Consider the following 139,723-nt stretch of genomic DNA (forward strand, 5'->3'; position numbering starts at 1 on the left):
AAAACGTCTGGGACCAAATAAATACCTATTCTAAACTTCATTGACTAAAAGTGTTTATTTTTCCCAAAAAGTAATTTTAGAATTAGCAAACTTTTAATATTGTCGGGAGAAAAAAAAGTTCAATTGTCTATTTGAGTGAATTCTACACAAATAGATAGGCTAATTACTAAATGTGGAGGAGTCAAACTCGTGATCATTTAGTCTCAAATGTATGTCAATTACCATTGAATCTACTGAATTCAACTCACGTTGACTACGTGTAAATAATTTATATACTATGAAGCGTACAACTTAGGACCTTCAACCCACCCAAATCTTCAATTGATAACCGCAATTGGAACTAAAACCCCTTTTGAGTCATTTTGAAATATGTTTACCTTGGAATAAATCATTTACCTTTGGAACAAATCATCCTTGCCAATTGGTTCTTGTGGAAGACATTAGTCTGTCAATTTGCATATGCATAAATATTAAAAGGATAAGAAACTGAGTCAAACCAACCCGAATTGAGTTGGTTCGGTTTGAATCAAATTGTCGGTTTTACACAAATAATATAAACTTGAGAAATTTATTTATTCTGTAAACATCTCAGGACATTTTGGTAAATTAAAATGAAGGTTAAAAGACACTTTCAGTGGTCAAGGTATTTTATTTTTTTCTAAAAATTGGCTTATATTTCCAATTAGGAAGTCGTGAATTCAGATAAGAATGTTTTTTTTTTCTTTTTACAATACCATCTTGTTTATGTATTAATAAGTGCTGAAGTTGGTTGTTTTAATATGACTTGATTGCGTACGTGTTTCTAATAGCTTAATATAATTCCAACTCAATGTTGATAACCATGTTCTTCTTTATCCCTCTTCTACATATCCCTACCGTTGACCCTAAATCATTTAAATTGATTATCCAATAAGCTTTAGAAAAACACTAAACTACAATTAAAAAAAAATTCCCAAGACCCAAATAAAATATAAAGAAATATTTTGTAAAACATAATAGAGGATATGGGTCCAAACCATAACTCGGTGGTAATTAACATCTATTCAAATCTTGAAATTTCTTTTTCGGTTAAGATTCATGTAAAGTTGTAGAATAAAATGAACTTTCAATTAAGTATACCTCGACAATTAGTTTCTAATTGGTTTTTGGCCGTTAAATTACAAATTTAGTCTTTTAAACTTTCATTAATGTATCTAATAAGGTTCTTGAAAAGTGTTTAATAGGTCACTAAATTTTCAATTAATGTCTAATGTGCCCAGAACTTTAAAATTGTCTATTAGGTCATTTAACTTTCAATTTTGTGACTAGTAAGTCGTCATTTGATTTTACTAGAGTCTCCGACCTATTCGTCATTTTTCAAATTCATGGACCTATTACACCAAAAAGGTTAAATTTTGTGTCTAATAGAATCATGAATTCTCAATTTTGTGTCTAACATGTTTGTAAATTTTAAAAAAAATGTCGGAATAAGTTAGTGACACCTATTAGACCCTTTTGAAATTCAAAAATTTAGACATAAAATTGAAAGTTTAGAGATTATTAGATATAAAATTAAAAGTTGAAATACTTATTAAATACTTATTAAAATTTAATGTCGCTTAAACACAATCCTAAAAATTTGAACGGTAATTTAATTTTGATTTTTGGAGGATATTGGACTTACTTTCTTTTTCTTTTTGGGAGAAAAGGCTTACCTCCTTAACAAGAATGAGGTACAATGAAGTATGATGTTGTTGTTATGTGTCATTTCCCTTTTTAATGGAAAATAATGGACTGATTATCAAATTGTCGTAACAAACATCGAGAAATTGACAGTTTATTAGCTTTTTTTAAAAGTCTATATTTTTGTAATTTTCTGTCTTAGTTATCAAATATTTAACGATGGATTAGAAAAAAATTGGTTCTAACTCATAAAGAGTTAAGTATTTTCCATTTTGAATTACACGAATAAAGAATTTATAGACTTAAATTTGTATAACTCTAGTATTTAAGTAGCATGTAGTATTAAAGGTGAATTTTACATAGTTTTGAATTTTTGCAACATAAATTTGGTTATATTAGGATTTGTTTGGGAGTGGTTTTGCCATGACAAAAATCACTTTTGTCATTGTCAAAATCACTTTCATCTCATTAATAGTGTTTAACAAATTCAAAAATTGGTTTTAAGAAAGCATAAAATCATCTTAAATTGATTTTTAAAGCATTCATACTTGAATGATAATCTTGGAAAATCAATTATATATAAATCTATTTTTTCAAAATCGCTCATTCTACCATTATTCCCAAAAACACCCTTAGTTTATGAGATAGATAAACTCATTTTTAAGATAAACAAATCTCACATATCAAATACGAAATGAAATTCTGTTTTATTCCTAACCATAAACCTTTTTTTTTCTGGATTAAAAAAACATGAAAACATACGAAGTTTGAACCAAGATTTTAAATACCGATATTCATAAAAATGTCGAAATCTCAATTTTATGGAAATATCGATAAAATATTGATATCGATGGATATTTCTAGAAAAGTTATCAAAATAAAAATTCGTAAAAATATTTAAATTAATAAATAAACCTTTTACAATTTCTAAATAAGTTAAAAATGATTAATATTAATCTTCTATCTATATTAATGACATTTTGTTGATATTTTTTATATTTGTTCATTTTTTATAATATTATAAAAGTCGATTTATTAATCATATCGTTGTCAAACTCATTGATGATAAAAATTTAGACATCTAATATTTAATACCATAGTTTCAACTCAGCGGGTGTCTCCTATCATAGTTTTTGGGTAGCCTTCGGGAATGTGTAATGAATATTTTATTTTTATTATACATAAAAATGAAATAATAAGGAAAAACAAAAATAATATGGTTTCTTTTTCCATTAATAATATTCACCGACGCGGACAAGATGTGGTACAGTACGATCATCGGTTCCTTTTGAGAGAAGTGTCAACTCTCCATTGTCAACCAAAGTGAGTTTATTATTATTATCTTTTTATTTGATAACTGTTTTGTTTTGTTTCTTTTTTTTAATTTTCCGTTAAATATTAGTTTCATTTTTTTTACTGTTTACTTTTAAAACTATTTTTAAAATATAAGTTGAATTTTAAAGCCTAAATAAATTAGTTCTTAAAATTTTAAAATTTGACTACCAATTTAAATTTATTTATAGAAAAAATACATTGACGAAAGTAATCCAAAAAACTTGTAGGTTTCAAAAATGACCTAAAAACTCACAATATGTTTTTCCGATCCAAAAATACTTTTTAGACATGCAAGTGAAGGTAAAAGTACTAAATTATCCTTAATTTGATGAAAAATATGATGTCTGAAGTAGAAAAAATGTGTCAAAATTCGAACGAGTTCAAAGTAAACTCAATTGAGTTTTTAGAATTTAGAAACTAAAATCTCGGATGAGGTTGCAGATTGTATATATATAATTTTATTATCTCTTTAGTTTAATGGCTTAAGTGTTCTGTTTTTCCTTCGTACCTGAGTTCAACTCTATCATCCCACAGTTTTTCAATTACTTTTTTAACTCACTATGTAAATAATAAATAAAAGTATAATTTTACACCGTACGGTAAATAATAAAAATAAAAGTATAAAAAGAATTTGATCCAACCTTATGAAAATTATCAATATATACTTTTTTTTTTCTTAATTCAACAATATGTAGGGTGGAGCGAAGTTCCAACTTTAATTCTTGATTGAAAATATATGTCTTTAACTAATTGAATTATATTAAATAAGTAATTACAGTAATTGAATGTAAATTACATATATAAAACAGGATGATGATATCTAGAATCGACTTGGCATGAAACAATATACATTATTATCATGAAGTAGCAAAAAAGACCACTCTTGGTCAAGTACGACATCAAGCCCCCACAGAAAAAAATTAAAATAAATAGAGAATTTTTATGTGTGAAAAAGGATCCTAGTTTTTTTAGTACAACCTGCCAGAGTGAAAATTCGAACCCACGACCTTTTAGTTAGACATAAGTATTTTAGCTAATTGAGTTATATTTAAATTGACAAAAACGACATTTGACCCCATCTCAAGCAAGAAAAATAGTTTCCAAATTTGAGAATGTAGCACAAGAATGAAAATTTATATTTCGTGCACATAGTCGAGTTGAGAAGTGGAAGGTACACATTACGTGTACTCATTTGAAACCATTGAATTCGGAATATGGTAAACGTGTACTTGTACTCAGTTTCCTAATCATACCTATGAAATATTGAATATATAGATGATGATGTTTAGCCTAGATCTCTTTAAATATATGATCGCATATCATAGAATTTAGCTAGATACACGCTCAATTCACTCTCTAAAACTAACCTTTCTTCCATCGTTCTCATTTATGTATAACCTCTAGTTCATTTGAGCTTAGTACATTTTAATTATCATTAAATTATGTTTATGTTGACTAAATTGAGAGGATTATTAATCAGACACAGTCTAGAAATTTATATATATATATATATAGCAAGTATTATGCATAAAAATATTCCTAGAAGAGAATCTTAGACATTGTCATTTAACTTGGGCACATTCCATGCACTCTCAAAGTCTTTTAAAATCTTAATTTAATCCATGGCTTTTAATAATTATTTTGGGTTCTTAACCATAGCTAGAGAGAATTAATTAAGGTAGTGCCAAAGTAATGTCAAGCAATTACTTGAGATGCTTCTCGATCTTCGCCAATCATTAAAACTTTATTTTATTGAAAAAAATAGCTTAAAAACAGGAAGGAAAACAATAATTAATATCACAAACAAACTTTAAAGAAAGGATTACAATGTTTGGTCAAAACCAATCAATTAATGCTACATTTTAAATAACACCAACATACCCAAAACTCATTTAATCATTATATTGCATGTTGATGTGTTTTATCTATTTAAAAATAGATGGTCCAATCCAACACAATGTATTCATTTTTTTCTAGACTTAATTTCATTCCTATCATAATCATACCGAGGGGAAAGGTTGACAAATATATTTGTTAGATTTTTTTTTCTTTGATTGTAATATTTTCTAAATATAAGAGAAAATTGTCATCGTATTGATTAAAATGTCTTGAAATATCATATTAAAGATTTTTTCATAAAAAAAAGTATGAACTTGAATTTGAAATTCACATATTTTGTCAAATATATTACAATGTAGGCATGTATACTCTTTTGAGAAATGGTAGATCTACCCTTGTAATTGTAATGCAATATCTTTTCAAATGAACAAAAGTTACATACCCCTCTTGAGTAATCATTTCTTTTTTTTTTTTATTATTAATTGAAATAATTCATCAAACAAACTACTCTTAGTAGTAATTGACTCCTCGAGATCATAAATGAGCAAAAAAAAAAAAAAACCCCAAGTCTTTAATTATGTACAAAAATAGTCTACTATGAGAATCTTATCAAATTGTTATATATATATTATACACATCCTTAGCATTCTCTTAGGCGTAAGCTTATTATAATCCTAATAATTTAATCATCAATCTGAAATATAAACATAATTCAAATGGTTAAGATATATATCATTGATTAAATAATCGAAAATTGAATATAATCCTCTCCCGACATATTGTTGTTATAATTCCAATTTTATTAAACCATCATAGGTGGCTCATTGGTCTAAAAGGGTCATGGTTAATTAAGAGAGAAATAGGTTCAAATCTCAAGATGACCACCCACCTTAAAAATTAGTAATTTTTATGTGTTTTCTGGCACCAAATATTACAGGATCGTAATCTGACCTGAACACTCATGGTTATAAAAAAAAAAGAAAAAAAACTCATCACCTTTAAAATTATTTAAAAAATACCCTGCTATCAACTTTTAAAAGGTATAATTTGAAATCAACTCTAAATTCCATATATAGGTGTATAATTTAACGTGAGTTCATAATGTTTTTATTTTTTAATAAAAAACACAATGGCTTAAAGATAGGAAGGAAACAATAACTAATATCACAAACAAATTATAAATAAATGATTACATAATGTTTAGACAACGTCTCCTTTTTGGATGAACGTGTAGTATGGGATAGAGATCTCAACGCTCGACTTTGATCGATGATATTATACCTTAATCAATTAAACTACATATTCGTATGGTCAATAAAACACCAATTAAATTCAAGTTGAAATAAAAACAACCAATTAAATTCATGTTAAATTTTAAATAAACACAAAGAAGGTCAAACCTCTCATTTAATAATTATTACATGTTGATGTTTTATTTCCATTTAAAAGCAAATGGTCTAATCCACACAATGTATTGATTGCTTCCTTTTTTCATAAGGGAAAGGGTTGACAAATAGTGTTTTTTTTTCCCTATACTTGTAATAAATATTCTCTAGATATAGAAGAATATTGCCACTATATTAATTAAAAAATGCCTTGCAATCTCACGTTTGAAGATAATTCATATTCCAAATATGAACTTAACACCAAAGTTCACATATATTCTATGGAATATAACCGATTCAACTATTGTTAAAAGTATATAATCTCTACTAGATTTAAAATTTTATAAATAGTCTCCATATTTTTGATATAATATTTCTCGAAAAAAAATTCTATACTATTTACGGAATCATCTAAAACTCTCGTGAAACTAATGCGAACTAAGATATACTTCCTATTTGTTAGATTTTAACAAATCTAATACTCATGAAAAAGGATTGGGAAAAGAAAAACGAAGTACATTAAACATATATTACTCGAATAATTTTGACAGCTAGCTTAGAGAGAAAATGATTGAAAAGTGCAATAAACAGAGAACACATCATTTTCAATAGATTATAACCATATAATATACAGACACCATGACTAATTCAAAACAAGAGACTTTTGGTGGTTCTTTTAATAATAATATTCTCATAGTTTACTATCATTTTCATCTCCATTCAAACAGTAAAACCAGACCAATCCCAGCTGTGTCTGCTCTTGATCATCTTCCTATATATATAAACAACCACCCACTCCCCAAAACCATCAAAATCAAAATCCCATCTAAAAAAGATGATTCAATTCAAGAAACTCCATTTTTCCATCGCTCTCGTTTCTTTGTTCCTTGTTTCACTAATCTCCCCATCCCTCTCGACCAACGCCATCGACCTATGGTGCAGCCGAATGCCATATCCCGACGTGTGCAAACACTTCTTTAACGGCCAAAATTTCGACCCAAGGAAGCTATCCGACTTAAAAAAAATGGCTCTCAAAATCGCCATGGACAGAGCTCTTGTAGCAGAGACCCTCACGAAGCAGCTCGGCCAAAAATGCCGAAACCAAAAGGAGAGAGCCGCGTGGGCCGATTGCGTGGAGCTTTTCCAATCCACAATCCTCCACCTCAACAAAACAGTCTCCGACAAATGCTCTGGTTTCGATATTCAGACATGGCTCAGCTCCGCACTCACCAACCTCGACACGTGTCGCGCTGGGTTTGCAGACCTCCACGTGGCGGACTACGGCGCCGTTTTTCCGCTGTTGGCGAATAATAACGTCACCAAGCTTATAAGCAACAGTTTGGCGATGAATAACTGCTCGGAATCCGAATCCGAACTGGGGGCAGGTTATAGAGGCGGGTTTCCGACATGGGTTCGGGGTGGGGACCGGCGGCTGCTGCAGGCGGCATCGCCGAAGGCGGATGTGGTGGTTGCGCAGGATGGGTCCGGGAACTACCGGACGATTGCGGCGGCGTTGGCGGCGGCGGAGAAGAGGAGCGGGAGTGGGAGATTTGTGATACATGTGAAGAGAGGGGTTTATAAGGAGAATTTGGTGATCGGAAGTAAGTTGAAGAATATAATGCTTTTGGGGGATGGATTGAGGTACACCATTATTACTGGGAGTAGAAGCGTTGGAGGAGGTTCCACCACTTTCAATTCTGCTACTGTTGGTCAGTTTCTCTCTCCTTTCTTTCCTTTTTTTTTTCCCTCTCCCTAAAAATTATAAAAAATACGTTTAAATCTCATTTTGTCTCCCTCCAAACACCATTTTATTTTTGTTCCAAATTTATAAAATGTCTATTTAGCTATTTTAATTTTTAAATGTTCAATATAGCTTTATTTTAGTCTTTCAACCTTAGAAAATGATATTTAATTTCTTTGCCATTATTTTGTGATTTAATATCTATCAACAAAAATACTGTGATCATCTTAATGGACTTGTATGTTAACAATAATACACATATTCAAAATCATGTTATCTATTCGTTAGGTTAAAGATTAATGGTTATTTTTTAAAAAGAAAAATAAGTTTTAGGATTAAAATTAACATTTTGAAAATTGAGGGACAAAAAATAGAATAAACCTAAAGAAAGACTATAATAAATATTTTAAAAGTTCAGAACTAAAATGGAATAATCCCACCGGCTTGAGACTTGAGCTTAAAATAATTATTTTAGTTTTTAAATTTTGAAGATGAATCAATCCTTAAAATAAAAATATTTATTTTAGTCGTCTAAATTTTTGAAGAATAAAACAAGATCATTTTAGTCCTTCCTATTAATAGTTTACCTATATAACTCCATATTGAAACATTAATACAATAATTATACATTTGATAAAAAAAAGTAAAATAAAGACATTTTAGATTATGCAATAGTTCAACTGGCCAGACATTGTAACGTTTAGTGAACTCTATCCCTAAATTTTTATCAGATTCAGAGGAGTTGTGTTGATGATCATATTTCTCTATTGAGTTAGCTTGAAAATTACAAAAAGAAATCTTATTTTCACATTCTTGAAACCTTTTTCCTGATTTGACAAATTCTCACGTTCACATTTTTCTCTTCCTTTTAGCAACTCTTTTGTAAATGCCTAATATATAACACTTGAGATCTTGTGACTTTCTTTAGCTGTGACTGGAGAACGTTTCATTGCTCGTGGTATCACATTCCGCAACACTGCCGGACCTCAAAACCACCAAGCAGTAGCGCTTCGGTCAGGCTCCGATCTCTCTGTCTTCTTTCAATGCAGTTTCGAGGGATATCAAGACACTCTCTACGTCCATTCTCAAAGACAATTCTACAGAGAGTGCTACATTTACGGCACGGTCGATTTCATCTTCGGTAATGCTGCTGTGGTCCTCCAAAATTGCATGATATACGCAAGAAAACCTATCCCTGGCCAGCAATGCGTCGTGACCGCCCAAGGCCGCACGGACCCGAACCAAAACACCGGGATCTCGATCCACAACTCGAGGGTGATGGCTGCAGCCGACCTCAAACCGGTTCAAAGCTCGGTTAGAACCTACTTGGGAAGGCCATGGAAGGAGTACTCTCGCACAGTTTACTTGAAAAATTACTTGGATGGGTTGGTGAACCCTGCAGGGTGGTTGGAATGGAGTGGTAATTTTGCCCTTAATACATTGTACTATGGAGAGTATAACAATTTTGGGCCTGGTTCTTCTACTAGCAACAGAGTGAAATGGAAGGGTTATAGAGTAATTACAAGTGCCACAGAAGCATCAAAGTTTACTGTGGAGAATTTTATTGCTGGGAAGTCATGGCTGCCTGGGACTGGAGTGCCATTCACTGTTGGCCTTTGAAACACAAAATTATCATTGATTTTGTTCTTCCATTTGTGGACATTTAGCGGCACAAAACACATTAAGTCGGGGCTATTTGTGGGGAATTTGTAACATCTTTGATTCATATATCTATTGTTGTGATTGTGTTTTATTGTATTGATCAATAATACACCATTCTTGGGATACTCTTCAAACCTGAATATTTATTATTTCTTTATATAATTTGGATATCTAAATGAACAATTTTTTTAGGGGCTCTTATTTTTGTAATTTTTTTAAGGGCTCTTATTCTTGCAGTTTTTTCCATTTCTATCAAAGATACCACGTTGAAAATAAAAGGTACCTTATAATGGTTTATAATAGACATGACTACTCCTCTTATTGTCAATTGACGATGGAACCCATGAATATTAATATAGTATCAGAGCCCAAAACACTCAAATGAGCATTCCATCTAAAAATGAGATTCGGCCAAGATCGATGAGTCAAAAGAGCTATAAGCACTAACATTTTGCCAATTAGTTTTTGTTAAATGTTTAGTCTAAATTACTAAAAATATCCCTGAAACTTTAGTTTGGAATATGTTTCAAAAACACCTCTATTCTTAGAAAATACCATTTGCTCAAAAATCTATTAATATTTTGAACCAAAAATTGTTATGGCAAACCCTAGAACAACCTGAGAATAATTAACATGAAAGCTTGCCTGAATTAAGTCCGAAATTAAAAAAGAATTGGAAGAAACTATCGTTTAAAAAGGAGGGATTATGACAAAATTGGATAAAGAATGGAGAAGCAAATTTCATTGACATGAAGGAAGAAAACTTAGGCAAAATTGAGACGTTAATTTTCCACGTCGTTCCATATTATTTTACAGTAATTTTTCGTTCAAAATATTAACAAATATTTGTTCAAAATATATCTTTTAAACCTTATGATAAGGTCAATGATAATATTGAAATTTTTTAAAAGATAATGATATTTTTTAAATAGAAGACAAAGTTAGGGGGTTTATTTTCTTTCTTTTTTTTAATAAATTTTAAATAATACAGACACATCACCAAAACTCATTTAATAATGTCAAACCAGCATAGCTCAAATGGTTAAGACACCTATCTCTCATCAGAAGGTTATGAGTTTGAACTTTCACCCCCACAATGTTGTACTAAAAAAAACCTCTTTAATAATTTTTTTTAAAGAGATATCCTTTCATTACGAGCAGGTTGGCGATAACATAAAACTCATTTAATAATTATTACATATTGATCTTTTATTTCCATTTAGAAACAAATGGTCCAATCCAACACCAACATTATTGCTTAAAACAAATGGTCCAATCCAACATCAACATTATTGCTTATTTTTTCACAAGGGAAGGTTGACAAATACAATAATCAGATGTTTTTCTTTTCTTACCATAATTGTAATAGTTTCTTGATATTGGTATTTCCAGAGAATATACAGTCATTTCATTAATTAAAATGTTTTGAAATATCATGTCGAAGATAATTACATTCTAAATACTCACAGTTTTGCTTTTAGTTTCACTAAAAAAATTCATACCAATGAACATAATTGTCACATCCATATATACCTATGATATTCTCTCCAGTAAATGCACGACCTTTTTTACACTATTTACAAACTCAATATCCTCCACTTGAACAAAGTATCGTCAAACCTCCTCTCAAGTAGTCATTCATCTGTGTCCACTTCTCGAATCAAAACGAAAACTTGCTCTTATCCAAACCCAACATAGTTAAAAGGTGTCATTCATCAAGGGATGGATTGAACGTCTACTAAGGGTGCAAGATTTAATTTGAAAGAAAAAAATTATATAGTCTCTTGACTATTTGTTTTATGAATCATCTAAACTCCAATCAAATGTATACGTGGGTAGTCTTCCCTATGAAACTCGTCCTTCCCCTTCTATATAAACCACCAATCCCTTTGTAACATTCAATATCAAAAACCCAAAAGAAAAAAAAAATTCTAAAAAAGATGATTCGATTTCAAAAGCTTCATTTTTCCATCGTTCTCGTTTATTTGTTCGTTGTTTCACTAATCTCGCCATCCCTCTCGACCAACGCCATCGACCAATGGTGTAGCCAAACGCCATATCCCGACGTGTGCAAACACTTCTTTAACGCCAAACATTTCAATCCAACGAAGCTCTCAGAATTCAAAAAAATGGCTCGTAAAATCGCCATGGACAGAGCTCTCGCAGCAGAAACTGTCACAAGGCAACTCGACCTTAATAGCCGTACCGAAAAAGAGAGAGCCGCATGGGCCGATTGCTTGCAGCTTTACCAAATCACAATCCTCCAACTCAACAAAACATTCTCCGATAAATGTTCTGATTTCGATATTCAGACGTGGCTCAGCTCTGCCCTCACCAATCTCGACACGTGTCGCACCGGGTTCACGGACCTCCACGTGGCTTTCCCGCTGCTGGCGAATAATAACCTGACCAAGCTTATAAGCAACAGTTTGGCGATGAATAACTACTCGGAATCCGAATTAGAGACAGGTTATATTGGGGAGTTTCCGACGTGGGTTCGGGCCGAGGACCGGCGGCTATTGCATTTGGCATGGCCGAAGGCGGATCTGGTGGTGGCGCAGGATGGGTCGGGGAATTATCGGACGATTGCGGCGGCGTTGGCGGCGGCGGGGAGGAGAAGCGGGAGCGAGAGATTTGTGATATATGTGAAGAGAGGGGTTTATGAGGAGAATTTGATGATTGGGAATGAGATGAAGAATATAATGCTTTTAGGGGATGGATTAAAATACACCATTATTACTGGGAGTAGAAGTGTTGGAGGAGGTTTCACAACTTTCAATTCTGCTACTGTTTGTGAGTTTCTCTCGTTCATCTTTTTTTTCCTCTAGATTAAAGTACATATATTTTGAAAATTCTGGAATCATAATTGGATAATCTCAAAATTTGAGAGATGAAAATGGAATTTAGACCGTAAAGTTATTTGAGGAAGATTTTAATTGGGTTAACTTCAATTAGAAATTTTAATTTTATGGATTAGTGAAAGTTTTTTGTTTTTCTTTTTTGTCAGTGGAAAATTAGTTTTCTAACAAAGAGGGAAAGGAGTTTTGATGTTAAACTAAGTACCAATACTTTTAAAAATGACATTTTATATGGAATTACGAATTCTAACCCTAAAATTGATCAGCTGCGAGTTTGACAAAACAAAAGAATCCTAATTCACAAATTTAACAACTTCTCATTATTTCACATTTTGGCAACAACTGTTTGTAAATGTGTTTGAGATTTTGTGACTTTGTTCAGTTGTGAGCGGGGAACATTTTATTGCTCGTGGCATCACATTTCGGAATACTGCCGGACCCGAAAACTACCAAGCGGTAGCCCTCTTCTCAGGCTCCGATCTCTCCGTATTTTTCCGGTGCCGATTCGAGGGATATCAAGACACTCTCTACGCCCATTCCCAAAGACAATTCTATAGAGAATGCTACATCTACGGCACCATCGATTTCATCTTCGGCAACGCGGCGGTTGTCCTTCAGAACTGCATGATCTATGCAAGAAAACCTATCCATGGGCAGCAATGCGTCGTGACCGCCCAAGGCCGCATCGACCCGAACCAAAACACCGGGATCTCGATCCACAACTCGAGGGTGATGGCCACGGCCGATCTCGAACCGGTTCGAAGCTCGGTTGGAATCTACTTGGGGAGGCCATGGAAGGAGTACTCTCGCACAGTTTACTTGCAAAACTACTTGGATGGCTTGGTGAAGCTTGCAGGGTGGTCAGAATGGAGTGGTAATTTTGCCTTTAATACATTGTATTATGGAGAGTATAAGAATTTTGGACCTGGTTCTTCTACTAGCAATAGAGTGAAATGGAAGGGTTATAGAGTGATAACAAGTGCCACAGAAGCATCAAAATTTACTGTTGGGAATTTTATTGGTGGGAGCTCATGGCTGCCTTGGACTGGAGTGCCATTCACTGCTAGCCTTTGAAATGGTTGAAAATCTCAGTGATTTTGATATTCAAGTTGATGATTTTTAGCTGCATAAAACACATTAATAATTAAGTTGGGGTTATTGTGGGTGTAATTTGTAACATCTTTGATTCATATATCAATTGTTGTGCTTGCGTTTTATTGTATTGATCAATAATACACAATTCTCGACAGAGTTCTTAATTGAATATTTATTCTTTCTTGTTTCTTTCATTGTAATCGGCCTCTAAGGTTGAGGAACATTCTCATTTCTGATTTTTCTCTTTTCAAGTTTTATTAAGAAATTTAAGTCTCTTGTAACTAATTATGTTTTTTGTATTTTTTTTAGAAACATTCTCTATAGAAATTTTGAAAACAATCGAAACAAGTTTATTATTTTTCTTGTTTTTGTTTCGAATTTGTTATAAAACATAAATATAAAACATATGCAACAATAGATCATTTATAATTGACTTATCCAAAACTCACATCCTAGTCCTTGCCTCTACATGGACTTCTAAATCCAATCATTTTTTAACTAAAATAGACCTTCCATTTCTCTCGATTTGAGTGCTTTTATACACCTTTTTTTGTATGTTTATCACATACACATTATCATAGGTGTTGGAGCTATGCAATTCTATTTTTATTTATAAAAGTGGAGTAATGAAAACAAGAAATAAGAACATTATCAAATAAGCCTTAAATGATTGCATTCTTTTTTTTAGAATAAAGGAGTTTAAGCAGAAGATAATGCTCTTTTGTATTTTGGTACAAAGATGAGTGAGTGGATGCATTAGTCACCAATCAAAATGGAAAAATTATTGTTGGTTGGCGGTACAAAAATGAGTAAGTGGGTGCATAAGTCCCCACCCCCACTTGTTGTACTAAAAAAGAAGAAGAAAAAAGAATGAAAGTGGAAACGATGAATCGATGCGATTGTTTAACTACTCAAGTGTTAATTAATTATGTAATTTTGTTATTGATCTCGTGAAAATTTCAATGGATAACAATGAAGTTGATAAGTGTGACTATGGGAGCATTGATTATAATTAATCACGGAGGAGTACTATTAGTCCCATATTTATAGTGAGAGTGTTCAAAATCTGACGATAAAGAAGAGTCTAATTCTAAATGAAACAGGCAGGGTGTTTGGTGACAAATAACTCTTGGAAGTTTCATCCATGTGGGTGTTGTGTTCAGGTCGCCACAACAGGGGTTTGGACGTACGGCTACTCCCTTAGAACGTCCATGAAATAAGATACGTGCACATGATCGTTAATGTGTAATCCATGTAAAAAGAATGCGCTGCCTACTAACTGTACTATGTTGGTGTGATAAATGGAAATTAACAATTTGAGTAAGAAGAGATGTAGTTCAAGACTTAGTTTACTAAATGTCAAGAAATTAAAAAAAATTCAAATGTACACAGAGGTTCAAACTTTGCAACACCACACCCTTGCATAGTAAATTGCTCCTCCTTATTTATATTTATATTTTCAAAATCTTAAAATTGTGGGGATTGTTCGGTATATATTTGCAGTATATTTTTTTTATTAGTTTTATTTTTAGTTGTTTAACTTAGTCAATTCACCATCCCAATTGAATAGGAGGGAATGACTATGAACTTGTTAAACAAGTATCCCCCTATAAAAAGGGCAGTATCTACCATCTCATAGAACAAGAGCGTTTCCCATCCCAGAAGTTGTTCTGCTATAATCTCTGCAACGCCGCACTGCGAAGGATTCAATAGACAACATTTACGAGCGTGATCCAAAATTTACAGGCTTTTCTTTACCTCTCTATTTTACTGTTGTTTATTAAATTAATTATTTGTATTGATGGTTAATTATTTTAAATATTTCTATCTCTAGATATATTTCCAACAATATTCGCAACCAATTAATTCATGTTAATTAGCTAAGTTGAGCTATGCTCAACTGATTTAGGCAGATCGTGGGTTCGAATTCCCACCCTTGCATGTTGTACTAAACAAATCTCGTTAAATTTTCGATTGGTTGGTAATTGATTATATGTTGATGTTTTATTTCCATTTAAAAACAAATAGTCTAATCCAACCTAGTCTCGCGGGAAACGTTGACAGATACCTTTGTTAGATTTTTTTGTTCTTTCCATAGTTGTAATGTTGTCTATATATTGGGATATCTAAAAAAAAATATAACAATTATATTAATTAAAATATGATCTTTGAAATATCATATTGAAAAATAATTTCATTGACCAAATATAAACATTAAATGTCAAAGTTCATCTATTCTATCTAATATAGTTAGTTCAATGTGGTTAAAGGTTGTACTAAAGAAAATGGTTCAAAGGCGTCTCTACTATTTTAAAATAAACTACATAAACGCATAGTTAATTAGCTGAGAGAAAAAAGGCCTAAGACCCTAATCTTGAAAAGGCCTCATATTGTTATATATATATATATGCTTGTTATTTATTTATAGCTCATAAATTATTCTCAGCGTGTGTGAGTTTTTAATTATAAATATACTTCTAGAATACAAAATTATATATATATCTTCCATAAAATTTTCAAGATAACAAATTATATAAAAGAAATAGATGCTTTTTCCAAAGGCATTATTGACAATAATTTTTTTTTAATATATCAGAAGCTTTTAAAAATTAAAGTTAATCAAATTGTGTTTGAGAACTATATAACAAAAAAGAAAATTTAAATGGACCGACAATATTGTCTCTATTGAAAATGATATATATGAAAATTTAATATATAATTTTCTTCTAATTTGGAGAGCTTTCCTCTAAAACCTCTTTTTTTTCATGTGTTTTTCATTTACTCTAATAGAATTGCTCACTTTTCCGAAAAAAAGATACATATTTTTGTATCTTCAAAGTAAGAAAAATATAGCTAATATATTCTATATTAAGCAACTTCCATGTTAAAATTTTGACTAAAGCTCAATATCATGTAGCATTACCAAAAAACAAATATAACACATTTACCATTTCCGATAAGTTAATCATATCTTTTAACACCATGAGTAATTCAAACTTTTGGTGGGTTCTTGAATAATTATTTTATTCCCATAGTTAATTACTATCATTTTCATCTCCATTCAAAGAAAAAACCAAACCAATCTCAGCTCTGTCGTTGTCCCTATCCCTATGAAAATCCTCCTCTTCCCTTCTCATACATAAACAACCACACCCACTTCCTAAAACCATCAATATCAAAAACCCAAAAGAAAAAAAGAAAAAGGAATCTGAAAAAGATGATTCAATTTATCCATTTTCCCATCATTATCGTTTCTTTGTTCGTTGTTTCACTAGTGTCCCCATCCCTCTCCACCAACGCTGTCGACACATGGTGCAGCCGAACGCCATATCCTGACGTGTGCAACCACATCTTTAACGCCAAACATTTCAACCCAACGAAGCTCTCAGAATTCAAAACAATGGCTCGTAAAATCGCCCTGGACACAGCTCTCGCAACAGAAACCCTCACAAAGCAACTCGGCCTTAATAGCCCTACCGAAAAAGAGAGCGCCGCGTTGGCCGATTGCTTACACCTTTACAAAATCACAATCCTCCAGCTCAACAAAACATTCTCCCACAAATGTTCTGATTTCGATATTCAGACGTGGCTCAGTTCCGCACTCACCAATCTCGACACGTGTCGTGCCGGGTTCGCAGACCTCCACGTGGCTTTCCCGCTGCTGCTGAATAATAATAACGTGACGAAGCTTATAAGCAACAGTTTGGCGATGAATAACTACTCGAAATCCAATTCGGAGACGGGTTATAGAAGGGGGTTTCCGACGTGGGTTCGGGCCAGGGACCGGCGGCTACTGCAGGCGGAGTCGCCCAAGGCGAATGTGGTGGTGGCGCAGGATGGGTCTGGGAATTACCGGACGATTGCGGCGGCGTTGGCGGCGGGGAGGAGGAGTGGGAGTGGGAGATTTGTGATATATGTGAAGAAAGGGGTTTATGAGGAGAATGTGGTGATTGGGAATGAGATGAAGAATATAATGCTTTTGGGGGATGGATTGAGGTACACCATTGTTACTGGGAGTAGAAGTGTTGGAGGAGGTTCTACAACTTTCAATTCTGCCACTGTTTGTGAGTTTCTCTCTATCCTCCTTTTTTTTCTCTCTTTTCTTTCTTTCTGGATAAAAGTAGATATATTTTGAAAATTTGGAATTAAAATAGGATAATCCGAGAAATCTAGACTAAAATAGAATTTACATCTTAAAATTATTTGAGAAATATTTCACATCGGTTAACTCTTGAATTAGAAAATTTAATTAAAAGAAACTTTTGTTTCTTTTTTAATACAAAAAAGTGAAAGTAAAGATTTAAATTTACGACCTTTTTACCGTGGACATATGCCTTTAACCAATTGTCGACGACACACATTAATTAAACTTTTTAACCTACTATGCTCAAGTTGTGATTCAACTTTGGTAACATGGCAAGGTCTAGCTTCATCTTGGTCCACAAAATCAAACTTTTTTTTGTAATTACGATATCGCTACCATTTCTTTCAATTGGAGTGTTTTTCTATAACCTCCATTTCGTTTACCTTAGTATGTTTCTGATCACAAACAAATGCCCAAGCTAAGTTAGTTGAGAGATCTTTTCACAGCCTCAACTCATGTCCACACCCCAACCGTTAGGAAATGTCACGTAGAGAACCATCGGATACATAAACTTCTATATTCCACCTAATTCAAGTTATGTTGTCATGGAATCAAGCTGCTAAAAGTCTAAAACTAATCTTAGCTATGCTCAACTTGGCAGGCAAGGAATACTTTTCATATTAAATATTCATAGAATCCTAACCGTAATCTTTGTCGGATGAGTTTGACATACATAAAGGCCGGAAACAAAAGAATCCTAATTTACAAATTTAATAAATTCCCATTTCACATTTTGGCAACAACTCTTTGTAAACGCCTTTGAGTTTTTATGACGACCTTTGTGCAGTTGTGAGCGGAGAACGTTTTATTGGCCGTGGCATAACATTCCGCAACACTGCCGGACCTGAAAACTACCAAGCGGTAGCCCTCATGTCAGGCTCTGATCGCTCCGTCTTTTTCAGGTGCGGCTTCGAGGGATATCAAGACACTCTCTACGCCCATTCCCAAAGACAATTCTACCGAGAGTGCTACATCTACGGCACCATCGATTTCATCTTTGGCAATGCTATCGTCGTCCTCCAAAACTGCATAATCTTAGTGAGAAAACCTATCCACGGGCAAGAATGCACTGTCACTGCCCAAGGCCGCATGGAACCCAACCAGAACACTGGAATCTCGATCCACAATTCGAGGGTGATGGCCGCGGCCGACCTCGAACCGGTTCGAAGCTCGGTTAGAACCTACTTGGGGAGGCCATGGAATCAGTACTCTCGAACAGTTTACTTGCAAAACTACTTGGATGACTTGGTGAATCCTGCAGGGTGGTCGGAATGGAGTGGTGATTTTGGTCTTAATACATTGTATTATGGAGAGTATAAGAATTTTGGGCCTGGTTCTTCTACTAACAATAGAGTGAAATGGAAGGGTTATAGAGTGATAACAAGTGCCACAGAAGCATCAACGTTTACTGTTGGAAATTTTATTGGTGGGAATTCATGGCTACCTGAGACTGGAGTGCCGTTCACTGCTGGCCTTTGAAAGATTTGAAAATCAGTGATTTTAATCTTTAATTTGTTGACTTTTAGCTACATAAAACACATTAATAATTAAGTTGGGGTTATTGTGGGTAATTTGTAACATCTTTGATTCATATAGTTGTGATTGCCTTTTATTGTATTGATCAATAATACACCATTCTTGGGATGTTCTTGAAAGTTAGATTATTTATTCTTTCTTGTTTTTCTTTCATTATAATTTGGATGTAAATGAACCCATTTTTTTTTAGGGACTCGGTGTAACTATTTAATATAATTATAAAATATTAAAATGTAATTTTTTTTAATTATAATATAATCGGTCGATCGGGACCAACGGGTTCATGATCGTCGACTGATCGACCTTGTCGGTTCTGATTTTTCGAAATCGACAACAAAACCGCCTATCCCAAAAACCAACCGATCAACCTATTTTTGATCGGTTTCGGTAGGTCGGCTCGATTTTTCGGGACCGATCAACCTCTTCTCGTTACACCGGTAGAGGAGTTGGACCTGTTGTCTCTCTTTTCTCTGTCTTTCGACTTCTTGAGCGAGCTGCGTTTGTAGGATTTCTTGTCCTTTGACTGGATAATGTCATCTGCCTCAATGAACTTTCTAGCTTGCTCAAGGCAGCCCTTCAGAGTTTGGGCTCTAATTTCTTTGATTATGACTAGCTCAGTCTTTCAATGGGTCACCTCATTAACGAATGTTGTTTGGACAAAGGCGTTGGTGCATTTCTTCACCTTGATCTGCTCTACAAGGAATCTTTTGATGTAATCGTGGAGATATTCCTTATGCTTCTTTTGATGGATAGCAGATAAGTGTCAGACTGTATGGTGTGCTGGTGAGCTACTAACTGGGCTATGAACGCCTTCCGAGCTGCTTCCAGATCGAAATGGAGTAAGGCGCTAACAACCTATACCATTTTCGTGCAGAGACTTGCAGGATGATAGAGATGTCCTACACTTCATCACGTCAGAATATGTGTAAAATTTTATGATGCACTCGAAAGTCTCCGTGTGATCTACTTGGTCGATTGAGCTGTTATACTTGTCGAAGATCGACAAGTAGCTCCCTTACGAGACCGACAGGTTAAGAATATAGTCTGAATGAAGGTTGGTTCAGGCTCGTCATCATCAAAAGTAGGCTTATCTTTGGTCTTTTTAAGGTCGCCTTTGATCTTGATGACTAGTTCTCTCTTCAACTAGTCAACTGTATATGAAATTGCCTACAGAATCCTCCTAGTGTTGCTTCTTATGAGTACATCCTATCCCTGAGCTCGTTTATGGATGATAGTGTCTCGTAAGTCTTCATCTTCTCTCTAGGAAAGTAGGGAAAAGAGAATCGATCGCAAGGCGAGGTCTGTCGTTCCTTATGAGAACTAGCTTCTCAATAGGTCGGTGCACGCCATTCTTGGTTTAATTGTTGTCTAGCTTCTGCTTGCATTTCTTGGGATAACGAGGGATCTCAGGCTCATACTGCAGCTCGGTGGTCAGGACCTCCTCTACTGGAGTAGATTTGGTCTTCTTGGTATTTGCTCCGGTTCTTGGCTTAGTAGGTTTTGGAAATCTGGGAGCCTCCTTCTCTGGTATGTCATTGTTTAACAGATTCGAGTGTTCAATGTTATAGTTGTTAGAACCTTGGGAACCGTAAGCTATTTTGAAAGCACATAAACTTTACATAAATGTTATTCCCACGTATGGCGCAAATGTTGATGCATGATTCTATGTAAAGAAATTATCACAATATATATAAATAAATGATTACAATGTCTTGTTAAAGTCTTTTTTTAGATAACGATATATGGGTGGAGATTCGAAACCTCGACTTTTTGATCAAGAATATATGCTTAGTTATATTGAGATTTAGAGTGATAACCAATCAATTCATATTACATTTTAAACCGCGCTAACATCATAAAACCTCACTATCCCCAATAGATAGCTTGGGTGGCCTGGGCTCAAAGAATATCCTTGAGGTCTTAGCCAAAGAGTCACCTACTCTTGGATAATAAAAAGAATAAAAATAAAAACTTCATAAAACCTCATTGAAGATCTTTTATTTCCATGCAAAAACAAATGGTCAAATCCAACACAATATAATGTATTGATTGCTTATTTTTTAAGAAGGAAAGATTGACCAATACATTTGTTAGATTTTTTCTTCTTCTTTTCTATAATTGTAATATTGTGCAGATATAGGAATATCTAGACAATATTTACATTGTATTAACTAAAATGTCTTGAAATATTTGAAGATAATTTTATAAACCAAGTATGTACGTTTTTTTTCATTACAATAAGTGTGGTGGGGGATTGAACTCACAACCTCTATATTGGAGATGTCAATTACCGTTGAGCTATGCTCACTTTGACAAGTGTAAACGTTTTAAAACGCGAACTTCACATATTATATATTCTATCTAATATAGCTGGCTAGTTCAATGTAGTCAAAAGAGATTAAATTTGAATCTCTACCCATATTTGTTTTTTTATTTATCTATCTTAATTGTCAAACCTTCAATGGGATCAAGACAAAATAATCCTCACCAATCAATACTAATAGTACTTTCCAATTTATTTTAGTTTTTTTTTTCTTCCTTTATGCATTTATCTCTCTCTTTTTTATTTCAATGGTAGTCCAATTATTTTTTATCCATTTGATAGAAATAAACAATAATATTCCCATTTTTTCTAAAAAAAAATATCAATAATATTATATTCCCATAGTTTACTACCATTTTCATGAAAATCCCCCTCTTCCCTTCTCCTACATAAACAGCCACTTACTTCATTGAAGGCTAAAACCATCGATATCAAAAAAAAAACCCAAAAGAAAAACAAATCTGAAAATGATGATTCAATTATTTCAAAAGCTCCATTTTTCCATTGTTCTCCTTTCTTCGTTTGTTCTTTCATTAGTCTCCCCATCCCTCTCGGTCCAACGCTATCGACCAATGGTGCAGCCGAACACCATACCCCGACCTTTGCAACCACTTCTCAAACGCCAAATATTTCTACCCAACGAAGCTCTCGGAGTCGGAGTTTAATAAAATGGCTCACAAAATCGCCATGGACACAGCTCTCGCAGCACAAACTCTCACAAACCAACTCCGCTGAAAATGCCGAAACCAAAAACAGAGAGCCGCCTTAGACGATTGCTTACACCTTTACCAAACCACAATCCTCCATCTCAACAAAACACTCTCCCACAAATATTCTGATTTCGACATTCAGACGTGGCTCAGCTCCGCCCTCACCAATCTCGACACGTGTCGCGCTGGGTTCGCAGACCTCCACCTAGCTTTCCTGCTGCTGCTGAATAACAATAACGTGACGAAGCTTATAAGCAACAGTTTGGCAATGAATAACTACTCGGAATCCAAATAAGAGATGGGTTACAGAGGGAAGTTTCCAACGTGGGTTCGGGCCGGAGACCGGCAGCTGCTGCATTCGGCATCGCCGAAGGCCAATCTGGTGGTGGCACAGGATGGGTCGGGGAATTATCGGATGATTACGGCGGCGTTGGCAGCGGTGGGGAGGAGGAGCGGGAGCGGGAGATTTGTGATATATGTGAAAAGAGGGGTTTACGAGGAGAATGTGGTGATTGGGAATGAGATGAAGAATATAATGCTTCTGGTGGATGGATTGAATAATGAAGTGTTGGAGGAGGCTCACAACTTTCAATTCTGCTACTGTTGGTAAGTCTCTCCATTTTTTTCTATTTTTTTCTATTTTGTTTCTTTGAACTTTGAGAATGATTCTACTTTTAGTTTTGAATTTTTGAAATAGAATCATTTAGTGACCCAACCTCATGTTTAAACTAAGACATAAAATAACATTCTACGGCTAAAATGTTAAAAAAGAGAGTAGAAACTAAAATAGAAAAAACTTAAGGTGCATGGAATAAAATAGAGACGTTTTGAAAATTGACCGTAATTTTAAATGTTTACTAACTAAAATAAATATTTTGATAAGAAATCAAAATAGAATGATGTTTAAAGTTTGGAGACTATAATGGAGTTTAGACCCAAAAAATTATTAGATGAAGATTTTAATTGAATTAACAATATCGTATCACAGTACTCCCCATAATAATAATAGTATGATATTGTCCTTTTTGGACATAGCCCTCATGATTTTATTCTTGATTCCACTTAAAAGGTCTCATAGTGGAGATAATTATCTTCTCTTATATACGGTGATAATTCTCTTTCCTATAACAAACACTTTGTGATTTTGTGACTTTTTTCAACTGTGAGTGGAGAACGTTTTATTGCCTGTGGCATCACATTCCGGAACACTGTGAAAGACCACCAAGCTGTAGCCCTCCGATCAGGCTCCGATTTCTCCGTCTTCTTCCGGTGCAGCTTCGAGGGATATCAAGCCACTCTCTTCGTCCATTCCCAAAGACAATTCTACAAGGAGTGCTACATCTACGGCACCATTGATTTCATCTTCGGCAATGCCGCTGTGGTCCTCCAAAACTGCATGATCTACGCAAGAAAACCTATCTCTGGCCACACATATTGCATCGTGACCACCCAAGGTCGCACGAACCCGAAGCAGAACACCGGAATCTCGATCCACAACTCGAGGGTGATGGCTGCAGCTGACCTCGAACCGGTTTGAAGCTTGATTAGAACTTACTTGGGGAGGCCAGGGAAGGAGTACTCTCGCACGGTCTACTTGCAGAACTACTTGGATGACTTGGTGAACCCTGCAGGGTGGTTGGAATGGAAGGGTAACTTTGGTCTTAATACATTGTATTATGGAGAGTATAACAATTTTGGGCCTGGTTCTTCTACCAACAATAGGGTGAAATGGAAGGGTTATAGAGTAATTACAAGTGCCACAGAAGCATCAAAGTTTACTGTTGAGAATTTTATTGCTGGGAAGTCATGGCTGCCTGGGACTGGAGTGCCATTCACTGCTAGCCTTTGAAACTTGAAAGTAGACTTGCAAAATCTGTGATTTTGATCTTCAATTCGTTTACTTTTAGCTACATAAAACACATGAAGTTGGTGTTATTGTGTTGTAACATCTTTGATTCATATATCAATTGTTGGGGAGGGTCTTCAAATTTTCATTGTAAGATTTTTGAAAGTAACGTTGAAACACTTCATACAAACTAACTATTTTTAAGATTTATTGAAAGTACTCGTATCAAACTAACTATTTTTAAGATTTATTGAAAGTATTGGTATCAGTATGATAATTTTAGGGAGGTGAAATTTTAGGGGTGAATATGGTTTAATTTAAACTTTATAATTTTTTTTATCAATGTGGGTTCAATTAATCAAATTAATTTACAATCAATTATATTATAATTTTATCTGAAATTAAGTAATAAATTTGGAGTTGTATTAGGTACATGAAACCAAGTCATTCTTTCTAGAACACTTGTTGGCATGCAAGATGGGACTAAGAACCAAGACGTAGGGCAAGAACTCCACCAACAAGAACTCTAGCATCAATCAGTAGGCTAAGAGTGGAAACGGTAGTCCAGGAGCTCTTGTAAGAATTCAACTAGAAAGAAATTTTGTTGAGGTTTTAGAAAATTCTTAAAGGGCAAAAGTCAAGACTAGATTAAGAGTAGGTGTGGTTTCAACAAATCCAATAGTACTTCTTACCAATAAGTGTTTCAAGTCAACGATTAAGGACACTAGCTACCCTACTTTTCTTTATTTATGATAGGGGAAGGAAACTCTGTCTATACCATAGCTTGAGACGAGATTAGAGAGGCGGCAAGCATAGTTTACGAAGCAAGAGTCACTCTTCCAATAGAGGAAAAAAAAAGGGAACTATTGGCAACTGCAATGGATACATAGTGTTTAGGCTAATAGTACTACTAGTAAACTACACTCATGAACAATTTATGTGCTAACTGAACTTAATTTTAAATTGAGGAATTTCAAGGATATTTAAAACTTGAGAAATCTCGGCAACGGTTCAATGATATCTATACAGAACTCTTTCTGAAAGAGACAATGCACTCGTTGGTTTGAATGATACTTTCTTGATATGCATTTTTTTATCAGAAATTGACAGAGTGTTCCTAAGGATTTCCTTTCTTGTAATAGCAATATATATTAAGTTTTCGACCACGAGATCTAATAAGTATGAATTATAGTTATAATATTTTGTAATCTATTTTATATATGTTGTGCTCCATGTAATATAGCCTTGATTGAATATCTAACAAGATAAAATTATCTTTATCAAGACCATAGAACCATGTTCAATAAGTAGAACGCATTAGTTGTTAGCGCAAAATAGATAGATATGATAATCGTGAGTTGTTTAAAAGGCCAATTAGAATCCTTTTTAAGGTTTTGGGAATAGAGGGACTACTTGGGGAGAAGTTATTGTCTACATTGGCCTTTCTGGTAAGATCACGAGTCTGAGAGGCGACGGTTTACCCTAAGGTAGAGACCGTGAAAATTTTCTTCCTTTCTTCTACAGGGACTTAGAGATGGAATCTAGTCATAAAACTAATGTTTAGCTAATAGATGACTTACTTCTTGGTCGTCGACTTCCTCAATCACCACAAACACTCTTGATCAGTGCAATAAGATGTGTCTACTTATCTATCTCTTGACTCGAAATGAGGAGCAAATATGAAAAATAATCTTAGAGTAGACCGAGAGGGTTTCTTAACACTTTCTATGTGGCTACCAACCAAATAACTATCAATCAATAAAACTAAAAAGTAACAATATACTCACAATAATACATTCGAGCAATTCATTTAATGTAAAATGATAATCGGAAATTAACTGTAAGAATAAATAAGATTGTTAAAAGAAAATTACACATATAACTTATTATAGTCGTATGGAAAAACTCGACTTACTCCTCTCCCCAAGTACCTCTTGGGTGTTTGATAGTTTGACTACTAAAAAATTTCGACTCTTTTCACGGTTTAAAGTCCAACCGTTAATCTATTCTTTTTTTGGGAGCAAGAATAAACTTAATCTTTTCTACGGTTTAAGATCAAACTTGTTATAATGATCTTTTTAGAGGAATAAAAGAACAACTCTTACGAAGAATTTGGAATTTTAGAACAATGGAAAAATACTCTCCCCTAAAGACCATTTAGATATTTTATCATCCTACAATAGACACATCCACTAGATGGTCACCCACATGTGCAACGTAAGTCAATCGCTCAAGTTAAACTTACCGGGTCGAACTACCCGACTAGGTTGATTCAACCTGACCTAGTCGAGCTAGTGGGTCCATCTAAGCCACCTCAAAGAGACTCCTTCTATAAATCAGAGAGACCTCGGGTGCGTGGTGGGGTTGTGTTCCATGTGTCTTAAACCCAAGACATCGGGAATATTTCTTGAGACCTCAAACCACCCAAGCTATCCTTGGGGACAAATAAAACATTAATCCGAAAGAAATTGCTAATGAGGAGGCTATCGTACCCATGTGACTTTCATTGTCTTGCTGGAGCCACGTGACATGAAGGCACAACCATTCCTGTTAAATCGCAGTCAATAGTTGCGTGTTCAACATTATATGAAATTGTAGTTAATGATTGCGATTTTTCTACTCAAATGGTTTTCAAACAATATCATATATGTCATTTTTTTAACATTAATTTAAAAAAAAAACTAAAAATTGATTTTCACATATAACACAGCAAAAAACAAATAAATACACTCCAAAGGATCACTAAAACCGCATAACCAATGGTACGAGCGAGGGGCGGGTCATTTTCGTATTTTCGCAGAAAAATGGGCAGTTTTAACCCAAGAGTTGAAGGGGAGAAACCCTAGTCTCATCCACTATATAAATCCTCAATTACACAGCGCCCTCATTGCCAATGCCTCTCCCGATTACAATCCCGTCTTTCTTCTCTTCCAACCCTAAATCTCTGTAAAATTTTCTTCGTTTGAAAGCTGGTGAAGAAGATCGCAGTGACGACTCCGTAAAATTCAAGCTCAACAGACCGGATTGCAGAGCTTTCCTCTTTCTATTTGAGAGAGAGAAAGATCTTTGCGTGTCGAATACCCCGCTGAACTGAGCGATCTCTTCACTCGGCAATTTTCACGAATTGGTTTGTTTTCTTTTAATTTTTGTTCTCGGAATCAGGCCGGTGATGATTGAAATTTCGATTTGCCTACATTGTCTGACTAACTTATACATGAATTTGAATTCGATGTCTGAGGCCTGATTTAGATTTATATTTCTTGCTGTGACTTTGAAACTGATCTGATATCATTTTCGTTTCTGGTTGCTCATTTTTTCGCTACTATCCGTGCGCCTGAGCTGTCATCGAGTTTTGTTACGCTAATAAAGTTGTCGTCACTCTGTTTTTTCGTAGATTTAGCAGTACAATTATTAGAAGAAAATAATCAGAGATACTAAAGATCTTTGTTCGAATTAAAGTGCGTTTACATCTCGATTTTAATCGCGGTATCAGTTTGATCGATTTCGAAGTACGAAGCTTCAATTTGTTCTCAAAAAAGAAAAAAGAGATTGAATATGATAAAATTTATATTTAAGCGCTATTTTTTTAGTGTTTAATCATCAATTTTATTATTATTCTGTCCCTAGGGTTTCTATAGCTCTTCGTACCCTCAAAGTTGAAATATGAATTTTATGCCTCATTTGATTTTCTTCCTTCTATGCAGAGTTTTGATACTCCTTGAGGATGTCTAGAAATTTGCATGTTTGGTATTCATATACTTTAAATTAAGAATGATTTTGATAATTTCGCAGGTTTCATCTGTGGCCTATTGGAATACAATAAAGTTATTAAACATAATTGAGTTCTTGGTAAATAACTATGTGAAGACCAGTGCATCTACACTTACAAAGTAGTTGAATGGTTCCAAATCGTTATACCTTCTATTAAACATGGATTTAAGGGAAATTTTTACATTTGTAGTATTTCATTTCATGATATATTTGAATTAAAGTTTTAGCCCTGAACTTCTGCTTAATAGATTCTTAAACAACTTTCAGGTTAGTTCTTTGATATATCTCTCCAAAACCATTGTATTTTATAGGTTTGTGAACTATCTTAAAGGTCTCTACTATATACATTATAAATATATTGATTTATTTGAAACATAGTTGAAATCTTAGAGATCTAGTAGATATTAAACTATCTGTAAGATTTATTAGTTTGGAGATTCATTTTAGTTTAGTTAACAAATGATTATTAGTGTCTTAAAAGTTTTAAGATATAGAAGGCTACAATTGTTTCATATTTCAAGGGAAAACAATATGAGAAGAAACTGGTTTTTTTTTCTTAAATAAGAACACTACAAGTCCACTTTCATCCCATCATCTCGAAAGTAAAGTGGCCTTGTAATTACCTAAAAATCAGGTGTTTCAAACCAATATGTAAATGTGGCTATACTCCTAGACATTCTAAAAGATAAATAACAGAATAAAGTAGAAACAGTTAAAACTATTGTGAAAATAGTAACAAATAGACAGTTTTGAAATGTAATGAGTATTAAATGAAACTATTTTCTTTATGACCCAGTAGTTCTTCCTGATTATAATTGACGAAGTTTTATCGAAATGAGGATTTAAAGAAGGTATAAACCTGAGTCTCGAAAAGCCATCAGAAAATGGAAGTACTTGATATCTTTTCTTTCATTTTTTCTCTCGTTATCAGAAGTAAACATGTATCAATCAACAAAACTAAAAAGTTCCACCATAACATATGGTACGGAAACCACTATCCAAAATCCAGGAGTTATGGCAAGAAATTTCAGTATAAAGGCTATTTGGGAAAACGATCAGTGGCTGCAAACCAATATGTAAATGTTACATTAAAATTTTCATAACATAAGGAATTGGATTACAACTTTTTTAACAATAAGGATAAAATTGCAAAATCATTTATTATAGATTAAAATATATATTTAGCTTTTTATACATAATATTTTGTTTACCAAATATGGACAAAAACTAAACTAAAAGACACGGCTTTAAAAGAAAAAACAAAGTAATAAATAAAGGATATGGCTTTTGCCCATGTCTCTTTTTTCTTAAAATAAAATATCATATCGAATTTACAGTAATGTAAAATGAGGTGAATGTTTAACTATATATAAATGATCCAGATTAATTTCGATAAATTAGTACTGAAAATAATAATAAGTAAATTAACGATCTTAAAATAAATAGGTTCCAATTATTATTAAGGTATAGTTATGGTAGCCTTCATCCATATTTCGTAGTCCTACTTTTTCTTTCCCTATTCCAGAGATGACTATTTTCTTTTGTAAGCCTACGTTCGGATGCGCGTCAAAAAATTCATGATGGGAATAACATATAGAAAGTGCTTTTTTAAAGTGCTTTATTAAAGGGTAAATAAGAAGTGCTTTTGGTCGTGTAATTGACTATAAAAAAGCACTTTGGAAAATGGTAATTATATTATATACCAAAATGTCCTTTTGTTTGATGCTTGCTTTGCTCCAGTCCTCACCTCTGTTTCTGGCCTAATATGTGGTTCCTTGCTCCAGCCACTTCCACTTCCATTTGTGCTTCTCTAATCCACACCCACAACTCCATCATTGCCTCTCTCAAGGTACGCTTCTAATTTTTCAACTCTGTTTTCTTCTTTCTTCTACGATTTCAGTTTCGAATTTTTATCAAGAACTCCATTCTGTTTTGCCGTTTCTGTTTTGTTGGGTTGAAACGATTTCCGAAATTTGAAGTCAAATCTGCGGATGATGAAGAAACCCAATTGGGTTTTTTTTCATCACTCGAAATCCCCGTCTTGTTCATCCAATTTCTTTACGTTTATGCAAACCAATTACAGATCCTAGAATTATTCAACTGTTTACCTCAATTAATTCACCATTGTTTCTTATTGTTCAATTTTCTTGGCATCACTTGAATTAATTAAATCCAGTAGTTTCTAATCACTAAACTTTTTATCCTAATGGGTGATTTTTGAAATCCATCGTATCAGAGAAGAGAGAAGCTAGAGGGTGCTTTCGCGATAGAGATTTGGGATTGTGCACCAGGTATTTGTAGACAGGGGATTGCTAGTCTATGGACGCTTTACTTATTTGGTCTTTTCCGTTGAAAATTTATTGAATGAGTTTGCCTTAATAACCATTGGATATGGACTCAAAATTCGAGGTGTAATTTCTCTTTCATATATCCAACTTAATAAAATTATCAGCCGTTTTGTTCCTGCCTCCTCCAATGATTTTTCCGGGATAAGATGGCGCTGAAAGCGAAAACTCCTCTGGATAGTGGTTTCCGACCATATATTATGGTGGGGCTTTTTAGTTCATCTAAATTTTCTTGTTGATTGATATGTTTACTTCTGATCACGAAAGAAAAAAGGAAAGAAGGGAAATAAAAGATTTTAAGTAATTTTCTCCTTGTCATCTTGTGTATTTAATTAGTTAGGTCTGTGGCTACCTGTGTACATCAATTCCTTACCATTTTCTGATGGTTTATCTGAGACTCGAGTTTATCTTTTCTTTCAATCCTCATTTCAGTAAAACTTTTATCAGTTCTAGTCAGGAAGTACTGCTGGGTCATAGAGAAAATAGTATCATTTAATTTAATGCTCTTTACATTTCAAAACTGTCTATCTGTTCCTATTTTCATCTCTGGTTTTTACTGTGTTTTATGTAATCAGGCAAAACTAATTTAAAATACTTTATTATACTATTTATCTTTTAGAATGTCTAGGAGTATAGCTACTAGTGATGAAAGAGAGAGGCAAATCAAGGCTATTTGGGATGATGTTACTCTTGATTCCTTCATACATGTATGTGTTGGTGAAACTTTAAATGGGAATAGACCTCGTGGTCATTTTAGTAAGATTGGATGGAGAAATGTGGTTAAAAACTTCTATGAAAAGACCGGAAGAAATTACGGATACAAGCAACTTAAGAACAAATGGACAACACTCAAGAAAGATTGGCAAGTTTGGAATGATTTGGTTGGAACTGAGAAAGGATTAGAATGGGATCCTTTAAGACAAACAATTGAGGCAACTACTCAATGGTGGGATAACAAATTAAAGGTAATGAAATTGTATGAGGATTTTAGTTTTTAATGGTAGGTGTGAATGATCTAATAACATTACTATTACAAATATTCCTCTATAGGTTCTTCCTGAGGCTGCCAAATTCCGTGCGAGAGGACTACAAAATGTTGAGCTTTTAAACATTCTTTTCAAGGATGTTGCGGTCGATGGAGGAGCATGGGCCCCAACCCCATCGCAAGTTGTTTTACTTGATGCTACGAGCGATAAGGTCGAAGATTATAATGATGATACAATGGGAGACACAAACAACGAGAATGAGGAGTTTAACAATGTTGAAAGTAACACTAATGAGGTTAATACTAGTGGAACCTACTACACTCAAGGGAGCGAGAAGAAGAGGAAAAAGGTAGATTCAAAGGTTGGATCTTCTAAGTTGTTTGATGCATTAGATCGTCTTTGCGACGCCATAGAATATAGAAGAAGAGATTTACCAGGATGCAGTACTCTTGAAGTTATGGATACTTTAAGAGGCCTACCTGGGATAATAGAGGGTGATGAGTTGTATATGAAGGCTGCTGACATCCTTATCAAAAGAGAAAATAGAGAAATGTTTGTTGCTTTACAAAAGCCTGAGATACAAATCACATGGCTTAAGCAAAAACGATTTTGACATTTTAATGTTAGGCTTGTAAATTTTCATTTTTCTTCCTTTTATTAGGACCACTATTTTTTTTTTTTCCAATTTTTAGTGTTCTAGATTTTTCAATAGTTGATTTTTTTTTTCTTTTCCTTTTGTGGTGTAGATAGATCATGTATATAATACTATCATATTATATGATTGTGCTGGTAGAGTTTAAGAATGAATGGTATTTTTTTTAGAAGAGATGTCTTGTATTTTCAGGAATGATGCTACTAGTTACCATTTAGATGACTGTGACATCAAATTTGATCATTTAGTTCAAGCTATATGTGGAATATTTAAAAACATGTGATGATAAAGAATCATGGAGATGGATGATTAAAGAGAGATTTTGAATGGTGTTCTTGGGAAAATATATGTTTACTCCATTATAGATGACACTTAATCAACGTTATGAATTCAAAAGTCTTACCCCTCGACTTGGTTTGAAAGCTTCTCTCCAAACGATTCATCTGAAAATTGGTAGTAACATCTTTTCTTTTTAATCGATAGAAACTTATGTTCTCAAAATCGATAATTGATTCTTTGATAGTATTTATAAGTCAATCTTCATTATTAAACCTTTAGATATTCTGTTTAATTACGAGGATGCACTCCCATTCTCAATTGACATGGGTAAGGAAACTCGTGCCAGTATAATGGGGAATCCTTCCCTAAAAGTTTCATCTCAGTTTTTTATTTTTTTAACACAAATGCTACATCATACAAAATTAAACATATCAAATGTCACTTCATATAATATGATATGAAGTGACATATCATATTATATGATATGAAGACTAAATCATTAGTTTTTGCCGCTTAATAGACCAAATAAAAACTTAGATTCCCATACCGACTTGCGTCTCACTACCTAAACACCATATATTGAATTCATAGTACTCCAATCAATTAGTTACACCACATATTTGTTCAAGGCAATGTGTAGTTCATTGATTCATGAAATTTGGTAGAAAATTTCATTTGAAAATCTTGTACACTTCTTTCATAATTTTGGTATATTCGTAGTTTACTACTTACAACAAATCTCACATTTTTAAAATCTCAAACGGCCATTATATTTGTATGCTCCCTCAAATTACACTCTTTCTTATCCTTGTTTAAGCTTCAAGGAAACTGTTTATCTTTTTTTTTTCCTTCTCTTTTTCCTAATTATTTGAAATTCTTTTCCTACAAACAAATTTCTTTCATTCTTCTTTACAAAATATACTTACAGTTCAACTATTTTAAAGTATGATTTTTCAATACAATCTCTTTTTCTCTCTTTATTTTAATGGACTTTGGAGGAATGGAGGTGCCCGTCGTCTCTGCTAAATCAACCCACGTTGTTTGCCCCACCAGGCATAGAGTTGAAGTTGAAGCAGCCGAAGTTCTGATCAGTAAAAGACATAATGAGTATTCTCTCTCCTCCCTTGTTTCAACTTTCATGATAATTTTTTTCATTTGTTACAATCTTCACTTTCTTTTTACTGCAAAATTTTCCACCTTCAAACCAAAATTTTCTTATACAAATTATTTGCAGTTCATCCATTTCAAATATGTATGATTTTCCCATCTATACTTGCCCTTTCTTTTCCATCGTTTTTTCTTATTGTTTTTCTATTCCATTTAATACTTTTAAATAGAACTGAAAATATTCAATGAAGACAAATTTGCAAATGAAAAAGAGTGGAGAGAACAGTTAAAATGTGTAAAAAAAATTCAAATAACAATGAAAAATAAACAAAAAGAAAAGATAGATAATCAAATTGAAAATTGAAATAACAAAGAATGTAAAAACGAAGAGTAAAGAATACAAAGCATATTTTAACTTTCAAATATATATATTTTATTTCCATAACAAAGCCACACATAATAACTCGAAGGGACAGGAAATGAAACTTTCCCAGTTTCTCCTGGCACAAAATTTATCATATGTAAAAGACTAGAACCAATGGAGTTGAAACTCACATATAAATTCTCAAACTTCATAGAACATGAAACTGCGAGGCTGATTTGTGCTATGAAAATATTGCTACCCAACTAATGATGTGTTCTAGTAACATATGATTGATAATAAATAGTATGGTAAATTTTACAAAGTAGAGTAGCATAAATTTTCCAGGTTAGAATAAAAAAACTTTTGAAATATTATGAAGTTAATAGACTAAATAGGCAGAGCTAAAAACTTCATAGCCCAAATTTACAAACCTCAATATACTATGTGATCAAAATAATATATTGAGGTTTGCAAACTTCATGAATGTTCAGCAAAGAAAACACTTATGAATTCTGATGTTAAAGAAAGAAAAGTCGAAGAACAAAATTTCACAATGGCCAAATGAAAACACCTCTGTAGAATTTTTTTCATCCGTCTGGTATATTTGGAATACAGGAATTTAAAACAGGTGATTGTAACAACACAAAACTCGAACAGGAAAAAAGGACTGTAATCCAGATGCAATGGCCGATGGACAACACAGATCAAGAGTTGTACACGTACCAAAGACGAGAAAAATCAACATGTCATCCACATGCATCTTAGAAAATCAACTAAAAATAAATAAAACAATGGCATTGGAATACCAAAATAGATTCAGAAGCTAACAATAGCATCAGCAGACAATGAATTCATTATCTCAGATCAAGTGTTGGATTATTAATATTTGCTTCATCCTCATCCACTGGTACGTCCAAGAAATCAACCATACGCGAGAAAACTTACAAATAAATCACAGGAAAAGAACAACAAATTTCATCCAGCAAAGGTAGAAAAGAGAGGGGGAAAAATGTCTCACGGCCGGCTAATGACGCGGAAAATCTGAGAAATAAAAGAGAATGTAAAGATCCAACAAAGAATCGGAAAAAGAAACACAAAATGGATGAAAAATCAGAAGTTACTCACAAGAATAAAGATCATTGATGCAGAATCTAGATCTATAATATTGTTAATACGAGCTCAGAGGGTGAGAGAAAAATTGCTGCAACCGCAGCCATTGAAGAATTTGGCTTCTGAGGGACTTTAGTTTCGGCCGCTCTTGATTTATAGGAACAGCAGAATTTTGCCCTAATTTTGTTGAGGTCACGTGGCGAGTCCGTGACGGACTCTACCGAATTACGGCTTTGTGGTCCTCTTCTTTGCGTGATGCAATGGTTTCTTTCGTTCCCGTATTTTATTTTATTATTATTTTTTGTTTTTTTTTTTGAAGCAGCAAAAAAAAAAAAAAAGAGAAAGAAAATTAAAAAGTCAACCACCAATAAATCAGAAAGCCACGTAGGGCAAGACAGATTCCACCAAGAAGAAAAGTCCTCTTCGCACGCTTTCCTGCTAAATCGTGAGTTCCATGAAAGATTTATTGATGATGTTCACACCTTCCAAATAGTCTGATTCCACATCTATTTTAATTTGAGCTTCAAGGGTAAGGGATTGGTTCATCGCTTCGAGTCCTTCTTAGATTGTTAGGGCTTCGAAAGCTTAGATGGATCATTTTCTTTGTAGGTGAAGACAACGTGCCATGATGAACGTCCTTCCGAGTCACGAACTATCCACTTGATTCCGCTAGCATGCAGCGAATCCACCCATGTAGTCGCGTTGCGCCGGGGGAGTCCAACTGACGGGCACAAGAACTTCCTTTTCTTCCTTGATCATGTTCTTTTCAAGATTCTTTGTAAAATCATTTAACTTGCTTTTCAATAAGAATCGTGAACTTATGGGGGCAAGCCTGCTCATTTGTGTTGTGGACAATATGATTTCTTTACGTCCAGATACACCATAGAAGAATTAGTCCTATTTGTCTTTTGTGCTGATCCGAGAGTCTCTCCAAATCCAGTCGAAATAATCCATAGTCGTCTAGTCTACCCTGTCAAAATTAAACGATCCAACATTAAAATCCAAATAAATTGCCCAAAGAATCCGAACAAACCTGCAATTCCAAAACAGATGTCTCTTCTTTCTCTCGACAGAGCGGGTTATCCTTTTTTGGTTTTAATTCCTTTAGAGCTAAGATTTGCTAAGGTTGGGATGATATCTTGGATAATCTTTAACAGCAAAGCAAAATCTTGGGGGACTTTAACTTTTCAAAACTTCTTCCACCACCTACTCATTATGTCAGAATAATCTGTAGGCACTTTTAACCTTAAAAAGTCCTTTTTTGTCGAAGCCCCAAATGATCTCGTCAGTAGTGTTGTACTTGCTTAGGGGATTAATAATTAGATCAGCTTCATCTTCCAAATGACCTCGTCGTTCCACACCCCTGGTTCCCTTATTAGCGAAGCAACCGTTGTATTAGACAAGGAGTTGTGCACGTAAGTAGGCTTAAAGTTTCTAATTCTTGAAAGCCAAGGATCATCCGCGATATTCACACCAAGACCCGAGCCAATCCTCCATCGGTAGCCCTTCCTAAGAATATCATGGCCCCCACAGTATACTACGCCTAACAAAAGAGGGATTGTTCCCCAACTTAGCTTTGATGAAGCTTTCATTAGGGAAATATCGACCCTTAAGTACCCGAGCAACCAGGCTAAGAGGAATCTTGAACAGTTTCCAACTTTGCTTAGCTAACATGGCTTGGTTAAAGATACTGTGTCTCTGAAGCCCAAACCTCCTTGGTCTTTTGGGATACACAACTTTTTCCAACTACGCCAACGAATTTTCCTTGTTCGTCGTTCCCCACCATAACCTAGCACACATATAATTTATATCAGCAAAAAGGTTAATTTTTATGGAAATTTAAAACAACTCATAGTATAAGTTGGAATTACTAAAGCTACTGTTTTAATGAGAACTTCCTTCCCTCCCATCGAAAACAGTTTCCCTTTCCAGCCTTGGAGAGCTCTTCATACTCTGTCTCTAATATTAGAAAACACCAAGTTATTGTTCCGCCCTATTTGGGATGTGAGTCTCAAGTACTGACTCAAGGTCTCTAAGTGATTCACCATCAGCTCCTGCATGATCATCCCCACCATTTGTGCCTTCGTATTCTTGCTCACAATGAACATCAATTTGTCTAGATTAATACATTGACCAGATGCTTTTTCATAAGATTCCAGGATCCCTTTGATGCTCCTGCAATTACCTGTAGAAGCTTTGAAAAACAACAGACAATCATCAGCATAAAATAAATGTGAAATGGATGGGCACTGCCTGTTGATTTTCAAACATGTGATGTTCATTTTCTTTTCCTCCTCTTTGATAAGAGCATAGAGCCCTTCCGCACAAATAATAAAAAGGCAAGGAGAAAGCGGGTCTCCTTGTCTTAGACCTCGGTTAGGCATGAATTCACTTCCCGGCACACCGTTTATCAAAACTGAAAAACAAACAGATTTCACACATTTCATAATTAGCTCCACCCATCTACTTGCAAAACCCATCTTTTCCATAATACCTCTAAGATAAGGTCATTCCACTCTATCATAGGCCTTACTCGTATCGAACTTCATAGCCACTCCACCCACCTTGACATAGCGTTGAGCTTATTTTTAATAGCATGGATACACTCGAAGCCAATGATTGTGTTGTTCGTGATACTCCTTTCATTCCCGTATTTGGTTAAAATATTGTTTTTTCTATGTAATTTTTTTCTACTATCAAAATATTATTTTTGGTTATTCTACTTACAATTTTAATTAATTTTAATCTATTAATTTTAAAAATTATTATTCTCGTCCATTAAATTTTTTTTTTTTTAGTACAACATGTGGTGGTGGGGGATCGAACTCACAATCTCATGGTCGGAGATATATGTCAATGTTGAGTTATAGTCACTTTGTCCCATTAATTATATTTTTAATCTCATATTTTCTATTACAATTTCAATACGACGTTACACTCGATATATTTCTTGAAGTGTTAACCGCTATTTTGTATTCAAGGATTTTCCACTATGTGAATGTGTATAATTTGCGTTCAAATTTGTAAATAGTGATCAAAATTGTCACTTTTCAAAAGTATAATGATCAAAGTGAACATTTTGAAAGTACGAGAAATAAAATGAATATTTTAAAAGTTAAGTGACCAAAATGAATTAAATTTGAGAGTACAATGACCAAAATATCATTTTTAACCCCATTTTAATAGTTTTGACAAAAAAAAAAAAAAAAAAAAACTTCTTTTTCTATGAGTATTTCGACAAAATTACTAATTCATAGTGTGTCTATTTTTTTTAAGTGATTTTAGATAGACCACCTATGAAGTAACAAGATCTATCGTTCTTATATCTCATCAAAGTCATCCATCACATCCTTTCTAATTATATATCTATATTTATTCCTTTTTAATTTTTTAAATTATAACATAATTAAATTTAATTACTAAAATTAATAATTTTTCCTATGAAGATTCTTCAACATAGACCTCAATTCCCATAATTGAAGAACACGGTGGCTACATGAATTAAAAATTTGAAGACGAGAATGAGAGAAGGCATCTCGACCCTTCTCCACGACTATATCATCTCTACTTTACATGCATTTTTCTTCCTCAAACATATCTCTCCCTTGAACTTAAAACAAAAAGAAAAAAATATATGGTTATCAAGTTTTTTTTTTTAGAAAACTAAAAACATTTATCAAATATATCTTATTTTTATTTTTTAATAACAGATAAAAAAAACTAAAAACTAAAAACAATCGGAATTCACAGCAAAGAACAAATTCCACTACGTCATACACAGGCGACGAACATTTATCTGAACTTAAAAATTTTATAATTCATCTGCAAGAAAAGAAAAATAATGATATTATTTATTTCCATCATATCAAATTTCTATTATTTTATATTTAACACCAATCCTTTTCTTTTTCACAAAAACATATGAAAAAAAAAAATACTCCAAATCCAAATAAAAAGCTATCCACAAGATTAAAAAAGAAAATAAAAAGGGCTTCTGGAATGGTGTGTGCCATCTCATCCTTGAATTCAGCCATGGCCACAACATCATCCACCCACCTCCCACTCCCTCTCCTCCATCTCCCCCACCGCCGCTTCTCTCCCCCTACGCCGCGCACCACCGTCCTCCGCCACTGGCGCCGGCCGGCCACCGTCCGAGCGGCGATACAAGGCGACGGCGACTTCGGCGCCAGAGACCCGTTTCCGGCGGAAATCGAGAGCAGATTCGGCGAGAAAGTGCTGGGATTTTCCGACACAGAGCACAAGATTCTGATCCCCAGCATCCCAGCCCTGGCTCTGTCTCAGCAACAGTGCGCTCCCGTTTCTTCTCTGGGGCCTCCCATGGCGGACGACGAGGCTCAGAAGCTGCTGAAGAAGGTATGATTCGATTTCGCCATTGGTGGGCGCTGTGATTTGATTTCTGAAATTAGGGTTTTGAATAGGTGGTGGGGTGGAGATTGGTGGACAACGATGGATCGGGGCGGCTTAAGCTTCAATGCTTATGGAAATTGAGGGATTTTGAATGTGGCGTGGAGCTGATTAAGAGAATCTATGAGGTTGTTCAGGATTGTGGTCATTTCCCTGATCTTCATTTGGAGCACTCTAATCAAGTTAGAGCTGAGCTCTGGACATCCGCCATTGGTACTCTCTTTTCTCTCAAACACTCTCACTCTGCCTCTGAATCGCCTCAATATTAATTTCATTCATAAACTCTATGTTAATTTGATTACTGAACTATTTTGGCAACCGAAGCTTAGAGCAGTCGTAATTAGTACCTATCTAAGATTATGAGTTCAAATTGCCCCATTATACTAAACATTTTTTTTTCTTCTAATTTAGGTTCGTGAATTTTCAAAAGTATCGAACAGTCCATGGCCGACTAAACACAGGATTGAATTTTAATGGCATATTAGACACTCTTAAAATTTAATGACTTATTGAGTACAACATATCTTGTCTTAATAGATCTGGAAACTTTAAAACATAAGAACTTACTACACAAGATTAGAGACTCGTTGAAAGTTTAAATATTTATTAGTCCTTTTTTCCAGAGCATTCCTCCATTAATATAAGAGGCACATTTTAATTTTCAAGTACATTAGTGGGAAGAATGTTAAAATTATGTATAAAACATTAAATATTACCAAAGTTAATGAGTTTAGTAATTTTCATTTTGAATTTGCAGGGGGATTGAGTATGAATGATTTTATTGTGGCTGCAAAACTTGATGAGATAAGAACATCAGATCTGGCTCCCAGGAAAAGAGTTTGGGCATAGCTAACGCAACATCTTTATTTTCTTGGCAAGCAAAATTTCCCAGGAAAATTCTCTTTTCGTATGAAGAAAACCTTTTATTTTTCCTTATTCTTTTTCTCGTTTTGAATTTTCATCCTTCTTTGAGGTCTCATGTATACAAACTGTTTGATAATTTAATTTCTTATATTGATGATAGGTAGGGTATTAAATTTTTATCGACATGTTGACATTTCTATTAATATTTTTATATGCTTATAGATTCAAAGTCACAGTATATTTCCGTGAGTGATATATATGCCCCAGCAAGTGGATCCAATTAGAACCATTAAAGCATATAAAATAATCACATTAAATCATCATAATTTATTTAGTAGTTAAACTCATAGTCAATGTGCAAAATATGGTGGGCAAGTTGGCTACCTAGTTAACTTAGTAGATATATGTATACCAAAGAAATTTAGGATTTTGGGTATGAAATTTGAATTCTATTTATTGTTTTCAGATTCGTTAACTTCAAATGCTTATGTCGTGCTTATGACGTTTAGGAATGAAATCAATTGGTTTGATCCACTCAAACTTTGTAATCACTTCTTCTAAAAATGTGTTATCTCGTTAATCTTCTACAATTTTATTCTCATTACTTTATAGGTCCTATGCATTTATAATAATTATTATACAACATTTACTTGATCCTACACATTTATAATAATTACTTTACAATTTTTACTCTTTCTTCTAAGGAGATCGATAATCTTTTAATTAATTGCTTTACATTTTTATTTTTTCTTTTTTATTTATACTATTAATATTTTTTTCTAATAAAAATTTATACAACTTTTATTAGTTAATGTGATTTTATTATAAAATATTACAAATTTCTATTTAATTTTAAATCATTATTTTTAAGTAATATCATCAATTTTTTTAAATAGAATTAATTATTATTAAATATAGAACAATAAAATTTAATAATATTTTATATTAAATGATGATAGTTCTAATAAAAATTTATTTTAGTTGTCGTAATTTTATTTTAAATATTTTTTATATTAAATAAATTGTTATAATAAAAAATACTTACTATCAACATTAATAAAATAAATCAAATTTTATTATTATTTTAATTAAAAAATATTAGTAGAATAATGTATTTATAATTAGCTATAAATAAGGAAGGAGTATTATAGTAATTGTTATATATCTAATTCAATTTCAATTTAAAAAATCATATAGTAAACAATAGGAACAACATTATCATTTCAATTGATTTTTATTATAATTCCTTATAAGTAAACGGGACAATATGTGTTTGGCAAATTTATTTTTAAAACAACATTTTTTATGTTTTTAGATTTTGAATTGAAAAATTACACTAAAAAGAGATAAATACATTGATAAATACTTCATGTTATAAACCCATTTTATCTTTGTTAAAATTAAATCATGTAAAACATAATATATTTTAAATTACATAATATTGTAGCCAACGTCAACTTAGTTTAGTAGTAATTAACACCTGTTTTCATTGAATTTTATTTGTCAAATCAACAACCAAACACACTCTTAAAACATCATTATTTATAAACGTTGGTTAACTTTCCAAGGACCTCATTAATTTGACAATATTTACATATACGAGGAGTCTGGTTTTTTACGCAACTTTATATAGGCTCTCTCATAAAAAAAAAATAGTGTTTCTTCTAGAGCTTATAGAAGAAGTGTTTTTACGTCAAAGTGTTTTTTTTCCAGTCGAAGTAATCAATGATTTTTAGAAAGGTGAAAAAGTGTTTTTATGCTAACACTTTACAAAATTTTCATATTCTAAAAGAAAATTACAAGATCGAATACTTAATTAGTGTTTCTTTCAATAGTGCTTATGCTTATAGTTATAGTTTCACTATTTTTTCGAGAATTATCCAAAATTTAGCCCCAAAAAATATATCTTTACCAATTAATTACCACACCCACAAACTTCAAAATCAAACAAATAATTGATGTTTAGTAATCAAAGTCAAAGAAAGAGACAATTGGTTGGGGTTGGAAAAAGAGGTTTAACTGCCTTTCTACCACCATATTCAGATTCTTCACCTTCCAACAAAAATGTATAAGGGAATTGGAAGTTGGAGGAGTTAGGTAATCTAATTAAGAGCCAAATCAAAGTGTGATATAGCAGGTATAAAGAGGAGATCAAAGGGAGCGGTGATTATATTGACTGTAAATTATGGCAATGCCAAATAAGAAGGTGTGGCTTCATGTGTTTTTTATGATAATTGCAGGTTTTGCATTAAGATCATGCACTGCCACAACATACATTGTGGGAGATTCTTCTGGTTGGGATATCAGCACTGATCTTGATACTTGGTCTCAGGGCAAGAGATTTTTTGTGGGAGATCTTCTTGGTACGTAATTCTCTTTCTTCTTCATCGAGTTTTTATGACTACTAAATGTTTGAAGAATGGTGTGTTATGTGAAATTTAAGAGGGTTCATTTTGATAGGTTGTTAGTAGAGTCGAATAATAAGTTATTATGGGCCAATGTTATATCTATGTATTAGGATCAAATTAAACATAGACTATATTCTCAATTATAAGTATATAATTTGATGTTGCATCCTAGTTTTATCAATAAATTTAAGATTTTGTGAGAGTGAAGACTTGGATTGAAAAATCAATTGAAAAGGCTCCACATAATTAACTAAGTTAAGTATTTAAGGTTAAATTTAAATTTCAGTTCATAAGCTTAAATAATTTGTCTCTTTATCCCCTATACGTTTAATTTTTATTTTCACAAACATAATTAATAAATGTTAAGTGGTGAGTGAATAATGATTTGATATGATACGACTCAAGTAAATAGATTAATTAGATATATAGAATAAAGATAGATGAGAGAAAAAAGAAAAGATTTAAAACGTACTCCACCTAATCCTATCCAATCTAGTTACTATTGAAGTGTGAGGTGAAGGAACACTGAACATGACTCTTGCAGAAGAGGAAGAAATGCGGTAAAGAGAAGTTTCGAGCATATAGGAGTTCATTCAATGTTTTTCACTCCACATTCTTTCTTAGTTTGTATAGTTAGTCGGTGCTAACTACCAAATTATCATTTGTTAGTTCAATCAACATGTCAGGGCAACATTTTTTTTAATATACATGAGTGTCCCAGTTAGTTTGTGCACACCTCAACTAATTTTACATCTTACACAGCTACTTAGCCTGCCTCATTGGACCAATTAGCTACGGTGATGTTAATATTTAACTAACCAGATTGACAAGACATGATTGAAAAAGTTTCTTAAAATTTAAGAATTTGAGTAGAAAAACAACATAAAAATGGTGAGACGAGAGAGATTTTGAAATAATTATTGGCGAAATGTAATTTGTCTTGCAGTCTTCCAATACTCATCATCGGAGAGCTTAAACGAAGTGACGAGAGAGAACTTCGACAGCTGCAACACCGCCGCCGTGCTGAAAGCCTACTCCACCGGAAACACCACCGTGACACTGTCGGAGCCGGGCCAGAGGCTCTTCGTCTCTGGCAACAGGCTGTACTGTCTCGGCGGCATGAAGCTACAAGTCAACGTCGAGAACAACCAATCATTCTCGCCGGCCGCCGCTCCTCAGCCCAACGGCACCGCCCTCCCCCGCCCTTCTTCCAAAACCGATGACACCGTTCCCGGCGCTTCGGCCGCCTCTATAATCGGTGGAAGAGAGGCTCTTGTGCTTGCATTTGTGTGTTACGTGATCTCTACTCTCACGGTGGTCTTTTGACTTTTTTTTTTGACTTTATTTTTCTATCTACAAGTTATATGGGATGTTTATATATATATATATATTATTTTGTAACTATACTGTGCTGTTGATATTTTATTAACTGGTTGAGTTTGACCCTATTTTGAATTTATTTAGAGCAACTAATTTATAGAGAAATGTTTGTGATAGCAATTTCGGAAGTATATGGATGGCATCGCAAATAGTTTCGTAGTATATATAAATTTAAACATAAATTTATTTAAATTAACGATATATGTCAATTTTAATCCCAATCGATTAAGACATATATCTCAAACTAAAAGATTATAGATTTGAATCGTCCCTACGATATAAAAGATATATGCAGAAGCTTTACGAAAAAGTAATAAAAATAATTTGAAGTAAAAAAAAAAGAGAAAGTATAATATTCTAACTCAAAACTTAATTTAGATAGAGAATTATTTTTTTTTAATATTTAGAACTATATTTATTTACTTTTTAGTTTAGGAATTTCTTCCTTTATTATTTTTCTCTTTCTAGCCGAATTTGGCAAGGCTATTTTGAAGGCATCTTTCATGTACTCGAAGAACAAGTTTTGAGGAATAAAATTAGTCTTTTAGATTGAGAGTATTGAACTTATTCGTATGTAATTTATGTGCATAGTTTAAAAGTGTGTTTAAGAGTCACTTTTGCAATTATCAAAATCACTTTCTTCTTGGAATGGTCAAAATCACTTTTGTTATTATCAAAATCACTTTAAAAATAATAAGCACGTCAGAATTATAATTATTTCGTAATACCAACAAATATGTAATTATATTTATAATTCTAGTAATACTCTATAGTTGATCAAACCAAAAAAAAAAAAAAGAAAGAATACTCTATAGTCTATTTGTGAAAATTTTGAAAGGTTTTGGGCCTAACTTACTCCAGATCCAATTGGACTTCGTCCAAGATGAGGCCCAATTTGAATCGTAGAAGTCGAGCGGCGAACGCAAAAACCCTAATTCCAGTAGACAGTTTTTGTTTCCCCCTATTTAAACTCTCGAAGCCGCCCAAAGTTTATCGTCCCATTCTTGATTGAGTCTCAATTGTTAATTTTTGCGCCGGCAAGCTTCTTCTTCTGAGGTTTTTTCGATATTGTTGTTTCATGATTCCTGTAAAAGAATTTGGATTATCTCTCTCTGTATGAAATCGTCTCTGATTCTGATGCATCGAATTGTTTTCCTTTTTCGCGTAGGAAGTAATTTTTGTTTCTAATGTGCTCCGTTATTCTGTTATGTTTGAGAAACTGCCTTTGGTTTGCGAGTTTTTTCTGGATCCATCGATTGACTTCTTTCACTGTTTTCTCACGTTTTTGCTGTTGATTTGATCTTTTGGTTCTAATCCGATGGCTTTGATGATTCATGAAAAGATCAAGCTCAACAGACCGGAATGCAGGTTTCCATTTGGAATCTTGCGTGTCGATTACTCTCGAAACTGAGCCATCTCTCTAATTTTTCAAACATACATAAAAGTTTTTTAGTGTTCTATACAGATTGCTTGCATTTGTTTTCTGTTTTATATTTCACTTTCGGGAAAGTGAATGTTACGATGAGGATACAAAGCTCCCTCTTCTGAAATCCATTGAGGAGAGACTGCTGGCAGAATCGAACCTAATAATCTCCATTGCCTTCTGAGTATTGCCATTCTCTTTCCCACTTAAAAAACTACCTCTGAAATTTTGGATTTCAAATCTCCTTCTAAATTACTGATTTCTATCAGATCTGGTTTTTTTTCCTTTTCTGTTTGTTCGTAGTGATTATATCGTTTCTTATTGCTTGTAAAGTTCATCAAGTGATGAAATGAGGAAAAATCTTAGGACACCTTCCTACACAGTACAGCCATGCTGTGGATGAGAACAAAATTTCCTTTCTGATGATGATTCTTCCTTCTTACTGATTCCCTAAATTGTGAAATAAAGTGGCAGAGGGATTGCGAAGTAATATGATATTATACAATTCTAATCTTTTATGATAAATATATTTATCAAAATTTCTCGTTTGTTTTTATTTACCCATAAAGTTTTTAGCTTTAGGTGTAGCTTAGATCTTTGGCTTAATCTCCAATTTTAAATATAAATATGAAGATAAAAAATGACTTTGATAAATGGGAGTTGATTTAAAAAGAATTTAGAAAACAGAGGTTTCAAAAGGAATTAGATGGTGGCGATTAACTTCTGCTTACTAATCAAATGGGTTATCATAGATGCAAACATCTCATCACAAACTTAAAAATGGAGTTTGCGAGACCTTTTTCTTAATGCTCTCAATTTTTTAATATAACCATAATATTTGAGAATTCAAAAGACAACATTATCAATATAATTTAATAATAAAAAAGAAAATTAAAAATAATATATGAATATATAAATATTAAAAAGCAGTTTAATAAAAGAAAATTTAAATAGGAATGTAGCTGAAAGGAACTATATAGCAGACTTAGTTTTTGGATATGTGGGGATTGCAAACTCTCGAAATCTTCCCAACATCTCAATTAATTAATTTATTTTGTATTGTTCCTATTTCTAAATAATTTTTTAACCAACCCCATTTTTACTGATGAAGTAATATTGAAAATTTTTAACTGTTGTAATGAATATGATTTTATTAATCTTGATATTCAATGTTATGTTAAACAAAAAGTGGTAGAAATCCCACTTGGGAGAGTAGTTGTAAAGTGTGTTAATTATTTTTTAAAAATTCCCATATAAATTCCAGGAAAATGAATAAAGAAAAAGGAAAGAAGTACAGAAGTTTTGATGGATGATCTAAGAAATATTGAATTAAGGAAAAGAAGCAAACAGTTATTCTTTTGTTGGATTTAGAAAGGGAACCCACGTTTTGAATTTCATTTGGAATATCTTCGGAATCATGATTTATTTTTAATTCATTTTTTCTAAACTTTTTTTTATAACCTTTTTATTTTTATTTCTTTTCATTTTTCTTATATTTATTCCAATCTAACATTTATCAATTAAATGTAAATTTCTAGGACTTGACTTGAGTTTATAATGGTTTTGGTCATTTGAAAAGTTGGGCCTTTGGCTTGGATTAGAGCCCATCAATTAAGGCTCATTCTTGGACTTGGTGACAAAGGGGGTTTAGATTGTGACCTCGACGCCTTTACCATTGAGGAAAATTAAAATTTTATTAAATTGTTATCTGATTAATTCATCAATTTCAATAGATTATTTACTTTTTACAATTTTTTTTAGCCTTTTGGTCCAGGACATTAACTTGACATTTAAGTCAAATACTAAATATGATTTCTTTCAAAAGCCAAAACTATTTAAATTCAACACATTTTTTAAAAAGAAGAGTAAACTATTGAAATTACAAGTATGAAGCAAAAAAAAAAAAAAAAAGCAAACCATTTGTTAAAAATTTTAGCTTATAAACCATGTGTTTTTAAAATTTAAAATCAATGTAAAAATCAAAATCAAATTTTAAAAATGTTTTTAAAATTTTGTTAAGGATTCCAAGTGGTGAAAAAATATAGGTATATTTTTTTAAAGGCCTTAAATATCCCCTAACTTCAAATCATTTTTTTAAAGTAGTTTTTGAATTGTAAAAAACACGTTATCAAACTCCGCAAAAATGGTTTTAAAATATTAAACTGTTTTTTAGTACAAAATATTAAAAACTTAAATTGATGAACAATTCATATTTACAAATCTTTTTATTGTTATATTAAAAATTTTTGTTCTATATAATTTGGAATAATAATTTTCATCTTTATTTGTTCTTTAATTTTCAATTTAGTACTATGATTTTAGAAAAGTTTAGAAAAGCCATATATGTCAAATTGAAACTTAAGCCCAAAACATAAAAATTTATAGAGACAAATTGAAAATCTAAGAGAAGAACTATGTTAAGAACAAACAAAGTTTATTAATTTAGCGTAGCATAAAAGATTACATTTTATTGTTAATTTGAAAGGAATATATTACATTTTATTGATGAAACATTATGGAACAACGACGCTTAAAATTACATTAAAATTGAAATATGAAATGGCCATTGCTGTGATCTCCTCTTTATTCTTCAACCATGGATCATCATCAAGTTTCGACTTCTCTTCCCTTGCCGCCGAGCCTGTACCGGCCTTGCTCCGGCAAGTCCCCGCCGCCGTCCCGGCGTTTTCCGGCGAGGTACCTGTAGAGGCCGGAGAAGACAGCGAGCGAAACGACGGCGAATCCACCGGAGGCCAAGAAGCCCATACCGATGAGCGACACCGTGATCAGCGCAGGGACGAGCACCGGGCTGAATATGACGAAGAGCGGGGTGGCGACGGCGAGCGCAATGACGGTGCCGGCGACGATGAAGGCGGAGAGGACGAGAAGGGAGGCGCCGCCGGCTGCGGCGGTGGCAGCCTTGATGAGGCGGTGGGCCCGGGGTGGTTGATCGGAGGAGGATTGTGGTGGGGCATGGCCGAGGGGGTGGCGCTGGTCACGTGACACTTCGGCCATTGTTGTTGAAACTTGAATGCAATATTGCAAAGGAAGGGGTTGGATTTGTTGGGTTATATAAAGTGCGTGCGAGTGTCACGTGTAATGCCATGAATTTCAAGTGGCTTTGTTTTGGGACAACTCATTTTATTAGGTGGCTAGATTCTTCTGTTTTTCTTTTGTTGGTATCATCTTAAAAAATGACATATATGGCTCCCAAAAATGCATCGTGTCCCCATCTTTTTCTTTGGATGGGTTGTCTAAAATGAAAAGTATGCTCAATTTAATTGACAACCTAGCTTGGCCGCCTTTGGCTTTTTTACCCTATATGGACAAGGTATGCACACTGTTCCTCCATCCATAATTGCTTTATGGAATTGCGTTCTTTTGTAATTTGAATTCAAGACTTCAAGGGTATTATTCCTCGAAGTTCCAAACCTTAGGGACTTCAAATGTGTATATTATCCTAATCTCTATCTTTGACATTAACTCCATTAGTTTGATATTTAGACCTCTAAATAGAGAGCACTTGTGTTGCTTATATTGAGTTTGATGGATTTGAGAGGTGTTGTGACTCGTTCTTTATGTATGTCATGTGCAGTTTGATATACCATATTGTAGTAGTAAAATTAGGGTTTCTAACTATATTTCAATATGCATCTATTACGATGTTGCAAAACTTTTCATTTTGTCTATAAGCTGGGTTGGAAGTTAGATTTCATTCATGATTATGCCAGCCTCAAATTTTACCTTGCAAAATGAATTCATATTTGAGCCGGCTAGACGTTTTGTATGGCTAGTTAATTTCTTAGTTAATATTTTTCTAACATATTATATATATTATAGTTTTCGAGGGGTGGGACTAGACGTTTTAGTGTGATTTTGAAACTAGCTTATGGTCTCAGAAAGGCACTTGTGCACGTTTAAGACACATAAGTAATTTCGGGGCGTGGGTTTGTATTAGGTTTCATATCTCATTTAGCCACTTTATTTTGTCACAATTTTGAAATTGAAGTCTATATGAAATTGATGTATGTTTTTTTTTTCCTTTTGTATCTAAAGAATGTATTGGATCTATCTTACGTAATCCAATTAATATATATCTCGATATAACAAATAATAGTATATGAGATTTAGAAATTACAAGTTTTTTAAAAGTTAAAACATATGAGGTTCCAATTTGTATGGGCGAAATCTTTTGTTGATCGCTCGGTATTTATTTGATCAAGAAAATGATAAAGTCTCATCGCCGAAGGATTCTGGATAAGGACGTATGAGCTTGGAGTTTGAACATAGAGTTAGCACTTCAACTATCTAGTCAAAATACTTGAGAGAGAATATAATTTCGTGTATCTCTTGCGTAAGAGGCGGGGTGATCTTTATTGATAGAGGTACGCGCTCTTGAAATAACTTTCGACAGCGCTCCAACAACTCTTTGACTGCCCAAGAATCGCGACGCCTTGTCGAAGAGTGTGTCTGGTGCCTTTTCGCTTAGGTGCTCTTCAATGAAGGTCGACTGAAAAGTGATATAGCTCGGTTCGATTTCTGCTGTCGAGCTTTGTTGAGTTGTCCCAATGATAAGATTTATTCGATTCTTCTCTTAATCACAATGAGTGATGATGTTCGATGTGTTGACAAATGGTAGGTGATTGATAATTCGTCCCCAAGAGTAGTCTTGATTCAAATGTTCAACCTAAAATTCCTAGGTGCAAATTTAGGTGAGAAAGAGCAAGGCGTTTGTTTTGGCCTACAACCGTGCAAAATTTTTTGTCTTTGGATGATGATCTTCAACCTAAGAAACAAGGATTCGTTTTATAACTAAATAAAAGCTAATAAATGAATTATAAACCTGTTATTTTAGCGTACAAAGTGCTTCCAACCTGAACCTGCTGCATTCAAGTTTCATACATCCACAATATCAACCTCACCATACAAAGACAAAATAATGACAAGTTGACTAATTTGGTCAAAAGTCTCTCCACAATGGATCTCAAAAGGAAAGATACTACACATTTTCCAAGTTTCATAAAACATGACCTCTGTAGTTTTCTTCCTAAAAATTCTCAAAACCTACAAAATTACCAAAAGCCCCTCATCCTTTAATTTGCAACAATACAAACAGAACTTAGCCAAAAAGAAGCTCTATTTTCTACCATCATTAAAAAAAAAAAAAAAAAAAAAAAGCATTCAACACCACATAATTCAAATACTTGTATTAGTTTTGCTGTAATCATAAACCTGTTGATTTCTTATTTTCCACCATTTTATTTCATGGGTAAACACAACTTTTTCTTAAACTAAAACAAAAGGGAAGGAGAGAGATTTTCACTTTTTGTTAGTCTCCCTTCCACCACGTGGCATTGCCACGTCAATTTTACATCATAACAGGCCAGTACCTTCCCGCCAAGTGGCAGCATGCCCCATGGCCCACGTGGACTACAGATAGAACTCTCTTCCTCTGAACTTCGCCTTTGGCTCAGCTGGCTCGCTAAGCCGAGCCATGACTCTCACAAGGCCCGAGCCGTTGGAGCTAATCTTCTGAGGAAAATTCAGCAGCGCCTTCGAGCCGCGCTGCTCGAAAGCGGCTCGGTCGTAAGCCAGAGCCGCCTCTTCCGCCGTGTCGTAGGTTCCCAGCCACGTCCGCGCACCATTCTTGGTCGGATCACGAATCTCGGCGGCGTACTTCCCCCACGGCCGCTGCCGGACGCCTCTGTAGTGTCGTCCTTTGGCCGTCCTCCGCTTCGTCGGCTTAATGGGCTTGGGGTTCATCGGCGCCGCAGCGGTATCCGACCAAGGGCTGAGCTCCGGCGCCTCAACGGTGGCATAGGTGAAGTGGATGGGTGACCAGCCGGAGATGACGGCGGCGGTGAGGGAATTGTAGATGATCATGTCTTGGGAGTCGTTTAGTTGGAAAGGCAAGCCTCCCCAGAGCTCCGTGAAGCTGAGAAATGGGGTGCTTCCGCCATTTGAGAGCTCGTAGAGTGAATTGAACTCGTTCATGGTGGATTTAATTCATTTTTCTTTGTGGAATTTTTGAGTTATACTTATAGAGAGAGAGCGGAAGGCTTTGTGGTAATTTTAGGAGTATATACATACTATAATTTTCATTTCTTTAGAAAATTAATATAATTTGATATTTTCTTATCTAGGAAAAGTATAAGATGCCTTTTAACCACGCTCTGTGTTGAGATAAAGTACTAATATTTGCATTAAGTTCAACTATATTTAAATTAACATTGATGGTAGATCCAACGGGAAGAATTTTTTGAGTACAACAATATGCGAGGATGAAAATTTGAACTCACGACCTTTTGGTCGGATACATGCCATAACCAATTGAGTTATTAGGAGTGTTAAAGAAAATTTTATAATTGTATTCGTTGATGGAAGAATTTTGTTTTGATCTCCAACTTTGACAGCTCTGCCCACAAAATAATTGCACATGGGGTGTTGACCCACTATATGATGCTTAATATAGTAAATGATTTCATTGAAAGAACTAAAAAGTCGGATTATGAGAGCGATGCCCAAGATGTCTCTCCTCTTATTTATAGGAAGAGTCTCCTTGAATTGGTTTGGGTGGACCAACTCGATCAATTTTTGATCAACTTGAGTCTAGTTTGGTCCAAGCAGTTTTGAACCAAGTGGTTTGACCCATGTCGCTTTCTTAACCTCAGTTTATGGGAATTTGATGGGATAATTTCATCCATAATAATGGCTCCCACTCTTCAGGCGTTGAACTGTAAAAATATAATTTCGAATAGTAAACGCTTCCTTAGTGCTCCATGAACGTTGAATAAAAAATACTCCAACTTTAGGGTAGTTGAGTATAAATTAAGCTATATATGGAGAAAAATCACACATCAGATTGAAACATATGCCTCAAATTTAGCCTCAAGCTTGAGCATTAAGACTTATATATAAATATATAGGTGTTTTAATGACATATACATGGCCTCGGACTCGGACATGGATGTATGCCTTGAATTTAGCCTCAAGTTTATGGGCAGTAGGACCTCTCTATTATATATGATATATTATATAGAGAGATCTCTAGCTCAGATATGGTCCAGGTGGCTTGACCCATGTCGCTTCCTTAGCCTCAGTTGAGGGGAAATTGATGGGACAGTTTTACCCACAACAATATTCATTTTTAAAAGTAAATGTACAACTATTTAAGAAAATAAGATCGACTATCTACCTCACAACGTTTGATAAAAGGAGTACGAAACGAATGAAATAATATATCGGTAGAACTTTTTAAGTATACATTATAAATGTGATCGATCTATTAAAAGATCATCATTTTTTTAGCTCAATAACATGTGGAAGTGGAGATTTGAGACTTTTTAGTCCATGATATATATCTTAACCAGTTGAATTATGTTCAAGTTGGCTTTAAAAAGACCCTCGTGAAAAAGAGAAATACCACTAACTCTTTTAAAAGGAATTAGTGTGATTCTATTTGCTCATTAGAATATAGAGTACTTAGAATAATTTAAAGCAATCATTCCAAGCTCAACAACCCCAAGAAACTCAACAAACTTACGAGCGAGACTATAACAAATACTAAAGATTATCTGCCTTTGATAAAAAATATAAATAAAAAGAAAAAAAAATTATATTTCAAAGTGGGTAAAACCTTTAATGGTTGACAAATCAAGTCAATATAAAAATCCTACACCCTTTTTTAAGAAGAATTAAAAAAATGTTGGCAAATATCCACTCATATCTTATCACTATTGCTGGTAAGCAATTCGGTTAGAAAAGTATAAAAAAATATCTTCATTGGTGTGAGAGGACAAATGATCGATATTGTGCGCTAGACAATATCTTGAGATACAACAATACTTTTCTTTCCCAAGGAGACCTTTTTCTTGTAGCTAGTGCAAAGGAATGTTGGGCAATTAAGTTGAGATCTATTTGTTATGGAGTACTTGGAAAAAAATACAAAAAAGAGAAAAATATACTACGATTGTTAATCTAACAGCGAGGACATGACAATCTCTTATCCTTCATTGATGATAAATATCTTAATTAGTTGAACTATGTTCAAACTGATGATAAATATCGATTCTAGAGGCTTGTAAAATATCCATAAATATAGGTTTTAGTTGATTGATTAAATGTTGAGATTACAAATATAAATTAGGTCAAAACACATATTTGTCTAGAGTTTTAGAATATGTGTCTCTAGTCTCTGAAATTAAAAAATGGATATTTCTAATCCTTGAGGTTCGTAAAATGTTTCTAAATGGCTGCTACGACAGTTAACTAACTTTGGTTGGTTAAATTGGTGTAATGGGTGATTTGGTAAAATACATTAATTAATTAAACAATACTTTTATAGTGATTGGACCATCTTATTCCTTCTTCTCTTCCTCTCTCCTCCTCCCCTTTTCGAACATCGTCGTCACTCTGCCCGCCATCCACCACCCAACAAGTGAGATGGCGGGCAAACATCGATCTTCATCCTCTCAGTAACACTACGCCTTACACAGTGATGGAGAGCATGTCGGTGGCCAAAGCTCTAGTTTTGTTCAAGCAAGTGGGCCTCCTCCATTTGCTCATTTTGCCTAAATATGAAGCAGCTGGGTAGAGAAAAAAAAGAGAGCAACTGAGGTCAGCTTTTATGAAATCATCCTTGGATCCACCTTGAAAAGATGAGAGAATGATAAGAATTTATGATAGAGGTGAACTAGTGTTTTCATAGTCAATTAATTTTGAGATGGAATGAATATTGATATGATATCGTTGCCTAAAACTAAAACGAATATAAAATACAAAATTGAGATCCGACCAAAATTGATAAACTCGAGAGAATCAGCAAACACAAAAGAGGCCCCATAAATATTGATATACTTTCGTTACTGTAGCGAGCAACCGCATCAACCAGGATTCTCTGTTTCATTCTTTGCTTAAATTGAAAAAGCTCACTTTTTATTAATCCAATATTCTGGACAATTTGATGCCCTTCCAAAACTCATTTCAAATTGATTCATATGAAATGGGCAGAGGTATCTTAGACTGAATTTTTTTTTGCACATTTCAATGAAAAAAGTTGATGAATTTTGAAGTAAATTTTAAATTTAAAGAGTTGATGGTTAGTTGGACGTTGTAGTTGGGATTTTGATGATGAAGGTTTCTCTTCATTCGAAATGGGGACAACAATATCTCAAGTATCTCCACGATAGTATGATATTGTTTGCTTTCGACATAATACTTATAATTTCATCCAAAAAGCTTCATACTAATGAGATAATTGTTCTCATCTTTATTTACACATCTTGCAATTCCAACACAGACGACGAATTACTAAGCAATGGGTGGGGGGCGAACAACGACAAAGAGGCATATGGCAAGCGAGCAGCAATAGAGAGGCGACCAACTACAAAATAAATTCTTCAGAGAAGGCAGGAGGACGAAGGAGAAGAAGTAAGAAGATGATCTAATCATCATAAAAGTATTATTTAGTTAACATATTTTGTCAAATGATCCATTATAATTAGTAATTTAATAGCTACATAATTAGACCGACTAACAATCAAACTATTTAAGAGATCATTTAGAATAAGTTCACAAACTTCAAAAATGCTTATTTTGAAGTTTCAAGGACCAAATAAATATCTATTATATTTTTGCGTATGCCAATCCCAAATACTCTGGAATCAAAATATGATTTTTCTTGTTGAGTAAGAATGATATAAGATTATAGAGTCAATAGATGTTAGTATGTGTATAAAATTGTAGGGTCAATAAACATTAGTATATAATTACACAGTGTTGGTACAATCTGATATGATTGAAATTATATTAGCATTGGAGGTTTTAATTGTAGATTTTATTTAGTAGATAATATTATTAGATATTTTTGAATTAGATTTATGAATAGAAATTATGTTATTTGATTTAGATTTTATATATTATGAATTTTCCTATTATAAATATATGGGTCGATATGTATCAGATCTAGTAATTCAATTTGATGAAATCATATATTGTTATTCTCTTTATTTTATCTCTACAAAATTTATTAGTGATACATTCAAATTGATGCTATTAATGAACTTGTTAATCATATATTAAATAATCTGTTGATGCCAAAGCGAATATAATTCAAATTCACATATATCTTTAATTAAAAAGTTGTAACTTCAGTCCCCACCTCATACATTGTACTAAAAAAATAGCAGGTCGACTAAAAATATCTTTGTCATAAGTGATATAATATTTCAAAGTGACATTTATAAGCAGTAAGGTTCATGATTGGTTTTTGTCTGAAATCATTATTGCCCAACGCAAGTCACGTTTCCATTTTCTTTTTAACGAAGAAGTTGATGGAATGATATTTTTAAAATAACTTTAATGGTTAATAATATAATTGAAACTTTTGGTACGATAAACATATTTAGATACTTAAAAAGACTATTTTTCTTTAATTAGTTAAAAGTACATATATTTTTAAAAGTTGATTCATGCGTGGGACACTGAAAATACAATGCTAACGTCATTAAGTGGGAATCTAACATATGGATCATCTCCTAAATCCTGCCTACTTTCCATATTTCTCTAAGATATTTTTTTACTAATATTTATGTTTTAATAATATTTAGAGGAAAAATATTATATATATATTTTTTACCGTAAAAACATTATATTTTTTAAAACTAATTACAAAAAATTGGGATTTTTAGAAAACAGTTTTGGTGATGCAGCAATCTGCTCATGGAAATCGTGTCTATAAAATACAATTTCTAAGCATAAAAAAACATTCATGCTAATTATTTCTCGACAAGAAAAAGTTAGAAGTCAAACCTAAAATCATCTTTCCAAAAGAATCCTACGTATATCAAAATTGTTACATGTGTACAAATAGTTTTAACATTATTATTAACTTTTATTATAAATAATTTCAAAAAAGTATGATATTTTATAATTTCAACGGATTCTTCCTTCATTCATCAAAGCTTATCTTAATCTCCGTCGAGATTAATTTCTACCTTAGCCTTGTCCTATCATCGGTATAATGAAGCTCGTCATTTATTGATAGCTTTTTCTTCCGAAAGAGATAAAAAAAAAAATTAGGATAAGCTTATGTAATAGAAGTTGACATTGGGTTTTTTGCGTTTTATTCACATCTTCCAGACCAAGACCTAGAAAGAGAGGGTTTGCTTTATTTAGGACAATGAATTCACAAATACTCGACCTTAGAACTTCCCTTGTAGAGTGGTATCTTTTATCAAGATTCGACTTTTTTAAAACTATAATATTTAAATATTTTTTCATTCTCGTGTTAGATTTCCATTGACATTTCTATATGTCGATAGATTTAACATTGAGAGGTGAATCGACATGTCCATAGAACATCACACAAAATATTTACAAAATATAAAAATATTAATAAAATATCACTAATATAGACATAGATTATTTTAACTTATTACGAGAGGAACCGTTGATTCGCACAATTGGTCATCGCGCTCGGTTGAAAAGCCAGTGGCGCGAAGCTACCGTGCGCTGGATTATGACTGAACGCCTCTAAGTCAGAATCCGGGCTAGATTATTTTAACTTATTTAAAAAGAGTATTGTTTATTTGTCCTTCATTTTTTTATTTTTAAGTTTTTATAAAATATTCATCGACATTAATATTATACTGATATTTTCATCCACATTTTTAATCAAATTGAGACCTAAGACATTTAATATTTTGCCTAATCTCTCCCTCTTTCACTTAGAGATGAAAATATCGCCAGAACAAACCTACAAAAAGATATAAGGGGAGAGAGTTGTTCTTTCAAAATATCGCAATATATAGTGGCGGATATCGACCGATATCTCCCCAAATTTCTCGATATATCAAATTTCAAAAGCTTGAACTGTTTTGACTATTGGGCTTGGGCCTCGCTGGAGCAACAATAGCCCATTATGAGAAGGCTGTTCTGTGAGATGAAAACGGGCAAGCTAATCTACTTCTCCCCCTCACAAACTAATATTTGACTTTTATTAGTATTACTTATTTTATTTTTTCTTGTTTTTTTCTTTTTGGGTTTGAGTAGGACAAATATGAAGTACGGAAATTTGAACCTCTCACCCATATACTCGCAAATATAATAAAGAAAAATAGTAGATGTTATCTAGCTGAGGTATGATTATATTGGCTACTATTATTTAATTTTATACTCTATCGAAATAACCAATAACATAGTTTATATTGATTAAACAAATTCAGTGCTTTTAGTTTTGGTTCACTCCCAGCAAATACAATGTATTATTATTATGCAAATGCAGGTTTCATTTTTTTTTATAAAATTTTATATTGTAATAAGTTTTTCAATTATATTAATTAATAAAAAGTAATATTAATATCAAGTGCATAAAAGATATGCTTTATTTTAGGTATATCACTAATATAAAATTGATATACCTAATAAGAAGTATGTAGTCACATTAAACATATCACTAATATAATTCATTTTAATTATATAAATGACATACCTGAAATATCTAATATGAACTGTCACTCATACACTTGATTTTAAGTATATTAACGCGACGAGTATAATCGACTATTTCATTTCTCGTTTCGACCCTTCGTTTGTTGTAATATTTGTAAATCAAAAAAGCTAAGTTCTAACTAAATTTCCTGCTATGTATATACTACCCGTCGTTTATTTTTTAAGGTCAAACAAAGATGTAGAGATTCAAATTAGTCACTGACATTTAAACAATATTACATATACTTCAACCAATCAAGCTATATATATATATATATATATATATATATATATTCAAATCCTTCTAGATTTGGAAGAATCAACTGCATGTAGAGAAGTTTTAAAGGTTTGTCATGTTTGCTGTGTCAAAAATTTAATATTCAAGTTAGAGACAGGAGAGGGCCCCAATTTGAAGGAGTGACAAATAAAAGTCATATTCAATTAAAAGCTTTTACCAACTTGCTTTCCCAAGTGGGCTGCCCCCAAATCAACCCTACTTTCTACTTTGGCATTTCCTCTTGATTGGCCCTTCTAGAACCTCAATACTACAACCTTTCTTTCTTTATTATTATTATCATCTTTTTTCTTGACTTGCACCAGAATTGAGACTCCACATGTTTTGACCTTATCCACACCTATTCTATTATTTTCATTTATCAGAATCTCAAATCATGAAATGAAAATTTGTATTCACCATATTTACTAAGACGTAGAAATAAAATTAATTTAGTAAAACTCATCTCAAATTCGGGGTCGCTTAAAAGGAGTCTTTAGACTATTCTCCTAAACTTAACCAATCTCATTCGACAAACTTTACAGATATACTCATGTTTTGATTAAAACACAAGAGCGATTATAGAGTTTTTAAAAATACTTAATTATTCAAATTTAAACTAAATGAAGTTAATAGGGTGGAGTCTAAAATTAAATAGAAAACCTCCAAATATTTTACAAAAAAGGTTTTGAAACCACTCTTAAACTTGAAATTGTTTCTAGAAGGAACTTAAAAAGGTTCCTCAAAAAAGTGGAATGCATGCATGAGACATAAATATTACAAATTTGGGAATTGAGATTTGAGATTTGAGATTTATTTTATTAACTAATTATTTATCTCTTTGATCTCTCCAACCTTCTGGAGGCCGCCAAGTTGGCCGCCGCCCACGTGAAACCCGCCTGCCAATGTGATTATCAAATTAAAGCAAGCCATGGTAATTTTTCCAATGTTAGAGATTTCAATTATTCAACTTTTAAAAAATTTCAAAAGCATAGCTCGTTGGGGATGCCATCTTTGAGGATTACTCGATGTATAAATAAGGTCAATATATCTATGTCGACACCAAGACTTTTGTTCGAAATCTAGGTATTAAAGCAATTCATTTGAAAACATTACTTTATTTTAAATGACGTAGGAAACATGTTTAAATATGCTATTAAAACAATAATTTAATGACATATAAGATTTTTATCGATAAATTTTAATAAAATTTTTATTTGGAATGACTTAATTGAGACTTGGTTATATATCAGGGGTCAAATTGAAAATCTGATAATTAAAAGATTAGGAATCATTTGGTATATGTAGCCTACTTTTTCGGATATCACTTTTTAATTTATATTTAAAACAAGAATCCATATTGTTTTGGTTAATGATATTAGTGGAAAAGTGTGACCTGGCAACTTAGCTAGGCTTTCTTTAAATATGGTATCAATATTGTTTTTGATGTAGAGAGGTGAGAGCTAGGAATTGGGAGAGATGGAGAAGAAGATTAAATGTACTTACATAAGAAATAGAAAAATATAACATATTATATATTAAAACTAAGCTTATATAAGTAATATAAGTAAAATGTATCCGTTTTCTTTTTCTACGAATTGTAAAAAAATAATTATTTTAGTTTTAGTCGTTATTAATTTTGTGGTAAATTATTTAACAAAGAGATATTGTAGCTTCGAAATGTGTATGTTAAATAGATGTAATGAGCGACATAAGATTTTTGTTTTGTTTTACTTTTCTTTTTAAGATAGCCATGTTAAGTTAATTAATTGTATATATTAACAATTTTTAAAAAGGACCATTTTAATATATATATATATCTGTTTTGTCCTATTATTTTATTTTGTTATTTTTAACCAAATTTATCTTAAAATAATTCAATTAATATTTTTTTGACCAGAAGAGCGAAAAAAGTTGAAGTATAATTTAATAGTAGTTTTGTTATTATATTCTTTTCGTTTAAAAAATGAATAAAGGTTTTGGTGCCATCACTTTCTAAACGTTGTCTCTTTGGCTCAATAATTCAGCTCTTTAAGATTTATTTTTGTTATCTTAAGTTTCTTCTTTTTTAATTATAATCATCAAACCCGCTGCCTGTCATGAGGCCTTTCCAATCTGTATTGCAAATTGGATTAAGTAAGTTGGTGTGCTGCGCCCCTGTTTTAATTCAATTTAATTTTGTTTTATTCTTTTGCATTACACGAATTTTCGATTTTGCCACGAAAGTATTAGCCACGAAAAACTAATTCGTCGAGCAAAGCTAATTATATCATGTTGAAGTATAAATTTTTGAGACAATAATAAATGTCTTATAGTTGAGTAAATTTAATTCATATATTGAATATGTAATACTTAGCCATTTGATTTGATTTATTGTTTGATATAAGATTGGTAAAATTGATTGGTTGAGAGCTTGAATTCATTTCCATTTAATTGGGCCAATTAATGAGCCTTATTGAACAACCTTCTTCTTTTAAATTATTTAGGGTTAGTGTTATAAATCTAGATCTAAACATAAAATATTTTAGAAAGTATACTTTTTTTTTTCTTTTTCTTATTATAATCAATTTAATTAGATTAAAATTTAACCTATAACTTAATTTCGAACAAAAGCTATTCGATATGAATTGGTTGAATCACTTAATCAAAGGATTTTTTTTAATATTGTTTTTAATTAAACTTATTTTTAAAATAATGCAGATTTATTAGAAAAGATGGAAAAAATGCAACTTTGAAAACTTATTTCAAAAATAATGCTGATGTAAAAAACGTGGGGCTAGACGACCATGTTTTCTCGCCCAGATGGTCGAGAGACGACCATCTGACGTGGAAACCGATCCCTTGAAGAGACGACCAAGCCCTACGTTTTTTACACGAGCATTATTTTTGGAATAAGTTTCCAAAGTTGCATTTTTTCCATCTTTTCTAATAAATCTGTATTATTTTAAAATAAGTTTAATTAAAAACAATATTAAAAAAAAAAATCCCTTAATCAAGTGTTGGGAAAAATATACTACTATACCCACTACAAATAGCTAACAATTATTCTAGTTCACCTCGATCAAAAGTCTCACAAGAAACCCTTTTCCTCTTCCCGTTGTTCAGCAAATCTCAAGTCCAAACAATACAATAAAGGAATAGAGAAAGCCTAGTAAATGACACAAAGATTTATACTGGTTAACCCAACTATGGTGTCGTCCAGTCTTCCACGATGTGCGAGTTCTACTATGATTCGCTCTACCAAAACTCTTTTTAGATGTCACAACAATGGTCACCTAGTTTTTAAGCACTACGCCAATAAGTACTTATGAATACAGGAATGAAAAACACCTTACCGTAACACGAATGGGTTACCATCTACCGACACCGCATTACAATTCGAACAACTCAATCTCCTTTAACTCTGCTCAGAACAGTGCTGGATGCCCACTTATTTTTCTGCTACTCAAAACCTAAAACGGCAAAAATCATTGTTTTATAATTCGCGGTAGCACTATCTCTAATGCCAGAGCGTTAGCCTCATCGACTAGAATGACTCTGCAGCCACTTCTTCAATCCTCTTTCATCCTTGCTTTATTACCTCTATTTTGGCTCTATAGTCTCAACAGCAATCTGATCCTTATCCCAATTTTAAAATGAGAGGAAATAATTTGAAAAATATATAATTACTCCTTTATTTTATTATTTGGAAAAAGTAATCAAATCGTGTGGACAAAAAGTGGATTTTCAATTTCTTGTTAAATTTTAGCCCAAGAAGAAAATTCGTAAGCAAATGATCACAAATACTGTCATATTATCCAAAAAGAAAAAAGCCCCGGGTAGTAAAGTCAATGATCGACAATTTGACCCAATTATATATTATCAAAAAAGTGACAAATAAATAATTACAAATATAGGAAACAATAGAACATATGTAAAGTTAGTCGTGCGAATTATGTAAATCAATTATCATCATATGAAATAAAAATATGCCTATTTAGCTTTTAAATTTAAAAACTCATTTTTGTTCGTGACATTATCATTTAATTAACAATAAGCCTAAGTAAAATTGAAATAAAAAATTTAAGATTGTTATTGAAATTTTTTATTAGAGGAAGAATTTCTTGTCGCATTTGTCTACGTAACGAACTTTGTCGTCTTCAGATTAAAATGTTGATAATAATAATAATATATTTCTCACTTTTTAAAAACCTAAACTAATAAAATCAAATCAAATCCTGTGGACAAAAAAGAGAATTTCCATTTTCCTTTTCAAGGAAAAAAAAAGTAAAAAGAAGTACCCCGGAAATAACACGTCCCTGACAAATCCAATTATTATCCAAATTGGAAGAAGCTCCCTCGAAATCACACCTCATCCGTGGGCCCCACCCGGACTATATCGAAATTCCAATTTTACCCCTCTCTCCTAAAAGTTCAACCCTTCCTCTCCCCTTCTCCGAACCTCCCCAGAAACCCCCTTTCTGAGGCCCTTTATAAACTCTCTTTCTTCACTCCCAATTTTCCACTCAAATTTCAAAATCATTCTCCGATTAATGGCTTCCATGGATGACGCTTCCACTTTGGATCTCATCAGTCAACATCTTCTCGGCGATTTCATCTCCATCGAAGCCTTCGCTTCCAATTTTAACCTCAACAATGGTGCTTCTTCGGATTTTAGGGTTTCTGAATCCACGCCCCAAATCAGCGCCGCCGCGTCCAAGGCGGCTCACCGCCGGCCGTCGCTGAACGTGGCGATTCCTCCCAAGAGCTACTCCGTCAAGTCGGCGGCGGCGGCGGAGGCGACTGATCAGTTCGATGTGAGTTCTGGGAGGCATTACAGGGGCGTCCGCCGGCGGCCGTGGGGAAAGTTCGCGGCGGAGATACGCGATCCGAACAAACGCGGCGCGCGTGTTTGGCTCGGAACTTACGACACCGCCATTGAAGCTGCGAAGGCTTACGACAGAGCTGCTTTCAAGATGAGGGGAAGTAAGGCGATTTTGAATTTCCCTCTCGAGGCCGGGAAGGAGATGGAGGAGCCACCGGTGGCGGCGATTGGCCGGAAAAGGAGGAGGGAAACTGAAACTGAGACTGAGACTGGACAAATAATGGAGAATAAGACGGTGAAGAAGGAGGAGTCGTCGGGAACAATGGAGATCGGCGAAACAGAACAAGAGCAGATTGCGGTTCCGGCGGCCGTTTGTCCGTTAACGCCGTCGTGTTGGGCGACGGTATGGGACAGTGATGTGAAGGGGATATTTAACGTGCCTCCGTTATCGCCGTTATCACCTTATCCCTTAATGGGATGTTCTCAACTCACAGTAATATAAAAAAATAATAATAATTAATTAGTTAATGTTCTTTAAAACTCGTCTAACTTTGTGATGGAGAACTTATGAGTCTTATCCAAGTTAATAAACGAGAAGAACACAAAAAAAAAAAAAAAAAAATTGTGGTATTTGTTTATTGATTTATTGAATCAAAAATTGAAATTTGTTTATTCAACCATATGGAATATAAATGAGATGTGTTGTATTGTAGAGGTTAAATACCTAATATGAAAATTATTATATTATAAAGATCTTATGGGTTGGACTTTCTTCTAAGAATAATACAGTGCATTTAGAGAATAATGTTATTTGAGTTTGATATTGATTAATGGACTCGTAATAGTATTGTATTTATAAAAAATATTTTTAAAGACAAGAAACAAACGTCAAAAAAAGAGGAAAAAAAAACAAATAAATAGAAATTGATACACCACGTAAGGGTTTTCTTCTCTCGGAGGTTCGTGGATGTTTTTCATTGAACTACTAATTAAAGACTAATCTTGCATTAGTTCGAATTGTTGCTGATGAACATTCCTTTCGTTATTTATATGTTATTTTAGATTTTGCCATATCAATTTTCGATTCAAAATATTAATTAATGTTTGCTCAAAGCGTATTTCTGAAATATTCAGGAAAAGTCAATGAACTAAGGTGTTTTTGTGAGGCTTGAAAAAGTTTAAGGATATTTTTATAGTTTTGCCATTTGGTAAAATAATATTTAACCTAACGTTATTTATCTAAATTATTGTTGAACAATAAATATATTTTATAAATCTAGATTTGGCAAATTTTATTCTCAATGATTAAATACAAACCTTCGTATTTGCATCAATACATACTTCGAAACTCATTTCTCTACACACTCAAACTAATTAAAACATTTCAATTTTCTAAATAATAATAATAATAAGACATTTTAAGCTTGTCCGAATATTACACGTTTCCAAATTTTTTAATACGCATTCCATACAGAACTTCAAGAAATTACATTTATTTATTTATTTTTATTTCATTGGATCGATACTAGTGATTCCTATAGCTAAAGATTCATTGTTTGGGTTCAACAACATCGTGGCTAGCGCAAAGCTTGAACTGATGATCAATTAGACATTAAAATAGGTGGTACATAGGGTGGCATACGTTTACGTTTATGTATATATATGTGTGTGTTTTCGTATTTTATATTTTGTATGACAAATTGATAATATATCAATGATTAACCTATTAAATTAGTTTTAAAAGTACAATAAGGTCGTTTGTTTTTCGAGAATGTAGATATCTGACATCTTCAGATGTCTTGATTTTTAGATGTCCGACATCCTCATACGACCACATTAGTTTTATAGGAAAATTTATTAAAGATGTTCGAGAATATTTGGATAACCACGTCGTTTTATCGGATTTATTCTTGTGAATGTTGTAAATTTATGTGATATTCCAAAAATGCCCTTACTAATATTTCGATATATTTTATACATTATTTTAATATAATTTATATTTATATAATAGATTTGTTTTTATTAATTTAATATTTTTTTTATATTAATTCTACATATATTAATTTTTGTATACTATGTTGTAGAATTGATTTGTTGAGAAGGTGGCGCTTGCCAAATGGATACGGAGACATGTTAGTGAGAGTACTACCTGATGGAAGAAAGGCCCCTTTTTGGGGATCAAGTTCCCGGCCTGGGACGCGTTCAAGTATCTCCACAATGGTATGATATTATCTATTTTAGGCATAGCCCTCTCAACTTTACTTTTGATTTCATCCGACAGACCTCACACCAATGGACATAATTGTCCTCTGTTATACATCCATGATCATTTCTTTTTCTGTGAGACTTTGTTTGCACTCTCGTTATAAATCCAATACTTCTCTCTAACGAAAGATCTGTTTGGGAACAATTAAACTCTTCCGTTGATTTTAATTACGAGGTCATTTGGGAGGATAGCTATACTAAAAAGGTCAAATTCTTCCTTAGAGAAAAGCCTTTTAACTTCAAAGAAGATTGCCTTTCATGGGTATATCTATCCAAATCCTCTTCGTCACTTGTAGCTTGGAGGGCAACTTGTGGAACCACATTTGCATTTGCCTTTAAAAGCTGGAAGGGAAAAGAAGCTCATTTGGATGAATTTTGTTAGAGATTTCATTTAGAACATTTGACGAATTACATAATCTTCAAAAGACAAGGAGCGCTCCTATTATTATTATTATTATTATTATTATTATTATTTTATGACATAGTCTTACTAATTATATCCAAGGTCCATTACAATAGCTTTTCGAATTTATTATCCAATTAGAAACTCATTTTTAACTTCGCGGGCTTCATCCCTTTTGTAACTTCATACCAACAATAAAATTTTATTATAAAAAACCATCATATAATATTAAAAACATAGTTGAATAGAGGGAATTACAGAGCGAGAGGCACAATGCAAATTTATTTAAGGCAAATTTCATCTTGGCAAAGGTAAGTTTGATCATCAACTTTTTTCAACTCAAAAGTAATATGGACGTGACATTGTTTTTTTTTTTAGTACAATATGTTGAAGAGGGGATTCGAACTAACAAGTTCTTAGTTGGAGGCATATGCCAACTATCGTTGAGCTATGCTCGCTTTGGCACGCGACATTATTTTTTTCATGACTGCTTTACCACCTTAAGCATGTCGGAGTCTTATTCCAAACACAATTTAGGTCAAGTAAGTGATAAATCATTCTCGTTAACCATATGTATCTTTTGACAAAGTACATATCCACTAGCAAAAGACATACCCTTTCACAAAAAGTCACAACTCTTTAAATTTTATTCATAATCTCTAACAATAACTTAATTAAGATTTAAATCGACAACCATATATACCGGACATCGGCGCCCATTGTTTTAATTAGTTTCCGGGTCCTCCAAGTTGAGAGAGTTGTTTCCGGACACATAATAGATTCATTCCCCCAAGCTTGCGTCTAGCCATTTCCCAACTTGACTTGTAAAACCAAAACTCAAACCTCACAACTTGCATGATGTAGACATTGTCCCCAACAATAACATCCACTCCATACCCTACCTTTCCTACCTACATTTCTCATCTTTAATTTTTCTCATCTTTTTCTATCCATCACCCTACCTACTTTCTACTTTTTTTTTTTGTGTGTGTATTTGCCCATCCTAACCTATCAAACTTTAACTTGGTCTGAACTTTTATGGCGGTATTTGTTTAGTCATTAAACTTTAAAATTCTCAATTATATATATCTATGCACCGTTAAGGATCCCACATTGAAAAGAAAATGGACCATACAATGGTTTATAATAGACAAGGACTACTCCTCATTGCCAATTGGTTTTGAGATGGAACCCTATGAATATTGATATGATATCATGATCTTGAAGGACATGTTAAGAATCCCACGTTGTTATAATATAGACATAGCTACTCCTCTTTTTTAAATGGAACCCTATCAAATTTAAGTCTGTTAGAAGATATTAACGTGACATGTTTGATTCCGATGTCACAATGCGTGACAAAGGGTAGCAAAAATTATTAAAAATCTAGTACTACAACAAATTGCCTATAACTATTGAAGTTAGAAAAATCATGCAGCCTGAATTATTTGTTTGTACTCCAAAAGAGGATTACCCAAATGCTTCTTTCTACTTTTCAACCAAAATAATGCTTTATAACCTGACCCAAATCCTTGTTTTTCAATTAATCAACCAACACGCTACGTTACATAACTATATCATTAAAACATATACTGTCATTTCATTTCCACAAAGATCCGGCTATGTTGCTTATTTTTGTTACTTTTCAACCATGACAATGAGATCTATAGCAAGTTCTAATTGGAAAACAAAATCAAATTCTCAAAATATATATAAGCACCGTGGATCTATACTTTTACTTATACATTTAAAATAGCTAAAATACTAATAAAACAAATAATATTTTGTTTGTAAAATATAGATATAATTAAATATATTAAAAAATATTTTCAAAAAATCGTACACGGTTTCCATCAATGTACTCAACTTCCATGAAAATCGCTTACAATATACGCAATTTCTCTTGTTGATTCATCTCCATATCCACCTCGTGTTGTCACTAAATCGCAATTTTTGACTTTGACAAACACCTAACTTATTTTTGTCAATAGTTTGGGTATCTAACTTTAACTTTGTAATTTTTTTTATTTAAATTACATTTATTATGTTCTTACTTTTAAATCTGCATTATTTGTATAACTTATTTTTAAATTAGATCATTTAAGTGTTAAGGATCCCACGAGACCTGACAATAGTCTATAATAAACTTGAGCTACTTTTTTTATTGTCAATTGGTTTTGAGATAGAATCTCATGAATATTGATATCAGAGTCCAAAATGTTCAAATGAGCAACCCATCTAAAAATAGGATCCGACCAAAATCGAGACCTAACAATCTGATGAAATGGAATGAATGAAAAGCAGTTATTGAGATGGGGAAGAAGTCAACAGGGTGATGGTGATGGTGATATTAAGAAGAGATAAGCTTGAAAGTTGAGACCCACAGTCTGTGTGGTTTTTTGAGTGAAAGACGTGTGCGGCTGCTGGGAAATACAGTGGATTTATTATTTCTTTTCTATCCGCAACTTGGGCTTCTTATTAATTCAGGTGAGTCCCCACTTTTCACACCATTCTCTCTGCCTGCTTGGATCCTAAACTATTTGGTAATTAATTAGCCTAGCTTCACTTTTTTCTTTTTTCCCCCCAAAACTTCTTGTGATACTGATTAGGGGGAAGGGAGGGTTAAGGACTGAGTTTCTAAGATGGAATTTTGTAGCAGGGCATGTCACAAGGAGTCCATGTTGCTTATAGCTACACGAACAATGTCGAGCCATTCACTCATGCTTCATTGTGAATGTTCGAGTAAGGCTTCAAGTCAACCCTACCTATCGTGCCAAGCCATACCAGACGTGGCATGGACAATGCAACGATTTCAACTCTCCAACATTCTAATCGAATGATAGATTAAGAAACAACTTATGTTATGAATTTCTAGATTAGCTAGTTAGATTAACTTCTACACGACTTAGTTGTGGGAATTCAACGTGAGTCAATCTAGCATCTTATCCAACCACTTCAACATTCTTAGCTAATAGATCAACTAGTTCAGTACATTAGCTCATTAGCTCTCAAATCAAGTAGGCAACGTCACCAACTAACCCGACCCTCTGAGATGACAATGGTCAAAAAGAATTTACCTAAACCAACACTTGAGAAGCACAACCCAACTAGAAGTGGACCAAAGTACAACACTGAAGACTTGAAGTAAGTGAGGGGACAAGAGTCAAATAAATGTCATCTTTTGAAACATGGGACCAAAAAGAGCCTTTATTGAAAACTTGGAAAATATAAACATATTTATCCCCAAAAATAATATAAAACATTCATACCTATCCAAAAAATAAATAAAGTGAATTATTTTTTCAGGTTCCTTATTTACCCTTGACCCCCCAATGGTAATTTCATCTCACTATAAAATAAAATCCTCCAGTTCCAAATATTTTCATATTCGAACTCAAAAAATGGAACTACCAGAAGATCAAGAAGACGATTTCTCACCTCTAAACCTGATTCAGCGCCATCTTCTCGAAGACTCCGATTCCTTTTTCACTCTGCTGGATTTCGACGTTCACGAATTCCAGCCGCCGGCCTTCTTCTCCCTCCCGCCGGTCAAATTCGAAGTCGAAGATTTCGACATCAAAGCGTCGGAGGAGGAGGAGCCTCCGATTCAGAGCCGGCCGGAGCAATCTTCGGCGCGATCGAGTTCGCCGGAGGCCACCTCGAGCTCCGACAGCGGCGGCAGGCGTTACAGAGGCGTCCGACGGCGGCCGTGGGGGAAGTTCGCGGCGGAGATCCGAGATCCGAGCAGGAAAGGGAGTAGGGTTTGGTTGGGAACTTTCGATTCGGATGTGGATGCGGCTAGGGCTTACGACTCCGCGGCGTTCAAGATGAGGGGAAGAAAGGCCAAATTGAATTTTCCGCTGGACGCCGGAAAGTCCGACCCGCCGACTGGAAATGGCCGGAAGAAGAGGAGAGAGAGCACAGAGTAAACTGAAGGAGAGAGATAACTGTAAAATTTCCTCCAAAAGTTCGACCACTTTTTATCTTATTTTAGTTAATGAAAGTATCAATACGCTTCTGAATATAAATTCTATTTAGGAATTTAGAGCAGCTTTAATTGATGAATGGAGCTCCTCACTCCGGCTTACAACAATTTTCATTGCCAACATGAGGTAGCAGTGGATACATCTCACGTCATTAGTTCGAATTTTTCATCTCCTTATTGTAAAAAAAGAATTATCTAGGAAGGTGGCACCATGGTTTAAACTCATTCTCATTCGCTATTTATATTAATCCTCATCGAAGACTAGATCATCCCATGATGATTTAGTATAGTATTATAATTGTATTAAAAGTCAAAGTAAGATAATTGACACATATCTCCAACTATCAGATTGCGTATTCCATCCTCACCTTAGAAAAAATTATGAAAGTTTAACATCTAAACGTTTTAGCAATAAAAAAAAAACAAAAAAACATCCATTAGAAGTGATACAATGAAAATTTTAGAGATGCAATTTTCTCGTTTTCGAGAGTTGAATCTTTACATGGAATGTTGTAAGGTGAAAATTTGAGAGTTTAATTTTTCCAATTGAAAGCTTAGAGATGAAATTGTAACAACTACCTTAATTAGTTTGTTCCATTTGGCATTTAAAATTAAAAACGATTTAAGTTTATTGTGAAAAATATATTTGATAGAGTTGATAAAATTATGAAGAACCAAATGTCTTATAAAGACTAAATCGTTAAATAGTAAAAATCGAAATCGAAATTTAATTTTTCAATTCTTCATAATTTAAAAAATGTTTGAAAAGATATCTTTGGTTCTTGTGTTTTCCTCCCATTGTTTCTATATTAGTTTAAAAATATAACACATTTAAATTTACTTAAAACTTTAAAATAATTAATTAATAATCATACATGTTCAATAAATTTAACAAAATTGAAGAACAAATGGCAAAAGTGAAAATAGTTAAACAGTAATTGACATTGACATATATTTCTAATCAGAAGGTTGTGAATTCGATCTCCCACCTCTTACGTTGTACTATCAAAAAAGGCCGAAGAACAAATGAAAACAGCAAAATTCAATTTTTGTATTCTGTTTTATTTTTTTTTTCAAATTAAAATTATCCTACCAAATAATTTTTCATCTCTTAAAAAAGTAATTAAATAAGGAAGGTAGAAAGAGGTGTATTCACAGCCGATAAACATTGGATTCTCTCTAGCCTCTAAGACGAGAAGGCTGGAATGCAAACATATGCCTATTATGAAAGTCATTGGACCCAATAATCCTCCATTCTTGGAACGACCATTGCCAACATTCACGAGGGTTCTTTCAATTTCTTATGAGTGCAAGATCAATCAATTAAAAGGGAAAAAATTTTAAACATGCAAAAATTAGTGCAAAATGTACAGCGTGATACAATGTTAGATTACTCTGATTCTGAAGAGCTACAGATACAACGCTACTCTTAACACAACCGATCTTCCCTCCTAATAATACAACTCCAATATGAGGAATCCTACAGAACCTAAGCTAAATTTGTATCTCACTTGCAACAAATGGGAGGCTTCACCTTCATACTCATTTACATCTTCCAAATTCTGATATAGACCTGTGTTTAAATTTTTCAAAGAGAGATCTTCAACTGTTCCACCAATCAAAAGCTCTTGATTTCTAACTTCAATCACATGGAAGGTAAGAAAGTACCATTTCAGAAGGAAGAACCATCAATCATCTGAACTACAATCACTGGATTCTGGTAGAACAGGCACAGCAGCACAACAGAACGAATCTTTGTCCTTGAGGAGAAGACAGCTACCATCTGAATTCCATTTCAGGTCGGTTATGGCGAACTCCGATAGAGGGACGTTGACACAGTAAGCACCTGAGGGGGTCCACATGTACAGATGCGGGCTACCGGTGCAGAGAATAAGACGTGTGCATGTTGGGTCCCAAGCTGCTGCTCGGATAGGATCTTTCTGCACCAAGATGGCTGTCAGTTCTAGATGGTGAATGTCCCAAATCCAAAGTGCAGTCGGCATGCTATCGTTGCGTGTGCAGATGTATTGGCTATCCTTGCTCCACAACATTAGACCTGTGATACAAAGTAACAGTAAAGACCTATTTGATCATTACATACAACTTATTGTAAATAATAAAATATGTGGCACTAATGCACATTTATGCTTCATATTCAACAATATGTGATAATTACTTTATTGGTTTAAATCCCATTTTGTTATTTGAAATTTCAGGTTTGTTCTATTTTAGTCCCTAAACTTTTAAAATGTCTATTTAAATTCCTGAATTAAAAAAAAGTGACCATGTTAATGTGAGCATATGTTGAAGTATAGGTTGGAGGAGAACGTTGGACAAGCAAATATTAGGTGGCAAAATAATATAGTTAGGACCAAAATGATTATTTTTTAAAAGTTTCATTAGAGACCAAAATAAAACAAACCTAAAAGTCCACAAAATGGGATTTAAACCTACTTTATATTACAAGGGAGCTACTTGATGTACAGATGGAGCAGGAACTTGTAACAGTTGCTCTCAATGGAACATGGATTTAGGATGATTTAGTGGTTCATGATTATCACTTGGATTTAGGTAGGTTTCTCTTTCGTAGTTTTGTCTGCAATTTAATATTTCTGTTTTAACAAATACTTCGTGGACAATATTAAGCATACAACAAAAGCACATGGTAATACGTGAGCTTTTACTCTCCTTCCATATAGCATAGGACGACCTCATACAGCACAGAAACACATTATCAACTAAGTAAATTTTAAATACAATTTGAATCAGCAGGAATAATGCAGCACGTATTCTCTCTTTTGGGAGGAAGAGGAACAGAGGAGCTTACCAACGCCTTGTTTAGGGTTTGGTTTGTCTGCAGGCGGTTTCTGGGAAGGCAAAGTGACAGGTACTTCTGTAACATCATATCTGACCCTGAAGTGTCCTTCTGTAGAGTCTTCTTGAGAAAAGAAGATAGTACAGATTAAAGTAAGCAATGCAGTAGGTCGAATGCTAAAAAATTGAATAGTCAAACAAATCAAAGGTAACAGACTTTATTGATGGGCTAAGCTCACACAACATCATACTTTGAAATCTAAACATTCTGGAAGGTGGTACTGATAATTTATGCTCCATTTGAAAACAATTACATGCCTTGTTCTTTGTTTTTAATGCTTGGTTTCTTACTGTTTCTTTGGTATATTTTTCATTGTTTAAGAAAACACATTTGAAGTTCTAGCAAAATTTTTAAAACAAAAACAAAAACAAAATTTAAAATTTTTTTCTTTTTACAAAATTTAGCTTAGATTTTGAAATTATTATAAAAAAGTAGATAACAGTAAAAAAAGAGGAACATACGCAGAATATTATGTTTATAAGCTCAATTTGCAAAACCAGAAACAAGGGTCTTAAGAGTCTAACTATGTTATGTTCACTTAATGGCCAAGTGTATGGTATTTCTAGGCCTCCGGTGGCAAGTAATCAATAACTGAAAAAAGATACCTTCATAATGAAGGTAACAGACACGCAACTACAGGTTTACGTACAGTTATAAATTGAGCAAGGAATAGATAATGAAAGATAATCCGCTGGTCTTACATTTTGAAGTTTTCTTTCTTATGCTAGGAGAAAACAAAGACCTCACGTTAAAATCACCGAAACAACCCCAGAATGTATGTAGGAAAAATTAAGAGATTTACAAGTTCACATAGTCTGGAACTAGTAATTTATAGATAGTAAAATAATGCATGGTCACTTCTGAAAAGAACATACCAGAATTCTCTTCAATAAATTCATCATTGAGACATAATTCCGACATATTAAGCTGCAATGGTTCGTCCACCTCCTACAACATTAAGGAGAAAACTGAAAAGTATAAGCTTTCTTTTCCTTTTTCAATGAGAAGGATCATAGCACAGTAACTGGAAAGGCAAAATAGTTTTACCTTAAAAATAGCAGGGCAACTGGGATTACGCACGGTAGAAACATGAATGAACTCAGCAAAAGTTTTCCATGTCAAATGATTTAAAACTCTCAACATTTGGTCATAACTACCAACAGCTAAAAACTGTCCACAAGGAGACCATGTAACACTTTTTACACCAAGTCCACTTTCATATGCTTGATATTTATATAGGCACCTTCCATCCGGAGAGTAAACTAGAACCTGTGCAAACCAACCCAAGCTTTATAATTACTTTAAAATTTTAATTCAGTATTAAAAAGAATTAGCAATGTGTTCAGCATCAATCAGCCAACTAAAAGGATGATGAAGCATGTATGGAAGGCTTAATAGCACATAGACAACTTATTGCTGTGTATTGTCTCAAAACATGACTTTTCATGGAAGAAGGGAACTCTAGTCTCTAGCTTTTAGAATCTTTTAGAAATTTGGCTTTGCAGTTTACACCATAATAATCAGTATTTATGACTTTTAAGCACAATAAAAGACCAGGATACTTAAACCAGAGCAAAAGACAGGGATGATATGTGACCAATTAAGAACCTCTTGGATCAGCCTGAGTAACACGCAAGATCCATTTCTAGTTGCAGGTCATCGATATGGCAAACAAGATTTATTGCGAAAATTGACTTCTTATAAAACTTACTGTATCCTATTCGCAGGTTGTTTCATGGGTCATTGAATCTCCTTAATAATTACTGAATATTGGAAATAAATGAACAAAACATAGGAGTGATAAGAGAAACGTTTTCCAACTTTTTCTTCTTCTTTCTAATTTGTGTGTGTGTGTGTTTGGGGGGAGGGTGGGATCAGAAACATTAGCTTTTCATTGATGGAATTAAAAAAGTACAAAGAACACCAATTTTATATAAATCTACCCCAATTGGTAAGAAAGAAAAATCAAAATTATAAAAAAGGGAGGAGAGAGTACCTCAAGAGGATCCTAAATCCTAACAAAGTAATCTCCTCCTGGAGAATATCAAATGAAGGCTCGTTCTTAGAAATACTACGGTTTCTCTTTACCAAATTAAAAGAAGAAATTACTTACACTAGAACAATAAATTGCTAATTTCTATAGGAAGTACCACCAAGAAGCCACGCAACGTTAGTAGTCTCTAATCTTTCGTCCCAATTAACTTGTTTGTGTTCAAATATATGCCAATTTCTCTCCGTCCATAAACCCTATTAAATTGCCTTGACAACATTGATCCACAATAGCTTAGCTGTTCTTTTCAAGTGCCCAAGTGGAATACCCATGAGAATCAAAGCCTTGAAACATATAGCTTTCCAAATTTTTCCATCGTGGAACAATGAAAGAAACAAAAGATGAAGACGCCCCGCTGCTTTCAAATATTACTACAACTTGAACTATTTGTCAAATATGGGCAATTCTTTGAACTCTTTTAGCCAAGTTTAACCCTTCCATGAAGACTAATTATGCCTAGATATTCACCTTCCTAGGGCACTTAGTTTTCCACACAACATAAATGAGGTTTTTGGTATTGAAGGAGCATCAACCAATCCTTTAAAAAGGGTTTTAACAAAAAAATCCAACCGCATAAGTGACTAACACCTCTTGCCTTATACCCTACTGAGCTTTGAAAAGAAGAAATTAATCCCACAAAATCCAACCGCATTAGCAAAAGCCTCTCGTTCAGTTGTAAAATCCCACAAAATTCACCCAACTCTTCATACCTAAGGTTTCTTCTAATAATAAAATAACATTTCATGATCTTGAATCTTCCTCCCAAGCTTGGAAAACCAACAACTCTTTCTCTCCAAAAATTTCAAAAACTCTAGGAAAACACAAGGCCAAAGGTTGATTGCCCACCCAATTATCATCCCAAGAAGATTCCTTCGTACCATTGCCAACCATTATTGAAGAAAACTTTCAAAAATGGCTTGAACTTATAATGCTTCTACAAACCTATGGCGGTGTAAGTTCTGCATAAATTTCCAGTGCATCTTCAACATCTTCGCTTGACTGTCAAGATATTATGATGGCCTTACATCCAACCCTATGAAATAAGAGGGTGCATTCCTGCGAGACCAAACTTTTCACATGCCTCTGGGAATCTGGGATTATGGTTGGAAAGAATAGGAGGGGTTTTGAAGGTTTAAAAGGGTCTTGACTCTTGAGAGGATGTGAGGAACTTGGCTTATTTTTATGCCTCTCTTTTGGTCCATATAACTTACCCAGTTTTTTTACCTTTTTAATGGCTCCTTTTCTTCAAATGGCCTCTGTTTATTATGTCCAAGTAAATTCAACCAACATAATAAAAAGAAGAAGAAGAAGAAGAGTGACAAAAAAACAGTCTCTTGCATAAATCAGTTTCACAATATGAATGCGCCAAGAGTACAAAGTTAATATTTAAAACTAAAACAGGAAGTTATCACCTTATATTCAAGAGGCGAGTCCCAGACCACAATCGAACTATCATCTGGCGACCATTCAATATCTGCCAAATCCAGAGTATCAATAGCAAAAGTACCCATAATCTCCCATGTATGACAAGAAATGAGATTGATGTAATCCTTGCAATCTTTTCGAGTGCAAACTGCTGCAAATTTCCCATCTTGGGTGAATGAAACTCCCTTGGAAGCATGCTTTGGCCACTGCACATGTACACATGCTGTATTTACCAAGGACCAAACTGTCAACCGTAGTTGAAAATCTGATGTGGTCAATATGTGACGGCTGTCAGGGCTCCACCTGGCATATGCAATGCCCGCTGGACCATCATCTATCTTGCACGTCCATTCAGGTTGTGTCAATGACCATGCCTGTATCATTGGTCTTTTATATAGACCACAAAGAATGTATTCAGAATCCAGTGCCCATTCAATGTAGCTTATCTTGTCCAGACATGAAAACAACTGCACAACCTGCATTGCATCAATTAAGCTGTATTATCTTCTTTATATGCAAAACTACTTCTACCTCAACCAAATTACTGCTCAAGTTTCCATTGTACTCTCAGCCCCAACCAGAATAGAAAATAAAAGCAAGAACAACATATATTTGGGATGTAAAAAATCAAAACAAGTATTATCAAAATTTTTACATGTACATTGCAAATCTATTATCTACTATCAGTATTAATTTAAGATGGTCATACTTCTAAACCGTCAGGGTTTTCCTTTTCCCTGTTGCTATTTAATTTTGTTTTGGGGTTTAAACCAAAACTTTACAACTCTGTATAGTAAGTGAGAAGCTAGGAGCAACATACGAGTATTCATACCCTGGATTTTCTAGAACAGGAAAGCACTTACGAAGAGATTGAGGGAGAGAGAGAGAAAGATTACCCAGTATGTCTAAGCGACTCTATTAGAATGCTTTTCTGTACCAATGCAGCATAATAGGTTCTTACATTCTCTTAGTGTTTCTTTTACCAGTTCCGCCTTCTCCCAAATATGTCTACATCTATCCTGATCTTCTACAAATTTATTTAGCAAGCAGATCGAAAGCTGCTCTGGTTGATGGGGCTGCCTACAAAACTGGAAGAGGAAAATAAGAGGTTCTGTTGATCTACGCCGTAAAATGTTCACAGCTTCTGGGTGGATTAATCCTAAATCAAAACTCATAGGAAAAACATCCGAATCAGCTCACTACCGTCGAATTTACCCTACTCGGTTAAACAGTTCAGCCAGTGGACCATTCAGCAATGCCGCATAAGTCAAGATACCATAAAATTATCGGTCTCAAGTGCCCTAACCGTTTAGTTATCCATCGGGGGAATTTTGAGATCACAATTCAAGTGAAAAATTCCAAATAAATTTGAATAAATCAAAAGAGAGAGAGAGAGGGACCTTGAAGGAGAGGGTGTCGCGAACAACGAGACGATAATCGACGGCGACAGCGATGAAGCGGGAGTTGGGGGAGAAACAGCAGGGTCCAGTCTGCTTGTAAGACTCGGTGAACTCCATAGCTTCTGTTCGCAAGGACGAGACTCCAACAAGTATGGCAAAATGAAATGCTGTAGAGTGAGCAAAAGTTTGCGAGTCTCTACATTTGAAATGCGAGAAAATGTGATAACAATTGGATCGAAATGTGGCGGAACGAATCCACCAAAAAGAACTTTATGAGATTTCAAAATTTTCTGACGAACTCTCGGCGAATTATGTATGACCAGTTTAAATATGCGAGTATACTGGGCTTGATCAACAAAAATAAATTATTATTAATAAATAAACATATATATATAATATTTTCGCTCATTTTAATTTTAAAATATTACTCTAAAATTAGGTAAATATTATAATTTTAACCCTCTATTTAATTCCCGATAATTCACCCACTAATTTTAAGAATAAGTGAGGTAAAAGAATTCCAAAACCTTAATAATTTAATAAAAATCAAGTGTTAATAATTTCAACAATTAACTTGCATTGACTAGACTTAGACTTAGATATTTAATAAAAAAGAAAGAAAAATATCGATCCATTAGAAATTAAATTCAAATTTCGGAGACAATTATAAACTAAATTTAAATTACTTTTAAAACTTCCAGAATTGAATTAGAACTAAATTTCAATCTCGTGTAAAAAAAAAAAGATTTTTTAAATTAAGGGATCCGGTAGAAATTAAGTTCAAATCTTAGAGCTATTTTTTATTGCGTGGCTTTTATTTTATTTCTTTTTTTCTCTTCCCCTACCTTTCTCGCACATCCCTTCTCCTACCTTTCTTCTTCTTATTCTCCGGTGACTGCATCGCCCATTTTCCACCGCTGCCAATTCCTTATTAACCTTGCAGCCGCCATCCCATGTTCGCCCAGTAGTCTTCCCTCATTTGTTACAGGATCTGGAATGACACGTTTCGGATCCACGAATGCGTTCCAAATATGGGCACGTGTCCATTTGTGCGTTCCAGATCGACGAACACGCATCCCTGATATATCTAGTGCATGTTCATTCTCGCTTTCCAAATGTGGAACAAACATAGGATTTCAGATCTGTTCGTTTCGGTTTGCAGCAGCCAAGGGGAGTAAGTACCTGTACGACGGCACTTTTTAAAATATTCTTCTCGGTCTGATCTTTGTAAAAGTTCATGTCTTGTCATTTTATTTTATTTTTTTAACGTGACACCGCATTTAATACATTTATTGAAATTGAAACCTAACAATGATTTTATATTAAACGATTTTGTTATCTACAGAATTTGTGAGATAAAAAATGAACTAACTTTTTTTTAGTTGAATTAAAGTTGAAATTGCAGGAAAATATTTCAAAATTATATAGATCAAAATGAATAAAAATTGAAAGCATAGACACAAAAATAATAATTTAACCTGAAAAAGGATAATTTCCAACTTTAGGATCTGAAATTTTATGTTTATTTCACTTTTAAAAATTTCTCAAAATTTTAATAGCATTATCTATTTAATCTATACACTTTAAAAAACATCTAATAGAATCATGAATAGTGAAATAAGAATTAAGAGATCCACTTGTCTATATGCTACTAGACCAAGTAGAAATTCAGGAGGAATTTCCTCCTTAATCTTCTAATAGTAAAGTGTTTTCCTAAATATTATTATAATATATAAACAAATGGTTATTTATTTGATTAATATATATTCAATAATGTGATTTAGAGGATCACGAGGCTTATGTCCAAAGCAGATGATTGATTTAATTGGAGGTGGTCCATTGTTTTCGCAAGGGGAGCTACTTTGTGTAAAGTAATAAAGAAAATATCTCGTTGTGGTTTATCTATTGAAAATTTTACCACTCATTATTTTTGGTGAGAATCCAACTATTTTGCAAATAATAATCCAGTGAAAACGAGTGTTGCAGACGTCGCCACGGAAGTTTGGAAGATGGAAGGAAGTCAAATTTGCGAAGCTTACACAACAAGCTCCAAATTGAAAGCGTCTCTTACTCTTAGCTTCCTCTGCAATCTTTCACCATTCCATTTTCTTCAAATCCTCCACACCAGTGGTGCAAGAACAACCCTCAAAATGCTCTGCAACAAAGCTCCCAAAATCCTCCCAGGCTTCGCCGCGGAATCGGTTATCAGCGACCAAGATCTCTTGCTCCTGATTCTTCTTCGCTTGCCCATCCGATCGCTTCTCAAATTCAAATCCGTCTCCAAACGATGGCTCTCCCTAATCTCCAATCCTCATTTCTCGCATCGCCGGAGCTCTTCTCATCCGCCCGCTCCTTCAGGTATCTTCTTGCCCCGTCCCTGCCCTAATTTCTCCCCCGAATACGACTTCCTCAGTCTCAGCACGAATTCGCCTAGGGCTCCGTTCGAATCGATTGATTTCACCGAGCGGAAACAAGGAACAGGAACCGTACAGATCCTGCAATCCTGTAATGGCTTGATTTTGTGCGGCAGTACCAATCGCAACCACTCGAGGAGAGATTATTACGTTTGCAATCCAACAACGAAGCAATTCACCACGCTTCCCGAGCTTCGAACCGGAACAATTTTCGGTCTGAATCTAGCATTTGATCCTTCGCGATCGTCAAATTACAAAGTGGTTTGCGTTCGAGACTCCGATTCCTTCGCAAACAACTACCAAATCGAGATTTACTCGTCTCGGACCGGCCCCTGGAGGCCCTGCCAGGGCGTATTCGCGGCCCCAATCAGCATGAGATTCCACGACGGAGTGTACTGGAACGGAGCTGTTCATTGGATCAGCACTTGGGAAAACTGCCTCTACTTCGATCTGCGCGAAGAGAGACTCCACGAATTGCCAATGCCTCGAGTTCCTGATGGCTGGGAAGAAAGAAGAACCGTGTATGCCGGAAATTGTGGAGGCCGTCTTCGCCTGATTGAAGTTTACGATCCTCGAGGTTTACAGTTCAACGTGTACGAGATGGAAGATGATCGTTCCGGGTGGTTCGTGAAGTATCGGATCGATCTTCACTGCGTTTCGGCTGCATTTCCAGAAGTGATTTGTTCCGAAGAGAACTTGGAATTGGGTTTGTTCCCCAAGTTCTCGGTTCTCGCCATTATTGATCGAAGTGAGGGAGATGAAGAATCGTATCTTGTTGTGCAGATTCTTGGAAAAGTTTTGAGAGTGAATGTTGAGAGTGGAAGATTTGAAAGGCTGGGACTGGGAGAACAAAACAAGGGCGGAGAAACCGGGGCCGTTTATCCTATTATTGAGTTTGGACACAACGATGCATATTTGTTCATCGAGAGTCTTGCGTGTGTTTAGGAATAATTACGAACAAATTCTGTAAAAGAAACGAATTGAATTTGGTTAAGCTAAAGATCGGCCAACTTGTCAGGCTAAATTACCATAAAAACCCTTTATATCACACATCGTGACAGTTAATATGAAATGAAAATGGAGGAAACGTGAAATAAGCTATCCATCTTTTTAATGAAGTACAAAACAAAGCAGAAACAAGGGATAAGTAATGTCATTTTAGAAGATTATGCATTTTTTAAATGAATGACAAAATTCTAGAGTAATTTTTTTATTTAGTCTAAAATATTAGATGAAACATGTTTTTATTTTGAAAAACACCTTTTTTTTAGAAGCCATTCCAAACACCAATTCATCAATTTGAAATTTAAACTAAACACCTAATCTTCAAATATTTGACCTACATATATCTTTTTTTAGTACCGTCCTACAAATATCTATTGATAGGAAAATAAGATGTGACGATGCTATTTTGTTAAATACTTTATGGTATGAACTTTTATAGGTACGTTTGACGATACTTTCATTTTAAAATTTTAAAAAATTACACTTGTTTTGTACCAAGATTTCACCTATCTTAAAAATATATTTTGAATTCTCAGTCAAATTTCAAAAGTGAAAATAAAAAGTTGATTAATATTAAAAAAAAAAAGCATCTACCCTAACGCAAACATAGATAGGTAGGAAGTTGGGGATGTGGTACAAACGGTGCCAAAGATTGATCTTGAGAATGTTCGGCTATTTTAATATATAATATATGATTAATATTGTATTTTATTTTTATTTTTTATATTTTTTAACCAAATGTTTCTTCTTTTTGACCTTAGGTGGCTTCCTAATCCCATTTAACATATCAAAGTCATACAAAACAATAGAATATTAGTGAAGGTATCTCGTGCAGAGTATTAAAACAGAATAAAAAATGGAAAAAATGTTTAATTAAAAAGAATTCGCATCTATCTCTATATTCATTCTATTCATAATGGTAAGCTTTTAATTTCATCCCACGGTGGAATTAATACGTCTTCAAATAAAACTAAAAATTTGTCCTTAAATTTTAACTAACATGTTAGATCAAATTATAAAAATTTATAGATTAAACTATGAAAATATAATAATTTATAGATTAAACTATGAAAATATAATTTAAAGTAGGTATTTTTAACTAAAAATCCTTGAGTTCAAATCCATACTTATGTTATACTAAAAAAAACTATGAAAATATATTTAGCCACAGAATCGAATAGGTAAGAGAATACCTAAATTCAATAATAAAATATTCACCTTTAAAAAAAAGAAATAAATAAAATATTCAAATCCAACAAAAAAATATTCAACCGTGATGTTGATAATAATCAACCACAGTAATGCTTAAGCATAGCTACAATAACAATTTATTCAAATTAGGTTAAATAACAAAGTTCATGTCTAATAAATCCATAAATTAGAATATATATATATATATATGTCTTTAATTTTGTATCTAATAATTTCTTAAATTAAAAAATTGCTCAAATCATGAGATGATCTTATAATTTTGTGTCTCATAAATTCATGAATTTAAAAAAATGTCTAATAAATCAATGATTATTAACACACAAAAATAGAAATTAAATGGTTTATCAAACACTATTAGATAGAGATAAGTGCCAAATAAGCTCATGTTGACTGATTTACCAGATACTATTAAAGTTTAAGAATAGAGATAAAATTCAAAATTTAAAAATTCATTAGACAATTTTTAGAGTTTGGAACTATACCGCACGTCAAAAAAAAAATTTAGTGACTAAATTGGTAATTCAAACCACAAATAATGTCCAATTTATTGCTCGAATAAAGCTAAAATGGTTAAATATTACTCTTTCTTTAGGAAAAAAAATGGTTAAATATTACTCCCTTTATTTTTTTTTCCCTTTTATTGTCGTCCTACCTACCATTTATTTGCGACATAATTGATTGATAATATCCTTTGGAAAACCAATTTCACGTAATTAAAAATTGAAGGTCGAAAATTAAAATCGCTTGACAACCAATCAGAAGATCATGTGAACTTTCCTATTTAATGGAGATTAATGGAGATGCCAAATTCATCTCTGTATTCAGGCAAATTCATCATCGTCTTCGCTTAATCCACAAGGCAATTTCCCTTGTACCAACCCTCTCGCCCTCTCCATCATCCACAACAAAAAAATCAACACCAAGGAGAGGAAGAGAGGTTACTCAATCTTCACCCATTTTCCCTTCGCTGCAAATCGAAGAATCCCATTTCCTTCGCCCCATCGACTAAGAAACATATCGCATTCTGGGTGGATTTCCTTCGATTCTGATCAAATCAAATCACCCTCTTCGTCAATTTACTGTTCCCTTCCTTCATACCCAGATACTCCTTTTCCTGTTCCATCGAGATCTCAGATACCCAGTTCGGGTTTCGCTAATTTTTGTATATATTCGATCGATCCATCCATTTTCCTCTCTCTATATGGCTTTTCTGCGACCTTTCTTGCTCTTCTGCCTAATTTCCGTATCTTTCGCCCATGAAGCTTTCGATTCTCATCTCCTGCCGAGGCCGCTTATTCTTGAATTTCCCCAGAAAGTTGAGAATCAGTTGGAGGAATTGGACGGAGAGATCAAATTGAGGTGCGATAGTTGGAGATTCAATGCAGAGGCTAACAATCTGAGCCCCTGGAGAAGGATTCCGCTTGAATGTGCGGAATATGTGAAAGAGTACTCCTCGGGTCGAGCCTATCAGCTTGATGTTGAAACTGCGTCGAAGGAGGCTGAAATTTTTGCAAAGAGTGTGAAATTGGTTGGCGATGGGAAGGATGTTTGGATTTTCGACATTGATGAGACCTTGCTTTCTAATCTTCCCTATTACACAGAGCATGGTTATGGGTGAGATTCTCTTTATTCTATTCAGAATTTTGTATACCATCTTTTAAATCTTTTAGAATTACTACGAATATTAGAGATTGAGTTCTTGACTTGTTCTGGCCACTGAATTTTTTGGGTAATGGCCAACTGAGCTTCTGTGTTCTTATTTTTGGTACATATTATATTGAGGTAGATAGGAAAATGGTTCAATTATAAGTTTGGTATTGGAACTTTTTAAGGTTTGTTTGTTTATCAAGTTCTAAATTTTAAAAGGTATTAACGAGACCTACATAGTTAATTTTACATGGGTCCTATCACTATGATGGCATGACATGCTCATTGGACATATAAGGTTGATTTAGAACGGTGTGGTAGATAGATGGCTGTAGAAAATGGATAGTTCGACAAAAATAAAGTGATACCTGCGACATACCCTTTTTGAAGCACCATATCGAATACTTTTTACTGAGATCATTCATCCTATTTTGTCCCACTGTGCACCTATTTTTGCGGACTATAGGGAGGGAAAGTTTAGGGACCCAATTTTAATTTTATCCAAGGAAATCATGTGCTTTTTGCTTGTCTGCCAAACAACCAGTCAGGGTTTGTGACTTGTATCAGCCTGACTAATTGGTTATATTTATCTGCACATCTAATATTCATAAAATAAGAGTTTTGAACATTTTTGCTGTTTAGTACTCATATGTAAAGTTGGTTTGTTCTGGCAATTCACAGTTCGGATGTTTTTAATCCTTTGGAGTTTGATAACTGGGTCCAGAAGGCTACGGCACCTGCTCTTCTGCCAAGTTTAAAACTCTATAAAGAGCTTTTGGATTTAGGGTTCAAGGTGGTTTTGCTTACTGGAAGGAGCGAAAGCCAGAGGGAAGTTACAACACAGAATTTGATAGATGCAGGGTATTATGGCTGGGAAAGACTCATATTGAGGTTAGTATCGCACTAGATATGTTAAAACTTGATAAAATCTGGTGATTCTATGCAATTTGTTTAATTCGTCCACATGCTTGGATATTTTAGATACATGACATTGACCTGAATATTATCCTAAAAGTAGACTCTTTTGTTGTTGATATTAGGTGTTTGATAGGAATGGCCTTTGGAGGTAATTACCTTTATTAATAGAATATTAAGGGTATGGTAGTAATTAGTTAAGAAATTGGTTAGACGCAATTTGTTATAAATTGAGTAAGGAAAAAAGAATGAAGGCAGGCAGTTGTTTGTGTGATTTAGACTGGAATAAGAATATTCAAGAGAAACCTACCTCGAATTACTTGGTAGTTATTGTAGTTCCTCAATCTTTTATATTCTAGTTGTTTGGGTTCTACTAGTATTTACAGGTCCAATGAAATATATGGTAAATGTTTTTCTAATTATCTTTTCCCTAGTTATTAAAATTGAGATGTGAGGGAGAGCTTAACTGGTTGCTCAAATTTTTATTTCTTTTTTGCTTAAAATGAATTAATGAAGACTCATACGATTCTCTTTTTTCGGCTTGTTCTTTCTCATGGTTGTTAATAACCTAAAACTTGCCTAGTTTGGTCTTCCTTTTATGCGAAATCAAGAGTAGGCAGATAGTGAACTTTGTGATTGGAACGGAGACCATGGGCACCTCCCTCCCCCACAAAAAAATGAAAAAGAGAGTATAATTCCAATAATTTCAACAGTCCAAAGTGTTTAACTTTTCCTTTATACCAGCAATCTATGAGAAGTTCTTTTAACATTCTTTTGTTATTCTACTGATTAGCCTTCTGAGTTTTCTGAAAACTCAAAAAACTGTACTCAGGAAGTGAAAAACATAAAGCACTAATATAATATGTATATGACATCTTTTCCTCGATGTTCCATCTTTCTGTATAATAATAAAGCATCTCACGACCCTATTGTTCTATAGGCTAGACAACATCTGTTATATAGGCTGTACAACTGTATCCTTGAATTCTAAAAAAAGATAATTAAACATGGCTACTTCTTTGCATTTTATGGTAGAGCTAGAGATTGCGTTTTGATGCCATATTGATTGATGAGGCTAATATTTGTCTTTCCATCATCTAATGAGCTACCAATTATCTTTCATCTCACCCTCATATTCTTCACACTTCATACTTTTTTTAGAAAATCTAATTTAGTTATTTGTGGATTTGGATAGCATTCTAAATCTATTACTGTAGGATGTCTACTGGGATAAGAAAATGAGGAAGTGATGACAGAGTGTTATAGCTCTTGGTTGTTGAAAAAATTTATCCCCCTTTCCTAATTATAATCAAATTAATCTCTTGATTAACTGGAAGACCTTTTTGTAATCCAGTTCTGGGAGCCTTTTGTGTATATTTTACGCAGTCAGTGAGATGTCGATTTCTAACCAAAAAAGAAAAGAAAAAAAAAAGGAACATGAGGAAGCTGACTTTGTCGATATTTCTTGATTTGCAAACTAATTTTATCTTTGAGGTTTTATATTATGCATTCTATTGGCAGGTACTAGACCAAGAACTACTCTGTATTGCATTGAGCAAGTTGATGGATTAGGCAATAACTTGTAGAAACATGTCATCTAACTTAAAAGTAAAATAATAATAATAACAAAAAAAAAACTAACCCAAATGCTTCTGATCCTATCCAGGACACCCGATGACCAAGGGAAGTTAGCAGTATTTTTCAAATCCGAGAAGCGGAGCGAGATGGAAAACGAAGGATATCGAATCATCGGAAACTCTGGTGACCAATGGAGTGATCTATTGGGTACTTCAGTATCGCTTCGTTCGTTCAAGCTTCCAAATGCTATGTATTACATTTCCTGAATATAGGGAGGGGAGGCATCACATCATCAATAGTATTAATTATTATTAAACTATGATTCATGATCTCCTAAATAATTGTACATATTTTGAAGATGTATAACTTTATGGAGATTTGATTCAGCATGTAGTTAAGCCACATCTATGAAAGCTTTCATTATTAGCGTTGATGACAGATGAAACTCCTATTATTGTAAGTTCCAATAGACATACTTAATCAAGTCAGCGGATTCTAAAACCTTTGAGCAATTCCGATGAAATGCTGAATTTTTGTTTCGAGTAATCTTGATAAACTTTAGAGCAAGAGGCTTATCAAAGTCTGAAGATGTCAATTTTCTAGGGCTAGATACTTTCGGGGTTTCTCAATGTGGTGGTGTTGCTAATTTCTGGGGGGGAAATGAAGAGGGATGATTTTGATTTGCAAAGGGGATGAGGGTTTCTGGTTCTTTATGTAACTTGGGCAAATTTGGCCCGAAAATAAAAGGAAAAAATAGAGGCCAAACTCGAGCGAGTTCAAAGAAAGTTTTTCTCGTTGGTTATAACTAGTTGTTATTACGTTTTTCATGACGTTTATAAATAAGTTTTAAAAAATATTTCGTGTAAAATGTTGTTAAAAAAATTTTGTGACAATTATAAATCGTTGTTATTAAGTTTTTGTTGATGGGAGAACAAAATTTTTGAAATTAAATGAGTTTTTTGTGACATTTTTAAATTGTGTTGAAGGATCTATTCATGACAAATTATCTCTTTCCTTAATATCTTAATAGATGATAGTTATTAATTGAATTCAGTTAATGATAATTTTTAATTGTGATAGAAGCTCACTTTTACAGTGCATAGTTTTTCCTTTCTCACTATTTAATATTTTAACGCTATATAAAATTTAGAATCCGCTACCTTTCAAATTCTTAACAACTCAATCATTTAAACATACGTAGCACACTCAAATGACTTATCAAACTTCATTTCATCTTAACCTATGATGATTCTCTCCCAAATTATACTACATTTTTTTTTTCAAAATATTTATGGAACAATACTTTTAAGTGGTGCATGGAGAGATGAATGTAAGCAAGAAATGGATATTCTTCCATTTGATTTCTCTCCAATATAGAAATGGACCACATTGAAAATAACATCTCTTATGAGTATCAGCTTTATAAGTAGTTCCAAGGTTAGTGCTTGTGTGGGCATAAAGTTTAGTTTTACATCATGCTTTTGGCAAATCTCTCAATTTTAGCTTATGCCCTCTCTTTTATCTCTCTCCCCTTCACATGCACACCAAAAAGCAAGGTCCTTTTTTTCCCTTTTGATTATAATTCTTTTTTATAATAAGTGAAACATGCTTAAAAAGGGTGCAAGTGAGGTCCTTTTTATACAAGTAAAAGAAGAAAAACATCAACAGAACGAAGAGCAATAATCACTCGTCCAATTCAGCTCGTACGGATAGAGGCTATATTATTTATAGTGTCAAGACACAATTTAAGGAGTTTAAATTTGTTGATTTCGTAGTTCGCCAAGTTTTTCAAGATTCGTAAGAGCCCAATTCTATCAAGCTCAAACGAAAGGGAAAGATTTATACGGTGTGATATATACTTACCTCCGGCCATAACAACTAAATCACATTAATAGCATTATCCAATACTTTAACCCATGATTCTATAGAAAACATAACTTCTTGTTAAGCTAGAGACTCTAATACTCTCTATTTTGTGTTCTATGAGAAAATTCTTTATACATTCTTCTCTCATACAAAAATAAATGGACGGTGTTACTTTGACTTAATTAACAAGATTACAACATTGATAATCACATTAAAGAAAAAAAAAAGAAGAAAACTAAACCTCAAACAGAATTTGAGTGTATCATTTACTAAATAATACGTATCTCTACAATAAAGTTAAATTTTTTTATTAAATACAGTAAGCTTGAGGTAAATATTTCAAGTCACTTTTAGTCGAAGTAGATTCAATTATGACTAATAAAGTTAAATTATTAATGCAAATTTTTCTTTACATTATATTGCTTCAAAAAGTAGGTCATATTTCTATGTTTCTCCTCCAAAGTTCAACATGGAACATTCAAAACTTTTACCGACAAACAGAGAACATGTTTCCAAAAGATTTATATAAATCTGCTGGTCTCTTTGAATCTAATCAATCATGTGCAGAGGTTTCCTTTAAGTTAGAAAATATGTTTGAACTATTGTTTTTAAATTGTTTTTTTTTTCACACGTGTAGCTTATGTTTTTTTGCAAATGACTTAAGTAGGTTTTTTTTTTAATAATTTATTTATATCACAGGCCTTCGCATGTGTAACCTCAAAATTTACTGGTAATCTAACCATAATTCGATGTAATCTATACTGTAATTGTTGATTTTGCTTTTTTAATTCATTTAAATTGAAATCTTTTTTTAATTCTTTATTTTTTGTGTAACAAGTTTTTTTAATTCTTTTTTACTTTGGATGATTTAAATTAAATAAATGTCAATTTAAAGATAATTAAAATGGTGCTATAGAAGAAATTTTGGTTAAATACTGAAAAATACCCTTAAACTTTTCATTATTTAAAAAATATCTTTATCATTTAAAAAATTTCAACGTTATTCTGGACCTTTCATAAACATTTCAAAAATACTCGTTGAACGAAAAATTGACGTAGTAGCATCTGAAATATGATATTTAATATAGTATTTAATGTCTCAAATTTGTCATAAAAAGTCTTTTTCCTCTATTGTCAACAATCCAAAAATATTTTTGAGACGTTTACGCAAAGTCAATATATTATTGAAACTTTTGAAAAAGTATTTTTGAAACAAAGAGTACTTTTTTTAATTTTGCCAAAATTTTTATATTCTCATAGTACCAAGATTTACGAAGATTCAAAGTTTCGACTCTTGTGTACACAAAACTCTATTACCACTTCACCTACACAAATTACTTTAGTCTAATTAGTGGAGAAATCTTCTTTTTAACTATATAATTTTTTTCTAACATGCCACACCTTCTCAAATTATCTCTTCGAAAGATAGATTTTTGATATGACTGCCACCTTAGTCATAGTTAAAACGAACATAGTTCAGTAATAATTGACATACATCTCCCATCGAGAGGGTGTGAGTTCGATCCTTCATCTTGTATTTAAAAAAAATTCTTTAAAAATATATATATATATATTTTAAATTTCTTATTATAGTAACAATATCTTTAAACTTATCGACGTAAGCTTGCTCGATATCCCCATATTTATGATGCTAAAAAACAATATTTTTAAATGTACCCTGTATTTTTACCATTTCATATAATCCCTTCATTATTTTACTTCTCACTTATAATACTATAATTTTTTTAATTGAACAATAATTTTAACAAACATTAATATACTTTATTTCGTTAATTAATTATTAATACTTTTTTATTTTTTTTGTGTTTCATTAAATAATTTTAAGGCTAATTATACAAGATGGTCCCTAATATTTAAAATTTTTCATAATTTAGTCCTTTATTTTTTAAAATTCTCAATTTTGTGCTCATTGTATTAAAGATTATCAACAAGGTTCTTCCATTGAAAAAAAAATGGTTAAAAGCTATAACATAAAACTAATGTGTCATTAAATTATTGTTTTATTGACATATTTAGACATGCTAAAACGACTATAGTTCAGCGGTAATTGATACATATCTTCAATCAAGAGATTATAAGTGAGAGTTAAACATATTTGGACACACAGACAGGTTCATTGTTTTTACTAATTATCACGAAAAATCAATTATAAAAAACAATAGGAGCGTTTTTTTAAAATGTTACAAAAGTTGTAGTCTTTGAATCCTTCTTGTGGTATCCTCCGAGTAGTGTGCCCATCTCGCCTTTTATTATTATTATTATTTTTTCTGAGCTATAGATGTAAGATTAAAATACTTTTGTTGTTAAATTTCTTCCCAATATGTTCTGATATTAATTTCATCAATACTTTGTGTATAAACTCAATAAGTAAACTTCATTATATGTCTAAATGATGATCAAATTTGTGGTATCCCTCGGTGTGTGTCTCTTTCACCCACAATAAAATTCTAAACCTTTTATGGCCATAGGAACTATATTAGATACTAAATTTAAATTTGAAATCGTCGCACTATTACAAATTTAGATTTATGTGACGTGACGTTTAAAACAAGTCATGAAAAGATTTTGTGACGTTGTTTTTCTTTCCTTTTGGCAGAAAAAATATATATAGAAATGAAATTAAAAAATTTTCCTTCAATTTTGAATCTCGTTCCTACTTTTTTTTCTTTTTGTCTTACATAATTATTCTAAGACTAGAGGTATATTTTAGTCCATGATGTTAGAGTTTCTTTTCCAGTATAAAGGGAAAAAAAATTTTATGTATTCTGAATCCTCAACGAAAATGCCACCGTGCTAAAGTGGTATTTTCTTATTTTGGGTATATTTTTAATATATACCTTAAATTCAAGAAAGGCCCCCAGTCTATGGTGGATTAGCCTATGTTTCCGAAATTTGAGTGATTTTAAGATGACTGAAGGCACTTTTGTCATTGTCAAAATTATTTTCCTTTTTAAATAGTCATGTTTAGCAAAGGGATAAAATTGATCTTAGAAAAATCTAAAATTATTTTAAAAGTAATAGTTGATATGTGATTTTTGTTGAGGTGATTTGATGAGATTCCTCTTAAAATTAACCATTATTTTTAATGTTAAAGTTGCCCCTGGAGTTTCACCTCTTTCGTGCTTCCCTCCTAAAGGGCTCTCAACTCTTTTATCCTAAGAAAAGCCATAAGAGGCATTTTGGTCGACCAACCCAAGATGACGACTGTCCTAGCCCCCACCATCGGAAGCCTGGCCACCCCCAAATGACAAACAGAAGACAACCAACCCGGGACAAAAACTTCAAGTTGATCATCTTGAGTCGGCCAACCTTGACTGACCACCTCGAGCTAACTAGCTCATGTCGACCACTCTAACGATAACCTAATTCTATATTGACTACCATTAAAACATTGAATTACTTTTTAAAAAAAAAATCTATCTTTACTTTTCTCTCTTTTATTTGACAAAATGATAACAAAGATAAGATAGTTCTCACTCGTCATGACCTAGCTATCGGACAAGCTCGTAGATTCTAATGAATTGTATATACAAGTGGGGTCCATATTGTTTGGCTGGATGGATGTATTCTCCCTACCACACACGCTAAGTAAAGTATTTCCCTCTCTTATGTACAATCTCCCATGACCTTCAAACTAAGGGAAAGAAACAAAAAATATAAAATAAATAATGTCCTCTCTCTCTCATACATCCAAAATCAGCAAACACAGGGCAACTTTCAACTTTCTTTGATCAATTAGATCAATTCCACCATTGATTTCTTCTCTTACCCACATGCTCAAACTAATTCTTCTGGTTGCTGCGGCCCCCATTTTTCTAATTTTCGTGATTTTGGTCTTCTTGTTCCGCCACAAGCTCGCAAAAACAGAGCAGAGAGATGTAGAGAAGGCGGCGGCGGCGAAGGCAGAGGAGGAGGAGGAGCTGAGTACTTTTGAGGGCGGCGAGGATTTGACGGTGGACGAGATTCTGGAAGCTCCGGGGGAGGTGATCGGAAAATCAAAGTATGGAACTCTGTACAAGGCGTCGCTGCAGAGAAGCCAGAGGACGCGGGTACTGAGATTCCTCCGACCCGCCGCCGCCACGGAAGAATCCGGCGACGACACCGTTGGGTTTCTGGGTTCGATTCGGCACCCGAATCTGGTTCCGATGTTGGGATTCTACGCCGGCCGCCGCGGCGAGAAGCTTCTGGTTCATCCCTTTTACGGCCGGGGGAATCTGGCAGACTTCATTACAGGTAATCCAATTTCTGTTTAATTCCCATTTCGGTTCATTCTTCCCATTTCCATTGCTCAATTTCCAAATTTCCCATTTTCAGTTTTATTCTATTTTCATCCACTTCTAAAACCTCTATTTTTATCTTAAAATTTTCAAAACTAAATCATTTTAGATTTTCTTTTTCTCTCTCTTTTTACAACAAATAGGACTAGGAGAGTTTGAATCAAACTAAACGGAAACATGTGTTAATGGGGCTCTCCTTTTTCTTTTTTTTTCTTTGTGTTTTTGGTGCATGTCGGCAACTATAATTTTTGTCTAGTTTCGGTATGCTGGCGTTGTGAATGGAGGAGATGACTCGGGAAGCGGGCGCGTTCTCCAACCCTCGTTCTTTTTTTTTTCTTTTTTGTCTTAATCTTTCTCTCTAATGGGAGAGAGAAAAATTTTCCCTCTATTTAATTTTCTTTTCCTAAGTAAGCATGTCGTTTTTTAATTTTTTTTTTTACAATGTAGTATTTTCATACTGTTTTTTATTTTATTTTGATTTGTTTCGTTACTTTCCATTTGGATTAACTAGTTTTGATATTTTCAAAATGTTTGATTTATAAAGGGTCACTTTTTAAAAATATATAAATCAAAACAAACATATTTTTTTTAAAAAAAATAGAAATACAATCTTGCGAAATTGTCTAATATTGACAACTAAGTGATAATAATGGATTTTTTTTCTCTAAAATATAATTTTGGTCTTTATATTTTAGTTTGGATTCTTTGATCATGTAATTTTAAAATATTCATTTAGTCTATATATTTTTAAAAGGTTCACTTCTGTTCCTTTATTTTTAAGAGTGGATTATTTTAATTTCTTAATTTTATTGTTAATCCTATTTTTTATATTATAATTTTAACACGGTACTTAATATATTTTTTGAAATGAAACCATTACTTTATATTAAAGGTTGGTTTTGGTTAGGTATAAAACTTTAGTTAAAATTTTATAGGAATACATTGAGGTAAAGGGACTAAAATGAATCAAAATGAATATTTTGAGAGTACACGAAGTAAAATGAACCAAAGTTTAGGAAAAATGACAAGGACGAATATAAACAAATGCTGAAAATAGAGGAAACAAATATATTTTAACTTTTTTTTAAGTATAAAATAATTGTTTTATTGTTTAAAAAATAAGTTTATTGAGTACTTTATTATTCTTCTTTTTTTAATCCACATAAATTTTCAAGAAAAATAAAAGGAAATAGTCTTAAATTCTTCTCTATTTCTTAAATTTAGAAAAAGAAGTAGGAATTTAATTAATTCTTTTTTTTTCTTTTTTTACTTGTGATTGAACAGTGGGAGAAGCAGAAGCAGAATCAGAGAGATGGGAAATCATTTACAAAATCTCCATGGGAATCGCCAAAGCCTTGGATCATCTCCACAGTGAATTGCAGAAACCGTTGGCGCACGGCAATCTCAAGTCCAAGAACATTCTTCTCGATCGGAATTTCGAGCCGCACGTCTCCGATTTCGGCCTCCATCTCCTCCTCAATCCCGCCGCAAATCAAGAACTGCTCCGAGTTTCCGCCGATTCCGGCTACAAGGCGCCGGAGCTGATCAAGATGACGGACGCCGATGAGCGGACCGACGTCTACAGCTACGGCAAAATCCTTCTCGAGTTGTTGCTGTACGGCAAAGATCAGCCGTCGAATCGAAACTCACCTCCCGACGGAGACGGCGGCGATTGCGGTGTTTCTGATGACCGGATTCTCCGATGCTCTCGGATCGTCGAGGCTTGTTGTTCTTCGTCGCCGGATCTTCGGCCGAATTTCAAGGAAGTGATTGCGAAGATTGAGGAAATCGGAAGGATTAAGATCGATTGACTGCGGCAAAGAGGGCTAGGGTTAGAACTCTATGAGAGGTGATTTTCGTTTTTCCAAAATGAATTTTGAGAAATTGATCTTTTTTTTTTTTAATTATTCTTTTTCTTGATTCTACAGAATGAATGAATATGGCTGACTTTTTTCCCCTTTCTTTAGTCTAATTTTTGTTTTTCTTATTGATTGCTGTATATATCAACAATGGGTATTTAGGGTCCTGATTTGATTTGATTCTTTTAATTAAAGAAATTAATTTATTGAAAGTATTTTTCTTTTAGTTCACAACATGTTGTCCTAAAAGGATATATGCCCTACCAGCTAATTTCTTGTTTTAGGGTCCATATGCCTTATTATTTTTCTTGATTCTGGTTTCTAAGAAAAGAGAAAAAAAAAAAAAAAAAAGATAGCTAGGAGAAAAGAAAATAGTGATTTTTTTTTAGAAGGGATAGAAGAAAAAGACCATCAACTTATTATAAATTCAAGTAAAAATTATATATATTTTTATTTTTTTATTTTTTAGCTCAACAACATATTTAAATAGGGATTTGGAAACTCCAACATTAAAAATATATAGGTCTTAATCCTGCTTTTATTTGGAAAAACATGAACTTTTTAAATAAATTTGTAATAAATGGTGTTTTCCATTAAATTTTAAAAGTATGACACTTTTTACCATTTAAATTTTGGACTAATTCTAGTTGATCTAAAAATATATTTATAATTAAATCATCAACTTAATGGTGACAATTATTGATTTATTAGTATATTCCATATCAACTAAATTTCAACTCAACTTTACTATTAAACATACAATATTTTTAATCTTATACTAATCTAAACCCAATTTTTAATATTATATAGGAATGTTTTGATGACTTCAATTAAATGCAATCATATGAACATATGAAAAAATGGATTAAATTCATTGATTATTGCTGCCACCAAGAATTTAGAATTTTTTTATTTGATTTCATTGCTTGGAAGGACATATAGGTGGTTGGATGGTAGTTGGGAGAAGTATGTTTGAGTGATCACCATCCCTCTGCTGGTTGGGTTCTCACCAATTACCACATAACCAATAATTAATTAATTGAAAATTATCATTGAAGAACCTTTCTTTGAAATTATAATAACCTATTTGTTGATGGTAAATTTCCCCTTGGTTGGATGATCAAATTCGTACCACTCTTCTTAAATAATGGATTTTAGAGGAAACTTGCAAAAAAAAAAAAAAAGAAGAAAAAGAAAGTTCACACCACACCCCACTTAAGTGAGATACTTAAGTGAGATACATGTTTATGTTACGCATAGCGAAAATTAGGACTTTGAATTTTACTGCATGATAGTCTCCTAGAACACTGAGAATATCATAACAGCTACCCGAAACACTGAGAGATCAACCTCAACCATGGGCCTCAAGCTTGGCTTAAAGACTTTGAGCTCGGCCTAGTAGCCCAAGGCGGCTCATCCCATAGTCTATTCGGCCCATGAGTGCTCTGGTTCAACGACTCGTTCCTCCCCCTTGCGTTACGATGTTTGGCTTGTAAGCTAGTTTCATAGAGATTCATATTTAAGGGCTCGGCTCTTGGATCATCCTGAATTTAGGGGTATAACATGATGTGAGTCGGCTTCCTAGATTTATCCACTGTTCACTTGTCAACTAGGAATTTTTCCTACTCATGACACTAGAGTAATCCTGATATTGATATAATAGAATTAGTTTGCTAATAATATGAGAATTTGAGTGGATAAAGCACTAATTATCTTTTTCTTAAGATTGAAGGTTCAATCTAGCTTTCACCTCACAATTATTCTACTAAGAAAAAAAATAGGATTAATTTTCAGTTTAATGTAATATTTGTTTGGAATATATTTGAATATTTGACGGGATGGAATGCTCTTTTATCTCTAAATATGAAATTTTAGGGTTATGAACTAGTCTGATAACTATTTCGTAGTCTCTGTTTGGTTTTACTTATTTGATAACTATTATTTTTAATGTTTTATGTTTTCTAAAAAGTGTTTTTGAAATTCTAAGTAAATTGAAAAAAAATATATTTTGAAAACATATTTCTATTTTTAAAAATCTCTTTTTTTTCCGATTTAAAATTAATTAGTAAACCACATGATGATAAAGATGTTTGAACGCAGGATCTCCTACGTCTGATACTATCTTAAACATATTAAATCGCTAATAATTCCTTTTTTTAAAGGTAAACTTAATCATATATAAATATCTCAATAATATCAAATTAAAAGGTAGATTATTATAGGTGACACTAAGTTTTGGAATGAGTGAAGTTTCTAAATTGTTTTTGGATGAAAGTGCATGTTGAATTTATGAAACTAAAACTACCAACTTAAAGCCAACCTAGACATAGTTCAACTAGTTAACGCACCTATCACGGTTCAAAAGGTTGCAAGTTCAAATCCCGACCTCCACATATTGTTGTATTAAAAAAAATTGTTCACTTCAACATAGGTCAATTGGTTAAAGCATTGAACACTCTATTCTCACCAATTTTTGTACTAAAAAAATTATATATATAATTACATTTTAATGATATAAATATTAGATAGAAAATATACATTTAAATAGTAGAGGAAAACAGGCAATAGTTTTATGGATCTCACGTTTTTTTCTTGGGCATACGTGTCATTCAATTATAAAGTAAACCACAACTCATAGGTATCATGAATGAAGATATGGAGCAAATCTTCAAGACAAGCATATGACATTAAGTTTTATTATAATTTTTATATATATAACATTATCGGATTGGGTTGGGTCGGATTGGAAATTTTCCAACCCAACGTCGGGTTTTTTGAACACCCCATCGAAGACCTCAGTTTTTGTAGTGTAACTAAGACTTAGGAAACATTTAAATTCATTCACTAACTAGCAAATTTCAGTCCTAATTCATTTTTAGCCTCTCGTTCTAACAAGAGTTTTTGCCGAGGGAATAAGAGTTTTCTTTCTCTTTTTTCTTTATGTGATTACTTTTTTTGTTATGTTAGACATTTATGTGTTGGTTATTGATTACATAATCAATGATGAAAATAGAAAAACATTAAACTTTATTGTTTATGCCCTCTTTGTTTCCACTTTTTAAAAGACCTTACTTTCACCCTATGTCTTCCTTGTTTTGTGACATGCTTTTTATAAATATTTTCAAAATCTAAACTAAAATTTGAGTAGCTAAATAAATAAATAGTTCAAAAAGTACTTTTTTATTTTTTGTTGATGTCGATTTCTGGGCAAGTATCACGTCGGTGTCACGTAGGTGTCACGAATGCCTTGACCTCCAAAGTCTTGGTTGCTGACCTGCACACAAAAACCTAGCACCGGTGTAGTGCTCTTTTGAATGCACTCCGCTGCTTAAGTTAGAACTCAAGTTGGGAGCAAACGGGTATAGAGCAAATAGAGTAGGAAGACAATAATCTCGAAGGTGAGAGTAAGCTTGAGTGTGTGTGCGCCGAATTTTCACAAGGAATTGTGTAAGGGAAGACAGTTTACCTTGATTAGAGTTGATATTCTCCTTAATACAAAGTGAGAGAATAAGTGAGTTCGAATGTGAGGGGCGAAGACAGGGAAGCGGGTCCCACGCATGGTGTAAGTGGGGACCATTGACAGCCTCTTTTCCCCTCTGTGTCACGGATGGGAGCATGATAGTGCCTTGGGTGATCCTTTGAGGCATGTCGTGGTTTGTGCGTAGGGTGTCAACACCCTACCTGATGGTTGTTCCTTCGTACAGGATGCCCAAGTGCGCTCGAGATTGGGCCCGCTGCGCTCAGTCGCAATTGGTTCTATTTTGACCCTAACATAAGTGTTTAAATGGGCTTACGACGCGTGACACCTCAGTTTTACCAGATAACATTTTTAAAATTTGGCAAAAAATTCAAATATATTTTTTTAGAAAAATAAAAAACTTACCAATGAAATTGTACAAAATCAAGCATAATTTTTAAAAACAAAAAACAAAAAAATGAAATAGTTATCCGGGAAAATTTAGGTTGAGGTGCTTACCAAGGGAAACATTTGATAGTTGGGACACCATGGCACCAACACGATTTCTTTTGTAAACTCTAGCCACTGTTGTCTCAAACTTAGGTCACAAGAGAAGAAAAGAGAATTCAGGTTTCAAGTTAGTTAACGACTGTCCAAAATTTGCATCACTAATTTTATAAAAGAAGATATTTGTGCTAATTTGTATTTAAGTTTTAAGAAAATACCACTTTTATCTCAATGTTTTGCTTGGAAACTTATTCTCTCTTAAATAAAGTTGAATACGTTGTAGCTTCGAATTCACACACCAACATGTTTATCAAGCAAAATAAGTCAAAATATGTCGTGTGTGTGGTATTTTTAATTAGCAAAACTCTTTTTTACTATTGTAAAAGTAAAAAAAAAAAAAGAAAAGTAAAAATAATAAAAAAAACACCCAAGTAAGTTTTGGCACCATAACTACAATTTTTATAAGTGATGGAAAAAAAACATAAATATGTTGAACAATCTTGGTGAGAAACAAATAAGATCTTCCATGACTTTGTAACATTCATATTTATTACAAGAATCACACTTCGAATCCACACCCCCAAATATTGTTGAACTTACCCAAAAAAAAACTACTTGATCGCTTGATCATAAAATTACAATCGAGAACATCTCAACCGACTTACCTATACGACACTATACAAAATGTATACATTTGCTACAAAAAAGAGGAAAACAAAACAAAACTGAATTTTACATTATATGACACCATATTTCATCTAATAATTAATTTTTCTATGGTTAACTTTCCTACTTTAGGATCATGTCCTTTCTTTGTAAGTCAAGGTTTCCTATAATGGCTAAGAAAGATAAATGGGGAAAGAAATTCATGGTAAATTGTGGCTTCTGAAGACTCCACATGCTAATTTCAGTCCAAGCCTTAAAAATGGAGGATGGTTTTAGCGTTTTCTGGAGTTCCACTCAACAATTGCAGAGAGAAGACTGTAATTTGGAATCAAAATCTTATCTGGCAGCGGCAAATTCGTCACCGGTGAGTGATTGTTCTCTTGAAGCCACTTCTGTATCGCTCGACGATCGTATGTGTAACCATCGGCTGCGACACAAGGGTCATCCATCAAGTCCTGTCGGGAAAAATGGCACAGAGACTTTCAAGAGAGATATATGTTTAGAAGCTAAGGCCACCTTTAATAACCTTTTGTTTTTCTGTTTTTTAAAACCAAACTTATAAACACTACTTCCACCTATCTGTTTCGTTGCTTTGTTATCTATTTTTAAAAACGTTCTTGAAATCTAAGCCAAATTTTAAATAAGCGTAAAGATGTAGCATGTTTGAGATCTTCCTACATAACCGTATTCGACATAAATTTAGGAGCTTTTTACAAGGGAAGTTCATACACGTGTAAACATGCTTTGTCTAGATGGTTTTAAACTTATTACTATGAACAATATTGTAAAACTATAGTGTCATACCTGAAGAATTGGGCAGATGAAATGGTTAGGAGTCGCAGCTGGAACTTTGGAGGCCGAATTGCGAGCCTCATCAGCAACCTCTTTCAATCTCAGCAGTGCAGGAAGTACTTGATCCTTTAAGTCGGGCCTATCTTTACGTTGCAGCTCCGCGCACCGAAGTCCTAATCTCGCCAATTCATATGTCTCTTCAACGGGCCAGTTCCCAGCTTCAATATCCACAATATTTAGTAAAGTGCAGTTATCAATGGCTGTTTCCACCACATGGGTTAGTGCTACTGCTGGTTTTGCAGTTATTAACTGCAAGATCACCATTCCAAAAGCATACACATCAGATTTAGGTGAGATTAATCCAGTTCGTTGATACTCGGGATCTATGTAACATAGAGTCCCAACTGGTCCACTATCCTTGAATGCGGTAGACATAGCAGGATCTGAACTAAACACTGTAGAAAGGCCGACGTCGCCGATTTTGCTCACGAGGTTTTGGTCAAGTAAGATGTTTGCTGGCTTAAGATCGCGGTGGATTATCGGTTTTTGCTTCGAGCTGTGTAGAAAGACAAGCACAGAGGCTATTTCCCAAGCAATTCGATACCTCTCGTACCACGGGATTGCAGGAGTATTGCTTCTTCGGAACAACCGATCCTCCAAGCTACCATTCTCCATGTACTCATAAACCAGGCAACTCTTATCCGGACACGCACCAAGGAGGAGCAGCAGATGGGGATGGTGAATTTTGCTCAAGATTTCAAGCTGAATGGAAACAGAGGATATATAAGTACCAATTCAGTTAGCGTAATCTTACATATATAGGAAAAATGCAGTCAAAAGGGTTCTATTTTGCTTCTGTAAACAAAAACCAGGTCCTGAAGGATAATGCTGATTTTGATAATGATATAAAAGGATTCAAAGGCGAGTAGAAGATCTCAGCTATCAAGGATGGAGTAAAAAGGGAGGGGGAAATTGCCCCCGAACTCATAGGAAAGAACTAAAATTCAGTTTTTAAATTGAATCGTTGTATATAAAAGGTAAAATTTTGTTCAATTTTATGGAATTTTCTGGCTCCATCTCTGTCAGCTATGGCATCCTGGAAATAACTAACATGTACAGCTTTTTTATCTAGGAATGTAACGAAGTCCTAGAAGCTACGAGAAATTATTCGCGAGATATTATTTGAAATAATTCACTCACCTCCTGAAGAAATTGCATATTTTTTTGACCATCTCTAGAGTGAAGAACCTTCACTGCTACAGTTGTATGATGCAAACTGCACTTGTAAACTGTTCCATATGCTCCCATTCCAATCTTTAGATCCTCAGAGAAAGATGATGTAGCAGAAACAATATCTTCCCACTGAAAATATTGGTATTGTTGAAGAGGTCCTTGAAGAGCATTCTCATGCTTGCCCTTCTCTTTGACATCTTGAAGGGCTTTCGTCTCTGCTTCCTTCCTATAGATGCCCTCTCTTTCGGCATGTTCTTTAACATCTATCGCTTCCCTTCTCAGCGCTTCATGTTTCGCTTTCTCTTCCCTCGCAAATTCTCTAGCAGCCTTCTCTTTACTTTTGATCTCCTCAAGCTTCCTAGCTTCCTCGGATCGTTGTTTATTTAGATGGCTCAGCTGATCAAAGGCAATAACAGGGTGACTTTTTTTGCTAAGTTTAGTATGCAGTCAATATAACATGTGCTATTAATTTGTGCTGTCTCTTAATTGAAATATGAATGTATAATTTTCTGTTGTAAGCTTTTCTTCTGTTTAAAAAACAGTTGGTCAAAAAGCATTTAACATATTAACTCTGCTCATGAAGAATGAAAACGATAAAAGATCTCAAAACATTAAATCCAACACGGCTGAAGACTGCCTGAAATTTGCTAAATTGAATAAGCAAATAAGAAGCCCTTAGAACTTAGAAGTGTACAATATATGAATACACAATTTCATGTTAATACAACACATCCTTTTGTTAAGAAATAATGGAAATGTTTAAAATAAGTTAGAAAAAGATTAATGATTTCCTTCTTTTAATACAATTTTAGAATGTTTAATATTCAAGGGAGATGCCAAAAACGAGCCCGACGAGATCGACCTATAAAATCGAACTCCAATCCAAAAGAGAGGGGTTTGTTTTAAAATTTATCTATGCTTGAGGATATGCTAGCCAGACTTGAATACTCAAAACCGTGATGCTTGAAGATGGAGTCTTGCTAAGACCACAGTCACCTCTCTCTGAGCATGTAAATAAAACAATAAAACAAGTAGAGGGAGAATTGATAGGTTATTAAACGATAAAGTATTTTTTTTTAAAAAAAAAGACATCTACCTTTCGGGATGCATCGATTGTCTCTCGCTGAGCAATTGCGTACATTCCTCTCGCATGTCTAAGTTCGATTCTCAACTTTTCAAGCTCAAAGTTGACGTCCGCCTGCCAATGCAAGTGAACAACTTAAATAACAAATAAATCACAGTAACACATATACAATTATCTAAGGTTTCATAATGTAAGCTGTATCTAGAAGTCTTTATAAGGTGGAGATAGAAATCATGGACTATTCGAACTATCCAATGTCTAGCACAAATAAAACTAGGTCCTACCGCCAATGAAGAATGAAAGTGAGCGATCCCAGGTCTCCACATCCCTTGAGATGCCAATGTATTAAGTTTGCAACAAAATCTCTCCGTTCTATGATTACTAAAGCTCATCTCTAACAGAAATATAATCCAAATATAATGATCTGACCTGACCAAACTTGAACGTTATTCTCAAAATGACACATTGAACAAAATGTCCTCAAATCAAAGGAAGAACTTTTACAAAATATGTGATGTTTCCCTCAGGTCAAATTCTTTTCAGAAGTAGGCCATAAGCAATATACAAAATCTTTCATTAAACTGACAACAAGCCAAGGAAAATGCAGATGGATTACCTGGCTTTCACATGAAGAATAATCATTGAATGCGCCCGAGGAGGAAGCTTCATCAGAAACCCAAGACTGGCTATCGGTTGGCAAGCTCCTACAACTAGAGGCCCGACTCAATGTTTGTGCACAATCTGAAGCATAGGAAGAGGAACGAATGCCATCCACCTGCTCCTCAATCTCAATGGACTGAGTTGACTGACATCTAGAATGACTGCCTTTAATGGAGTTTGTTTTCGTCGTAAGAAAAGGTTGGTTGATGGTTGAAAGAGCTTGAAATCGTTGTAATGGTAGGGAAGAGGAAGGAGAATGAAAATGAGAGTAGGAAGTCACTAAGCTTGAGCCGCCATCTGTATTGAGAAAAACAGACAGAACTGAATCATAATATTTTTTTTCTCCACTCCTAAACTAATATTGATAAATGAACACAAGTCAATTCGATCTTTTACCAGTAATGTTAAATTAGTTGAACAAGTAAGTTGGAGACTTTATAACTTATGTAAGTTGGAGGCCTTAAAAGAATGCAGAGAAGGTAATGGGTGTAATATCAAGTTCCATCACTCTTATCCACTACTTCATAATTAATATAAGCTAACTACTGACCTACTTAATCCTTGTGGACACAGAAATCTTGAGGATCAAAATCATAAAATTTAAGCATAGAAAGTGCAACAAGAGAGTATATGAAATACATATTTGATGTCATTAATAAATGTGCAAAAGAACAGTAGTTAAGTTCGTAACCTAGAGACTACTGAACCCTGTCTCTGATAGGAATGGCCTTAGGGGTAATTAGGGATATTATTAGGATATTGAGGGTACCTTAGTAATTAGATAGGGAAGTTGTCAAGGAGAGTATTGTAAATAGAGTGAGGGTGTAAGAATGAAGGTATCCAATTAGTGAGTATGCTTTAGGCTTGAGTGATATCTCAAGATGGGAGGGTACAATTACCTCTAATACTTGGTAGCTATTGTAAATTCATATATCTTTTATCCTTCAATATATTCGGAGGTTCTACTAATTACCCCTAAGGCCATTCCGCCTCTAGAAATTAATTAATTGATGATTAGTCACCGAGATCTCAAATATCATTTAATTGGTAATATTACTTTCATCTAATACTCCAAAAGTGGTAGGATGGGATACGAAACCTTCATTTTTCACAGAACAGATTGTATTGCATTCGGGCATCAAAAGCTTAACTAATTAATGGCTACCTGTAGGAGAGCTAGAAGTATAGCTTGAGTAGCTATTCGCTGAACTTGCTTCACTCATGTTATCTTTGATGCTCACGTTTGTCTCTGTATCAGGTGGCCGTATTGAGGCTAATTTTCCTTTTGAAATAGCATAGACTGTACAATATCTTGGTGCAAGAGCTGATATTCTTGAGGATAGACCATTCAGTTTCCTACAGAAAAATATCATCCAGACACAAGCAAGTTAACAGAAAAAGGTGAGGAAATAAACATAATGCTATATTTTACTACACATTCCCTTCTTAAATAGACCAAGTACTGTAACTTGGTCGGTTACTTTAGCTGTTATCACTACTATTATCACAAGCACTCAGGCAATGGGTGCACGAACCATTAAGAAATCGAAATCGAAATGCCAATGTCTTTCTAGTAAAGTTATACTTAAGAATGATTCAGTAAGAGCATGCCAAAATCCAAAAGGTAATTGAATACCTTGAGAAAAATCCCTGTGATGAAACTCCTATAACAAGCTTGCTGATTGAACACTTTGTAACCTCTTCTATTATTGCATTTGCCACATCATCCGCTTCAAGTGTCACGATGTCGAGTTGAACCTACATTTGGAATGAAAATTTTAGCTCATTATTCTTCCCCCCACCTACAACTCAAATTAGAATAAGGCTGGACCTTTCTTTGAGTAAACATCTTCTTATATGGAAGAAGCTTTTCGCTTGTCTGCCACCCTATTTCTTTCCTATAAGCCACAGCAACATCATCACGAACTTGTGAAAGAGGAATCGAGTTTCCCACTGCATCAACATTGTCATATAGCTTGAATTTGCAATCTAGACAAAGTTTTGTGTTAGCCACTAGAAAGTATAAGGAAATTTTGGTAACTGTTTTTTTCGTCAAATGAAGAACTTGTCAAAGAAAATTCAGATAAGAAATAAAGAACGAACAAAATGTATATGATCAAAGTGAGATGGTCACAGTCCCATTTTCAGCTAATTTCTTAACCAATCTCATGATGCAACTCGGTACAAGGTTATATTGTGTATGCAGCTTGGTACAAGGTCACATTGTGTGCGAAAATACTTGCCTACACACTTGTCAGTAAGAGCATGGCGTTCTATTATTGGCTGAAAGAGTTTTTAGTGATACAAAATTTTTAGTGGGATCCACTTTAGATACAATATGAATAGGCCAATAAAAATATACCACATTAGAAAGTTAGTAGGAGGTCCTACTGATCGGTGTGTAGGCAAGTGCCATTCTTTTCAAATACTGGATCCGCTGCCAAGGATTCCCTGCTGGAAATAACATAAAAACGCAAGAAAACTGGTAGATTTTCTCTTTATATGGTCAAAAAAGTGTCTTTTTCAATTTTCATCCCAAGAACCCAGCATAAAGTGAACTATAATGATTCAAGATTTGATAAAAACAATAATAATAAACTTATTTACAGATGGAACTCTCTAATTAGAGGCATCGAATAAAATCAATCTTTCACTGGATTGTTGCTGATGAGGCAAAAATTATTTCAAAGTATCTCCTAACCAATAACAACCTTAAACTCCATATAAAATACCAAAAACACATCTCCCCTTTACCAATAGATTTGAAGTACATGGCTTACTTGGGGTTGGGACAGAAGTAATCCTTGGGATGATGTGTAACATCTTGAAATTAATGATGCCCTCAGGTACAAACTTCTCCAATGACCATCTTATTATATATTTACTGTTTCTCTTCCCACTGATAGCTACTGCTACAACAGGAGAAGGGGAAGGCAGCAACTTAAAATTGTTATCTGATTCATCTTCTCTCCCCTGCATGGTTATGCAACTCTGTGGCTCCGAGTTGTCTGAGCGATAGGGAAACTGTGTCAATTATGCATATGCATCAAAACAACATAAATTTGTGCAGCAAAAAGTGCATAGATTAGCCTAAATCCCACTCAAGGAATGAAAATTCAAAATTACTCATATTTGGTGACCTTCTATCTATCATGTCTTGTAACACACCCAATACTAACAAATCATAGTGACTAATATGTTCAAAGCCTCCAGTCAACAACCATTTTCATGGCTTTGAACAAACAGAATTTGATAGAGAAGAAAAGGCAGAATATAAGAAGAGGAGGAACCATCAAACCTGTAGCAAAATCTGCCAAGGAAAAGGAAAATGATACAGAACAATATCAGTTACTCAGAGGAAAACATGAAGAATTCAAACTACAATAAAATCCAACCAAAACTAACTACAAATAAGGAATTCTCAGTTAATCAATCAAACCCAAAAGCAGAAAAATGAGCCCCAGCTGCTTGAAATTCCCAAAAAATGAAAACAACCCAGTTCAGTACCTCCTCAGCAAAAACCACGAGAAGAATTCAGATAAGATTTGGGTTCAGACAAAATAGCAGAGGTAGAGAATACGAAACAGCAGCCCCAGAACCAGAAGCAGATTTCGCGCCAGAGATGTCCAAGTTCGCGGTGCCACCAAAGCCAAGAAACCTGTTTCTGAAAGTTCAATCGAAAAAAAAAATAATGGGAATCGTGTTCGTGTGGGAAAAGGAAGAAATGGCCAAATGGGTCAAATTATATTTGGTCTTCTCTTCCTCAACTGATTCACAGAAATGGAGTAATAATACTTTTCAAGTTGACGTTTTGTAATAACTCCTCATTTGGCCTACGCCTACCGGAATATTTATTACACTAGCAGAGGAACGAACCATGAATCAGCTTCAGCAGGGGAATCAGTAGAAGAATTTTGAATTTTATTTATTATTTATCTACTATTATTTTCTTTTTCCAGCATGGAAACAGAGAACCAAAAGTCAGCTTCTTTTTTTTTTTTTTAAACCGAAACAGTCGTTGGCTTCCTTGAATAAAAAAAGACTTCATCAAAGACTTTCCCATCTACATTGATACAGTAGAATGGAGCTAATATTTAGTTGAGCGATAATTGTTATATATCTCTAATCAAGAGGTCATAAGTTAAAATCTCGTACTAAAAGAATTGTGAAAAAAAAAAAAAGACAAGGAGCACTAGAATATCAAATTCCATCCCTCTTATCCACGTGATCAATTGTGGCTTCGTCATGATTTCTACCTGTAAATTTTTTTACTATGATTAAATATCAAATTTATTGTAGTGCCGAATAATTATTCTCGACAAACTTCCATAGACTCAAAATCTATAAACCTCGAAAACAAAAACTTTTATTCATAGTTACATTCGCCATCTTCTAAAATTTAAGGTACTATATAGACCAGGATAAAGTAAAAATTAATACAATCCTTATTAAAATCTCAACTAGGGATGAAAACACCGTTGATATTGATCAAAATATCGGCGATATATCCAAACATCATGGGTTCAAGAACAATGATGGGGGAGAGTTGTTTCTACAAAAATCAACGATGTATTGTATTATCACCAATATCTTCTATATTTGTCAATATTTATCGATATCGGTCCATATTTTTCGTTAATCAGAATATTCTTGTTGTCGATATTTTACCGATATCTACAATATTTTTTTTTTCGCAAAGGAATATCTACCATATTTTACTGATATCAGTGATGTTTTATAACTTTTTGTCTCCTGCTTTGAACCAACACATAGTTTTTCTCACTTCAAAAGGTTTCACCGTGAGTTTTTGGGTTAGGCCAATAATTTAGAAATTATTTTTCTCGACATATTTATCAATAACATATTTTATTAGCTTTTGATACAAGATTTAGATATGAGTTTCGATGTCGAATGAAAATGCCTACACACAATAGATCTATACACTCTAATGTTTAAGCCAAACAAAGAGTTTAGTTGAGAATAGCAAAAAATAGAATTGTCAACGGTCGCCTCATGTCGCTCCTCTTATTTATTAGAGGAGTTGTTGGAATTTTTAATAATATGAAGTCACACATATAATTATTTTATATGTTTTTGCTATTTTATTTAAACCAATGAAAGTGATGCGTAAGTTTTGATATAAGTGAGTAATTATAAATTGTCCATAGATAAAATATGTAAATATCATAATTAATGTTTTATTCGATGATGAGTCAAATTAGAGATAACAAAGCCTTGTAACAACAGGTGGTTTTTGGTTAGTTGGTTATGGTCCCCAAGTGACATAACTATGGTGATAGTTTTATCTTTTATCCCTAATTCATAGAGAACTTCTTCCTCCATAGTAAAATTAAGGAATCAAAGGACAAATCGTGATCTTTGTAGCCTTCGAAGATCGAATCCCACCACTATGCTTTCAATTATGGAATCAACATGGAAATCAATTTGTAGCTTTAAAGTTTTGGGTTTTAATTTTATTCAACAAGTGTTTTCTTGGGTTGGTTTAGGTGAACTTGCTCGACCAGATCTGATCGGCTCGGTTGGGTGTGGCCCGAACCTCGTTCGTCTGGTCGGGTGGTCCAACTTGGTTAGGTTGGGTCGAGTCTAATGATCTTGTTGGGTGGTGTAGCCTGGTCTGTATGAGTGGTCTAACACACATCGCTTCTTTGACCTCACTTCAAGTGAACCTATTACAGTAATTTCACCTATAACATTAACTATTTGTCTATAACCCAAAAATCACTATCTTATTATTGTTAAATGATGTATTTGTATAAACATACCTTTTCTATTTATCAATGAGATTAGCCACATTTCTGTAGATTCATTGACATTCATGCTATTTTTTTTAGTAACTCTTCATTTCTTACATTAATATATATATTTTTTTCAATATAATTAATATGGAAATAGAGGATTGAACTTTCGACCTCTAAAATGGAGAAAAATGTCTTGACCGCTAATTTAGGTTCTTGTTGGTATTGGTATTAATATGTAAGTTCATTTATTTTTTTTAGTACATTACGGAGGGTGAATGATCGAACTCACAGCTTCTTAGTTGAAGATATATATCAATTACCGCAGAATTATCCTAATTTTGTAGGTTAATGATTTGAATTGCAGGAGAGATTTGTATTTTAAGTCAATAAAATGTTTTTTTGACTTTTAGCTTAATATATTAAATATGTGGGGTCATAGTAAGTGCGTGGAAATTTCTACTGACATAAGACCCAACTGTAGATATATTAAGGGAAGGTATATTTTCATTTTATGCAAATAATGAATTATTTGTGAAATAATATATCATTAGTTTTGGGAAAATCAAGTTTAAAATTAAAAGTGTCAACATCCACAAAATATAAATAAATGACATAGTCATACAAAGGCAATTAAAATAAAATTCGATTGGAAAATCTTAGTCTAATTTCAAATTTGAAATTTAAATATTCAGAGTCAAATACATTCCTACATTATGTAATTAATTTACATCAATATTTTAACTCTTGTATTTGAATCCTTACTTTTAAGGATAAAAAAAATGTCAGAGTCCTTAAAGTAAAATTTTCTTATTTTAAAATGAGATTAGGTCAAGGATGAGGTATAAAAATCGTCAATCTTTTAAAGATTGATGAATAAATTATCCAACTCGCCTCTGTCCGACCTAAATTTTTATTTTATTTAGTGATGTAAAATCCACATTTTTAAATGAGAAAAAAAAAACTTTTGATTGGAGATTTCTCTGCCTAACCTTATTCTTCAGGATAATGTGGTGAGATGGAGAGATAAAAATAAAAATAAATTATTATTTTTTAATTTAATAATGTAGAAGTAAATATCCAAACTTTAAATCTTACTCAGCTGAAGCCTGAAGTTGACATAAAAAATGTATATGACGTATTGCATATATTTAAAACTAATAATTACGTAATGTCAGAAAAAGGCAGTAATAATTATGTATGTTATATACCAGTTTGGAGTTTTAATAATATATTGCATAAGCAACTTGCGAAAATCAAATGCACAAATAAAAGGTTGTTTGTATCAAAATGTCTCCATCTAGTGAATATCACATCGCTGCAACAATATGAAAATTATTATGTTAAATGACGAATCGAAAATTAACTATAAGAAATAAGGTAACTTTTATTTGTTAATATAAGATCTAAGAAATAAAATAAAACATTTAAAACAAGGGACAAAAAAAAGAGAATTTTTAAGGGAGTAAGAACTTACAGGACAACGTTTTAATTTATAGACTTGTAGGACTTTATAAGGGTTAAATTACCCAAAGAAAATATTTCCACCAAGATCTTCCTATTTTCATTAATCCTCCAGAATACATGTTTTGATGGTATAATGTCGATTATTTAGCAGATATAGAACTTTTATTGCCATTTTGATTGATGAAACAAATTTAAACAACACAGTATTATAATTCTTCAAAAGCAAACACAAGAATTTCTAACTCTAAATTTAGCTAAAACTGCTTATACTAAGTATGTCTTTCTTAAATTTTTTTTATTTTCCAAAACATGTTTGAAATTTTAACCAAAATTCTGGAAACCAAAAACAAAAACAAAAACATGGCTAGAATTTCATATTAGAGAACAAACCAGAATATTACCAAATAAGCATAAATTCTAAAATCAAAAGCAAAAATATTATCAAAGAGGCCATAAATAATTTAGTCTGTACATTCAAATCGTCACGTCGTCCTTTTGGGTACCCAGAACGTCGTACATTTCATTCGAACTCGATGGTAAATCGAGCCCACATTTTCATTCTCTACACTTGAAAAGATGATTTTCAAAAGTAATATTTTGAAGGAAGGCTCTTTGTATACGAATGCCAAATACCTCACATATTCAAACTTCAGGGCCAGAAGCAAATAAGCTAACAAGGCCACGGAACACTTGTGCTGAAAGCTGGTGTGCTTGAAACAGCTCCCCATCCAAATTCCAAACACTTTGATCACCAAAAGAAGTGAATGTAAAAGCTGTAGTCTGTGCACAAAGAAGCAAAGTTCAACCCACCGTCAAAGAAACTGACTTTGATGCTTCTGTTTCTTCGGTCCCGAATTACATTCTAAGCTTGGAATTGTGATTCTATGGAGTTTCAATTACATGGGGCATGATGTGGTAGAAGACAATGGATGGTTCGACAAAACAAGGTATAATATATCCTCTTTTTAAAGCAATGTATCAAATTGCTTTTTTGGACTGTTTTACCCTATTTGTCCAATTGTCCATTTTCTTATATTATTTGTCTGACAAATCGTGATAAGTCTGTCAATTTTTATCTAATAGATATGTCAAACTCACATCATTATTTATTATCTATACTAACAATGGAGACTATGTGGAATCAAAACTCAAAGTTAAAAAATATAATTTAAACTTTTAAGGATCCAGGGACTAAATAGACCCAATTTTTTATTTAACCAAAAACGCAAAATAACAAATAGGTGAGCATTGCTAAGCATACCTTGTGATGTTCCACAAATTTGAAATCCATTGGATTTCCACCTTTCCTGGCCAGCTGGGTAAGGTGCCTACTCACATCCATTAACAACAAAAACAAAAATAAAAGTTTTCAGAAGAATGATAAAACCTCCAGAAAGAAAAAGGCAGCAGCAAAGAACTTGACTTTACTCTTTAATTTGCTTTTATTTATTGTTTTATTTGTTATAGTTTCTTTTCCTTCATATGACTATAAGACTAAAAAGTGTATCTTTTTTCGGTCGAACCCAAAAATACATTTCGAATATTTTTACACAGATAGAAGACAAAATCCAATGGAGATTGCTAAATTCAGCAGAAAGAGCTCTATCGACATGATGGACAGAGGTAGAATTACCATAGATAGAGAGCATGGGGGCAGTCTCTAATCAATATAAGATGGAGGAAGCCATCAGAAAGGTGAGCGTCAGCCACCAAACCGTCTGGTGCTTTTTCGTTACGACAAGAGATTACAGCAGCACCGACACTTAGGAAACGTCCCTTGGATTTCATCCATCTCGTTTCGTCCTGACAAGAATGTGTTCCAGCATGGGAATGCTGTAAGTGCGTATGGATCGGCTTCTTGTTACAAATACTGCAATTAGGACAACAAAGCACTCTTTTCCCATTTGAATTGGTGTCCTCCGACTTTATATCTACATAGGCTAATTCTGCCTCGTATGAACTGAGAAATAAGGAAAGTTTTATAATAAATCATAGCATGTAAACTATTCAGCAAGAAAGTTTTCATTTTTCTCTCAAATAAAGCTGGTAGGAGATACCTGTGCCTCAAGAACACTCTTGTACCGGCATAGTCATACCGTCTAGGCCCCATCCATCGGAATTTTTCACTCTCTGTAATGACATCTCCATAAAATCCATATCTAGAAATAAAATAAGCAGAAGTTTAGAGGGAAGCTTCAATAAAGTCTGTCATGCAGGAGCAGGGAGATGGTGCTAATCAAGGACATTGTGACACCAAACAACCAATTTAGTGCCTTCAAAGAAAATTATTGAATACATGACATTATACTATGCTAAGTTTGCTCAAGGACTTAACAAAAAATAGGAGTTTCAGTGGATTGCATGTTGATTTTTAAAAGGGAAAAATCAGAAGCAAAGAACTTGTCATAAAATTAACTGCATCACAGGCATACAAAAGTTATGGTAGTGTCTTCCACATTGAGCAGCATATTAATTTTCCAAATGTTGGATAAAAGTTGAATCCAAATAATTATCTTAGAGAGAAAAATCAAATGGAAAAAGGGATATCATTAGCTGCATCACGCGCATGAGTTAAGCATAAAACAGTTAACAAAAATCATAGAAATCAACTTCCTGGAAGTTAACAAAACATCATGAAAGAAAGAAGTGAGTGCATAGAGTTGGGAACAACTATTTCAATGAAAGCTTAGGTATCATCCTATTTGATGCATAACACAAATGATAACGAGAAACTACCCAGCGAAAGTAGCCGCATAGCGTACATAAGGTTCGAACTTTGACATAGGAGTCTTTTTCCACCTAACTACTTGAGCTATATCAAGGTGGATTCTTTTACCCAGGACAATTTGCAGGGTTGATGTAATAGGATCTCGATATCCAGTAGAACTGCAAGAATAGGACTGATGATGAATGCAGTTGGCTCCAGTAAAAAAAAAAAAATAGCAGAGCACACAAAATTTTCATTTAGTTTAAATTGAGGAAGACAAGAAAAAACATAAAAACTAGGAGTTACAAATCTATAAGTAATAGATTATGTAGGAGACTAGGAGTAGCAGGCAAAAGCGTGCTGTGGAAAGGACTTAAGTAGAAATGATGTAAATTTGTAAAAGCACTTTGGAAATCTGAAGTTAAAAGGAAAAGGCAGACCTCTTGAACTGTCTACCACAAATTATAATTTTAAACTGTGAATAATTAAATTTCCCTACTTCTTTGTATGAGTTCCATCACATCCTTGCCGTCTGCTTTGAGTAAACTCTAATAAAAATACATAAAAAAAAAAGGGGAACACATCAGAGTCCAATATCTGATTAATTTTCCAAATATTCTCCAATCACATACCAGAAAAATATTTGCACATATTGGCCTCCTTATACTGGGTTTCCTATCTATGGTTCAAATAATGGAACTAATCCAAGGAGGAAAAAAAAAAAAGCAGCTGGAAAAAAAATTTTGGGTTGAACGAACATCTTTGTTTTTGAGTATTTGAGGTATCTCCTGCTAAAATTTTTAGTCTTCCAAAGTATAAAAAAGAATCTTATGAGAACTCTCTGCATTCGAATTTGATAAAAAGCAGATCAAAAGACCCATAAGGCCATAATCCATAGGTTCTAGGATCTACTTCATAGGAAGAAGAAGAAGCTGTTTCAACATCATTTTTTATGGTGGCTTTGCTAATTTTACTGGTTTCGGAACTTTCCAGTTGAACCTTCGACTCAGGGATGAGCTTTCTTTTGGAGGGAGGAGGCAGATGTAGTAAAATAGGAGATATTCTAGTAAATTTTCTTTTGTTTATTGTTGTAGTTGCTCTTCTTGTGGTGTTGAGTTGGTTGCTGGATTGTTAAGTAGTTTATTTGCTGATCTTTTAGGAAGAGCTACTTACTTTGATTACTTAGTTGATCTGTAAATAGAGTATTAAGCCTTTGTATTGATAACTTTTTTAATGAAATAGTTTTTTTTTTAGTGTTCCAGGAGAAATAGACGCTAGGCTACACCGCACTACAGGTAAATAAACAAAATATGTGTCCATCTTAGGTTTTCATCATTAAATAATTTATCAAAATGTACTAAAAAAAGTATTTATTAAAAAGGTTGAAATACTATTTTGTTCTCTATACTTTGGTTTGTTCTGGTTCCTGTACTTTCAAATTATTTATTTTAGTCTATGTATTTCCAATTGTTGTTCATTTTAGTCCTTGTACTTTCAAAACATCCATTTTAGTCCATGTACTTTTGAAAAAGTGACCATTTTAATCCTATTTTTTAAAAAATTAACATAAATTCTATACCCAACGAAACACTTTAACACACTATATCTCAAGGAATTTATTGAGTATAGTGTCATGTTCAATTGGGATAAAATAATGAGATAAAATTAAAAAAGAAAATAAGAGAACCAAAACGATCCCTTTTTTAAAAGTACATGACTAAAATTAACGTTTTTAAAGTGCAGGGATCAAAATGGACAAAAGCTAAAATTATAGAACCAAAATAGACATTTTAAAAGTACAAAGACTAAATAAACAAAAGCTTGAAGTACAGGACCAAAATATTATTTAAACCTATTAAAAAATTAACAGCAAAGACAAACATGGGTTTTTTTATGCCAAACTCAAAAACCAAACAAAATATTTGAAAGTTTAAAGATAAAAATAGAATAAGCATAAAAGTTTAGGGACCATGATAGGATTTAAACCAAAGAAATATTATAATGGTAATTTTTTTGTATGGCCTTGTATATTCTTTCTTTTTTTTTTTCTTTTTTCTCAATAAAAGCTCGGTTTCTCACTAAAGTTTTAAAAAAAAAAATTTACAGATATTTTTTAAATAAAGCTACCCATTCGTATTTCTGATATAAATGTTTGATGTAATAAATGATATGTAGAAAACTCTAAAAACTTACCGTCGTAGTTGTGGATCCTGAAATAGCAATTTGTGTAGCGAAGACATTCGAAACAAGAGTTTTTAGGTTTCTAAAACTAATGAAAAGAAAGACACACTGAACCTATCTAACTAAAAAATAAATGAATTCTCAAGCTGGAACAAGAAAATGGAAAATAAAATATAAGTCGATATTGATCTAAGTTGCAAGAGAAGAAAAGGTACCACATCACAACAGCATCTGTCGAGCCTGCAGGAATGATTCCAAATCTAAACGATTTATCAAATGCTGAAAATTCAGAATCATGATCGGTTGAGATCCCTACTAAGCAGATGGAAAAGTGTTAGAACTGAAAGGTAACAATTGAGGAGCAAAGTACCAGGGAACAGGTGTGGATTGAATATTGCCATTATAATTCATTGGCTTCACCTCTAAGAGTGAAATATTCTAACCTGTGTCCCAAGAACCATCTTTACTCCCTGAATTTTTAGATATATCCAAGGACACATCAGTGAACTACCTATAACCAACAAACCAGATAATTAAGACCCCGTTTGATAACGATTTTGATTTTGTTTTTAGTTTTTAGTTGCTATCTCCTTTTTTTTTTTTTGCTTTTAAAACTTATGCTTATAAAAACTACATATACACATATACCCATCCATGTTTTCTTTGTTTAGTTTTTTTTTTTTAAACACTTTTAGGAATCTTAGCCAAATTTCATAAACAAAAACGGGTTATTGGGAACTTTAACTTAAAAAATAAAATAAAATTTGGCTACGAACGTAACTTCAATAAATAGAAAACTAAAAACAAAAATGTTATCAAACGGGCTTAAGATTTTCATCTAAAAAAGGATATGTCTTCCACAGTACATACGAGATGTTGAGAATCCTGATCCAACATATCTAGCACCTGAGAGGAGTGGCGACTGATCTTCACTGCTATTGACATTTTCAGTCATCATTTCATTAGGGTAGTTACCTTCTGCCTGAATGGAGTCCATGATATCTGAAGGTGTTGGCGGGTAAGGTGCCCCATGCCTTGACAAAAGAAACCCATTGAGGATCTCATTGAAGAAACCATCCCCGCCCTAGGGACATAAATAGCATAAATAAGATGGATATGAAGACGGAGAGAAATTCAGAAACTAGCGAAATCTTTGAAGGCAATATCAGGTACTTCGGCAAAACTGAAAAATAAAAAATCAAGGTGGCGTTGATAACATTTCGTTTTTTGTTTTTTGTTTTGAAAAATTATGCTTGTTTTGTTTGTAGAATCCCATTGGTAAGCTTTTCTCCTCTTGGAAACATGTTTGAATTCTTACCCAAATTTAAAAAAAAATAAATAATTTTTTGCTTGTTTTTTAAACTACTGCATGTGGTTTTCGAAATTTCGCAATTTTGCCTAGATTTTAAAAATGTTTATAAAACTAAATGACAAAACAAAGGAACACATAGATGAAAGTAGTGTTTCCAAGCTTAGTTTTTAAAAACATAAAACAAATGGTTATCAAGTGGCCTAGACTAGAAAAAGAATAGTTGAAACCGTTGTTCCACCCTCAGGGCAAAAGATTTGATAAGAATCCTGTTTCCCACCTGATAAGTCTGCTGGTCTGGTGTCCCCTTTTATCATACAATTTGAATTGAAATTTGTTCTTTAGAAAGAATACCAATGGCAGAAATATTAAGGCCCCATAACTATTTGAATTTCTGTTTTTAAAATTCTCTGTGTTTCTTTGGTCTAGTACCTCATTTTTAAAATATTTTCAAAATAAGCTGAATTTGGAAAACTGAAAAAGTAGTTTTTATTTATTTTATTTTATTTTATTTATCATCATCATCATCATTATTATTGAAATTTGGCTAAGAATTCTATTTTATTTGTAAGGAAGGTGAAAGCAAATGAAATGGTTATTAAACGGGACCAAAGCAATTTAGTCTTTGATAATAGAACTGAAAAAACGTCTCTTTCATGTCCTTTTCATCAAAGAAGATTCTGGATATTTGAAGCAAATCGGTAACTTTCATGTAAATCATTTTCCATAATCTTCTTCATATGTTCTTGAAACACAACTTAGCATCTCATTCCTGTTTTAGGGACAAGTTTAAACTTGAACAAGTTGGGATTTTCCTACTCATTTTGTCAATTGTTTCTGTCTTCAAATAAAATCAAAGAATTAAATTGGCAATGCCACAATGCTGTCTCAACCAAATGCCAAAATTCCTCCTTCACAATGAGCACCAACAGTCAGACTTTTAGGTTACTTGACTAATTTCTAGGGCAGAGCCAGTTTATTATCCGGAGAAATGGAGTGTCAAAAACCAACAATATTTTTGAGTTAGTCAAACTAATATAGCTTGACCTGATCACTCCATCTTAGAGGTCAAAATATGAAGTAAAAAGGCAGAGATCTCTTACTTACAACAGCAACAATACCATCATACATTTCAAGGTCCTCGTTTGCAGTAGATGCCATTACATCAAATGCATGACCTGCCCTTTCGGTCATAATTACCTGAAACTCCGCAATTTTTTTTACCATCATGAAAAGGAAAGTAGATTCAGGAAACAGAAGAATGAATTGAATCGAATCGAATCAAAGTGTACTTGATGTGTGTATATGTAAGCATATGCATACCATCAACAAATATCAAAGCAAAATTTTTACCTTCGTGTTGATTTTAGCCCGTACAAATATGGGAGTCACTGCTTCCCAGGTTCTGTATCCATTCCCTTTCCCACTATTTGGATTAACGAAAACCTAATCCATCAAAGGAAGCTTGGAAAGTATCAGAAGACTTTGTATGTTCACTTAAATTGACTAACCAAAAGGTAAATAGACCAAAATGAACAAAAGCTGGTCCTTATAGATTTAAATACAATCATGGTTACCATAACTTACTAGAAGATTCTTTGGCCTCCCAACTTGAAGGCCCAAAGATTCATTAATCTGATTCACCCACATCTGACATATTTGCGGGTCCTCATGACCAAATGTAAACATAGTTAGGACCCATGGAGTAGGCTGAGATTTTGATCTTTGGAAACCATGCACTGTAAATCTATACATCTGTATCAGTGACAAATAAAAGCAAGAATAAGGTATAGTTTAAAAAATCAAGGATAAGAAGAATTAAATCAACAAATGAGTAATGAAAAACCTCGTATTCATCACATAATATACAGTTTGGAGCAACTGGAAGTTTCGATTTCCTAATCGATCCATAGTTGTTAAACTCAATAGCATAAACATCAGAAAACTTGATCTCTGCTGCAACTTCAGGGCCAAGCTTAATGCCCAAGCAGTCTGAGCCATCCTGTCCAATTGGATTGTAGAGAACTCGTCTTTAGAAGATTTTCTATTTGTCATTAACATCAGATGTTTTGTAAGAGAATCATTATCATTCCATCATAGTTCATCTTAAACAAACCAATTTCCATAGTTCAGACAAAAAGATAGAAGAAGAAGATGGTCATTGGAGAAGAAGAAATTAGCCATGAAAACTAAAAAAGCCAGCAGCAAAATGATCAGCCCATAGCCAAAAAAATCTTCATCATAAACATCTAAACATTAGGTGAACAAGAAACAAAAATTAAAATTATACTACTCTGAAACATTTGCCTGACCCCTTTCAACAATAAATGCTACACATAGCCAAACGTCAACACATTTCTCACGCAGTAAGATAAATGTAATCACCCATATGAAGCAAAATCAAAGGATGGATGCCCACTAAAAGGAAGGAAAAGGAAAGAACAAACTCAAGAAGCTGCCATTGATCCTCAAATTGGGCAAGAATTCAAATGGGAAGAAGAAATTACAATTTCTGTGGAATCAGCCAATTCCCAGGACAGCCCATCTGAATTACAAGTGAGGGTGACCTCGCCGAAGCCATCCAAGAAGAATTCGGATTTCAGAATCGACGTTTGGGGATGGAGGTGTGAATTTGGGGGAGATTGATCTTGCACGGCGGAGCAGCTTCCCGTCCGCTCCATTCATTCAAGAAATGCGATGAACTTCAAATTGCGATGCTTGTATAACCCACTAATTGGTTGGTGGTTAAATGAACTCCCATTTTAGTGAGAAAGTCATCAGCGATCCTCGTTTCAGCAGAAAATCAGAGGACGTCAATGGGCGAAGAAGAAACTGCTCAACACGTGTTGGAAAATGCAGATGGAAATGACGTTGACAGAAATTTGAAGAAAAAGTTAAATCGAAATTTTGAAAACCAACAAAATCTTGGTTTCAAAACATTTCTATCCGTATTTTCTTTAATGGATCATAGGTTGATATGAAATCGTATTATAAAAAATAAAAATAAAAATAAAAATCAACAAAAAAATTTTAAAATATTAAAGTGATATTAATATTAATCATTTTAAAAATATTTATGCGTAAATTTAAATATTTTTTACTAATTTTTTATTTTTATAATTTTTTTTAAAATATCCATCAAGATCGATATTTTATCAAATATTTTTATCAACATTCCTAAAAAATTAAGACTTTGATATTTTTATCGACATCAATATTTAAAACTTTGATTCAATATTGGATATTAGCTAAAAAAACTAATTTCTAGGGATATAAACTACAATATTTGCAACAATAAAAAAATATAGAAAATTCATATTATCATAACTATGATTGATCTATTTAGTTGGAGCATAATTCAATGGATAAAATATTATTTTATCTTTTAATTCGATCTCCACCTCACATGACTGTGTGAAGTATTCTCACTCTTAGTGAACTGGTGTACTAAAGAGATCTTTCACCTAATATTTATTAAATATGAAAAGAAAAAACTATGATTGAGGTAACTTTTCTTATTATTATTATTATTATTATTATAATTGAATTGGAAAATAACTTAGTGGTTAAAGTTTTTTTTCTCTTTCAAACGGGTGTTTAGGTGCATTTGCCTTTAGATATCTAATTCATGTTTATCCCATAGTTCTGTCAAGTTTAAGTTTTATTGGACAAACTCATAGGATTCAACTTACTCCTCCCAAAAGAGAGAGTTTCTTTTTCATAATTTAAAAAAAAATAAATAGTTATTAACTGTTAATTGGCGGTGGGAAGGAATTTACCTATTAACGGGTCAATACTTAAATATAGTTCAATACCTAATACTGAGTCAATATTTAAGTATGGTTCATTTTCTTAAACAAATACCCTAACACATAGGTTTCTTATGTTTTTGGATAATTAAGTCGGGCCCGAACTCCACTATTGCTCCGTCTGGTGCACGGCGACACCATCTCCTATTAAAAAAAAAGATATCCTACTAACTCGATGATCCATAGAATTCCAAGGGTTCTCACATCAATAAATAGGGAAAGTAACATCATGATCAAGGTACATTACAAAACCCTATTTTTTGCTACGCTTCACCTTAAACCATGATTCTGACTTAAGCAGAGCGTGTGACTTAGCACCACACGATTGTGTAATCCTTTTATTTTGTAGGTATGTCGAATCTCTTTTTATTATTGAAAATTGGTGCGTGAATTTCAGAAAACCAAATTTTTACCTCAACATCTTAAATTCATATTTTCTAACTCTTCTATTTAAATCCTCAAGCTTAACAAGTTTGAAACGTATAAAGAATGAAAATAGTATTTTTCTCATACAATATGTGTTTTTCCTTGTGTTGCTATGCCCAAACTAGATAGCATAACAAGAAGCAACTAAAAAAGATGTTATATTATTCATCACTAAAAGAAACATTTAGAATCACATCACTCCAATCAAACACTTTGCAATTGTGCTTTTAAAGGAAAAGAAGAGGACATCCATAGATTTCTAAGTATATATGTTTATATATATATATATATATATATATATATATATATATATATATATATTATTTTTTAAATTATTATTTTTTATTTTAGTAAACATGCGGGGACGAGGTCAATTTTTAACTTGTATCTAGGAATTGCAAAAATACCAACGGGACCCGATCCCCGCGGATTCCTCGGTTTGATCGGGGACCGGGTCAAACTAGGATCCCAATCGGGTTCCCCATGAGGACGGGGATGGACCGATCCCCGTCCCTGACCCCGCCTCATTTAAATTTTTATTACTTTTTCTATTTTTTTATATAATAATATTAATATATATTAATTTTATAAATACTTTCTATTTTTTTAAAAAAAACTCAAGCTAACAACTCATTTAGAATTTTTTCACTTTTTATACTAATAATAATAAAAATTAATTAAAAAATTTTAAAAATTAAAAAAAATATATTTATAACGGGGACCCGTTTCCGACGGAGATTCCTCGCCCCTCCAAAATTTCGGGATGAAGGCGGAGATGGAAAAAAATTCCCAAAAGGGCGGGGATGGGGGGCCCTCGACCCCGTCCCGTCCCGTGTTGTCATTCTTACTTGTATCTTAAAAACCAACTATTCTCCTCCCAAAATTTTAACATAAATTTTACAGGAATTTCTAAACTTTTTAGTGCATTTCTTTTCTTGGTTACATCAATAGAATATTGAATACTAAAAAAATATATTTATATTTGAATTCTGAAAAGTTCGATACCGTCCAAGTGAACGTTCGGTACTTACGAAGAACCAGCTTCCATTACGACCTTCGGATGATTCCCCTCTTTCAGACCTCTGCAGCTCCATAGTTTTCCAGCGTTTGTTCCACCGATTCCAGCGCCACCCAGTTGCTCGTTTACGGCTCTTCGGGACTGAAACTTGTATAGTGAGAGTACAGCAGAATCGTCGGCCACAGAAATGGTAAAAGCCATAAGAGTTCATGAACTTGGTGGACCTGAGGTATTCAATTTTCGATTCTTTTCCTTCAGTTGGGTATGGATTTATATGAATTCTGCGCATTAAAAAAAAAAAAACCCTACTGCTAGAATTAATTTTTGCTTGTGCTGCTCTGCCGTTGGATTTATTATTGAAAATAATGGTAATAGGTTCTCAAATGGGAGGATGTGGATATTGGAGAACCGAAGGAGGGTGAGATTCGAGTTAGAAACAAGGCAATTGGTCTAAATTTTATCGATGTTTACTTCAGGAAAGGAGTATATAAAGCTGCTACCATGCCCTTTACTTCAGGTTTTGTTCTTTTCTGTAAATTAATTGGAAGATAATGGACTCCGGAAAAGGTTTCTTTAATTACCGACATGAGTTTGTGTCCTCCTCCATCTTTTGGTGATTCATACCTGTCTGTGAAGTTTTAAGGCTTTTGTTACCATGTTCAGCTATCGTTGGGGGTTTTTTTTTTATGCAATCTTTTCAGTTTGTTTCCTGTAAAGAGTTAAAAGTACCAAGCCTGTGAGAGAAATAGTGCTGTATGAAATTGGCTAATTGTTATAAGAGACATGGAAAACCTCCATAGCTTAGAGGTTTTCCATGTCTCTTATAATAGGTTGGAAGACAAACAATATCATATCGATGCTCAAACTTGTTTAATTCCTCGGGGCCTCGTGAATTGAATGGCAAGGCTGAAACTTAAAAGCCTTAAATATTGTCCCCTCCCCTAGTTATTAATAAGATTTTGTATTCTGAGAGCTACCATTTTGTCGTCTCCCCTTGATCGCCTCACCTGTTGTCTCATTATTCATTATACTTCACAAAGTACAAAACTGACTCAGGACAACTGAAACAGTGTAGTACTCATGACAAGTATCCAAATACTTAGCTAATACTTTATTAGAATGTGGGAGAAGCGAGCTTTATGTTACATGCCACATTATGTAATATAATTTACAATACAGGCGTGGAAGCTGCTGGGGTGGTGACAGCGGTTGGCCATGGAGTAAATGACAGGAAAATTGGAGATATTGTTGCTTATGCTGGGAATCCGATGGGCTCATATTCCGAAGAACAGATACTTCCCGCTGACAAAGTTGTTCCAGTTCCTCCCTCAGTTGATGCTACAGTTGCAGCATCTGTCCTGCTGAAGGGCCTGACAGCTCAATATCTAGTCCATCATTCTTACAAGGTTGGTTGAGTTTCATAGAGTTTGTTTGCAGTCGTTAGACTTAAGGAACATGGCTTTGAGAACTGGTAGTCTACCATTACATGTTTAGACTTCTAGTACACTCACATGATTATAGATTAGGATTTTTCATCCAGTTTACATGGATGTGTTGTATACCTGAGGGGAAAGGAAATGGTGTTCAATGAGCATGATCTTTGTGAAAGGTGATTTTGAGAGGGTTAAATTACAAGTTTAATTCGTGAACTTTCATAGTCGTATTAATACGTCCTTGAACTTTTAAAAAAATTATGTTCTTGAATTTTAAATAGTGTCTAACAAATTTCTAAACTTTCACTTTTGTGTCTAATAAGTCTCTAAATTTTTAAAAGTGTCGAATGAGCTTTCTAAAAAGGCCCTAACCTACCTGGGATTTAATATCCTAAAGTTACCTTGGCAACCAAATGTAGTAGAGTCAAGCAGTTGTCTCGTGAGATTAGTCAAGGTACAAGCAAGCTGGTTCGGACACTCATGAATATCAACCAAATAAAAAAAAAAGAGCCCTAACCTATTTGATATTTTTTAAAATTCACATGCATATTAGACACAAAATTTATAAAACAAGGTCCTATTGAATTTTATACGTAGTCCATGAATTAAAAAAAATGTTCAATAAGTAAAGAACCTACCATGCATAAAAATTAAAATTGAAAGTTCAAGGACCTTTTAGACACAAAATTGAAAGTTTAGAGATCTAGTAGACTATTTAAAGTTCAGGGACCTATTAAATAAAAATTTAGGGGCCGAGCTTATAATTTAACCTTTTTAGATTTATTTGAACTTCTGATTTAAACCAGTTAACTACATTTGAGTTTGATATGAATGAAAAGGAGAAGGGTACCTTCTTATATTTATTGAAAACTACTTAAATGAGACATCAAATATGAGAATGTGAGAAGTGACAAATTATTAGAAGCATGTTGTATCATGTAATTTCTCCATCCCATCCCATTTCATCAATTTACTAAATTTTGGATGTTTGGAATGTTTAGGTTTCTATCTTGGCTTTCCCCACATACATTATCCCAGGATTGGATACATTTTTATGACCAAGAAGATTTCACCTGATATTCTCTCCAGGTTGAACCTGGACATATTGTCCTCGTTCATGCAGCAGCTGGTGGAGTTGGATCCTTACTGTGTCAGTGGGCTAACAGTCTTGGTGCCACTGTCATTGGAACTGTCTCAACCAAAGAGAAGGCAGCTCAAGCCAAGGAGGACGGATGCCATCATGTTATTATCTATAAGGAGGAGGATTTTGTCGCTCGTGTTAGTGAGATAACGGGCGGAAATGGCGTTAATGTTGTTTATGACTCTGTAGGAAAGGATACCTTTCAGGTAATAATTGTACTTTGTTTTAAATCCCATTTTGATCTCTGAACTTCTAAAACGTCTACGTTAGTTTTCAAACTTTCATAAAATAATCGTTTTGACTATTGGTATATATTGTTTTGTCATCTATTATTCGCTTACATAATACTCGTCTCCATCATTTCGGAAGTTCAGAGATCAAAATGAAACAAATTTAAAAGTTTAAGAACCAAAATGGACATTTTGAAAGTTCGGGGACCAAAATAGGATTTAAATTTTAAACCTTATATTTTTTATACTCTTCTTAGTTACTACTACACAAACTGTAGATTGTTGTGAATTGCAAGGAAATGTGTATTTGCTAACTTCTAAACAATTCAGCAATTCTTAAACACCTTCTAGTCAAATAAAACTACTCATTTTTCCAGCTGCTCATATAAGAAAAAAATCATGATTTAGTTACTGGTAGCCAACTTGAATAGAATTTAGTAACAGAATTTTTCTTGGGAGAGAGAGCCTCAAACATGATTTTATTTTCCATGAACAGGGATCATTGGCATGTCTAAAGCCTCGTGGCTACATGGTGAGCTTTGGGCAATCGTCAGGTACCCCCAATGCGGTTCCACTCTCTGATCTTGCAGCAAAATCTCTGTTCTTGACGAGACCTACCCTAATGCATTATAACATTACCTGGGATGAGCGGTTGAAGGCTGCACAAGAGGTATTCGCAAATGTAGAATCTGGTGCTCTTCGGGTTCGTGTTAATCATACGTACCCTTTATCTCAAGCTGCGCAGGCGCATGCTGACCTTGAGAGCCGTAGAACATCTGGGTCAGTTGTGCTCATACCTTAAAACTATTGTCTTTGGAAAACCATTTCTATTTGAACTGGTTCTGTATTGACTTTGTGAGGTGGGAAGGAAAGGCTGTGAAATATGTGCTCTGGATGAAAGTATATGTCAATATGACTTGAATTCACTTATTTTCATACCCTTTGTCCCAAGTTTTTAGAAGGTTAGGACTGGGAGAATGTTGTCAAAGAATCAAACTTTTACATGACAATGAATTTTTATAATTATTATGTTATATTTAATTATTTTAGATATTTATTAGGGGTAAGAAAATGATAAGAGTAATATATTTTTAAAAAACTGTCAAATTGGATTTTGTTTTTTCCAAAATTTGTATATAATTTTAAGAAATGTTAACTAAAAATGAAAATGAGAAATAAAAAATAATTACCAAATAGGACATCTGAGTGGAAAATTTATTTGCTTTTTTCTTCATCTCCCATATCAATTTTATGAAAAATTATAGTTTACTAGATGTAATCCTAGTATGTATTTGACGTATGAGATAATAATATTAAAAAAGATATGAAAATTCTATAGTATATGGATGAAATTGAGTATCTCACCCGATAAAGATTATTGATATAACTTACTTTCTAAAAAATATAGATGACTTAATCTAAATCATTTCCGTGGAGCTTATAAAAATGACTAATAGGATTTTATTAATTCAAAATAATCTCAATAAAACTCATTTTTATTCTTGTACTTATTTTATCAATATTAACCTAAACTTTCAATTTTCAATTATATCAGATTATGCTCTAAATTTAAATAAGTGGGTACAATTTAAATTAGAAGATTTCTCATGAACTAACTACAAAATCATAATGCTAAAAAAAAAAAAAAAAACTACGAAATCATACAAAACTCAGTATGAAAAACAGTCGAGATCAAGCAACAAAAATATCCCGACTAAACCATGAAAATACTTTTAACTTAGAAATTAAACATGGTAAAAGAGTGCCAAAACTCAACAACATTTGATAACCATTATTTATTTTTTATTTTTCATTTTTTATATCTATGTTTAATTTTGATGAATTTATTTGATATGTTATTCATCATTCTTACAAACATATTTGAACTAATAGACAAATTCTAAAAACAAAAATAGATAACAAACAAAGTAGAAGTAGTGCTTATAAACTAAATTAAAAAAAAATGATTATTGGCTTATCCTTGTTTGGAACCCCAAATTTGAAATATATAGATTTTGAGATCGTTTCCAAAAATAATTTGAAATTATGTTTGGGATAAATTTTAATTTATTTTAAATTAAAACGTAGGCTCATCACTCGACCCATATAATCTTAGTGCAACTTTGTAAGCATACGATGGTAATTTCATCTACGCAGGTTGTTAATTAAGAGATTCAATAGTTTTCTATTTTGCTTGGTTGTGTCTTCTTTGTTGTTTTCTTTTATTCTAATAAAAATACCAATGGATCCTCATCATTTCTATGTTTGAATGATATGTGCTATTAAGATACTGATTATGATACCTTGTATATATAATCTTTTATCATAGGATTTTTAGGTTTTTCTTAATATAATAAATACATGTTATATTCTCTTATAAAGTTTCAATGATTTAGAATTAATTTAGTTTTAAATGCAATTAATAATTTGAAATCCTTTTTTTTTTATTTATTAACTACACCCATTAAACCAACCATTAATGTCCAACTCAAATCTAAAAGCATTGACACGACTAAATATATTAATGTCTAAAAAGGTATTCATATATCATTGCTCACACTTCCCTCGACATCAACTTAACTCAATTAGTTTAGGCATCAATCTCCGATCAAAATGATGTGAGTTCGAATCTCCACCCTCACATATTATTGTATTAAAAGAAAAAAAAAATGAAAGTGCTTACCTTTTAAGAAGTACATGAGTGACTATCGTATTGAAATTGTGATAGAAAATAAATTAATGGACAAAAATTATCACTTTTTAAAGTATAGAGACCAAACCAGACATTGTAAAAATACTTATTGGAAGTACATGAACCAAAATAGTATTTAAACCTATAAATTACAAGGATTAAGAAGTTATGAAAAAATAGATATTTAATTTTGATGAGATTTTTACTAAATTATTACACTTTTTTTTTTTTACAAGAAATTATTGCACATTTTAAATAAATTGTCAAGGCTAAATTGTTACTCATTTAAAACTATATTCAAATGAAATACACCACCAAATGTGTTTTTTTAACACTTCAAATTGAGAAGCTAAATCAAGCACGCACAAGGTAAAAAAAAATGATCGTTTTTTTACTATGTTACATCAAATTGAATTGAATACTAGTTTCAGCTCCATTGCTGTTCAAATTTGCTTCCGTCAGTCCATTCAATCGGCCATTGATGTTGTTACTCAGAACCAGCTTCCAGTGCGATCTTCGTCTTCTTCTCTCTTCTAGACTCACCGATTTCCACCGATTTCCACCGCCTAGCAATTGCTCGTTTACGACTCCTCGCTACCATTCGAAGCACGGGACTGAAAATTTCATAGCGAGGGCAATTTCTTCGGCCCCAGAAATGGTCAAGGCCATAAGGGTCCATGAACTTGGTGGGCCTGAGGTTTGCCCGTATTTTCTGCGCTTTTGATTCAGTATTCGATTGTTTTCCTTCTGTTGGGCACGGATTTATAGGAATTCTGCAAAATACCTACACTAGAATTGATTTAGTAGTGGGATGGCTTGAACATTTTTGCTTCGGCTCTCTCATATTCATTACTCTGCAGCCATTGCTTGCTTTCTCGTTGGATTTATTATTGAAAATAATGGCAACAGGTTCTCAAATGGGAGGATGTGGATATTGCAGAGCCAAAGGAGGGTGAGGTTCGAGTCAGAAACAAGGCGATTGGTCTAAATTTTATTGATGTATACTTCAGAAAAGGAGTATATAAGGTTACGCTGCCATTTACTCCAGGTTCTGTTCTCTTCTTTAAGTTAATTGGAAGATTATGGACTCTGAATAAGGTTTCTTTAATGGCATGTTATTTTCCTCCAGCATTAGGTGATTAATAACTGTCTGTGGAGTTTGAAGGCTTTGGTTAACATGTTGAGATATTGTTCTCTTTGTGTAGGTAGTTGGAGTCCTTTTGATTTCTTTTTTTTACCCTTCCTGGTACAACCTTTTACTGTGTTTTGTCTAAAACAGTACAAGTACCAGTCTGTGATAGAAATAGACTTTTGTATGAAATTGGTTGAATTGAGGGCTGTGCGTTAACAATGGTATTGACGTTTCATTCCGTAGATTAGATGTTTTCCACATTGCTTACCATAGGTTTGGATTTTGGAAGATAAACAATATCACATCGGCTCTCAAACTTGTTTAATTCTTTCACGCTTGAAATGTGTGGAATAAGTTAGGGTCCTTGGGGGCTCAAAATGGAATGGCAAGGCTGAAATTCAAAAGTTCTAAATATTGCCCTGTTATTTTTAAGATTTTGTATTCTATTCTGAGAGCTACCATTTTTTCTCTTCTTTATAAATTTATATTGTGTAGTTAATACTTGGCTGATACTCAACTGGAATGCAGAAGTGACCTTTATTTTACGTGCCACGTTATTAAAAAATAATTTACAATGCAGGCATGGAAGCTGCTGGGGTGGTGATGGCTGTGGGTCATGGAGTAAACGACAGGAAAGTTGGGGATCTTGTTGCTTATGCTGGGAATCCAATGGGCTCATATTCTGAAGAACAGGTACTTCCAGCTGACAAAGTTGTTCCATTTCCTCCCTCAATTGATCCAACAGTTGCAGCATCTGTCATTCTGAAGGGTATGACCGCTCATTTTCTACTCCGTCGTTGTTACAAGGTTGGTTGAGTTTTGCAATATTTATTTTCAGATGTTAGATTGACTGTACATGTGTATCATTCCATGACTTTGATGACAGGTAGTCTATCATTATAATGCTTATGCCTGTGACGAACTCACGACATTGTCGAGTATGATTTTTCCATCCACTTTACATGAATGTGTTGTATACATAAGGGGAGAGAAATGGTGTTTAATAATCCTGATCCATATGAAAGGTGAAATTATGATTTATTTGAACTTTTCTAGACCAACTAACTTCATTTGGGTTGGATGTGAATGGAAAGGAATATGGTATCTTCTTATATTATTTAAAAGCGGTCCTTAAATGTGACATCAAATAGGAGAGTAATAAATCAGACTGCAAGTAACAATTGCTTAAATATCAGGGGAAAAAAAATTGCTTAGAAAATTTTTATATCACGTAATTTCTTCATGCAATTACATCCATTTACTGAACTTTGAATTTTGGGAAATTTTAAGTTTCTAACTTGGCAATCTTGGCTTTCCAACATACAATGTCCCAGCATTGGAAATGTTTTTATGACCAAGAAGATTTCGCCTGATATTCTCTTCAGGTTGAACCTGGACATATTGTACTCGTTCATGCAGCAGCTGGTGGAGTTGGGTCCCTGTTGTGCCAGTGGGCTAACAGCCTTTGGTATTGTCTCAACCAAAGAGAAGGCAGCTCAAGCTAAGGAGGATGGATGCCATCATGTTATTATATTTAAGGAAGAGGATTTTGTTGCTCGTGTTAATGAGATAACTGGCGGAAATGGAGTTGATGTTGTTTATGACTCTGTAGGAAAGGATACCTTCGAGGTATTTATTGTACTTTTCATCTCTTTTCTTTTCTTTTTTACGTACTCTTACACAAACTCTAGGTTGTTGTGACTTGCAAGGAAACATGTCTTTGCTAACTTCTGAAGGATTCAGCAATTCTTTGATACTGCTTCTATAAGACGTAATGGGAATAAAAAGACTCTCTGCTTAATATTATTGACCACATGGTTAAAGTATATACACGTGTGGGAGAGAGAAAGTGAATAAAACAACTTGTAACTAAACACTAACAAAAACAGAACTAATAAACTGAACACATAGTCTGATAGCTTCTTTATAAACTGCCCATCTTCTAATCAAATAACTGCTCAGCTATGTTGCCCATCTAATGTTGGTCCAAAGCTGTAGTTTGGGCCACGGGTCGGGGCATCAGGTTTCTTCCATGGCTGAAGTTTCACTAATATTTCAGGTCTAAAATTACCTGCCACACCAATGAGAAGAACAAGCCCCCAATCTGGTTCACTTAAGCTAGGAGAAAGTCGAGTGAGCATAAGTGACGTAACGAGATGATTTGGCCATGAGTTTGTTGAGGACTGAGGAGTCTGTAAATCACTCATGTGGGTGCGTTTTTGTAAGGGCTTTCGCATGGTAGCTGGGGCGTGTTTTTATAATATGACTACTAGTATTAAAGTATGATGGGGAATGGAGGGGAAGGGCACTGAAGTTATGTATATTGTGGGGAGAGGCTCAACCTTCTTGAAAGTTTGAGGACCTGTCTAGATTGCCTCTCTATTTCTAGACCATTGGCATATTGCGACTGTGTTCTTATCACACACTTCTGTATTTCTTTCACAGCTTTAGATGATATGGTGAAATGTGGAAGGATAAACTGTCTCTTAGTAAATTTTATTAGTTCACAAGTTAGCGCAAATTTTCTTTTAGCTGTTTGGAGTGTCGTGGGTTCATAACAGGAACTATCATCGGGCTCTAATGGAGGAGGTTCTGTTGTTCCCTCCTTTTCTGGATAAGGGAAGATTTATATGGCAGACTTATTTCTTTGCTATTTTGTGGGGATGTGGATTGAGACTTGAGAGAAATAATAGAATCTTTAGTTAGGGTAATTTACTAATTTTCTTTTCTCTAATAACTAGAAGACTAACTGATTTAGCCGACATGAACTGATCTAAAATTGAGTTGCAGGTAGCCAACATGAACAGACCTGTATTGGGATGAACTGATTTTAGTTGTAATCTAAGTAACTGGATTGTTTCTTGGAAGAGTTAAGCCTCATTCATGATTTTTTTCATGAACAGGGATCATTGGCATGTTTGAAAACTCGCGGCTACATGGTGAATTTTGGACAATCATCAGGTACTCCAGACCCAGTTCCACTCTCTGCACTCGCAGCGAAGTCTCTGTTCTTAACGAGGCCTTCCCTTATGCAATATACCGCAACCCGGGACGAGCTGGTGGAGGCTGCTCAAGAGGTATTTACAAACATTGAATCTGGTGTTTTACGGGTTCGTGTGAATCATACATACCCTTTATCTCAAGCTGCGCAGGCCCATGCTGACCTCGAGGGTCGAAAAAACATCTGGGTCAGTTGTGCTTATACCTTAAAAATACTGTCTTTGGAAAGAAGTGTTGTAGTAATAGGTTTCAAGTTGGTTTATGCTGTTGATATGGAAAATAATCTCTTTGAACAGTTTCGGTTATGACTTTATGAAGTGGAAGCCTATGAAACATGTGCTTTGAATAAAGTATCTATCAATTTGAATTGTATTGTTGCTAATAATTAATATGCTTTTGCAAGAGATTTTTAGTTTCTAACCATATGGCTAGTGATCAATAAGGGTCATATAAATAACATAAGGCTTGAATGAGGTCAAACTATGGTGGCTACCTATTTAGGATTTAATATCTTACGAATTACATAATCTAGACAATCAAATATAGTAGCATCAGGTGTGAAATTAAAAAAATAAATGAGTCTCGTACCATTTTCTAAATAAGTTAAAAATTCTTATTATTAATATTATGTCAAAATTAAGAAAATTTGTTGATATATTTTTTTATAAATATTTTGTCAACTTTTCAAGATATAATAGAAATGTCGATTCACCTTTTATATTGACGTCGAACTTATGGACATGTGAGAATGTGGATGGGGATCTAATATTATGATACAAATAATAATTTGAAGGAAAAGTAGAGATATAATTTAAATATGCTATAATCAATTTTTTTATATTATTATATACTTTTAAATTTCTAAGTTCTCACAAGTATGGGGAATGAGTTTTACAAATTTAGAGAAGAATCCGTGTTTATCGTGAATAGTTTTGAACTTTTTAATTTTATCGAATGGTATTTTTTCTTCACATAGAAAGGGGAATATAAGATTATTACTTTAAACTATATATATATATATATATATATATATGAGTAACAGTAATAAAAGAATTGAAAAAAAAAACAAATATATTTTATTTCATATAATAATAATGATAAAAGTATTGAAGAAGTCAAAGAGATATGATTAAAATTATAACATAAGACATTAATTAATTTCACTATTTTTAGGTTTAATTCTATTTTTTGTTCTCTCAACTCCCATTTTCTTGCATAGCATTTGAGTTTATGTATACGTGTATCATAAGTCATATGTTTTTTCGCGGCCCACCTTGTTTATATCCGACCTATTTTCAAAATAAAGCTAAACATTTTAAAATTAAGGTTTAAGTAGTATTTTGTTCAATATATTTTTTATTTTGGTTGATTTTGATCTATATATTTTCAAATAATTAATTTTGGTTCATGTAATTTCAATTTTGTTTATTTTAGTTCTTATACTTTCAAAACGTTTGTTTTGGTTATCGTAATTTGAAAAAGTGATTAATTTGATCTTCATTTGGAAATTTTTAACATAAATTTTATATGATAGAACCCTCTCTAATACAAAATTTATGACTACATTTCATGAAGTTTAGTAAATGAAATATTATGCTAAAATTATAATAAAAATAAATGAGACAAAAATATAATAAAAGGACCCAAATGAATGTTTCGAAAGTATATGTAATAAAATAAATAAAAATTAAAAGATTAGAAGTCAAAATAAACGTTTTGAAAGCAAAATTAAAGGACAAAAATGAACTGAAACCAAACCTACAAAGATTCAAATAGTATGTAAACCTAAAACTAAATATAATAACAAAAAAGAAAAAAAAAACTTAAAATAATTATCATGTATGTATATATTTTTGAGTTTTCAAATTCATTTACATTGAGTAAATTAAGGAAATACAATAAACTGAGAAAAGTTAAAGAGTTCAATACCTTAAAACGATGACAACCAATAATAACTAGCCACGTACGCGGTAATACCTTATTGGTGGAAACATTTAAAAGAAATTAAAAAAAATAAAAAACACAAATCTCCTTCTCCAATCTCCACCTCTCCCTACCCTTACAGGGGTACGATTGGTAAAAACACCGCTCGGCGGTAAAACGGTAATTTAAGAATAGTTTAATTTTTAACAGTCTCTTGGGGGTGGGGACCACGGACCAGCATCAGGAAGTGGAGAAGAAGGTCACGTGAGGTGCAAGTGCAACACGTCCTTCTCCTCCCTCTCCTTCCCCTATTCTATAAAAATTGCTCTCGCTCCATTAATGGTTTCTCTTTTCATGCAGAAGAACTCAGATTTCTCTCCATTTCTCCTCCAAGCTCCCTCTCACGATTAAGGTAATTCTTCAATTAATTCTCTCCTCTAAAATCCTCTTCTTATTGTAATTTCTGATTCATCGATATATATATGTGTGTATGAGTCTGCAATAACTTAATCATCTAATCTCTTCTGGACGATTTTTTTTTGCTTTTTTGCTTTTTTTTAAGTGAATAGCTGTTTGTTTAGTTCTTGTTTTGGATCCATGGAAGTCTTTAGTACTACCGCTGCTGATCTCTCTCATTGTACTTTTCGTATTTGAAGTGCGCTTCTCTCTGATCTCTCTGTTTTTCATCAACCTCGACTTGCTGCTTATGAATATTATTTTCCGCATTTCTCTTCTACTTTTCAAGAACTAACACATGAAAATGATGGTTACATTTTTGTTTATGGCTCAACCGTCGATCACTATTTTTTTTTCCGCGGGAAATAGTTTGAGTCGATTGTTAGTATCCATTTTGTTTCTCATAGTGTGTGATTCTGATTCTGATCGATTCATCCTTTTTTCGATCAGTTCAAAGTTACAAATATAGATAGAATCGTGAAAATTTCCCCGAAGAGATCAGATATCTTTTGGCCTAATTTGCTGCTGTACTTATTTTCACTTTGGTTTTTCTGTTTCGTTTTAGTTACATATTTCAACCATCGTTCTGGTCAACCCAGTGAGTCTCGCTCTAGTCGCTATTTGGATTAATTCTCTCCCGTTGTTGTCCTGTTTCTGTATCTCTGCATTTTGTCTCTGAATTTCAGGGTCTGAAAATATTGCCATTTCGGTGCTTGTAACCTTTTTCTCGTAGCCGCAATATTAATCTCGTTTCCGTTTATGAAATTAAAAAAGCCTTTTGTATTGGACGAAGCACCAGAAGCAATTTCTCTCTCCAACTTTTTCGGCGATTTGTTCACGATTTCTTTTTCTTAAGCATAAACTGACTCTTTTCGGTTTGAGGAAAATCCTTGGAGTTCTTGCCATATTTATTTCTTTTATTCATATTGATAAATTAACAAAATATCAAGTTCCCCAAAATGATCTTTCCGTTATTCAGTTTTTGGTTGTTTTTTTTCAGGTTCACTATTTTGTTTTAATTCTTACTTTATTGATTCCATTGTTAACAAATCGTTATATGTACAGTTTTTCAGGTGTTTATAATTATGGACGCAAGCTCCTGCAAACTTGATGATGCAGCTGAAGTTAGCACCATCTCTCTCTCTATAATACTAAGACACTAACTGTATATATTCCTATCTTACCCAACTAGCAACCCCACGCGCTTTCATATTCGTGATGTCCACATTCCTTTTTTCTAATAAAAGTTTTTTTTAGTACAATTTTCTCAATTATGCTGAATAAATTTACTCCAATCGAACTGTGACATGATTTTTTTCGCATAAGATAGGAATCATTTTCCTTCCACAAGGAAAAAAAAAGAAAAGAAAAAGGATAGGGAGCATTCCATTAAAAAGAAAGAAGAAGAAGAAGAAGAAAAAAGAAACAGCGTAATTAATGCACATGCTTTTATGTCCCCAAAAAGGATGTTTGCTTTCTGAAATTAATTGCTTTTCTGCGTTCGTGTACGTGTCGCAGCTAAAAGGCAAAATACGGGTCATGATGAGATTACGAAATCGCATGCACGTAACTACCGATAATGCGAAATCCCTCTTTCAAAACCTTTTTTGTGAGGGAGTTTTGTGGGTTTGTTACTATGATAAAATAACCGTTTTATACTTGTAATTTCTCTGGGGTTATTGCATTTGGAGGAGGGATCGGGATTGTTTCCTTGTCATTGCATTGGAAGAGAGGGTTTTTGGGTGTGATAATAATATTAGTAATCGATATGTGTAGCTAGTTTATTTTTGCTACAAATGAACATTGGGGTTTTTTTCTAAACATTGTGTTCTGGGTTGAGCAGGATATGGAATTGGCGATGTACTTGAAGGAAATGCAGGAACATAGCTCCGTAGACGGCGCACAAAGCCCTGCTTCAGCCAGACATGCACTGCCACCATCTTTAGCAGTGGCTACCCCGAGTTGTACCGCTGGTAACGACAGCAACCTCCTCTCCTTTTGCTTCCAAACTTTCATATTTTTGTCCCCATTTTGCCCCCTGCCTTTGGTTTAAATTTATGTCTATGCGTCACTATGGCAACGTTCCGATAGGTGAGACTCATCTTCTTCCCATTTGGCTTTTGTGAATCAGAGGGTTACTTGGAGCAAATAAAAGTGGGGTCTTTCTATGAAATAGACCACTCGAAGCTCTCACCTACTACCCCAGAACAACTAAGGGCAATCCGGATAGTCATGGTATTTTAACCAACTTCACAAAAACCATATTTATGGTTCATAGAATTCGATCTGGGCATAAAATTTCATGGGGTTTTCGTTCTTTCTCATTTTTATGACGCAGGTTAGTGACAAGGATGAAGACAATGTATCCTTGAGATACCCAAGTGTTTACTCTCTTCGCACACATTTTCGTAACCGCGAGAATCCAAATGGAAAGGAGCTCCCAGGTCTAAACGAGAAGTATATAATGAGTTCAAACGTTGCTGGAGACGTAATCTGCCGGAGAATACCAGCTACAGAAATTGCAGATAGAAGGAACTCATGGAGCTTTTGGACTGCACCGACGTCGGAGAACGCTGAGATAGATCAAATCTCCGCTTCTGGTGGGGAGCCCAACAATGCAGTTTCTAAAAAGGGGATTTGCTGGTCCGAACTCAAGTTTACTGGGATGGTCCAGTGGGGTAGCCGGCGGCAAGTTCAATACATAGGTCGCCACGAAGACAAAAAGATTGTAGCTTTGTCGAGATCAATTGAACAAGAAGAAGCAAAAAAGGAGAGTTTAGGGGAAGAGGAAAAGAAAACAGATCAGGAGGATGAGGAAGAAGTACTTAAGGTCGAAGACTCATACGGGAAACGAGACAACCATAAAAGGAAGCGCTATGGCCCTAGAAACGTTCAGAAAAATCTCAAGAATGCAACTCCCGAAAAGAAAAATGGGCCAAAACTTCGTAATATTGGGAGGAAAAAAGAACTGAAGAAATCAATTGATAGATGGTCCGTGGAGAGGTGAGAAACCCTAACCACATTCGAAAATTTACTCGTTTTACTTTTGAAACAATAGTTGAGTTAGTCTAATCATCTCTTAATGGGTTGCTCTGTCATTTCATTAATATTGAAGATATAAATTGGCCGAGGAGAACATGCTGAAGATTATGAAGGCCAAAGGAGCAGTCTTTGGGAACCCAATACTAAGACCAGCCCTGAGAGCTGAAGCCCGAAAGCTGATTGGTGATACGGGTTTGCTGGACCATCTACTGAAGCACATGGCCGGAAAGGTGGCACCGGGTGGAGCTGACAGATTCCGACGCCGACATAATGCCGATGGCGCAATGGAATATTGGCTGGAGAGTGCTGATCTGATAAATATCAGGAGGGAGGCTGGAGTGCAGGATCCATATTGGACACCGCCGCCTGGTTGGAAGCTGGGCGACAACCCTAGCCAGGATCCCATTTGTGCCGGGGAGATCAAGCTGCTCCACGATGAGATTGCCCAAATCAAGAAGTAATTTCTTTTCCTCTCTTTTACGGTTTTTCATATATGTGGATGGTCAATTTCCTTTGCTTCGAGAGATCGTGATATTTTTCCCCAAGTTCTCATTGGAGTCGCTGGCTGAAGAAAAATTAATAGATATGGGATGTGACTGCCTCTAATAATCACTATATAAATGTTTAAAATTCTTTTTTTTTTTTAATTTCTCGTTAGAGCATCTAATATTCTGTCTGTTTTCTTTTCCCGGAATATTGGCCTTGAAATTTATCGCGCTGCTTCATCGGGTAAATTGAACAGATACATACAAGAACAAGAACGGACATCTGGGAAGCAACAAGATTTAACTATCGTGACTCAACCGAATTCCAATGTTACATCTATGAGTCTGGACCATGAAAAACTTTCCTTCACTGCATTAAAGGTGAGGATTTTGAAAACGAACGAATTTAGTTCTTGCAGGGTCCAACTGTTCATACTTATTTCACTTCATATGCTCACTGACAGGAGTTCTACAACGAATTGTTGAATAGAAAAGCCATAATCGAGGAACAGCTTGTGGAAATTTCACAATCACTGCGCGGAATGGAGGTAACCTGCATACGCGAAACCTTTATACATTTTTGTTTTGATTAAATCTGCTTGAACCACGTTTAGGATAGAAATCATGTGGTAAATTAATTTCGTCCTAAAAAATAACTGGGACAAATCTCGGTTTTTTCTTTTTGTTTTTATTACATTAAACAGGAGTCTAATGAACAGGAAATTATGAAGTTAGCTTTACAACAGAAATACACAAGTGTACACTGCTGCTTTAACACACCCCCTCGGAGAAACACGAACTAATTGTATATCACTATTCATACAAAGGCTATTTATTTTAGAGAACAAAGCTTGCCTAGGGAAATTATAACGTAGCTGGGCTGGAGTTCCACGTGTCAGGGGTTGGACAAGCCAAATTATTTGATATATATTGAATGAATTGTTGCAATCACAGTACACATTTATTTAGATAATATTAATGAAAATGTTTAATAATTTAAAGTAGATTCATGCTTAAAATAACAAGTTATTGTGTAAAACAATAAAGAAAAACAAATGTTTTAAATTCTTTTAACTGCACTTCTCGTCTGTCAGTTGGAAATAAGAAACGTTAAATTTGGAAAGAAGCACCAATTTGGCATATACAGTATCACCCGAGAACTTGGTAAATAATCATTAAGATCATAATTTAGGGATCGAATGTTTTACTCAGATCGCTGTTGGGAATGGCTTTAATTAATGCATGAACAATTGCATTGGCATTAATGACTAATGTTTAATGCAGGAGACGACAAGGATTCTAAGATCAAAAGCCCTTGAGGATCAAAACATGTCAGAATTAGAGCCACCATCCCCATTATTAAGGCCATCATCACCCCCGCCACCGACAAAGTCAGATACTAAAAGAGGGACAAAGCAGGAAGAAAGAGCAGCAACAAAACAAATGGAGGAGGGAAATATGGGATATACGGTCGCAAAAACAGAGGACAAGGCGGAAAGGATTCGAAGGCTAAAGAGTGGGTTCAGAATTTGCAAGCCACAGGGTACGTTTCTATGGCCAAATATGGCAATGTCTCCTCATTCTATGGTGCAGCTGCAGGATGACCCACTGGTGGTCCCAACCCCACCTTCAGCTTCATCAACCACGGCCGCACCACGCCTCTCACCGTTGCCCCAAAATGGAGCCCACCCCACATCCCCTGTTAAGCCATTGGCCAGGCGTCCACTCAGCACCACCCTCACCACTCTCACCAGAAGGCCCAATCTCATCAACCTTAATGAGATTCCTCAGCCTCATACCCAACATTGCGACCTTGCATTTTGTGGGACTCTGACCTACCAAAGAAGGCATTCTAATGCCTCTGCCTGCCATGATTTGCCAAATGTATGCATCTCTCATTCCTCCTCCCTTTTTCTTTTCACCATTGAAGTGTTGAGAAAATTATTTGAAGTAACTGACATAAATCTCTACTTTGATTTCCTCTCCACTTTTAATTTGTGTGTATGCAATGCAGCTTGTATCTGGAAACCAGGAGAATGAAGGTGTTGAAGGGAAGGAATGCTCGGGCTCTGCTTCCTCCACTCCTTCGTGGTTGTTAATGAGAGACAAGTGGTTGCTGGATCTTGCCAACTCCAAATCATCTCTGGAGCTGGACCCATTTTCTGAAAGTGAGTGATATTTGACTTTCTTTACTTTAACATGGAGTTTAGGGCTTAAAATATAGTTTTATTTTATATCAGGCTAACTTTTTTTAGGCAGTATATGATTGGAGGGGTTACTTGTTTTGGGGGGAAAATGGGTGGTATACGATATGAGTATAATTACAGTGCTGTAGGACCCAAATTGACAAACATGGATTTTAAGGAATGGTGATTATATGATGGGGTATTGCAATGGTATTTGTTAACATCTGACCAAAGCAACTAACTTCCCAGTACAAGTATGAAGATAGATCCATTCACAATGATATAATATAAAGAGAAGAATACACTAATTTTACAGTGGTTCCGTTTGATAATGAATAGGGAATTGAGAGTGGCTTTTAAGATATTATTTTTCAATGGATCATCAATCCTAACAATAGTTAAATAGATAAGAAAGATTAATTGTTTGATCTTCATCCTACCAGACTAAAAAATATATATTGTGAGTATAGACAACATAAGCTAAAACGATATGGGTATGTTTTAGGAGCCCTTCTACATTGCCTAATTCTTAGAAAGTGAGAAGGGCATCCTTTTAAACCTTCTAATTATAAGAAACAAATTATCTTTTTCATGTTCACCGCGGGACACATTAGTCAACCAGACATAATCTAACTTATTAAACTATATATTATAGACTAAAAAATAATCCAGTCCATAAATTTTTACTTTTAACTTTCAATTTTTAAAATGAACGATAGATAAATATTATTATTTTTTAATTTTATTTAATTTCCACTCATTCATCAACTAGTTTTTTTAAAAAATATATTATAAAGAACCTCAAATATTCACTAATTTAATAGAAATCAAGCTTTATACAAAAATAAATTTGATTATGCATAACATCAACCATTAAATAATTCCGTCAAAATTTACAAACTTTCTAAAAAAAAGAC

General features: G+C 33.7%; 19 protein-coding genes, 1 long non-coding RNA gene, 6 other non-coding genes and 1 pseudogene across 44 annotated transcripts; 20 read left to right on the top strand and 7 right to left on the bottom strand.

Annotated features, from left to right (window-relative positions):
* The first annotated feature begins 7,008 nt into the window (after positions 1-7,008).
* On the top strand, positions 7,009-9,749 carry LOC111025933 (pectinesterase 2-like). Its single transcript, XM_088126072.1, has 2 exons — positions 7,009-7,930; positions 8,891-9,749. The coding sequence occupies exons 1-2, from the start codon at positions 7,057-7,059 to the stop codon at positions 9,580-9,582; spliced, it is 1,566 nt and encodes a 521-aa protein (XP_087982198.1). The 5' UTR covers positions 7,009-7,056; the 3' UTR covers positions 9,583-9,749.
* A 1,833-nt stretch (positions 9,750-11,582) lies between these two features.
* LOC111026059 (pectinesterase 2-like) lies at positions 11,583-13,556 on the top strand. The gene is made up of 2 exons (XM_088125690.1): positions 11,583-12,417; positions 12,865-13,556. The coding sequence occupies exons 1-2, from the start codon at positions 11,754-11,756 to the stop codon at positions 13,554-13,556; spliced, it is 1,356 nt and encodes a 451-aa protein (XP_087981816.1). The 5' UTR covers positions 11,583-11,753.
* A 3,238-nt stretch (positions 13,557-16,794) lies between these two features.
* Positions 16,795-19,273, top strand: LOC111025994 (pectinesterase 2-like). Its single transcript, XM_022303956.2, has 2 exons — positions 16,795-17,641; positions 18,509-19,273. The coding sequence occupies exons 1-2, from the start codon at positions 16,795-16,797 to the stop codon at positions 19,198-19,200; spliced, it is 1,539 nt and encodes a 512-aa protein (XP_022159648.1). The 3' UTR covers positions 19,201-19,273.
* Positions 19,274-22,234: 2,961 nt separating this feature from the next.
* LOC111026072 (pectinesterase 2-like) lies at positions 22,235-24,139 on the top strand (annotated as a pseudogene).
* Positions 24,140-26,979: 2,840 nt separating this feature from the next.
* Positions 26,980-32,062, top strand: LOC111026126 (L10-interacting MYB domain-containing protein). 3 transcript variants are annotated; one of them, XM_088125553.1, is made up of 4 exons: positions 26,980-27,263; positions 29,692-29,756; positions 30,144-31,217; positions 31,303-32,062. In XM_088125553.1, the coding sequence occupies exons 3-4, from the start codon at positions 30,873-30,875 to the stop codon at positions 31,849-31,851; spliced, it is 894 nt and encodes a 297-aa protein (XP_087981679.1). In that variant the 5' UTR covers positions 26,980-27,263; positions 29,692-29,756; positions 30,144-30,872; the 3' UTR covers positions 31,852-32,062. The 3 variants fall into 3 exon arrangements, with proteins under 3 accessions (XP_087981679.1, XP_022159819.2, XP_022159820.2); XM_022304127.2 differs by lacking the exon at positions 26,980-27,263 and having other exon boundaries at positions 30,144-30,198; positions 30,872-31,217; XM_022304128.2 differs by lacking the exon at positions 26,980-27,263 and having other exon boundaries at positions 29,696-29,756; positions 30,872-31,217.
* On the top strand, positions 27,117-27,236 carry LOC148211082 (small nucleolar RNA Z107/R87). Its single transcript, XR_015792072.1, has one exon. It is a non-coding gene; the product is annotated as a small nucleolar RNA Z107/R87 (small nucleolar RNA).
* On the top strand, positions 27,295-27,380 carry LOC148211083 (small nucleolar RNA SNORD34). Its single transcript, XR_015792095.1, has one exon. It is a non-coding gene; the product is annotated as a small nucleolar RNA SNORD34 (small nucleolar RNA).
* Positions 32,063-34,450: 2,388 nt separating the features above from the next.
* LOC148211084 (small nucleolar RNA snoR31) lies at positions 34,451-34,544 on the bottom strand. The gene has a single exon (XR_015792071.1). It is a non-coding gene; the product is annotated as a small nucleolar RNA snoR31 (small nucleolar RNA).
* On the bottom strand, positions 34,465-35,010 carry LOC111022840 (uncharacterized). Its single transcript, XR_002603027.2, has 2 exons — positions 34,766-35,010; positions 34,465-34,681 (listed from the first exon to the last, which is right to left on the bottom strand). It is a non-coding gene; the product is annotated as an uncharacterized LOC111022840 (long non-coding RNA).
* Positions 35,011-38,729: 3,719 nt separating this feature from the next.
* On the top strand, positions 38,730-40,216 carry LOC111023314 (Transcriptional coactivator/pterin dehydratase). The gene is made up of 3 exons (XM_022300732.2): positions 38,730-39,124; positions 39,190-39,388; positions 39,933-40,216. Exons 1-3 carry the CDS (start codon positions 38,750-38,752, stop codon positions 40,022-40,024), a joined length of 666 nt encoding a protein of 221 aa, XP_022156424.1. The 5' UTR covers positions 38,730-38,749; the 3' UTR covers positions 40,025-40,216.
* Positions 40,217-42,215: 1,999 nt separating this feature from the next.
* On the top strand, positions 42,216-43,895 carry LOC111025169 (stellacyanin). The gene is made up of 2 exons (XM_022303017.2): positions 42,216-42,402; positions 43,394-43,895. Exons 1-2 carry the CDS (start codon positions 42,225-42,227, stop codon positions 43,771-43,773), a joined length of 558 nt encoding a protein of 185 aa, XP_022158709.2. The 5' UTR covers positions 42,216-42,224; the 3' UTR covers positions 43,774-43,895.
* A 1,249-nt stretch (positions 43,896-45,144) lies between these two features.
* On the top strand, positions 45,145-45,244 carry LOC148211085 (small nucleolar RNA Z107/R87). Its single transcript, XR_015792073.1, has one exon. It is a non-coding gene; the product is annotated as a small nucleolar RNA Z107/R87 (small nucleolar RNA).
* Positions 45,245-45,338: 94 nt separating this feature from the next.
* On the top strand, positions 45,339-45,438 carry LOC148211086 (small nucleolar RNA R30/Z108). Its single transcript, XR_015792067.1, has one exon. It is a non-coding gene; the product is annotated as a small nucleolar RNA R30/Z108 (small nucleolar RNA).
* A 145-nt stretch (positions 45,439-45,583) lies between these two features.
* Positions 45,584-45,680, top strand: LOC148211087 (small nucleolar RNA snoR31/Z110/Z27). Its single transcript, XR_015792062.1, has one exon. It is a non-coding gene; the product is annotated as a small nucleolar RNA snoR31/Z110/Z27 (small nucleolar RNA).
* Positions 45,681-47,667: 1,987 nt separating this feature from the next.
* On the bottom strand, positions 47,668-48,301 carry LOC111025916 (oleosin Cor a 13-like). Its single transcript, XM_022303832.2, has one exon. It carries the CDS (start codon positions 48,263-48,265, stop codon positions 47,858-47,860), a length of 408 nt encoding a protein of 135 aa, XP_022159524.1. The 5' UTR covers positions 48,266-48,301; the 3' UTR covers positions 47,668-47,857.
* Positions 48,302-50,442: 2,141 nt separating this feature from the next.
* On the bottom strand, positions 50,443-51,305 carry LOC148211088 (ethylene-responsive transcription factor 2-like). Its single transcript, XM_088124751.1, has one exon. It carries the CDS (start codon positions 51,242-51,244, stop codon positions 50,681-50,683), a length of 564 nt encoding a protein of 187 aa, XP_087980877.1. The 5' UTR covers positions 51,245-51,305; the 3' UTR covers positions 50,443-50,680.
* An 11,192-nt stretch (positions 51,306-62,497) lies between these two features.
* LOC111023600 (Integrase-type DNA-binding superfamily protein) lies at positions 62,498-63,568 on the top strand. Its single transcript, XM_022301074.2, has one exon. It carries the CDS (start codon positions 62,546-62,548, stop codon positions 63,317-63,319), a length of 774 nt encoding a protein of 257 aa, XP_022156766.1. The 5' UTR covers positions 62,498-62,545; the 3' UTR covers positions 63,320-63,568.
* Positions 63,569-68,802: 5,234 nt separating this feature from the next.
* Positions 68,803-69,526, top strand: LOC148211089 (uncharacterized). The gene has a single exon (XM_088125591.1). It carries the CDS (start codon positions 68,818-68,820, stop codon positions 69,412-69,414), a length of 597 nt encoding a protein of 198 aa, XP_087981717.1. The 5' UTR covers positions 68,803-68,817; the 3' UTR covers positions 69,415-69,526.
* Positions 69,527-70,793: 1,267 nt separating this feature from the next.
* Positions 70,794-77,539, bottom strand: LOC111026084 (Transducin/WD40 repeat-like superfamily protein). Of its 4 annotated transcripts, XM_022304061.2 has the most exons (7): positions 77,221-77,539; positions 75,808-76,296; positions 73,393-73,614; positions 73,221-73,293; positions 72,298-72,408; positions 71,139-71,526; positions 70,794-71,043 (listed from the first exon to the last, which is right to left on the bottom strand). In XM_022304061.2, the coding sequence occupies exons 1-6, from the start codon at positions 77,335-77,337 to the stop codon at positions 71,159-71,161; spliced, it is 1,380 nt and encodes a 459-aa protein (XP_022159753.1). In that variant the 5' UTR covers positions 77,338-77,539; the 3' UTR covers positions 70,794-71,043; positions 71,139-71,158. The 4 variants fall into 4 exon arrangements, with proteins under 4 accessions (XP_022159753.1, XP_022159752.1, XP_022159754.1 ...); XM_022304060.2 differs by having other exon boundaries at positions 70,794-71,526; XM_022304062.2 differs by having other exon boundaries at positions 70,794-71,526; positions 72,298-72,405; positions 77,221-77,537.
* Positions 77,540-79,101: 1,562 nt separating this feature from the next.
* LOC111023197 (F-box family protein) lies at positions 79,102-80,670 on the top strand. Its single transcript, XM_022300575.2, has one exon. It carries the CDS (start codon positions 79,230-79,232, stop codon positions 80,577-80,579), a length of 1,350 nt encoding a protein of 449 aa, XP_022156267.1. The 5' UTR covers positions 79,102-79,229; the 3' UTR covers positions 80,580-80,670.
* Positions 80,671-82,631: 1,961 nt separating this feature from the next.
* Positions 82,632-86,492, top strand: LOC111025930 (HAD superfamily, subfamily IIIB acid phosphatase). Its single transcript, XM_022303855.2, has 3 exons — positions 82,632-83,465; positions 84,180-84,389; positions 86,080-86,492. Exons 1-3 carry the CDS (start codon positions 83,053-83,055, stop codon positions 86,255-86,257), a joined length of 801 nt encoding a protein of 266 aa, XP_022159547.1. The 5' UTR covers positions 82,632-83,052; the 3' UTR covers positions 86,258-86,492.
* Positions 86,493-91,453: 4,961 nt separating this feature from the next.
* On the top strand, positions 91,454-94,142 carry LOC111023538 (putative kinase-like protein TMKL1). Its single transcript, XM_022301004.2, has 2 exons — positions 91,454-92,111; positions 93,440-94,142. The coding sequence occupies exons 1-2, from the start codon at positions 91,652-91,654 to the stop codon at positions 93,964-93,966; spliced, it is 987 nt and encodes a 328-aa protein (XP_022156696.1). The 5' UTR covers positions 91,454-91,651; the 3' UTR covers positions 93,967-94,142.
* A 4,340-nt stretch (positions 94,143-98,482) lies between these two features.
* On the bottom strand, positions 98,483-106,277 carry LOC111025865 (U-box domain-containing protein 35). Of its 10 annotated transcripts, none has more exons than XM_088125655.1 (11): positions 105,921-106,277; positions 105,194-105,421; positions 104,805-104,867; positions 104,245-104,402; positions 104,050-104,171; positions 103,579-103,769; positions 102,370-102,710; positions 101,766-101,867; positions 100,637-101,065; positions 99,449-100,198; positions 98,483-99,099 (listed from the first exon to the last, which is right to left on the bottom strand). In XM_088125655.1, exons 2-11 carry the CDS (start codon positions 105,390-105,392, stop codon positions 98,917-98,919), a joined length of 2,538 nt encoding a protein of 845 aa, XP_087981781.1. In that variant the 5' UTR covers positions 105,393-105,421; positions 105,921-106,277; the 3' UTR covers positions 98,483-98,916. The 10 variants fall into 10 exon arrangements, with proteins under 10 accessions (XP_087981781.1, XP_087981782.1, XP_087981783.1 ...); XM_088125656.1 differs by having other exon boundaries at positions 105,194-105,437; XM_088125657.1 differs by having other exon boundaries at positions 105,712-106,277.
* Positions 106,278-110,051: 3,774 nt separating this feature from the next.
* ACD5 (Diacylglycerol kinase family protein) lies at positions 110,052-118,718 on the bottom strand. 5 transcript variants are annotated; one of them, XM_088125694.1, is made up of 13 exons: positions 118,341-118,718; positions 117,680-117,835; positions 117,421-117,588; positions 117,187-117,279; positions 116,941-117,033; positions 115,395-115,608; positions 114,968-114,994; positions 114,740-114,836; positions 112,373-112,522; positions 111,694-111,795; positions 111,270-111,596; positions 110,898-110,964; positions 110,052-110,416 (listed from the first exon to the last, which is right to left on the bottom strand). In XM_088125694.1, the coding sequence occupies exons 1-13, from the start codon at positions 118,512-118,514 to the stop codon at positions 110,279-110,281; spliced, it is 1,806 nt and encodes a 601-aa protein (XP_087981820.1). In that variant the 5' UTR covers positions 118,515-118,718; the 3' UTR covers positions 110,052-110,278. The 5 variants fall into 5 exon arrangements, with proteins under 5 accessions (XP_087981820.1, XP_087981826.1, XP_087981825.1 ...); XM_088125700.1 differs by lacking the exon at positions 114,968-114,994 and having other exon boundaries at positions 114,740-114,803; positions 115,431-115,608; positions 118,341-118,717; XM_088125699.1 differs by lacking the exon at positions 114,968-114,994 and having other exon boundaries at positions 115,431-115,608; positions 118,341-118,717.
* Positions 118,719-121,030: 2,312 nt separating this feature from the next.
* Positions 121,031-124,826, top strand: LOC111024193 (uncharacterized). The gene is made up of 5 exons (XM_022301829.2): positions 121,031-121,315; positions 121,462-121,603; positions 122,266-122,492; positions 123,609-123,866; positions 124,387-124,826. The coding sequence occupies exons 1-5, from the start codon at positions 121,274-121,276 to the stop codon at positions 124,690-124,692; spliced, it is 975 nt and encodes a 324-aa protein (XP_022157521.1). The 5' UTR covers positions 121,031-121,273; the 3' UTR covers positions 124,693-124,826.
* Positions 124,827-127,017: 2,191 nt separating this feature from the next.
* On the top strand, positions 127,018-131,081 carry LOC111024202 (uncharacterized). The gene is given in 7 exon segments (XM_088126064.1): positions 127,018-127,279; positions 127,492-127,630; positions 128,295-128,521; positions 129,100-129,179; positions 129,181-129,343; positions 130,618-130,890; positions 130,892-131,081. Coding segments are annotated over 7 exon segments (1,131 nt in total). The 5' UTR covers positions 127,018-127,063; the 3' UTR covers positions 130,925-131,081.
* A 1,915-nt stretch (positions 131,082-132,996) lies between these two features.
* On the top strand, positions 132,997-139,239 carry SWI1 (SWITCH1). The gene is made up of 10 exons (XM_088125853.1): positions 132,997-133,049; positions 134,159-134,217; positions 134,937-135,066; positions 135,225-135,328; positions 135,432-136,096; positions 136,209-136,592; positions 136,878-137,001; positions 137,085-137,168; positions 137,905-138,504; positions 138,635-139,239. The coding sequence occupies exons 2-10, from the start codon at positions 134,179-134,181 to the stop codon at positions 138,794-138,796; spliced, it is 2,292 nt and encodes a 763-aa protein (XP_087981979.1). The 5' UTR covers positions 132,997-133,049; positions 134,159-134,178; the 3' UTR covers positions 138,797-139,239.
* Positions 139,240-139,723: the final 484 nt, after the last annotated feature.

This window comes from Momordica charantia (assembly GCF_013281855.1).
Source record: "Momordica charantia cultivar OHB3-1 chromosome 6 unlocalized genomic scaffold, Mcharantia_2.0 BLBB01000006.1, whole genome shotgun sequence".
Taxonomy (NCBI): Eukaryota; Viridiplantae; Streptophyta; class Magnoliopsida; order Cucurbitales; family Cucurbitaceae; genus Momordica; species Momordica charantia.

Excerpts from the sequence above, each read along its gene's own strand:
- LOC111023314 (XM_022300732.2), top strand. The coding sequence starts at position 38,750 with ATGGTGTGTGCCATCTCATCCTTGAATTCAGCCATGGCCACAACATCA. Across the intron at positions 39,125-39,189 it reads CTCAGAAGCTGCTGAAGAAG|GTGGTGGGGTGGAGATTGGT; the intron begins GTATGATTCGAT and ends GGTTTTGAATAG. Across the intron at positions 39,389-39,932 it reads GCTCTGGACATCCGCCATTG|GGGGATTGAGTATGAATGAT; the intron begins GTACTCTCTTTT and ends TTGAATTTGCAG.
- LOC111023600 (XM_022301074.2), top strand. The coding sequence starts at position 62,546 with ATGGCTTCCATGGATGACGCTTCCACTTTGGATCTCATCAGTCAACAT.
- LOC111025933 (XM_088126072.1), top strand. The coding sequence starts at position 7,057 with ATGATTCAATTCAAGAAACTCCATTTTTCCATCGCTCTCGTTTCTTTG. Across the intron at positions 7,931-8,890 it reads TTTCAATTCTGCTACTGTTG|CTGTGACTGGAGAACGTTTC; the intron begins GTCAGTTTCTCT and ends GACTTTCTTTAG.
- LOC111025930 (XM_022303855.2), top strand. The coding sequence starts at position 83,053 with ATGGCTTTTCTGCGACCTTTCTTGCTCTTCTGCCTAATTTCCGTATCT. Across the intron at positions 83,466-84,179 it reads TACACAGAGCATGGTTATGG|TTCGGATGTTTTTAATCCTT; the intron begins GTGAGATTCTCT and ends GGCAATTCACAG. Across the intron at positions 84,390-86,079 it reads TGGGAAAGACTCATATTGAG|GACACCCGATGACCAAGGGA; the intron begins GTTAGTATCGCA and ends GATCCTATCCAG.
- LOC111025169 (XM_022303017.2), top strand. The coding sequence starts at position 42,225 with ATGGCAATGCCAAATAAGAAGGTGTGGCTTCATGTGTTTTTTATGATA. Across the intron at positions 42,403-43,393 it reads TTTTGTGGGAGATCTTCTTG|TCTTCCAATACTCATCATCG; the intron begins GTACGTAATTCT and ends TTTGTCTTGCAG.
- LOC148211088 (XM_088124751.1), bottom strand. The coding sequence starts at position 51,244 with ATGAACGAGTTCAATTCACTCTACGAGCTCTCAAATGGCGGAAGCACC.
- LOC111024193 (XM_022301829.2), top strand. The coding sequence starts at position 121,274 with ATGGTAAAAGCCATAAGAGTTCATGAACTTGGTGGACCTGAG. Across the intron at positions 122,493-123,608 it reads TAGTCCATCATTCTTACAAG|GTTGAACCTGGACATATTGT; the intron begins GTTGGTTGAGTT and ends TATTCTCTCCAG. Across the intron at positions 123,867-124,386 it reads TAGGAAAGGATACCTTTCAG|GGATCATTGGCATGTCTAAA; the intron begins GTAATAATTGTA and ends TTCCATGAACAG.
- LOC111023538 (XM_022301004.2), top strand. The coding sequence starts at position 91,652 with ATGCTCAAACTAATTCTTCTGGTTGCTGCGGCCCCCATTTTTCTAATT. Across the intron at positions 92,112-93,439 it reads TCTGGCAGACTTCATTACAG|TGGGAGAAGCAGAAGCAGAA; the intron begins GTAATCCAATTT and ends GTGATTGAACAG.
- LOC111023197 (XM_022300575.2), top strand. The coding sequence starts at position 79,230 with ATGGAAGGAAGTCAAATTTGCGAAGCTTACACAACAAGCTCCAAATTG.
- LOC111026084 (XM_022304061.2), bottom strand. The coding sequence starts at position 77,337 with ATGGAGTTCACCGAGTCTTACAAGCAGACTGGACCCTGCTGTTTCTCC. Across the intron at positions 76,297-77,220 it reads GCGACACCCTCTCCTTCAAG|GTTGTGCAGTTGTTTTCATG; the intron begins GTCCCTCTCTCT and ends GATGCAATGCAG. Across the intron at positions 71,527-72,297 it reads AAACCCTAAACAAGGCGTTG|GTCTAATGTTGTGGAGCAAG; the intron begins GTAAGCTCCTCT and ends TTTGTATCACAG.
- LOC111025994 (XM_022303956.2), top strand. The coding sequence starts at position 16,795 with ATGATTCAATTTATCCATTTTCCCATCATTATCGTTTCTTTGTTCGTT. Across the intron at positions 17,642-18,508 it reads TTTCAATTCTGCCACTGTTT|TTGTGAGCGGAGAACGTTTT; the intron begins GTGAGTTTCTCT and ends ACCTTTGTGCAG.
- LOC148211089 (XM_088125591.1), top strand. The coding sequence starts at position 68,818 with ATGGTAATTTCATCTCACTATAAAATAAAATCCTCCAGTTCCAAATAT.
- ACD5 (XM_088125694.1), bottom strand. The coding sequence starts at position 118,514 with ATGGAGCGGACGGGAAGCTGCTCCGCCGTGCAAGATCAATCTCCCCCA. Across the intron at positions 114,995-115,394 it reads ATCAGGATTCTCAACATCTC|GGAGTAAAGATGGTTCTTGG; the intron begins GTATGTACTGTG and ends CTAAAAATTCAG. Across the intron at positions 114,837-114,967 it reads AGATGGTTCTTGGGACACAG|GGATCTCAACCGATCATGAT; the intron begins GTTAGAATATTT and ends TCTGCTTAGTAG.
- LOC111026059 (XM_088125690.1), top strand. The coding sequence starts at position 11,754 with ATGGCTCGTAAAATCGCCATGGACAGAGCTCTCGCAGCAGAAACTGTC. Across the intron at positions 12,418-12,864 it reads TTTCAATTCTGCTACTGTTT|TTGTGAGCGGGGAACATTTT; the intron begins GTGAGTTTCTCT and ends GACTTTGTTCAG.
- LOC111025916 (XM_022303832.2), bottom strand. The coding sequence starts at position 48,265 with ATGGCCGAAGTGTCACGTGACCAGCGCCACCCCCTCGGCCATGCCCCA.
- LOC111025865 (XM_088125655.1), bottom strand. The coding sequence starts at position 105,392 with ATGCAGGGGAGAGAAGATGAATCAGATAACAATTTTAAGTTGCTGCCT. Across the intron at positions 104,868-105,193 it reads TACTTCTGTCCCAACCCCAA|CAGGGAATCCTTGGCAGCGG; the intron begins GTAAGCCATGTA and ends TGTTATTTCCAG. Across the intron at positions 101,066-101,765 it reads CAATCGATGCATCCCGAAAG|CTGAGCCATCTAAATAAACA; the intron begins GTAGATGTCTTT and ends GCCTTTGATCAG.
- LOC111026126 (XM_088125553.1), top strand. The coding sequence starts at position 30,873 with ATGTCTAGGAGTATAGCTACTAGTGATGAAAGAGAGAGGCAAATCAAG. Across the intron at positions 31,218-31,302 it reads GGTGGGATAACAAATTAAAG|GTTCTTCCTGAGGCTGCCAA; the intron begins GTAATGAAATTG and ends ATTCCTCTATAG.
- SWI1 (XM_088125853.1), top strand. The coding sequence starts at position 134,179 with ATGGACGCAAGCTCCTGCAAACTTGATGATGCAGCTGAA. Across the intron at positions 135,067-135,224 it reads TACCCCGAGTTGTACCGCTG|AGGGTTACTTGGAGCAAATA; the intron begins GTAACGACAGCA and ends TTTGTGAATCAG. Across the intron at positions 138,505-138,634 it reads CCTGCCATGATTTGCCAAAT|CTTGTATCTGGAAACCAGGA; the intron begins GTATGCATCTCT and ends TATGCAATGCAG.